Raw genomic sequence first — 120,183 nt, 5'->3', positions numbered from 1 at the left:
TACCTGCTTGTCCCTTCAAACTGCAGTGGTGTGTGCTGTGGAAACCCTGTCAACCCAAGTTGTGGGGAAATCTAGAGGAGATTGGGTTTTACCTTCTCACCAGCAGTGGCCAGATGTGATGGGTGAGAAGACCTACACACAGCCACTCCACCACAAACAACCTTTTATTTAACTAGGCAAGTCAGCTAAGAACAAATTCTCATTTACAATGATGAGTTAACTGCCTTGTTCAGGGGCAGAACAACAGATTTTTACCTTGTCAGCTTGGAGATTTGATCTAGCAACCATTCAGTTACTGGCCCAATGCTCTCTCCAGTAGGCTACCTGCCGCCGAAAGGTGTGTGTATATGCAGCACTTTTCCCCATTTTGTGCCAGATTGGACCAGAGAAAGGATTCATTCAGTTGGCCACAGCGTTGGTCCTGAATGCAGTGGTACATTTTTTTTTACATTTCAGTATTTTAGCAGACACTGTTATACAGAGCGACTTAGTGCATTCCTCTTAAGATGCCTAGGTGGGACAACCACATATCACAGGCATAGAAAGTACATTTTTCCTCAATAGCGTAGCTATCAGTAGAATCAGAACTGCAAAAACATCCAACTAATATGTAGTCAGAAGCTTGATGTCATTGCGTGCTAGGAATATGGAACCAAATTCTAAACTTTTGACTACTTTAATACACAAAGTATTCACTTTTTCCCAAATTTGGTTGTGTAACAGCCTGAATTTAAAACACATTAAATTGAGATTTTGCATGACTGGCCTACACACAATACCCCATAATGCCATAGTGGAATTATGTTTTTAGAAATGTTTACAAATTAATAATTGAAAAGCTGAAATGTCTTGAGTCAATAAGTATTTAAACCCTTTATGGCGAGCCTAAATAAGTTCAGGAGAAAAACATGTGCTTAACAAGTTGCATAGAATCACTCTATTGAATGATTACCTCATCTCTGTACTCCACACATTATCTGTGAGATCCCTCAGTCAAGCAGTGAATTTCAAACAGACTCAACCACAAAGACCAGGGAGGTTTTCCAATGCCTTGCAAAGGGCACCTATTGGTAAATGGGTTAATTGAATCTCATTGAATATCCCTTTGAGCATGGTGAAGTTAATTACACTTGGGATAGTGTTTCAATACAGCCAGTCACTACAACGATATAGATATCCTTAACTCAGTTGCCGGAGAGGAAGGAAAGTGCTCACGGATTTCACCAAGAGGCCTATAAGTAAACATTATACGGTAAGGTTGTATTTGGTGCATGGTAACCTGATGTATTCAGCACATGTGACATAAGATTTGATTTGACTTTAAAACAGTTAGTTTAATGGCTGTGATATGAAAAGACTGAGGATGGATCAACACCATTGTAGTTACTCAAGTCTCATTGCAAAGGGTCTTAAAAACGTATGTAAATAAAGGCATTTCTGTTTTAGTCTAATAAATTTGCAAATATATTTAAAAAAAACTTTTTGAAGGTCCAGGGGGAGGGACCTTCTCCAACAGTTGAGAAGGAAGTGAGGAAATAAGATGAGGAATCACAAAGACAAATTCAGAAAGAGCCCAGGCCTCAGATCCTTCTCACTTCCCCTTATCACCTTGGAGATGGAAGCATGTCCCAGGATGTTGTCAGGGGAGGTGGGCTCTTCGATCCACATGGCTTTGTACTCACCCAGCCTGGTCCCCCACGTCCAACCTCTGGTTGGCATCGATCATCTTAAAACAGAAGACAATTGGCTGCAGGATGAATTGGTCCAATCAACTGCATTATGTTTACTGCATCCAATGGCGTAACAGATTAGATTTACCTGTGTTGTTGGGTCCAATCATCTGCGGTATGAGACTTCACTGGTGAATGTCATCCTCTAGGTCAGCCCCCACCATCACTTTGAACTTGGTCCATCCATCATTTAGTGCAAGACTGTGGGGGCTGACCTAGAGGATGACATTCGCCAGTGAAGCCTCATACAGCAAATGATTGGACACACTGGTAAATCTAGTTACGCCATTGGATGCAGTAAACCTCATAATGCTGCGCACAACTATAGGAACATACAGAGAGAGGCACACAGACTGACATAGATACAGTGCCTTCAGAAAGTATTGAACTTTATTTACAAAAAAAACCAACAACATCCACACATATATTAGTTCATTGAAGCCCATTTAAACTGCCATCTGCATTTTGATGGTGGGGTGGGGATTGTAGTCAACAATCTCAAAGTCTTCTGCACGGAAGTCATCTATTTTCTCAACCGTCCGGAGTAGCTTCAGCTTGGGGAAGGGCCGAATCTCTCTCTGGAGCTGTAAGGGAAGAGTCATCACGTTTAGGCTGTGGCCAGACGTGTCCGAAAACTATAGATCGAGACAATGGTTCTTAAAATGGGAGTCATCCGTTGACGGACAACATCAAAATGCACAATATTATTACATTGTAGAAAATAGTAAAAAATTAAGAAAAACCCTTGAATGAGTAGGCGTGGCCAAACTTTTGACTGGCACTGTATGCATGTATACATCTCATTGGCCGTAGCATTACACACCTGTCACTGCAGTGTATATCTCAACGCCAAAGTTGCCCGTGTTGCTGTATCGGTCATGAACCTACCTGCACTTTGAGGGGTTCGATGTGGTTGCTGTAGATGTGAGCATCTCCCAGAGTGTGCACAAAGTCCCCAGGCTAAAGGGAAAAAGGCAAGAAATCTCTTGTTTTACTACACCTCTTATTAAAAGGTTAAAATATCATCATTTCTTTGAGTCAAAGGAAGGGAGGTGTTGAGAGTAGGGAGTTTAAACCAGTGTTTGCCCCACCTTGAGTCCTGTGATGTGGGCGATCATGTAGGTGAGGAGGGCGTAGCTGGCGATGTTGAAGGGCACTCCCAAGCCCATGTCCCCCGAGCGCTGGTACAGCTGGCACGACAACTCCCCATCAATGACATAGAACTGGCACAGGGCATGGCAGGGGGGCAGCACCATGTGGGGCAGGTCTGGGAACAGCACAGGAGCGGGTGTGAGCGATACAAACCAACACTGACTGTTAAGTGTGGAATACACAGTGAAATCATTACTGCAAATGTAATATCTAGGCCTATGCAAAATCAGGATGGAATATTTTTGTCAAATACCCTTGGGGTTCCATGCACACATGATGATTCTCCTGTCTTCTGGATTAGTCTTGATAGTGTCAATAACCTTCTGTAGTTGGTCAACACCTTGTCCTGTGTAATCTATAAAGTGAAGTATTATGCAAGAGAATTAAGCACTACAGTTAAAATTGGTTGGATTGAAACACTCAACATAATCCTACAACACCATATCAGTGTCAGGGTGATGTACCTTTGTGCATGTCGCTGTATTCTGCACCATAGTGCCTCCACTGGAAACCATACACGGGTCCCAAGTCTCCCTCCTCCCGGTCTGTAAACCCCATTTTGTCCAGGAACTGTCTCGATCCATTTGCGTCCCAGATCCTCACCCCTTTCTCTGTGAGCTCCTTAGCATTTGTTGAGCCCTACAGCAAACACACAGAACAAGATCTGTCAACTTCACTGCCCGATGTATTGGTATGGCGCACCATCTAGTGGAAATAGTATGCAAGTGTGTATAGGCACTGGCACATTAAATTCAATGCATTATAACAGTGACCACGTTTACGTGCACACAGTATTCCGGATAGTAGCTCATATCTCACTTAAGATCTTATTCAGGAATATCTGTTAATATTTGATATCCTGTTCACGAGTATCCCTGTATCCGTGAAAACAGAATATTCCTAATTGAATTTCATATGGGTTAAATGGAACAGTAACTGAAGTATGGACACTGACTGTAGGCCTATAACCTTTCATGTGTAGGGTAATATAATATTAACTCTGCAGAATTATGCATTTCTTGCAGTAAAATGGATACAACAAATTATAATTTTCTTGGCAACAGGAGTGGAGAAATATTTTTTTCAGCATCTCGAGAAAATGCGAAAGGGCATGTAAAGTGTTATCTTCGACACTTATGCACACACAGCATTTCAACCACATAAAACATGTCCCAGACGAACCGAAGTCTTCTCATAAACGCGTTTCATCGGTCTCAGCTTTTAATTTCCTTAAAACCATCAAACTGATGGCATTGGACATTATACACAGGTCCAACCTTTCCACTGTTTTGGAATTATTGCGTTTTCTCCCGGTTCCTAAACGAAACAGACAACCCCACCGGTGTTAACTAGATTAATGCGTTCATTCTATCGATGCATGACGTTATTGTTTTGGTGAGCACTAGTCTTCTAGCGCAACAAGTTATGACAGAAGAGAAGCTGCATGTATTTAACTATAGTTGACAAACAAATGGCCTAACAAATGTAGTTAAATATTGCGGGTGAAAGTAGCCAGTATGCATTAAGGTCCAGTATGGAGTATCAGCAAAATAAATGGCATTATTATGGTGGCTCTAACTGCACAGGTAACCTACTGTTTGACAATCAGATGGAAACGTCACCAGACTGCCAACAGTCTATGGTGTTGTGCGATGACGTTTGAATCATGTGTTAGCAGTCTAGGGTGTTGTGCGACGATGGCGCGATTTATGCAACTGAGCCTGCAACTGAGCCTGCGCAGACCGCGACAAACACTAAACCGAATAAGTTGTTTACATTTTATTATTTTTCTCCTTTATTTAACTAGGCAAGTAAGTTAAGAACAAATTCTTATTTTCAATGGCGGCCTAGGAACAGTGGGTTAACTGCCTTGTTCAGGGGCAGAACGACAGATGTGTACCTTGTCAGCTCGGGGATTTGAACTTGCAACATTTCGGTTACTAGTCCAACACTAACTAACCACTAGGCTATGCATGCCAGTTTCCCGTCTAAAAATCAGCATATCCTAGGCATTTTATCCTGGTTTCACATAACCGGAATACAAACTTTTCCGGGTTATTGTTAAGGGGATATGTTAATATTAGTCAATTCAAAAACAGAATACTTGAGTATTCCGAATAATATCGGGATATTGGTGTGCATGTAAACGTGGTCACTGGTGCATTATTTCGGAAGACCTGGCTTCATTCTTACTTTGATAAACCACAGTAGTTCTTCGAGAATTCCTTTCCAGAAAACCCTTTTCGTCGTCAGCAAAGGAAACTGATCTGGAATGATAAACGAAAAAAAAAAAAAGCTAGTCATTTGAACAGAGGTCCCATGCAAAGCCAGTTTAAGGAGGTAACGTTCAACTTAGGTTATGCAATTCCCGCCATGGCGGAAAAATGTTTTAATCGTGCATTGACTTGTTTTAACAGGCAACGCACAACTTCCAACACATACTGAACATTAGTTAAATCGACTTACCCCGGAGACTGTATCTCGTTTGTGAACCGAAAACTGAGATGACCCCCGTTCCTGTTCGGTCTCCCTTTCGATGTCCATGTTGCAAAATGTATTCACATTGGTTCAGATACCCGCGTTCATCACATAAGAGAGAGAACGAACTTTGTCCCACCTGACTATCTGCTTTCTTAGGCTCCTCGTTCTTACTAGGTGCGGCTGTGTGTATGTCAGAAGTAGCAGGCATTTTGTTGGTTAGTTTCACAAAAACAATACTGACACAATTCATGCACTGGTTACCTTCTTCAACTCCTTTGTCAAATTTAAAATTTGCCGGTTTATTTTGGTTGTCCTCTCAAAGACACGCCTACATAGAAGATATAACTCCAATCAAGTAAGAGACGAGGGCAAGCGAGCGTCTTGGTTTTACAACTGGACCAATGGGAGATTGGAAAAAAACGCGCAAAATGTAATCCCCGCCTCTCTATATGCCGCGAAATTCATACTTTACACCTTGTTTGGGGGGGGGGGGTATTTATCCGAAGCGAGTGATGTATGAACATAAATAAAAAATGAACCATGGAAATGTTCACAGTCACAGTTTAATCATCAGTTAAATGTAAAAGTTCATCAAACACGTAAGCATGTTTGCTTAAATTTTTTTTATTCCATCACTTAGTGTGTAGAGTATAGCTCATAGCTCGACCTAATGTTGCATACAACCTTAAACATAATGCTCCATTCCAAGGAACTGGTAGACACACAATGGCAAATTGAGTCTTATAAATAGCACAGCTTGCAAAATCCTCGGATTACTTCATATCTGTGAAAGGATCAGAAACAATGCAGGATACAACCCATTACTTTGGCATTTATAACTAGCTTGGGCCTATAACATACTGTATGAGACATGTAAATTATAAGGAATTGTCTGGGTACTGTAATCATGGCATGTATGTTTTGCCCAGCTGCAGACTTTATACTTACCTTTGACTGTTTGTAGTGGGCCAGGGCCTCTTGGACCACATACTGAATGAAGGCAGAGTCCTGCACCTCTAGCTCTGCTGGGACGGAGAGGGTTAATGAAGGAGAGTTCAGGATGTTCAACACCACTCTGGTGTCACCTTTAAACCCGTTATCCCTCAACTGTAGAACCACCTGAAAACATATAACAACACGGTAATCATAAGAATAATATTTGTTTTTTTCTAAAGGGCTGAAATCATCATCAACAGCATCATCATCATCGGAGGTACATAAGGACAACCATTTACGTGTGTACTGTGAACTTACCGCGCTCACACCAAAGATGTGCTGAGGACCCAGGGTGCCATTGGTGAGCTGCGTCACCCAGCCATATTTGGCCTCCATGGTGTTGAGCCAGGTGTGTGTATCATCCGTGTGTTTCTGGACCACCTGCAGCATCTCCTCATACTGCAGACGAGACGTGTTGAGCAGCAGGTAGGTCTCCTCCAGCGCAGAGTGGAGTTCCCTAACACTGGGACACTCTGGGGGAACATGATACAGATAGGGGGGAGTGGGGAAAATGTTGACATTTCTTACATTCAGCATCACTCTGTCAAGGGAAATATAGTATTCTTTCTAACAAAGATGTCTACATATACTGTATGTCAGGATGTTGTGTATCCCTGGAAATAATCAGAATTTATGTAAACATTACCGCTGGACAGGGTATGTTAAGCCGCCTACTTTCTGTACTAAATGTAATATTATCACTACCTTTTAAAACCATGTCTATCTTTCTTTCCCAAACACAATTCAACACAATCACATTTTTGTCTTTTAATAATTTTAAGCAGCTATTAACACAGGTTTAACTTTTTTTAAACACTTTTTAAAACACTTTTAACATAGGCCAGGCCCTGTTGTTACCTCATATCCCAGCGATAATGCCTTGCCTGGGACAAAAACACTTCAATTTCAACTTGCCATTGGCTCAATTTACCCCAAGGCAAACATTTTGACTATATTAGCCCACTGTCACGTCCTGACCAGTATAGAGGATATTTGGTTATTGTAGTTTGGTCAGGACGTGGCAGAGGGGAGTTGATGTATGTGTATGGGGTTTGTCACTGGTCTATGTCTGTGGTTCTATGTATAGTTAATTCGGGTTGGACTCCCAATTGAAGGCAGGTGTGTTGAGTTGCCCTTGATTGAGAGTCCTATATAGGAGGGTGTGTTTGTCTTTGTGTTTTGTGGGTAGTTGTTTTTGCACTGCGTTTTGTATAGCCTGCAAGACTGTTGTACTGTCGTGTTTCTTGTTTTTGTATAGTGTTCACATTCTTGATTAATTAAATTCAAAGATGAACACGAACTCCGCTGCGTATTGGTCTACTTTCTCAAACAAGGACTTCTCTGTTTCGTCTGAGGACGAAGACAGTTGTGACAGAACTACCCACCATACCAGGACCAAGCAGCGGAGGAATTCTGGCGAGGACTGGGGAACACGGCGGGTAAGGGAGCCCGAGAGGCAGCCCCAATAATTTTTGGGGGGGGCACAACGGCTGTTTGGCGGGCGAGAATGGAGCCCCAGGCCAGCTCCCCGTACCCTTGTGGGGCAGAGACAGACTGGACAGGTCCCGTGCTTTGGGGTAGGGGCTGTGTGAGGCCTGGTATTTTCAGGCCGGTACGCACAGTACCAGCGCCCCGCATGTGCCAAGGAAGAGTGAGCATCGAGCCTGAAGGGGTGATGCCAACCCTGCGCTCGAGACCGCCAGTGCGCCTCTACGGTCCAGTGTTCCCCGCTACACGCACTAGCCTTGAGGTTCGTGTCTCCAGGCTGGCACGTCCATTACCAGCCCCACACATCAGGCATCTAGTGCGTCAGCCCAGCCTCGCCAGTCAGGAGTCGCCAGAGCTGCCCGCCTGCCCGGATCAGCCAGAGCTGCCCGCCTGCCCGGATCAGCCAGAGCTGCCCGCCTGCCCGGATCAGCCAGAGCGGCCCGCCTGCCCGGATCAGCCAGAGCGGCCCGCCTGCCCAGAGCGGCCCGCCTGTCCTCCGGCCCAGCCCGAGCGGCCCGCCTGTCCTCCGGCCCAGCCCGAGCGGCCCGCCTGTCCTCCGGCCCAGCCCGAGCGGTCCGTCTGCCCGGCGCAGCCATCGACGCCACCTAAGTGGGCGACGCCGAAAGTGGAGCGAGGTCTACGTCCCGCACCTGAGCCGCCTTCTATATAGGTGGGTTGGGGAGGGGGGGGTGTAGCACAGTGGCGTCGTTGACGGCATCCTCCCTTCCCTCCCTTGTTGTTTAGGGGATTTTTTTGTTGTTGTTTTGGGTTTTATTTCTGTGTTTTGTGTAGGTGCATTCCGGAGCTGCTCCTTTGAGGGGGGGTACTGTCATGTCCTGACCAGTATAGAGGATATTTGGTTATTGTAGTTTGGTCAGGACGTGGCAGAGGGGAGTTGATGTATGGGGTTTGTCACTGGTCTATGTCTGTGGTTCTATGTATAGTTAATTGGGGTTGGACTCCCAATTGAAGGCAGGTGTGTTGAGTTGCCTTTGATTGCGAGTCCTATATAGGAGGGTGTGTTTGTCTTTGTGTTTTGTAGGTAGTTGTTTTTGCACTGCGTTTAGTATAGCCTACAAGACTGTACTGTCGTGTTTCTTGTTTTTGTATAGTGTTCACATTCTTGTTGAATTAAATTCAAAGATGAACACGAACTCCGCTGCGTATTGGTCTACTTTCTCAGACGAGGACTTCTCTGTTTCGTCCGAGGACGAAGACAGTTGTGACACCCACACAGTTACAAGGAAGCAATTTCATGCTAGGTTTAGGACCTCATATTTAAGTTTCTAGAGACCACAACTGATCTATAGAACAATCTTTAAATGATCTACTTTGGTTTAGATACAAGCATCATGAAACCTCTAACACAATAAATTAATTAGACTTGGTGAAAATCAGTTTTTGGACCTAACTTGCTACCACTTTTTCCATGTGGTTTCTTCCTTCACAAACTCCATGAATTGACAACCTCTTCCTATTTGGTGAAATTAGACATTTTGTGTATGGTTTCCTAGAAACAAGGGTAGTTCAACTTACCCATTTTGCTCAACTTACCCCATTCTCCCCTATAACACTGTGCTTGCTTAACAGTATAGCTTCCTTACCTGTCCCTGTCTTAGCTAATTACACTAGAAAAGCTAGTGATTTGCAAATTGAGACCAACTCTGTTACAGGCATGGTTCAAACACTTAAGTTAACAGTCTAGAATCTAGACTGTAGAACACCATTTCATGGGAATCCCCAAGGGGGCGCAATGTGTAATTTGAACCATGTGTTCCAATAGGACAGGAAACCTTTTAATTAAATGAGAGTTCAATAATGAGCGTCAATATTTACCTTTCACCAAAGTGTCCTGACAGGACTCGCACAGTCTCTGCAGCTGCCAGCACTCTGCTGCCTGCCTGCGGAGCTGTCTGCAGAGATACATGTCTGGGAAAGGAACTGGGACCCAGCTCCAGCTAGGGAATGACTCTGTGTTTTTGGAAAGGGGCACAGCACACAGGAAAACATAATCAGAGCTGTATCATATTAGAGAGACAACAACAATGGTTTGGGAAGTCAATGGGAGAAATGATCAATTCTTCCTTCGTTGTTATTTTGTCTCTAAATCTAAAGGCACAAACTAGATTCGAGTCAATGTCTTACGTAGCTGAACATGTTATTACTCCAACCTCATGAAAGTGATGAAGGAGTGCCCCTGATTTGACGGCCTGCACATGAGCACGATGATACAGTGTTATGCGCATGAGCTTAGCTAGCCAACATTGCCATGACATCGCCTACAAGCGCAATCTGGGATTTATATTGGAGGAGCAGTTTCTAGGCATCTTCATACTATACAATCTTTGACTATAGTACTTAGATCTTTAAATCTCAACATTATATAATGGTATATGAATGGTATATGAAATAGATACTGTATTTCCTGACAAATCTGATAACGATCAAATTTACCAGTAGTCTGAATGTGTATCGAATGGCTATTATCATTGGATACCTCTCTGCTGCCAAGACTCCTCATCTACAGCCTCCTGCATCTCGTCCAGGACATCTGTCATTGCATCGCTGAAGTCTTCCACTACCGCTCGGCCAAAGTCATATACTTCCTCCAGCACATCATCTAGGCCCATGCTGCCAAGGCGGCCCATGCCCATGAAGAAGCCCCCACTAGGGGACTCCTGTGTCGGGGAGAGGGGCTTGGGTTTCAGCTTAGTGGTGAAGGCCACCCAGAAGCCATGGCCAAACTCTTGGTGCATCTTGTTGACCAGCTCTGTGCTCCGGTTGTGCAGGGAGCTCATTTTCCCTTGCATCTGACTGAAGGAGGCATTCAGCCGCACCAGCTCAAGATCTGGATCGTCTGAGTTCTGGGTCTGGTTCAGGTTATCTTGGTTCTGATTGACAACCTGGTCTGGAGTTTCCAGTTGGGAGGATAACTTCCTGAAGAACTCGTCAACCTGTGAGCAGAAGAGAACCAAATACCTAAATGGAGCTGAATTTGTACCAATCTTGGGCCTACTTGATAAGACATGGGTCGATGCAGCCGTGGATGTGTAAGGGGCCTTGAAGGCAGAGATAAAGGCCTTACTTTGAAAGAGAAGGAGGAGAAGCCTCTTCGGCAGGTGGAGGTGTAAAATGTCTTACACGTGTCTTCCAGGCAGGGTCGACACTCCATAAATGATGTCCTTAGCGTATCATGGCACTGCTCCTCCGCCTTCTGAAGCTTTAGCTCCGCCTCTGTGGCCAGTTGCACTGCCCCCTTCAGTAAAATAAAGAGTAAGGTGTAGTTGCCCTTAGATGCAGATCTTGGGTCCGTTTTGCATTTCCCCCCCACTAATGGTTATGGTTAGGCTTGGGAGAGGAGAAGCTGATCCTAGATCTGTACCTAGAGGAAACTTCACTCTGGAATAGACCATATTGGGAACTAAAACGCAGCCAAAATTGTAAATTCAATAGCAAACTGGGGTGTTCTTTATAGGTATTAACAGGCAAGATCAACTGGACAGACTTAATGGAACCACATTTCAATGATCATAACTATGAAAAAGTATTGTGCTGCATTTTAATATAACCATGCCTAATGGTCCTTGTACCCTCTCCATTTCTTCCTGGTTACCTCTGTACTAATCTCTGTCAGTGTGTAGGGTGAATGTGTGGTCAATGAGGAGAGAAAGAGGAGGATGTGGTTCTGAGGCCCCTTCAGCTCAGCGGTCCTCCTAGGCCCTGGCTCACAGTACCCTCCCTTCTGAACGAATGCAGAACACAGAGATAAATCTACAGTCAGCCTATTAATCCTGACTGGGCTGTACTCTACGCCCTCCTTAGGTCCACATCCACAACTCACTATCTGCTTTGTATGAGCTTTTTTTTATGAGGCAGAAAATATGTGATGGGTGTCTGTGTATGGGGAAGTCAGATCGTTGGTGTCAGTGTATGTAGAAGAGCCTGTTTGCATCCCAAATGGTACCCTAAACCCTATGCAATATATAGGGAATAGGGTGCCATTTGGGACAGAGGCCGTTAGATTCAGGGTGACTAATGCTGTTTGGACTCCAATCTTTCACTGTGGATTCATTTCTTACAGTGGGGTTTATTTTATTGATGATATAATCAGATATGACGTTATTTATTCATTTGGAGGACATTCTCATCCCCGGGGAAGAGCATAACTTACATATTTGTACATGTGCTTAATAGAGTTACATTAACACAAATCGGCTCGTGCCTTAAATGATGTGGTGTGTTCAACCAAGTGCTATCTTTCACTGCCTAAATCATATGCAGATAATAATCTGTGATTTGTTATTATCGTGGTACCTTATACAGTGCCTTCGGAAAGTATTCAGACCCCTTGACTTTTTCCACATTTTGTTACGTTACAGCCTTATTCTAAAAGTGATTAAAACATTTTTTCCCCCTCATCAATCTACACACAATACCCCATAATGACAATGCAAAAACAGTTTTTTTTCAATTGTACATCTACGCCCTCCTTAAGTCCACATCCACAACTCAGTGACTGCTTTGTGGTCTCTGTATGAGACTTTTTTTATGAGGCAGAAAATATGTGATGGGTTTCTGTGTATGGGGAAGTCAGATCTGCAGCATTTTGGTCCCCAAGAACACAGTGGCCTCCATCATTCTTAAATGGAAGAAGTTTGGAACTTGATTGGAGTCCACCTGTGGAAAATTCAATTGATTGGACATGAATTGGAAAGGCACACACCTGTCTATATAAGGTCCCACAGTTGACAGTGCATGTCAGAGCAAAAAACAAGCCATGAGGTAGAAGAAATTGTCGTAGAACTCCGAGACAAGATTGTGTCGAGGCACAGATCTGGGGAAGGGTACCAAAACATTTCTGCAGCATTGAAGTTCCCCAGAACACAGTGGCCTTACATCATTCTGGAATAAGTTTGGACTCACCAAAACTCTTCCTAGAGCTGGCAGCCCAGCCAAACTGAGCAATTGGGGGAAAGGGTCTTGGTCAGGGAGGTGACCAAGAACTTGATGGTCACTCTGACAGAGCTCCAGAGTTCCTCTGTGGAGATGGGAGAACCTTCCAGAAGACAACCATCTCTGCAGCACTCCACCAATCAGGCCTTTATGGTGGTGTGGCCAGACAGAAGCCACTCCTCAGTAAAAGGCACATGAAAGCCCGCTTGGAGTTTGTCAAAAGGCACCTAAAGACTCTCAGACCATGAGAAACAACATTCTCTAGTCTGATGAAACCAAGATTGAACTCTTTGGCCTGAATGCCAAGCATCACGCCTGGAGGAAACCTGGCACCGTCCCTACAGTGAAGCATGGTGGTGGCAGCATCATGCTGTTGGGATGTTTTTCAGCGGCAGGGACTGGGAGACTAGTCAGGATCGAAGGAAAGATGAATGGAGCAAAATACAGAGAGATTCTTGATGAAAACCTGCTCCAGAGTGCTTAGGACCTCAGACTGGGATGAAGGTTCACCTTCCAACAGGACAATGACCCGAAGCACACAGCCAAGACAATGCAGGAGTGGCTTTGGGACAAGTCTCTGAATGTCCTTGAGTGTCCCATTTAGAGCCTGGACTTAAACCCGATCAAACATCTCTAGAGAGACCTGAAAATAGCTGTGCAGCGACGCTTCCCATACAACCTGACAGAGCTTGAGAGGATCTGCAGAGAGGAATGGGAGAAACTCTCCAAATATCACATTTACATAAGTATTCAGACCCTTTACTCAGTACTTTGTTGAAGAACCTTTGGCAGCGATAACAGCCTCAAGTCTTCTTGGGTATAACGATACAAGCTTGGCACACCTGTATTTGGGGAGTTTCACCCATTCTCTCTGTACTTTGCTCCATTCATCTTTGTTTCCTCTGACCCATTGGTTCGGCTGGCTTCCGGGTTAAGCGTGCATGGTGCCAAGAAGCATTGAGGCTTGGCGGGGTTGTGTTTCGAGGGACGCACGGCTCTCGACCTTCGCCTCTCCCGAGTCCGTACAGGAGTTGCAGCGATGGGATAAGACTGTAACTACCAACTGGATATGACAAAAGTTCTACAAACCTGTTTTTGCTTTGTCATTTTGGGGTATTGTGTGTGGATTGATGAAGGGGAAGAAACAAATTAATCCAGGGCTATGAATACTTTCTGAATGCACTGTATATGTTACTGTATGATGATTTTATGTGCACTGCTTTGTCTGTGAAATAGCTTACCTTCCTCTTGTCGCTACTTTCTTTGAGGGTCTTCATGAGGTGTTCATGCTTCTCTTGGTTCTTCTCCATCACCTCCTTCATCCGCTTCACCCCAAACAAGGCTCTCTTCATCTCCTCATCAACATAATGCTCACCATCCCTCGACAGCCCTGGACCCAGAACCAACAGAGAAAACATCTGGATATAGGCCAGACGGATTACCAGGACATGTACTCAGAGCATGCACGGACCAACTGGCAAGTGCATTCACTGACATTTTCAACCTCTCCCTGACCGAGTCTCTAATACCTACATGTTTCAAGCAGACCACCATAATCCCTGTGCCCAAGAAAGCGAAGGTAACCTGCCTAAATGACTACAGCCCCGTAGCACTCACGTAGGTAGCCATGAAGTGCTTTGAAAGGCTGGTCATGGCTCACATCAACACCATCATCCCAGAAACCCTAGACCCACTCCAATTTGCATACCACCCCAACAGGTCCACAGGTCCACAGACGATGCAATCTCAATCACACTCCACACTGCCTCTTTCCCACCTGGACAAAAACTTTCTGACGGGCCGCCCCCAGGTGGTAAGGGTAGACCACAACACATCTGCCACGCTGATCCTCAACACGGAGGCCCCTCAGGGGTGGCTGCTCAGTCCCCTCCTGTACTCCCTGTTCACCCACGACTGCGTGGCCAAGCACGACTCCAACACCATCATTAAGTTTGCTGACGACACAATGGTGGTAGGCCTGATCACCGACAACAATGAGACAGCCTATAGGGAGGAGGTCAGAGACCTGGCAGTGTGGTGCCAGGACAACAACCTCTCCCTCAACGTGAGCAACACAAAGGAGATATGATCGTGGACTACAGGAAAAGGAGGGCCGAACACACCCCCATTCACATCGACAGGGCTGTAGTGGAACGGGTCGAGAGATTCAAGTTCCTTGGTATCCACATCACCAACAAACTATCATGGTCCAAACACACCAAGAAAGTTGTGAAGAGGGCACAACAATGCCTATTCCCCCTTAGCAGACTGAAAAGATTTGGCATGGGTCCCCAGATCCTTTAAAAGTTCTACAGCTGCACCATCGAGAGCATCCTGACCGGTTGCATCACCGCTTGGTATAGCAACTGCTCGGCATCCGACCGCAAGGCACTTCAGAGGGTAGTGCGTACAGCCCAGTACATCACTGGGGCCAAGATACCTAACATCCAGGACCTATGTACTAGGCGGTGTCAGAGGAAGGCCTAAACTCCAGTCACCCAAGTCATAGACTATTCTCTCTGCTACTGCATGGCAAGCAGTACCAGAGCACCAAGTCTAGGTCCAAAAGGCTCCTTAACAGCTTCTACCCCCAAGCCATAAGACTGCTGAGCAATTAATGAAATGGCTACCCAGACTATTTACATTGACACCCCCTTTGTTTTTACACTGCTGCTACTCGCTGTTTATTATCTATGCATAGTCACTTTACCCCTACCTACATGTACAAATTACCTCGACTAACCTGTACCCCCACACATTGACTCGGTACCGGTACCCCCTGTATATAGCCTCGTTATTGTTATTTTATTGTGTTAATACTTACTTTTGTTTGTTTTATTAAATACTCTGTTTTTTTAACTGCATTGTTGGTTAAGTGCTTGAAAGTAAGCATTTCAAGGTCTACACCTGTTGTATTCGGCGTATGTGACAAATAATATTTTATTTTATTTCATTTGATTGCCATTATGTGACATCGACCTGGTAAAGTATGGTCCTTGCAATGCCAGGTTTGTGGGTTCAAGGAATATGAATATGCTTGCATGCACTACTGTAAGTCACTTTGGATAAAAGGGTTTGCTAAACGTCATATGTTGGATAAAGGTGATGAAAGTTGCATGTGGTATAGTACATTTCAAAAGAGGTCTCACCCTGGAGAACATCCTCACTCACTTCTGGGGGAGAGGGGTCGGGGCCACAATGCAGGACCCCAAGAGATGAAATGTAGAGGGTGAGAATCAGCAGTGCTCTCATCTTCACTGGCTTACTCTCACAGGTGCAGCTCTGAAACACAACCAATTGGTTAAATATTATTACTTGAAGTAAGATCAATACAGAAAAACGTGCTCTCTTGACTGGCCCGTAGGCATGTCACAATGGGCCGCCGGATTACCGTGGCTCTGCGGCTGTGGACTTTGAATTGGGCTTTAGAGTGATGACTTCTTCTTATGTAACCTTCCCGGAAGTCATTGCTTCATCTACAATTCTTGATCTTGTCTGATCTTCACAGATAAGAGGATTTGAATAGACACCTGACGTGACGAAGGGATTCCGTTGTCTGCCACAAGGGGGTGCAAATATCTTAAGCATTCAAAGGAGTCATGAAAATAGGCCAATGATTTCGAAGTCATAAAGGGCAACGGATGGGTACAATCAATAGCTAGATAGACTATTTATGCTTATTGTTCAAATGTTAGGGATGGGTTATACCTAAAATAATCTGTCTCTCTCCACTAAAATGCAAATTAGTTAACTGAATAGTGGCTGGTAAACTACATGGTAAACTGAATAGCAACCAGGGTTGGGGTCAATTCTGTTTCCATTCCAATCAATTCAGGAAGTACACTGAAATTCCAATTCTCTTCTATGCTTTTCAATAAGGAACATTTGGTTTACTTTCTGAATTGACTGGAATTAAAATTGAATTGACTCCAACCCTGATAGCAACTCAATGCTACATAAAAGATTTTTCGTCCTACTGACAATAATCTCCATTTCAGTATGAGCAAAATATCATCCATAGGAAAGAAGACTGCAAAAGCAAAACACATTACAAAACACACCATACCTTTCTCATACCACAATATCAGTCATTGGTTATTGCCAATACAAACAGATATCCTACATACCAGCATTCATAGTAGCCTACATACATGCCTAATTACTTACTTAATACATACCAGAAACCAATCAGAAAGCAAAGCTACAACACGTCATGCTATAGGATGAATGGCACAAACTTACGTTTACCTTGAGAGATGAGAGAAAACAGAAGCAGCAGACTTGGTAGCGCCGTGCGTTCGAGAGTGATGTGTTCGCATTACCCAAGGATTGTTCTATTTATATGACTGTAGACAGCAGTTATCTTAGATCCAATTAGCCTATTTGCAATATCGACCATTAAGCCTGCCGTCATCCGCACCTCACCTGCACAGCTGACTAGGGATTACAGTTTCAGTGCATACATAACAAAAAAACAACAACAATCTGCTTATCTTTTCCATACGACTTCAGAGCCTTTTCTCCACAGGCTACATGTCTCAGTGAAACTATCTCCATGAATCCCCCATATTCACACTTCAGAGAGAGAGACCGACCCATGGCAGACATTGGCACTGAAGTTTGAATGTTGGCTCTACTCTTAATCTAATCTGTTTGCCATGGCCAACACACATACATATCCCAGGGCCTCACGGTGGCTCCACGGCAGAAAGACCCAAACTCCAAACCGAACCCCATGGCACGAAGACCTCCTTTCCCTCTGGCCCCATAATATCCACCATGCATGCAACGCCGCTTTTGCTTTTGCATGATTGAAAAATGACTGTGCTCTGTGTGTGTGTGTGTTTCTGTGTGAATTGGTCTGTGTGAATGTTGTTTCCTTTTCACTTTCTGACCATTTTTATATCATCCTGATCATATTAATATCTAGCTCTGGTCCAGGGCCTTAGTGCACGTTCCTTGACTGACTTAAATGTAGAAATGTGACTAACGCCCTGGACCAGAACTAGTTAATATCTAAACTGTATGGTAGCAGGTTGGTAAATGTGGAGCACATTTGTATTGACATATTCCACATTTTGTTGTGTTACAGAGTTTAAAATGAATTAAATTCACCCATCTACACATAAAACCCCATAATGACAAAGTGAAAACATGTTTTAGTAATTTTTGGAAAATGTATTGTAAATGAAATACAGAAGTATCTCATTTACATAAGTATTCCGCCCCTGAGTCAATACATGTTAGAATCACCTTTGGCAGCAATCACAGCTGTGAGTCTTTCTGGGTAAGTATCTAAGAACTTTGCATACCTGGATTGTACAATATTTGCACAAAATTCTTCAAGCTGTGTCAAGTTGGTTGTTGATCATTCCTAGACAGCCATTTCAAATACAATAAAACAAAATAGTATTTGTCACGTGCCCAATACAACAATAGACCTTACAGTGAAATGCTTACTTACAAGCCCTTAACCAAGAATGCAGTTTAAGAAACATAATTGTTAAGAAAGTATTTACTAAAATAAACTGAAATAAAAAATAATTAAGGCGCAACAATAAAATAACAGTAGCGGGCTATATACAGGGGGTACCGGTACAGAGTCAATGTGCGGGGGCACAGTTTAGTCGAGGTAATTGATGTAATATGTACATGTAGGTAGAGTTAAAGTGATCATGCATAGATAATAAACATAAATTAGCAGCAGCGCAAAAATGGGGAGGGGGGACAATGTAAATAGTCCGAGTAGCCATTTGATTAGCAGTTCAGGAGTCTTATGGCTTGGGGGTAGAAGCTGTTAAGAAGCCTATTGGACCTAGACTTGGCGGTCCGGTACCTCTTGCCGTGCGATAGCAGAGAGAACAGTCTATGACTAGGGTGGCTGGAGCCTTTGGCAATTACATTTTTTTTTCTCTGACACCGCCTGGTATAGAGGTCCTGGATGGCAGGAAGCTTGGCCACAGTGATGTACTGGGCCAAGCTTATCCTAAAAAAACGCGCTACCCTATGTAGTGCCTTGCGGTCGGAGGCTGAGCAGTTGCCATACCAGGCGGTGATACAACCAGTTAGGATGTGAACAGGTGAACAGGGAGTACAGGAGGGGACTGAGCACGCACCCCTGAGAGTCCCCTGTGTTAAGGATCAGCGTGGCAGATGTGTTGTTACCTACCCTTACCACCTGGGGGATGGCCCGTCAGGAAGTCCAGGATCCAGTTGCAGAGGGAAGTGTTTAGTCCCAGGGTCCTTAGCTTAGTGATGGGCTTTGAGGCCACTATGGTGTTGAACACTACGTTGTAGTCAATGAAAAGCATTCTGAAGTAGGTGTTCCTTTTGTCCAGGTGGGAAAGGGCAGTGTGGAGTGCAATAGAGATTGCGTCATCTGTGGCTACAGATGTGAGTGCTACGGGTCGGTAGTCATTTAGGCAGGTTACCTTGGTGTTCTTGGGCACAGGGACTATGGTGGTCTGCTTGAAACATGTTGGTATTACAGACTCAGTCAGGGACAGTTTGAAAATGCCAGTGAAGACATTTGCCAGTTGGTCAGCGCATGCTCTGAGTTCACGTCCTGGTAATCCATCTGGCCCTGCAGCCTTGTGAATGTTGACCTGTTTAAAGGTCTTACTCACATTGGCTATGGAGAGTGTGATCACACAGCTGTCCGGAACAGCTGATACTCTCATGCATGCATCAGTGTTGCTTGCCTCGAAGCGAGCATAGAAGTTCTTTAGCTCGTCTGGTAGGCTCGTGTCACTGGGCAGCACACGGCTGTGCTTCCCTTTGTAGTCCGTAATAGTTTGTAAGCCCTGCCACATCCGACAAGCATCGGAGCCGGTGTAGTAAGATTCAATCTTAGTCCTGTAATGACATTTTGCCTGCTTGATGGTTCGTCGGAGGGCATAGCGGGATTTCTTATAAGCGTCCGGGTTAAAGTCCCACTCCGGCAGCTCTACCCTTTAGCTCAGTGCGGATGTTGCCTGTAATCCATGGCTTCTGGTTGGGGTTTGTACGTTTTCAAGTCTTGTCATAGATTTTCAAGACGATTTAAGTCAGAACTGTAACTAGGCTACTCAGGAACATTCAATGTCATATTGGTAAGCAATTCCAGTGTATATTTGGCCTTCTGTTTTAGGTTATTGTCTTGCTGAAAGGTGAATTTGTCTCACAGTGTCTGTTGGAAAGCAGACTGAACCAGGTTTTCCTCAAGGATTTTGCCTGTGCTTAGCTCTATTGCGTTCCTTTTTATCCTAAAAAAACCCTAGACCTTGCTGATGACAAGCATACCCATAACATGATGCAGCCACCAGCATGCTTGAAAGTATGAAGAGTGGCAATCAGTGATGTGTTGTGTTGGATTTGCCCCAAATATCATGCTTTGTATTCAGGACATAATATTTTACTTTAGTGCCAAATAGCAAACAGGATGCATATTTTGGAATATTATTATTGTATCTTTGTAGTGACTGGGTGTATTGATACACCATCCAACGTGTAATTAATAACTTCACCATGCTCAAAGGGATATTCAATGTCTGCTTTTGTTTTTACCAATCTACCAATAGGTACCCTTCTTTGCGAGGGATTTGAAAACCTCCCTGGTCTTTGTGGTTGAATCTGTTTTTTAAATTCACTGCTCAACTGAGGGACCTTACAGATAATTGTATGTGTGGGGTACATAGATGAGGTAGTCATTCAAAATCATGTAAACATCATTGTAGACAGAGTCCATGCAACTTTTTATGTGACTTCTTAAGCACGTTTACTCCTGAACTTATTAGGGCTTGCCATAACAAAGGGGTTGAATACTTATTGACTCAAGACATTTAAGTTTTTCAATTTAAATTAATTTCTGAAACATTTCGAAAAACATAATTCCACTTTGACATTATGGGATATTGTGTGTAGGCCAGTGACACAAAATCACATCTGAATACATTTTAAATTCAGGCTGTAAGACAACAAAATGTGGAAAAAGTCAAGGGGTGTGAATACTTACTGAAGGCACTGTATTTCTAGTCTGGTTAATATGAACCCTCTGTACTGCAAAGAGCCCTGACACAGCAAATGAGGTCCCAACCTCTAAATGAGGCCCAGCAGGAGTCTGGTGTATAGACTACCTGCCACTCAACTGCTTTCTATCAGCAAGCCCTGATCTCTACCTGGGCCCTAATACCAACCTGCTGCTCCAATTATAGCCAACAGTAAAAAAATTAAATAAAACAAAACTACAAAAAAACTGTTTTGCAGCCATATGGAAAACACTGGATGACCCCTCAAATTATTTCAGACTGGTCTGGAAACCGATACCCTCCGGACTGTGTCATAACAGTCTTGGTTATGGGCTCTTATCCACAAATAAGAAGAGTGAGTCCCAAATGGCAACATATTCCCTATATAATGCGCTATGGGCCCTTGTCAAACAGGATATGGTGCCATTTGGAATGCACCGGAAGCTTTACGAAATGATCTGTTGGCTGCTCTTTAAAGCTTGGGGGATTTTCTGTTTTTCCCTGAAATCGATCTGTTTGTAGAATCAGATTGTGACTGAACGCGTGCCAGAGGATCAGCTTGAGTGCGAACACCAAGGGAGTGTGCTGCAAAACACATGCATGCATGCACCCGCACACAAACACCCACACACACACACACACACACACATAAGCACACGCACTCGCACATACACAATTAATGCTTTGTTTAATGTGGATTTAAGTTCCAAACGTAGGTGACTCTATATTACTTTGGGGCCGTTTTAGACTAAGCAGAAACGCTGTGTGTACTAGTATCCCATTGACACTCAGTAAAACATGTGGCTTTAAGATAAGATAAAAGATACTAATTGCCTTGATGTCCTAATTAGCCTGAGAAGACCCTGTGTATTTGATCAGTGAACTGCATCTGCAGGGCATTGACATTTCAGGGGCCACAAACCAAAGAGGGTAAGGTCTGTGTTTGGGTTCCCATTAGGCTGAATAAAATGGTCTGGCATTCCTAGCAACATTCCCAGCTGTGATAGTAGTAACTTCTCTCAAGGGTGATAATAGTTATTGGAGGTAGTGGAAACTTTATAAAAGAGTGGATGGATGGATATTAAACATTCCAACTGTTTTGTCTAATATCCTATAAATACTACTTGAAGTGAGGAAGAATGCACAAAAAAATTGCAGTGCACTGTCTAATGTCCCAGGCTGGCCCAGTGATGTTGGTTGAGCCCCCTCCGCAACCCCTTTGAAATGGTCTTTAATGAGTACCACATTTTTCACCCAGAGGACGCGATCGCCATCAAGCCAGTAATCTAATCTCATCTCCTGCTAGCAGCTCCACAAGGGTCCCAGAGTTCGCGCTGAAAGGCATCCTCACCTTTTCCCCTTTAAGGAGTGCGAGGAGTGGGGGGGGAATCGGACAGATGTAGAACACACGTGGTTTGCTGCTAGAACGGGGCTCCAGACGCGGGACTTCCTTTGGCTTTGACATTTTTGTGGGTTTGGGATTGTGGCAGGCGCAGCGTACTGGAAAGAAGACATCAACAACCTAACACTATAGCCACGGGTGCATTTTACAGAGCTACACAAAATATTACGAATACGTGAACTTTTAACTTTCTCTCCCACGCACGCTACACATTTTATTCAACTATGTATGCAAATAACGGAACAATGACATTCTAACGGGATGTTCGGGATGAACAAATAGCCTAACGGAGCGGTTCGTGCGCAATCATTACATTTTGCAGTTGGGGGAGCTGAACTTTTTGTGTACACGTTTCGTTTTCTGTTCTCCAAGCAACTGATTCAAATCTGCCCGGTTGGACGGAACTTTGAGATGCGCTAAAAGTGACATAGAGACTCTCATCTCTTCTACACTCCTAACAGATTTATATAACGCCATGAAAGGTACAGTATGTGTTATGCACAGTTATGCTCATCTTAAAATAGAGTTTTGAGAAGTTTGAAGTCGTAGCTAAACTATGATTTTGATGAATTCACGGTTTTCTGTATATGTGTGCGTGCGTGCTTATTTGTGCGTTGGGCTGTGTGTTGCACATCTGGATGAGATTAAGTGCCTGTGGTGTGGAGTTCAGCTGCGTTGTGAAATGACTTGGCCTTTCTCCGCCAGTCGCATCATTCTCTATAGTTGGACAATGAGAGAGTGGCTGTCTTTGTTTAATAATTTGGTCCTTGGTGATATGCCCTACATGTATGATAGCAGTGATATTTCTGGTCTAGGCTGCAGTAATATTACTAAAGTGAAATTTTAACCATATTTTATGCATGGAAGTGTATTGCGTATTAGATATTTTTGGGTGTTTTACATGGATCTGTCATGTTCTCCTTATAAATCGATGTATTCCATTATATAGTTATGTTATAGTTATGTTAACTCCCCTGCGAAACACCGTTTGTTATCTTACCTGTGCGAAATAAAATTTAACACCATAGATGGTAGTACTCAGATAGATGTGTCTCTCAAATTCAAAAGTGATCAGGGAACAATATCACTGTAACAATTGCTTAAGTTTCCAGCAAAATATGTACATAGACCTACTGTAATTCTATATTACAGTACAGTACTGTAAAGAGCAATGCATTATGGGGGCTCAATTTGTGCAATATGCAAAAATTGCTCCGCCATTTCCTGGTTGCTAAAATTTGACTAGTTTGGTTAATTTCAATTTATGTGACAAAACAAGTATAGTGTGGAGAATCATTGTACCATCTAAACCGCTGTGGAATATATTTTCAATAACCAAAAATATTGTATTTTCAGCTGTTTGAAGCTGGGGTACTAAACCAAAAGTAACTTAAGAACGGGAAGCAAAGAAATAGTGCACATAGAACAGATCTACCGCTTCTTAGACTTGCTTTTAATACAAATTACATATTTATAACTCACATTTTTATTTGAATTTGGTTAGGTCACCCAAAAAGTTACATATTGCAGCTTTAACCATAAAGTACTGTATTGCTATGTTGTTGTATATTTATTGCAGCATTCTTTAAATTATGGTGAATTTAAAAAAAAATGTTGTGGGAGGGGAAAGAATCGCTAGCTCAACATATTTAGAGGCGTGACTTGTAAGTGGGTATACTGTATTTGGTGCATCCGTTAGTGAGAATGCTGTAGCAATAGAACTGATATGTGTTCGAAGTTCCCTAATCATTTCATGTGTAAAGGGGACAGATCAGAGTGGCAGCAAGTCTTAAACCTTTACTGGTTGAGTTTTTTGCCAAGTCCTTTTGGTCTGCTTGGCGCTGTAATCACAGCCAGGTTGGAAGTCTTTGCAAGCAATATAAAACAACACATTTTCATAAATATTCTGTACTGTACAAATGCCTAGCAGCCAACCTGTTTGCTCCAGTCCCATGTAATTACAGTAAAATACCAATATTACGATTACAGTAGCATTTACTTTCTTACAGTATAGTAGGCAAATTTTAAAGTATTGTACTGTATCGTTGCTCGGATATTACAGTAACTTACAGGACACTGGTGGCAAGTCACTGTGAATATTACAGTAACGTACTTTGCACTAGCCAGAGATGGGCAAAGATACATCAAAATGTACCTTGTTACAAATACAAAATACCTTGAAGACCAATGTATCCTTAACTACAACAACATTCTCAGTAACTTTTTACTTGCTATTACTGTGATATGTTTTTTATTTCATCAACGTCATTTAGCAGACACTCTTATCCAGAGTGACTTACAGTCAGTGCATTGAACTAAGGAAGATCAACAAGAACATATCACAATCAAGGCAAGTAAAAAGATGATGTTACCATTACCGAAAATGTTGTTGTAGTTAAGCGAGCACCTTGCAGGTTTATTTTTGTATTAGAAAATACAAAATACATGTATTCTTGTTAAATTGTTACAAAATACATACATTGTAGATCAGGCCAGTGAAATACAAATGACAAAATAGGTATTGAAAATCTGGAAATACCTATATCAAATACATGTAACAGAAATACTGCCTATCGTTGGCAGTAGCTGCCTGGGCTGTAAATCTGCAACAGTTTACTAACCAATGTGCTTCCAGTAAAGCATTGTAAATTTGAGAAATACACCATGTTGCTGTAGTCAGGTGGTCCAGTAATATGCTGTAAATTTGTGTTTCAGTAAAGGTCATGTAAATCCACAGTAATTTACTGGCTTCTGTGCTGCCAGTAATTTACTATACATTTACAGTAACCTACTAGCTACTGTGTTACCTGTAATTTATTGTAAAAAAATTACAGGAAATGTCTTACAGTGTAGAACATCTCATATGTCCATTTTGGACCACTCTGTCACACAGGTTGCATCCCAAATGGTGCCCTATTCTCTATGTAGTGTACTGCCGCCCTCCTCAACCTCCTTCTCCCCTCCCCCTCACACTGCCCCCAGTCAAAACTGCATCTCTCCCTCTCCTACATCTGCTAGCCATTATCAGTGATGTTCTTATCTTTCTGCAGCCTCCCTGCGCTGGCTTCTAGTGTAGTGTAGTGGAGTGCAGTGTAGTGTGGCAAAGTGTAATTAGGGTTTAAAGTCAACAACCCAGAGAAACCGCAGCTTGTGGCTTTTACAGGCCTGAGTCCTCCTGTCTCCTTTCCACATAGAAAGAGGCACTTGATGGGGAGTTATAGCCTTTATAACATACCATGATGATAAAGCTATATGCTGAGTAAGGCCTATATATCCGCCCCAGAGAGAAAGACATTTGTGTAGTATCCTGGGCTGTAGCAAATGCCTGTTGGTGTCCTGCATCCATTTGGTTACCTGGGTTACGTCTCAAATGACACCCTTTATAGTGCACTACATTTGACTAGAGCCATGTAAAGCCCTGGTTAAAAGTAGTGCACGACAGGGAAAAGGGTGCCATTGTGGACACACCCCTGGTGCTGCATAATTCTTCAGACGTGCCGGAAGTATCATATTATAAATAATCTGTGTCAGTTGTACTTTTATCACATACACTGGATTCACTGTGAAACATGGAGTGCTAAAGTGTGTACATATAACAGTCCCTCCAGGATCTTGCCATTTTTGTTGTGATAGTTGAGGCTGAAAATGCTTGATTATATTACAAGGTCTCTCAACCAGAGAGAACCATGGTAACAGAACAGTTATGGGGAGAACATTCTGTCCTGACCTTTGCTGAGGTGGGGTACTCATTCCTCTGGGGAGTTGATATATTCAGAGTGTCAAATGTCCCCATTTAGTGCACTACTTTTGAACAGGGCCCATATACTATACATTTACATTTTAGTCATTTAGCAGACACTTTTATCCAGAGCGACTTACAGTAGTGAATGCATACATTTCATTTCATACATTTTTTTTTCTCCTGTGCTGTGGGAATCGAACCCACAAACCTGGCGTTGCAAACACCATGCTCTACCAACTGAGCTACAGGGAAGGCTATATAGTAAGTAGGGTGCCATTTGGGATGCAGTAATACAGTGTATATGAAGGTTTATAGAGAGATATATTTAGTTGATCATTTAAAACACAATACAACCACATCATAATGCATTTCAAATCATTGAGGATGACACAAAAAAGTAAAAACAACGTATTTCCATTGTGGTAAATGTAGTAACACTGTTATCACCCCACGCAGTTGATTTCAGTGTGTGATGTGACTGTACCATATTTTTGATCTATATGGAGTTTTTGTTCTGGAACCAATGGAGTATAGGCTACATGGTTAATTTGTTGCCATGTGTGATTTTTCTCCCAGACCTCATGGTAACACATATGTTTCTGTTGTCATGCCCACAGACGATTTTGCAGACGAGGAGGAAGTACAGTCTTTTGGATACAAGAGGTTCGGTGAGTAGAGCACAACTCTCCTTACTGTCTTTACTCCCATTCCCTACTGAGAGAAATATCAATCTCCCTTATCACCATCGAGTGATACTTTGCATGCGTCTCACATGGCAACTTATTCCCTATGAAGTGCACTAACCATAGGGCTATGGTGAAAAGTAATGCATCATATAGGGAATAGGGACAGACACAAGGCAGTCTGTCTCCCCACTGCCTTTGGGTCAGGGGGTCAGTGATGCGTTCCTGTCTGGACCGCGCAGGGTTAAACACAACAGCTCATTCTGGCTGACAGCGTGTGCGATCCAACCCCGCCACTGGTCCAAAAGCAGCAATCACAGCTTGCTTGGGTCAGGATGTCACAACTTCATAAACACACATACACTCAGTCACTGATAGATAGACATACACACACACACACACACACACACACACACACACACACACACTAGCGGTTCTGGGGGGAAGGGGGGGCAGGGGGGGCCAGTGCCCCTGTGACAACAATTTTGGACCCCCTTGTGGCCCCCCTAAATGTGGAGTATGAAATAATTTTTACATAACAAATTTTTTCTATCGTTCTTTTTTTACATCCGTTATTAGAAAGTGGCAATGCGGAACACTAATTTAACCCACACATTTTCTAGAGGGACGGCTTTAGGCGGAACACAATAGTATCGTACCACATGCAAAACGATATGACAACAATAACGTCTAATGTATCTGACCCCTCTAACAGTACAACTGGCCCCAGCTTGGCCCCCCAGTTGAAATGGTCTAGAACCGCCACTGCACACACCGTGCACACTCACACTCTCAAACTCACACATACATACATACAGAGTAAAAGAGAGAAGAGGGAGACAGACAGACAGACAGACAGACAGACAGACAGACAGACAGACAGACAGACAGACAGACAGACAGACAGACAGACAGACAGACAGACAGACAGACAGACAGACAGACAGACAGACAGACAGACAGACAGACAGACAGATCACAGCAAAATCACAGTAACTGAACAGAACAATCCTCAATCATGAGGCATCGAGGCCGAAGGAACTGCACAATATTAAGAAATGCTATAGATGGAAGGAATGTAGGGTAGAAATCTACCAAAAACAAATTCAATCCCTTTTAGATGACTTCCTGGACAAAACATTTCACTCTAATAGTGAAGATGTAAACTTGGCGTTATAAAGTGTAAACAGTATATTTGACCTTTCAGCTTCCCTATCAAATACATTTTTTTTCAAGTAGACAACCTAAGAAAATGAAAAACAATGACAAATGGTTTGATGAAGAATTAAAAATCTAAGAAAGAAATTGAGAAACCATTCTAACCAAAAACATAGATACCTAGAAAACCTGAGTCTACACCTTCACTATGGTGTATCACTAAAACAATACAGAAATACAGCACGTCAGAAATCAGCTCAATGTAATTGAAGTCCATATAATCTAACCACTTCTGGGAAAATTGGAACACACTATACAAACAGCAACATGAAGAGTTATCTATCCAAAACGAAGATGTGTGGATAAACCACTTCTCCAATCTTTTTGGCTCTATAACAAAGAACAAAAAACAAAAACATACATAATACATTATCAATTGCAAATCTTAGAATCAGCTTTTAAAGACTACTAGAACCCACTGTATTCTCCAATTACATTGAATGAACTACAGGACAAAATACAAACCCTCCAACCCCAAAAGGCCTGTGTTATCCTACATGAAATGATAAAATATACAGACCACAAATTCCAATTGGCTGTACTTAAGCTCTTTAACATCATCCTCAGCTCTGGCATTATCCCCAATATTCAGAACCAAAGACTGATAACCCCAATGCACAAAAGTGCAGACACATTTGACTCCTGTAACTACCGTTTGATATGCTTCAACAGCAACCTTGGGAAAATCCTCTGCATTATTATTAACAGCAGACTTGTACATTTCCTCAGTGAAAACAATGTACTGAGCAAATGTCAAATTGTCTTTTTACCAAATTACCATATTCACCCTGCACACCCTAACTGACAAACAAACAAACCAAAACAAAGGCAAAGTCTTCTCATGCTTTGTTGATATCAGAAATTAAATTTGGCATGAGAGTCTGCTATACAAATTGATGGAAAGTGGTGTTGGGGGAAAAACATACGACATTATAAAATCCATGTACAGAAACAACAAGTGTGCGGTTAAAATTGGCAAAAAACACACATTTATTTCCACAGGACCATGGTGTGAGACAGGGTTGCAGCTTAAGCCCCACATTCTTCAAAATATACAGTTGAAGTTGGAGGTTTACATACGCCTTAGCCAAATACATTTAAACTCAGTTTTTCACAATTCCTGACATTTAATCCAAGTAAAAATTCCCTGTTTTAGGTCAGTTAGGATCACCACGTTATTTTAGGAATGTGAAATGTCAGAATAATAGTAGAGAATGATTTATTTCAGCTTTAATTTCTTTCATCACATTCCCAGTGGGTCAGAAGTTTACATACACTCAATTAGCATTTGGTAGCATTGCCATTAAATTGTTTAACTTGGGTCAAACGTTTCGGGTAGCCTTCCACAAGCTTCCCACAATAAATTGGGTGAATTTTGGCCCATTCCTCCTGACAGAGCTGGTGTAACTGTCACGTTCGTCATAATAATGATGGTCGGACCAAGGCGCAGCGTGAGTAGCTTTCCACATAATTTATTAGAAAGTGAAACTTTAGAAAAATACTAAACAAATAAATAAGAAACGAACCGTGACTACAATGAAACTACACATAAACAATATCCCATAACCCACAAGTGAAAAACAAGCTACTTAATTAAGTATCCCCAATTAGAGACAATGATGACCAGCTGCCTCTAATTGGGAATCATACAAATCACCCAAACATAGAAAAACTAAACTAGAACCCCACATAGAAAAGAATAACTAGAAACCCCCCCAGTCACGCCCTGACCTACTCTATCATAGAAAATAAGAGCTTTCTATGGTCATGATGTGACAGTAACTGAGTCAGGTTTGTAGGCCTCCTTGCTCGCACACGCTTTTTCAGCTCTGCCCACAAATTTTCGATGGGATTGAGGTCAGGGCTTTGTGATGACCACTCCAATACCTTGACTTTGTTGTCCTTAAGCCATTTTTCCACAACTTTGGAAGCATGCTTGGGGTCATTGTCCATTTGGAAGACCCACATGCAACCAAGCTTTAACTTCCTGACTGATGTCTTGAGATGTTGCTTCAATATATCCACATATTTTTCCTGCCTCATGATGCCATCTATTTTGTAAAGTGCACCAGTCCCTCCTGCAGCAAAGCACCCCCACAACATGATGCTGCCACCCCCGTGCTTCACGGTTGAGATGGTGTTCTTCGGCTTGCAAGCTCCCCCTTTTTTCTCCAAACATAACGATGGTCATTATGGCCAAACAGTTCTATTTTTGTTTCATCAGACCAGAGGACATTTCTCCAAAAAGTACAATCTATGTCCCCATCTGCAGCTGCAAATCGTAGTCTGGCTTTTTTATGGAGGTTATGGAGCAGTGGCTTCTTCCTTGCTGAGCGGCCTTTCAGGTTATGTCGATATATGGCTCATTTTACTGTGGATATAGATACTTTTGTACTTGTTTCCTCCAGCATCATCACAAGTTCCTTTGCTGTTGTTCTGGGATTGATTTGCACTTTTCGCACCAAAGTACGTTAATCTCTAGGAGACAGAACGCGTCTCCTTCCTGAGCGGTATGACGGCTGCGTGGTCCCATGGTGTTTATACTTACGTACTATTGTTTGTACAGATGAACGTGGTATTTTCAGGCATTTGGAAATTGCTCCCAAGGATGAACCAGACTTGTGGAGGTCTACAATTTTTTTTCTGAGGTCTTGGCTGATTTTCCCATGATGTCAAGCAAAGAGGCACTGAGTTTGAAGGTAGGCCTTGAAATACATCCACAGGTACACCTCCAATTGACTCAAAGTATGTCAATTAGCCTATCAGAAGCCTCTAAAGCCATGACATCATTTTCTGGAATTTTCCAAGCTGTGTAAAGGCACAGTCAATTTCGTGTATGTAAACTTCTGACCCACTGGAATTGTGATAGTGAATTATAAGTGAAATAATCTGTCTGTAAACAATTGTTGGAAAAATTACTTGTGTCATGCACAAAGTAGATGTCCTAACCGACTTGCCAAAACTATAGTTTGTTAACAAGAAATTTGCGGAGTGGTTGAAAAACAAGTTTTAATGACTCCAACCTAAGTGTATGTAAACCTCCGACTTCGACTGTATATCAACGCATTGGCGAGGGCACTAGAAAAGTCTGCAGCACCCAGCCTCACCCTACTAGAATCTGAAGTCAAATGTTTGCTGATGATTTGGTGCTTCTGTCCCCAACCAAGGAGGGCCTACAGCAGCACCTAGATCTTCTGCTCAGATTCCGTCAGACCTGGGCCCTGACATTAAATCTCAGTAAGACAAAAATAATGGTGTTCCAAAAAAGGTCCAGTTGCCAGGACCACAAATACAAATTCCATCTAGACACTGTTGCCCTAGAGCACACAAAAAACAATACATACCTCGGCGTAAATATCAGCGCCACAGGTAACTTCCACAAAGCTCTGAACGATCTGAGAGACAAGGCAAGAAGGGCCTTCTTTGCCATAAAAAGGAACATAAAATTCAACATACCAATTAGGATCTGGCTAAAAATACTTGAATCAATTATTGAACCCATTACCCTTTATGGTTGTGAGGTCTGGGGTACGCTCACCAACCAAGAATTCACAAAATGGGACAAACACAAAATTGAGATTGCATGCAGAATTCTGCAAAAATATCCTCAGTGTGCATCGTAAAACGCCAAATAATGATTGCAGCAGAATTAGGCCGATACCCACTAATGATCAAAATATAGAAAAGAGCCGTTCAATTCTACAACCACTTAAAAGGAAGCGATTCCCAAACCTTCCATAACAAAGCCATCACCTACAGAGAGATGAACCTGGAGAAGAGTCCCCTATGCAAGCTGGTCCTGGGCAGTGGTGGAAAAAGTACCCAGTTGAGTAAAAGTAAAGATACCTTAATAGAAAATTACTCATGTAAAAGTGAAAGTCACCCAGTAAAATGCTACTTGAGTAAATATCTAAAAGTATTTGGTTTTAAATATACTCAAGTATCCAAAGTAAATGTAATTGCAAAAATATACTTAATTATTGAAAGCATAAGTATAAATCATTTAAAATTCCCTATATTAAGCAAATCAGATGGCCACATTTTCAAGTTTTTTAAATTTAACGATAGCCAGGGGTACTCCAACACTCAGACATAATTTATAAACGATGCATGTTAGTCAACCAGATGAGTCCACCAGATCAGAGGCAATAGGGATGACCAGGGATGTTCTCTTGATAAGTGCATGAATTCGACCATTTTTCTGTCCTGCTAGCCATTCAAAATGTAACGAGTACTTTTGGGTGTCAGAGAAAATGTATTTAGTATAAAGTACATCATTTTCTTTAGGAATGTAGTGAAGTTAAAGTTAAAAGTTGTCAAATATATAAATAGTAAAGTAAAAGTACAGATACCCCAAAAAACTACTTAAGTAGAACTTTAAATTATTTTTGCACTACTGGTCCTGGGACTCTGTTCACAAACAAACAGACCCCACAGAGCCCCTGGACAGCAACACAATCAGACCCAACCAAATCATGAGAAAACAAAAATATTACTTCACATTGGAAAGAATTAACATAAAAACAGAGCAAACGAGAATGCTATATGGCCCTAAAGAGAGGACACAGTGGCAGAATACCTGACCACTGTGACTGACCCAAACTTTAGGAAAGCTTTGACTATGTACAGACTTAGTGAGCATAGCCTTGCTTTTGAGAATGGCTGCCGTAGGCAGACCTGGCTCTCAAGATAAGACAGGCTATGTGCACATTGCCCACAAAATTAGGTGGAAACTGGCCACACTTCCTAACCTCCTGCTAAATTTATGACCATATTAGAGACACATATTTCCCCTCAGATTACACAGATCCACAAAGAATTAAAAAATGAATCCAATTTTGATAAACACCTTTATCTCTTGGGTGACATACCACAGTGTATCATGACACAAGGCGAGACCCTGATGTTGACACAGGAGGCAGATGGTTGGAGTCTTACAATATTTATTAATCCAATAGGTAAGGCAAGAGAATGGTCATGGACAGGCAAAAGGGTCAAAACCAGTTCACAGTCCAAAAGGTACCAAAGGGCAGGCAGGATGAACAGGCAGGCGGAAAAGTAGTCCAGAGTCAGGCAGGGGTCAAAACCGGGAAGACCAGCAAAAAGAGACTAGCAAAAGGAGAACGGGGAAAACCACACCGGTTGACTTGACTAACATACAAGACAAACTGGCACAAAGAGACAGGAAACACAGGGATAAATACACTGGGGAAAATAAGCGACACCTGGAGGGGGTGGAGACAATCACAGGAACAGGTGAAACAGATCAGGGCGTGACACAGTGTGCAATCACAGCAGCAAGATTTGTGACCTGTTGCCACAAGAAAAGGGCAACCAGTGAAGAACAAACACCGTTGTAAATACAACCCATATTTATGTTTATTTATTTTCCCTTTTTTACTTTAACTAGTTGCACATCGTTACAACACTGTAGTATGACATTTGAAATGTCTTTATTCTTTTGGAACTTTTGTGAGTGTAATGTTAACTGTTAATGTTTTATTGTTTATTTCACTTTTGTTTATTATCTATTTCACTTGCTTTGGCAATGTAAACATATGTTTACAATGCTAATAAAGCCCCTTGAATTGAACTGAATTGAGAGACAGAGGAGAAAGAGAGAGAGAGAGAGAGTAATCCGCCATTGTTCTGTTGATCCAAAGAGTCTGGAGGATGTTGCTTCAGTCCAGAATTAGTCATCCACACATAGTGTGACTCAGGTCCATCAGGGAGGATGGAGTGATGAAGGGAGGAATGATCCCCCATGTTTACCCCGGCACCAGTGGAGACAAACTCAAACGGTGCTAAAACACAATCTCTCTCATTAAAGTGTCACCTGAGAGGAAGCATCCTGTTTGTGTGAGCGCGCTACATCGCGAGACGCCAGCCCTCCACTCATTGGATGTGTCCAAAATGGCACCCTATTTCCTATTTAGTGCACTACTCTTGACCAGAGCGCTATGCAAGGTTAAAGGGTGCCAATTTGGATGCATCCGGACTAGACGAGAGCTCTTAGGGAACGAGGCCAAATAGCAAAGGCCAGTTTCGCTTTTACATTTATTTAAATGAACTCTGGATATGTGTAAGGCCTCGTAGGAGCAGAGAAGAGCCAGGCTGAGGAGAGGAGCTGCTGAACTCTGTGCAACCCAACCAGGGAGGGGATTCTGCTCTTGGCCCTGGGAGGACTATGCTAAAAGTAGTGCACTATATAGGGAATAGGGTTTCTATTTGGGACCCAGGCAATGGCAGCTGTTGGCCTGGCCTGGCCTACCATGCTCTTATAGGCCCGTCTCCTCACTCTGGAGCTGTTATTGTACAAAATAACTATTTGCATGATGATCATTAAGTGCAGTGCTTGAAACTTTAAAACTATAGTGTAAATGAGCCATTTATTTTTCTCTACGGCTAGCTTGAGTATTAAACCCCTGAAGCGTAACGTTTTCATAGGGTTGTTCACTGCTACATGTAACCAGTGTGTACCCCTCTCCATCAGGTTCTATGGAGAGGGGTGTCTTCTAAACTGCATAGGGGAGACTCTCAACAAACATTGTATGACTTTACCCTGGAGTTTGGCCTAAAGACATAGACTTTGGTGATTCCAACTATGAGGCCCAAAAATACACTACATGACCAAATGTATGTGCTCGTCGAACATTTCATTCCAAAATCATGGGCTTTAATATGGAGTTGGTCCACCCTTTGCTGCAATACCAGCCTCCACTCTTTTGGGAAGGCTTTACACTAGATGTTGGAACATTGCTGTGAGGACTTGCTTCCTTTCAGCCACAAGAGCATTAGTGAGTTCGGGCACTGATGTTGGGCGATTAGGCCTGGCTCGCAGTTGGCATTCCAATTCATCCTAAAGGTGTTCGATGGGGTTGAGATCAGGGCTCTGTGCAGGCCAGTCAAGTTCTTCCACAGCGATCTCGACGAACCATTTCTATATGGACCTCGCTTTGTGCACGGGGCATTGCCATGCAGAAACAGGAAAGAGCCTTCCCCAAACTGTTGCCACAAAGTTGGAAGCACAGGATCGTCTAGAATGTCATTGTATGCTGTGGTGTTAAGCTTTCCCTTCCCTGGAACTAAGGGGCCTACCCCAAACAAAGACAAACAGCCCCAGACCATTATTCCTCCTCCACCAACATGTACAGTTGGCACTATGCATTGGGTCAGGTAGTGTTCTCCTGGCATCCACCAAACCCAGATTCGTCCGTCGGACTGCCAGATGGTGAAGTGTGATTCATCACTCCAGAGAACTCGTTTCCACTGCTCCAGAATCCAATGGCGGCAAGCTTTACACCACTCCAATCGATGCTTGGCATTGCGCATGGTGATCTTAGTCTTGTGTGCGGCTACTTGGCCATGGAAACCCATTTAATTAAGATTCCGACGAACAGTTCTTGTGCTGACGTTGCTTCCAGAGGCAGTTTGGAACTTGATAGTGAGTGTTGCATTTTTACACGCTATGTGGTTCGGCACTCGGCGGTCCCGTTCTGTAAGCTTGTGTGGCCTACCACTTCGCGGCTGAGCCGTTGTTGCTCCTAGGTGTTTCCACTTTACAAAGGTGACATCCTATGACGGTGCCACGTTGAAAGTCACTGAACTCTTCAGTAAGGCCATTCTACTGCCAATGTTTGCCTATGGAGATTCAATGGCTGTGTGCTCGAATTTATACACCTGTCAGCAACGGGCGTAGCTGAAATAGCCAAATCCACTAATTTGAAGGGGTGTCCACTTACTTTTGTATATATTGTGCAGTATATCCTGGCCCAAAAAAATACCTATTCCACTGTGGCACTGGTGTTGTCCTAGTGTTATACTAGGGACATTGTCCTCAAAATGGTATAGTCTGGGATGGGGGTGATTTTACAATACAGATGTCTCACTGAAAGTGAAAGGGATGATTGTGAAAGTGTTTCTCTCCCTTTTGTTTACCTTGTCTGTCTCAAGTTGTTTATCAGACTTCCTCCTCGAGTATGTCCTTCCGTTTAACCTCTTTTGGGGAATTCCAGACATTTTGGGACTACGGCTGGCAATAGTAGTCCCAGTGTTCTCATGAAATGCAGGCTGATCCGTAAGGCAGGTATTCGCAGAGCATTGAGCCAACCACCTTTTTCTACCTTTTCTCAGCGTATCCGAACTCTCTCAGGACAAGATGGCTGAATTTCAAAGTGAGAGCGAGAAGAGTGAACTCAAGCTTACCTCACGCATTCTTTCCAGCACAAAGACCTTGGGATCGTCATATTAAAAGTTAGAAGGTGTAATATCAACACACATGTCCCACTAACATTTTGTGACCACATGTTGAAATGTGTATATGTGCTTTTGGTGGTCTTGACACAATTACTGACATATGTGCGGAGTCACCCAGATAACCATTGAACTCTCTCTTTTTTCTCTGAGTGTTCGAAGAAGCTGAACGGATATGACCTTGGGTTTATGCAAAGATACATATTCAACAGATATTCTTTTTTATTGTTTCTCCTTTTGCCGTCTGTCTTTTCCACTTTCCCCCTCTCACACACACACACACGCATAGGCTGAGTGAATTCATATGGTATTCCCATCAGTCTCTCCTCTGCCAAATTGAAGCCAGCTCAAAATTACCTCCCTAGTCCTCAAGGTTTCGGACATATTTATTTTTCTGTGGGTGGTTGACATAGGAAGGCCATTAGCTTTTCGGTCGAACCCCCACATCTCCTTTTAAATCTGTGGATAAAGGAGGATTTGTCATGGGCCATCTTGGCCTTCAATCACCAACCCGGGCATCAATACCTTCAGATCTTCTGCTGCCAGCTACTGATATGGATGAGTGAGCTCAGTATGACTTTTTATTGGTGGGCTTTCATCTGTGAGTTTCCAGGTACAGGAGAGTAAAGGCTGGGAACAGCCAGAGAAGAACACGTAGATAAGTAATTGTTGTAAGCAGCTGTCCCGGTGGGTGGACTCCTGGGATCTGGGGCTTGAGGTCTGAGGTCTAGGTTTGAGGGTTTCTCTTTAAACGAGTCCCAAATAACACCCTATTCCCTAGTGCACCGTGAAGGAAATAGGGTACCATTTGGGATGAAGACTTCTTCTCCCACACATCTGGGTTTCTGGAGTCCGCGCCAGGCGTCCTGCGGACGGCGTGAAACCCAGAGTGTGCTGATCAGTTTCCTGCACTTGTTATGGTTTCACTCCCAGTCGGCATGGCCTGGTACATTCCAGGAGAGCGGTGCGGAGTCAGTGCCCGGGCCCAGCTGTGTCAGCAGCAGCAGTACACCAGCCGTACTGGTGGTTTCATTCCAATGGGACGCACCACACACAACCCTCCCCTACCCAGCCTCACCCCTTCTCTGACTCACCCTCTTTCTATCCTCACCATCTCATCTCATGAGTTTCCCTGCCCCACGCTCGGTGAAGTGGGGAAATGAGTTAGTCAATATCGAATGGCATTGACGTTGAATGAGGCGTAGCGTGCCACTGAAACTTTCCCACCGATCCCAATGAATTAAGCTGCGTCATCAATCTGTCGGTGCTATGTAGTGTTAGGCAGCACTATGAAGGAGTGGAATGCACTTTTATGTGGTTTTCTTCTCTTACTGAAGTTCAATCAATCAAATGTATCTCTAAAGCCCTTTTCACATCAGAAGTTGTGGTAGCAGCAGCGTGGGGGGGGGGGCAATACTCTTCTACAATGAGGTAAAAAAAATGACGAGGATAACTCTTTGACATAGCGAGAACCAACAGAGATGAAAGAGAGCCTGGCCAATGTTTCGAATTGGCTAGCTCGTGGTCAAACCCTACTAGTAATTACACACATCTTAAAAGACGTTTTAAACCAACCGCTTCGCAATACATACATTTTGCATAGTCAGACTCTGAGTCTCTGAAACTAGAAAACTAAGACACAGGATTGACCTGAGAGGCCAAAACTACACACTTAACCTGACCTGGCCGGGTGACCACGTGACTGCGTACGTATGGTCATCCACCTGTGCACCTCCTGCTAAGTCGTGGTGAAAGTAGGGAGAGATGGGAAGGGAAAGTACTTATGACGGTCACCCAGGGACACGGCTACAAACCTGAGGCTCAACCTTGTAAAACCTTCCTGCAGGCCAGAGAGAAAAGAGAGGGAGAAGAGAACGAGAGAACAGAAGAAAGAAGGAGAGAAAAAAAAGAGAAAGAGGAGAGAGAGTGCCAGTGGATGAAGAATGAGTAAGAAAGAGAGAAGGAAGGAGAGAGAAAGAGAAACAGAGTGAATGTTTAGTTAGCGGAGGGGGTTGGAGAACCATAAATCTTTGGCTGAAAGACTGAAGCATAAAATGTAAAACCAGTCGTTAACGAGAACAGGACAAGTCCTTAATTCCACATCTCCGGCTCAGTGCAAAATATTAGAGGTTGTCTTACGTATTCCTTTCTCTGTCCAGGGAACAGACTGGTCACACTGAGAGAATAAACCAATACGAGTAAGAAGCTGAGGCTGAGGCCCTCATGGAGCCACAGTCAGGATGTATACAAGGACGTATCTGCTCTGGTAGAGGAGAATCCTACACCCGTAGAGAGACAGAGGGATGGGAGAGAGAAAGAAGCATGGGGGGAATGACAGAGGGATGGGGAGAGAGATAACATTGATGGGGAGTATGAGCAAGAGGAACAAGAGGTGTTGAGAGGGAGTGGGGGGCTCAATCCAGGAGAGAGGAAGGGAGTGAAAATGAAGAGTGAAGACAAGTTGAAGGAAAACAGGGCTGATGAAAGACAGGAGCAGGAAGGGAAAAGGGAGCTCTTTGTGGGGAGATAAGTCCAATATCTAGTTACACTCTATGTGTGTGTGTGTGTGTGTGTGTGTGTGTGTGTGTGTGTGTGTGTGTGTGTGTGTGTGTGTGTGTGTGTGTGTGTGTGTGTGTGTGTGTATTTGTGTGTGTGTGTTTGTGTGTGTGTATTTGTGTGTGTGTGTGTGTGTGTATTTGTGTGCGTGTGTGTGTGTGTGTGTGTGTGTGTGTGTGTGTGTGTGTGTGTGTGTGTGTGTGTGTGTGTGTGTGTGTGTGTGAAGGAGTGAGTGTTCTTCCCTACTCGGGGAGATTCAGCCAAACATGGTGTTTATGTTGATATGAAGCAGGACCTGCAGATAATTTGTCCATTCACATGTTGCAACTCTTATACACAGTTCTTACATTTCTAATTCTAGCTACATTGATATGGACAGTGATGTGCTGACTATTTTCCTTCATTGGCTAAATAGCATTAAAGCGACCCCTGTTTATAATGTTTTATCATCTTTTTTATTATCTTTCATGACATACTTTGGCTTTCTTTCTCATGCATTCACGTTCTCCCTCAGACAGACACGCTCTCCAGACAGTCATAACTTACTCCTATCAATTTGGAATCTCCCAGAACGATCGGAACCAGGCAAGAGTGCCAAGTGAAAAATGGCCTAATATCATAAAGGACATTTATCTTTTCTTTCCAGAGAGACCTCCACCCATGGGCTCATCACCAAATCAGAGGCTGCATCTGAAAGGGTTCCCTATTCCCTATATAGTGCACTAATTTTGACCACAGCCCTATGTGCCCTGGTTAAAAGTCGTGCACTACACATGGAGTAGTGTGCCACTTGGGACAGAGCCTTCATACCAAAACAGCGATCAAAATATTGTAGGTAGAAGACAACAGTGAGTAGAAAAACAGATTTCTTGGGTCCAGACTATCAATTTTGGCAAAAACAAGGTTGAAAGGTTTTCATAGATTTTGCACCCTTTGTCTCCTGTACAACCAAAATGGCAACCAAAAGCATTAGAATAAGCTTATATTTTGCACCTTCAGCAGAATTAAGGACTAGGTGGTGTTAATTGAGGCATCAAAGTGAAGATTTGTAATTTAGGGTGAACAGTGATGTTTTTGCCAGAGTAACACATTAAGCTGATGCTTAAACCTGATTTAAATTGAATTTGGTAATCCAGAGTGTCAGTGACTCTGGCTCACCTGTCTGTGAGGAAAAGCAGCTTCCCCCTACACACACGCACATACGCACACACAAATACACACACGGAGACACACACATTCATGCACGCACTGACGAACACACGCACACAGACACACACAGCGAGACACAGGTACATGCGCACATGCATGAATGCATGCACACAGACACACACACACACAAATGCAAGAACACACACCATAATATCCCCATCGTGTCCTTGGACTGACCCATGCACATCGATTTTCTTCTTTTTGAATTAGGTTCAATATTGCCTCCTTTTGAGAACCATTTTAGAAGTTTTCCACGCAGGGGATCTGTATCTCCCAAAATGTATTTTAAAATAACAAGTACACTCAACAAAAATATAAAGGCAACATGTGAAGTGTTGGTCCCGTGTTTCATGAGCTGAAATGAAAGATCCCAGGGACAATAAAAGGCCACACACAACACAATGCCACAGATGTCTCAAGTTTTGAGGCAGCGTGCAATTGGCATGCTGACTGCAGGAATGTCCCCCAGAGCTGTTGCCAGAGAATGGAATGGTAATTTCTCTACCATAAGCCGCCTCCAACGTCGTTTTAGAGAATTTGGCAGAACGTCCAACCGGCCTCACAACCGCAGACCACATGGATGGCATTGTGTGGGCGAGCGGTTTGTTGATCTCAATGTTGTGAACAGAGTGCCCCATGGTGGTGGTGGGATTATGGTATGGGCAGGCATAAGCTATGGACAATGAACACAATTGCATTTTATCGATGGCAATTTGAATGCACAGAGATACCGTGACAAGATCCTGAGGCCCATTGTAGTGCCATTTATCCGCCACCATCACCTCATGTTTCAGCATGATAATGCACGGCCCCATGTCGCAAGGATCTGTACACAATTCCTGGAAGCTGAAAATGTCCAAGTTCTTCCATGGCCTGCATACTCACCAGACATGTCACCCATTGAGCATGTTTGGGATGCTCTGGATTGATGTGTACGACAGCGTGTTCTCGCCAATATCCAGAAACTTCACACAGCCATTGAAGATGAGTGGGACATCATTCCACAGGCCACAATCAACAACCTGATCAACTCTATGCGAAGGAGATGTGTCACGTTGCATGAGGCAAATGGTGGTCACACCAGATACTGACTGGTTTTCTGATCCACACCCCTAACTTTTTAAGGTATCTCTGACCAACAGATGCATATCTGTATTCCCAGTCATGTGAAATCCATAGATTAGGTCCTAATGAATTTATTTCATTGGCTGATTTCCTTATATGAACTGTATCTCAGTCAAATCTTTGAAATTGTTGCATGTGTTTGTTCAGTATAGAAGCCTATTACACTTGGCAAGCAGGCAGTCCTTTGTATTAGAGACCTGCCTACTATACTGGAAGCCTACATACTCTGTCTTTAAAATTGTGTGTGTGTGTGTGTGTGTGTGTGTGTGTGTGTGTGTGTGTGTGTGTGTGTGTGTGTGTGTGTGTGTGTGTGTGTGTGTGTGTGTGTGTGTGTGTGTGTGTGTGTGTGTGTGTGTGTGTGTGTGTGTGCGATGATGAATTTGGGGATTCTAATTTCTACTGGTTTAGTATAAACTACCAATACAAATCCTAAATCTGTTTTGGGAAGTTTGAAACATTAATGAAAGAAAGAAATTGACTCAGCCAGATGCCAAGATCAACCTACTGCTTCCTGGTTTAGAAAAACAGCTGAAGTGGAGAAGATGATGTATATTCTGGTCCAAATCCCAGTCAAACCCATAATGACTATCACATTCTCAGACGTGGCCAAGACTGAGACGGAGAGAATTTGCAGTTATATTTTCTTTTTCTAAACCCAGTATACCTGTTTTTGCTTGCTCTGCATATCCCGCCCCTGCAAATGCAAAGGGGTGGGTTTACACACTAGGAAACACCATTTTCCGAATGACAGTCGGCATGAGTCAACTTTATTTTTTTACCTGAGTTGGCATTGTTTTTCCAAAATCACTTCTTTTATAGTATTGTGTCCTCATCTTAGTCAGATCTCTCAACATCCGGTCAGGCCTCGTCAGCTCTGTCATTGGCTGAAAAATACCACTTATGCGCGGAGAACAGAGGTGCATTCAACAAGGGAAATAGTTTGTTAACTTTAGCTGTTAGGCCGTCATTGTAAATAAGAAAGTCAGTTGACTTGCCTAGTTAAATAAAGGTAAAATAATAATGTTGACAAAAAAAAGCTAGCATATTCCATTTGTTTTGTGTTAGCCGCGACCTTTCGCTAACGTTAGCTAACAGTCTGAGAAGATAGTGTGTGGCGAATGTGAGTGTCTAAACTGCCGCTAAATACAGTCAAGTGGCCATGTAAACTTTCTATATTTAGTAGGAATAGCCAAGTCGTTTTCAGTTTGAATATTCTCTAAAAAGCCATAGTAATCGTTACAAAAAGTAGCTGTTTGATGTTTCACCGTAACATTTTGGAATGTTCATTAAAGTCGTTCAACTGAAATTGTTACTCTGGCAACATGTTCGCTGCAAACAGAGGCCTTGTTGAACTCTCCTTGTTGAGCTCTCAACTTCACAGACTTGTGAAGTCACTTCTGTTACATATTTTTCCAAAAATGTTATCCTAAAAGGTCAGTGCCCTGACCTGTATACATAAGGCTCGGACATTGTTTTTATCACTGAAAATATTTGTTCAGAGAGTTTAGAGTGAGGAGTGTTCTCTTCAGCTCATCCTTCAACTTGTCCTCACGAATACTAAACTACCAGACTACTCCATAGTAAGTGATCTAATTTGAACCCAATTTTGTCTGTTGTTGATTAGCGTGTGTTCCATTAAGTGGAATTTACTTGGCATGAATCGCAAGCCCAGATGTCTGACAGTCAGATGTCTGCGCTGGATCCCTCGTCTCTAATAGGCTAAACCAAGGTTTTCCGGCGGAGAGCGTGCCACTCTCTAGTCTGGCGTGTGTCCCTTCCAGTCCAACTAGCTGCAGCCGATGGCTCACTGTCATGGCGACTGACAGGCCACTCCCCCGCATCCAGCCACAGATGTGGTAGGCCACCCAGAGAGAACTCCATCAAACTCCATCACCCACGATGCACCAACGCAGACAGGAGATGGCTTCTATTGTTACAGCCCTCAGAATGCAGCCCATGGCTTTCATGGCTGCGCCTGTTTTCTTTTGCATGTTGATCTGTTGATGTTGGATGTTTCTAAGATTTTGGAAGGAAAACATATATTTTGGTTAAATATCATCGTCCATGTGGTTTTCTCTCATTCAAATGTGTCCGTGTGGAATTGTGCTCCTGCTTTCAACTCACAGAAGTTATCCTAATCTCACTTTTTTTTTATCTTTCACTTGTAGTTTTTGTCCAACTGAAAGCTGGCCTTCAAATGGACTGTTTTTTTTGCCTCTTTAGTAACAGTTTAATACCACTAACATTCCATTGAGTGAATCTCCCTTCCTTACTTTAACTTTGAGACTGACACACAACTTCTCTCTGTTTCATGTACTGCCTGTAATGAAGAGACATTTTACTAAGAACGACATGAACCACTTGAGAAGTTATAGATCCAACAAAAAATACAGTCCACACTGGTTTTTAGTTTCACTATGCAAACCTATGCAAACCATCTTAACATAATGTTCTGTAAAAGTTATTATTCCTCTGAATGGCAGAGTTACTTATTACAACCTAACCTAAAACCCCCAAATCAGAGAGTGGCTTCTTCCAGATTGACCAGAAACAATGAAAACCAAACCACGACCAACACCATAGTGAGGGAGTACAGTAACGTAACAGAACATGGGGTCCCATTGGAATGCATGCCTCTGCCTGCGTCTCAAATAGCACCTTATTCCCTATATAATACACTACTTTTGACCAGGCTCAGGCCCTGGTCAAAAGTAGTGCACTATAAAGGGTATAGGGTGCCATTTGGGAGACTTCCAGAAGCAGGAAGTCTTCTCTAATTGGCTCAGCTGTGAGGACATGACTACAGTGACTGAATACTCTATATCTGAGTACTATAATATTTAATGTAGTGTTTTTGTAGACTGTAGTATTTTCTATAGTGTTTTATTATCTATTTTCCATAATCTGTAGGTAGGACTGAGGACTGAACAGGCAGTTCAGCGCTTCTGCTCTTTTCTATAAGATGAAAGGAATACAATGTATGGTCTATACTTGGCATAAATACTGAGTATACACTGTACAATAGTAATTACTGTAGTGTTTTTGCTGACTGTAGTGTTTTTGCAGACATTACTGTAGTATTGTCGGGGTAGGTTCCTTGTTCCTTGTCAATCATTGGCTAATTGGTGAAATCAGCAGTCAGACAATAACTTCTTTAAGTTAATCAATCAAACCTTTATTTAATGCAATTGCAGACAGAAGTTGACAATGGAAACACAGCATGTATGTCTCAGAGTAAATTCTGCACCCCACCTAAGGGCGCAGCTGATTTTATACATGTGGTCACTCCCTAGTGGTATGATCACCTACATCAATGTTAGTATACAGCAATATGCTGAGGTTATCTTATAAGGTAACCTAGTACAGTAGCTTATCTGAATTCATTAGCATTGTCCACTGTCACACAAGATCAAAATGTCAAAACCAGACAGTGGTTACTTCTCTTTATCTAGTTTCGGTCTGACTCAGACCTAGCCTGCAAGCACACTCTTGCAACAGCTAGGGCTTAACCACAAAGACTATTAGAGATGGCTTATGCAACGTATAGTGGCAGACTTTTTAGACACATAGCAACAGTATCTATTATAAGGCCTGCAGCAAAACATATAAATCTTAAAGTCCCCTTAATCATTTATGGGGAGGGCCTTTGGGACCCTAACCCCTTCAGTATTTACTGTAGTGTTTTTGCAGACATTACTCAAGTATTTACTGTAGTGCTTTTGCGATCTATAGTATACTGTAGTATTTACTATAATATTCTACAGTATACAAAAGAAAATGATATACTAGACATAATCAATGGATATTACAATGTGTAGTATAGTATTCAAAAGTATACTACAGTTTACAACAGCATTGTATAGTAAGTACTGTAGTATACTATAGTAGTATCTTTTCATGTGGGAAAGAGGTATGTTAGGTCAGCTCCCCATATGGTCTTGTTTCAGAGCGTTACTGAGCGATGTGACCAAGACAGTGATGAGTTTGGCTGATGTGTGTTAGCCTAGGCAGTAAAAGGGTTGGCCCATTGTGACTCTCTCAACCTGCTTCCTGTGAACTAGCCCAAGAATCTGTTCAACACTTTTATGGCCTCATGGTTCCTCATGGTTTTATCTGGACTCCACATCTTGCAACACTGAAGCAGACCTGCTGTGTTTTTAGTCTTACAGAACAAATACGTCAACTGTACAGTACACAGCGCCTGTAAATGATGACATTACATTGTCGGAGCTGTTTTGGTCGGAGTGTAACAAGCTTTTAGCCCCAACAGTGTACTCACTCACTGTGTGCGTGCGTGCGTGTGTGCGCATGTGCGCGTGTGTGTGTGTGACTGGGGTGATTTGAGTAGAACCTCATGGCTCGTTCTGAAGTTAAATCACTCATGGCAGAGGAGCTGTGTTAAGAGTTTATTCTCCACCCATCTCTCTGTACCACTGCGTTTAACACTCACGCACACAAACTCAGTTAAACACACCATGCAATCAATGGGTCACGCACATACCTGTCTTAAAATCAAACACTCACACACTTTATCACCTTATAACATAACCAAACACGTAATGGGTCTTGGGTTTGACTGGGGCACTGTAAGATACTGTTAGCAGTTGTCATGGGTATGTGTCCTAAATGGTCCTGGTCATAAGTACAGTAGTACACTAAATAGGGAATAGGGTGCAGCCATGGTGGAATACAGTAGAGCTTGCTCCATGATAGATACCCAGCTAGCACATTTGGTTCCTTGGAAGTTGTGGGAACGTATTTTTTTGGTTTCACATTGGTTGTGGGAACTAAGCCATACGTTTCCTGACCAGTAAAACAGAATGTTTTTTTAAACGTTTAAATGTGAAAATATTTTTAGATTGCAGGTAGGACTGTGGCGTTCACGAAATTTTGTCAGCCGGTGATTGTCAACAAATAACAATCGGTCTCACGGTAATTGACAGTTAATTAACATAAACACATTTAGCATCTCCTGGCTTCTACACATAGCCTACAAGCCACTGATGCTGACCTTTGGAACAGCTACATTTTAAAAAGTCTAATAAATCCATGTAATATAGCCTACACCTTCACAATAAATCCATTATTAATTTAGACAGGTCTAAAGAAGCATGATATGAAGAAAATGTAGTCTATTTCAGAAGAACAGAATAGTATACTTTGATTTATCCTTATGTTAGGTCCTAATCTGGCTATGCCAAATGGCTGTGGGCTACGCTAGTTAATTTAGCAGACAGGATTTTCTTAGAATTCCGTGGCATTATTTTATAGTATGAAGAATACAATGAATAAAATAGAAAGGATATTTTCTCCGAACGATTTGAGGGAGGGCATACATGCTATTCTGTGTTGAGCAGTTCACAAAGAAATAGGCATTCCTATATGCTTAATTTAGAGTTTTATTTTACTAAGCAAGTCAGTTAAGAACAAATTCATATTTACAATGACGGCCTAGGAACAGTGGGTTAACTGCCTTGTTCAGGGGCAGAACTACAGATTTTTACCTTGTCAGCTCAGGGATTTGATCTAGCAACCTTTCGGTTACTGGCCCAATGCTCTAACCACTAGGCTACCTGCTGAGTTATTAATTTAACTTTAGTTGTTCTACAAACGTTTGTCTATATGTTTAGATTTTTAATACATTGTAAGGCTGCATGATGCGACTCTAATGATGATTTGAAATGATGATTTGAAAAAAGTAGCTTCAAGGCGAGTTTTTTGCGCAGGCTGTACACACTTCATCAGTCACACATTCACAATTTTACAAGCACTTGATAATGCCTAGAATTTCAAGGCAGCATCCCCTTTGTGTGGCCGTATTGCACCCTAAAAAAATCCATGCCTTTTGCGGCCAGTGGCCGTGGTGCCCTTCTCGCTGAGTGCAGCTCGCGCCATCACGTGATTGGGTCTTTCTCACATCCTACAAGTTATCCAATTCCGAGGTGCATATTGAAGATATTAGAAGAACTGTTCCACATTTTATTTTCGTCAGCTAACAAGATGAGTAGGGCTAACAAACAGCAAAGCACTAGCCTATGTCAATCTACTATCCATCATAGTACAGAAGTAGACCTATTCTGTGTGAGAAATAAATATTCCAAACATTGTCTGAGACAGTTGTGGGATGCGATAGATCCCAAATTGATACAACCACTAGCATCATAAAAACTTTTTTACGCGATGTTGCTGACGCAACATATCAGAACATTTAGCTTCAAATGTCAATGAGCTATTAGGCTATTTCTTCACATTATAAGTGCAGCAATGTGCACATGGGAGTAGGCTATAAGCGCAAATGTTCCATTAGCGGAAAACACCATTATCAAAAGTGACTGCAAATGCAATTATGCATGTAATGTTTTTATTATAAAGGTGCATTTCTATGGTAAAAATTTGCTTCCCCAAACTTGAAATTCACGCGCTGCTTATGTATGCCAGTTAGGCTCTACACCCCTTGTAAAGCAGATTAATGTGCTTAATTTTAAGAAGTTATTTTGCCACTTCAGGTCTGATACAAACCTTATTGAAACATATAGGCCTATGGCACTAGCTGTTCTGGGGGGGGGGGCAATGCCCCTGTGACAACAATTTTGGACCCACTTGTGGCCCCCCTAAATGTGGAGTATGAAATAATTTTTACATCACAAATTTTTGCTATCGTTCTTTTTTTACATCCGTTATTAGACAGTGGCAACGATGATGATTATGAACATGGTCTTTTGCCTGCTAATGCCTGCAATGCAGTGAAGAAAACGATATGACAACAATTACGTCTAATGTAACTGGCCCCTCTAACAGTACAACTGGCCCCAGCTTGGCCCCCCCAGTTGAAATGGTCTAGAACCGCCACTGGCCTATGGGCTAGGCGACATGAGGTGTGTGGGGAGAGAGTAGCATGCATCTCTTCTTTATGAGGAATGAACTCAGTCTGGATATGCGAGTGTTGTCAGGGGGGAGTTCATTTGCACTGCTCAATAAGCAGTGGTGTAAAGTACTTAAGTAAAAATACTTTAAAGTACTACTTAAGTATTTTTTTGGGGTATCTGTACTTTACTTTACTATTTATATATATATTTTTGTTTTACTTCACTACATTCCTAAGGAAAATAATGTACTTTTTACTCCATACATTTTCCCTGACACGGAAAAGTAATCGTTACATTTTGAATGCTTAGCAGGACAGGAAAACGCACTTATCAAGAGAACATACCTGGTCATCCCTACTCTGGTGGACTCACTAAACATAAAAATGCGTGTTGAAGTGTGCCCCTGGCTCTCCGTAAATACTTTTTTTTTTTTTATTGTGCCGTCTGGTTTAATTAATATAAGGAATTTGAAATGATTTAAACTTTTACTTTTGATACTTTGGTACATTTTAGCAATTACATTTACTTTTGAAACTTATATATATTTAAAACCAAATGCTTTTAGACTTTTACTCAAGTAGTATTTTACTGGGTGACTTTCAATTTTACTTGAGTCATTTTCTATGAAGTTATCTTTACTTTTACTCAAATATAACAATTGGGTACTTTTTCCACCACTGTCAATAAAGCAGGCTTCACATCCACCGGCATTTTGTTTATGGTGTATTAGAAATTAATCGCAAACTTTTGGACATGGAGCGCATAGCTCAGGCTAACAAGGACTCTGGATACTACCCCGGTTACTGTCGGAGTGGCAGGAAGTTAGGAGAGGAGGAGGGAGAGAAAGAGAAAGGGATAAATAGAGAGAGACAGAGAGAGAGAGCGAAAGAAAGAAAGAAATCACACTGGAAGATGCTATTCCCAGTGTAGCCATTACAGATGGTCTAGCAATGGCAACAAAAGGAACCCGTCAGAAAATGTCATGCCTCAAATACCAGCTCATGGTTTATTTTTCCAGCTGTTTGCATCAGAGGATAAATAACCTCTTGTTTGTTTTCTTTCCTTTCCCCCAAATAGTTAAATTTAACTTGTTTGTTTCTGTTTGACATTCTCCCTCGGCTCTATCGTCACTGGGGGTCTTTGTGGCATCTGGGTTCATTTTGATTGGCACCTAAATGATCCAGTAGGAGATGAGACCCAGGGGGACGGAGACCAATGAGATGAGTCGATTTTTAAAGGGGAGGCTACATAGGCCCAGTTCCAAACATTACAAAAACACTAAGCAGAGCGTAGAGAAATTGCATGCAAGGTTCTGGAACTCAGCGGGATGGTTATGAAAGAAAGGGGAAAGAGAGACACGTCTCTGCCAAAATACTGCATTACTGTTGAAAATGCTGACCTTTAGTAAATAACTGATTCTAACTTTCTCTGATGGAGCTTTTTCTCTAGACCTTTTGAGTTGAGTATGCACATATTATATTTTAAAATATACTGTACCAGTCAAACGTTTGGACACACCTACTCATTCAAGGGTTTTTCTTTATTTTCTACTGTTTTCTACATTGTAGAATAATAGTGAAGACATCAAAATCATGAAATAACACATATGGAATCATGTACTAACCATAAAAGTGTTAAAAAAATCGAACTATATTTTATATGGGAGATTCTTCAATGTAGACACCCTTTGCCTTGATGACAGCTTTGCACATTATTGGCATTCTCTCAACCAGCTTCATGAGGTAGTCACCTGAAATGCATTTCAATTAACAGGTGTGCCTTGTTAAAAGTTAATTTGTGGAATTTCTTTCCTTAATGCGTTTGAGCCAATCAGTTGTGTTGTGACAAGGTAGGGTTGATATACAGAAGATAGCCCTATTTGGTAAAAGACCAAGACCATATTATGACAAGAACAGCTCAAATAAGCAAACAGAAACGGCAGTCCATCATTACTTTAAGACATGAAGGTCAGTCAATGCGGAACATTTCAAGAACTTTGAAAGTTTCTTCAAGTGCAGTCGCAAAAACCATCAAGCGCTATGATGAAACTGGCTCTGATGAGGACCGCCACAGGAAAGGAAGACCTAGAGTTACCTCTGCTGCAGAGGATAAGTTCATTAGAGTTACCAGCCTCAGAAATTACAGCCCAAGTAAATGCTTCGCAGAGTTCAAGTAACAGACACATCTCAACATCAACTGTTTAGAGGAGACTGCGTGAATCAGGCCTTCATGGTCGAATTGCTGCAAAGAAACCACTATTAAAGGACAGCAATAAGAAGAAAATACTTTATTGGGCCAAGAAACACAAGCAATGAACATTAGACTGGTGGAAATGTATCCTTTGGTCTGATGAGTCCAAATTTGAGATTTTTATATCCAACCGCCGTGTCTTTGTGAGACGCAGAGTAGGTGAATGGATGATCTCTGCATGTGTGGTTCCCACTGTGAAGCGTGGAGGAGGACGTGTGATGGTGTGGGGGTGCTTTGCCGTTGACACTGTCAGTGATTTATTTAGAATTCAAGGCACACTTAGTATTATTATTAATTAGAATTCAAGGCACACAGCATTCTGCAGCGGTATGCCATCCCATCTGGTTTGTGCTTAGTGGGACTATCATTTGTTTTTCAACAGGACAATGACCCAACACACATCCAGGCTGTGTAAGGGCTATTTGACCAGAAATGATAGTGATGGAGTACTGCATCAGATGACTTGGCCTCCACAATCACCCGATCTCAACCCAATTGAGATGGTTTGTGATGAGTTGGACCGCAGAGTGAAGGAAAAGCAACCAACAGTGCTCAGCATATGTAGGAATTCCTTCAAGACTGTTGGAAAAGCATTCCAGGTGAAACTGGTTAAGAGAATGCCAAGAGTGTGCTAAGCTGTCATCAAGGCAAACGTGTCTACTTTGAAGAATCTCAAATATAAAATATATTTTGATTTGTTTAACACTTTTTTGGTTACTACATGATTCCATATGTGTTATTTCATAGTTTTGATGTCTTCACTATTATTCTACAATGTACAAAATAGTTAAAGAAAAACCCTTGAATGAGTAGGTGTGTCCAAACTTTTGACTGGTTCTGTATATTTTTTAGACCTCCACAGTTTTTTGTAGGCTAAGCCAAGGACTTCTTGACTTCTTTTCTGTTGAAATGCATGTCAGGTTTCTGTGCTTCAGTCGATGTTGTATCTGGCTATGTATTGTTATAGTCATCAACACTCCTTCCAGTTCTTTCTGCTAATGGTATTTATTTTCCTTTTTTGGAAAGTATTATATTAAACTCCTGTCACTGATGGTGGTCAGCAACCTTTGGACCACACGCAAATAGGCTACACACCCTCACACACGTGCTCACACACACACACGCACGCACGCACGCACGCACGCACGCACGCACGCACACACACACACACACACACACACACACACACACACACACACACACACACACACACACACACACACACACACACACACACACACACACACACACACACACTGCGTTGATGGGGTGGGGGGGTTGGCTGCAGCTTAAAACCCTTGTTTTGCTTTGTAACCAAAACCCAAGTCATTCCTTGGGCCTCAAATCACTACGCTAAAAGGGGCCTTTCCACCCCCTCACTCCACACCATTGTTGATGTAGTTTTCTGGAAAGATGGCCTGTTTGTGTAACTGCTGCAAAAAGCTGAGTCTGTACAGACACAGGGAGGGCCTCTGATCGGGGTTGGGGTTGGGAGCTAGTTGGCTAAGCAGGAACACAGCAGATACTGCTGCCTGCCTCCCTGCCTTCCTCCCTGCCTCCCTCCCTATCTGCCTCCCTGCCTGCCTCCCTGCCTTGCTCCCTGCCTCCCTCCCTGCCTCCCTCCTTATCTGTCTCCCTGCCTGCCTCCTTGCCTCCCTCCCTCCCTATCTGCCTCCCTGCCTGCCTCCCTGCCTTGCTCCCTGCCTCCCTCCCTGCCTCCCTCCCTATCTGCCTCCCTGCCTGCCTCCCCGCCTCCCTCCCTCCCTATCTGCCTCCCTGCCTGCCTCCCTGCCTGCCTCCCTGCCTGCCTCCGTGCCTGCCTCCGTGCCTGCCTCCGTGCCTGCCTGTCCGCCTCTTTGCCTGTATGCCTTAAAGTTAAACCGCAACTCATCTGAGAACCATTCTGGAGGTGTTCATTTATTTACCTCTACTGGATCCTTATCCATGGTAAAGAGTGAGGAATTTGGCCACCTTCATATCCACTGTAGAGGCACCATTTATCTTTATCTCATGCTCTATTTCTTTTTTGCAGCCCAGATACACTCCTTTTATCTGTCTGACATTACTCAATAGATCAGAGGGGGTGTCTGGGAGATTTAGAGATTGTTACACCATGTAAAATACGTGTACCCGGCTCCCTTTATGAGTACAGAACCAGGGAAATACCATGGGGAAATATAAGCATGCAGTATGGGAATTTGAAAGAATTTGAATGATATGAGCAGTGTGTTTTAAATGGTAGTGTTCTACAATTGAGGATTCTCTTAGGTGACCAGTAAAGGCCAGTTATAGACCAGTAGAGACCAGTAGGTAATAGACACCAGTAGGCAGTAAAGACCGGCAGAGACCGGTAAACCAGTATGTGACCAGTAGAGGCCAGTAGAAACCAGTAGAGACCAGTAGAATCCAGTAGAGACCAGTATCTTCGGAGGGCTATTCCCAGAACCCTCTATGAACGATTCCACCAGCCTTATTAGCCTTTAAAATGTAATTATTTATGACAATACAATACATATATCAAAATATCTTTCTTTGAGGGCCTAGTTACTTAAGTGATAATGCCAGAGAAGACGGTGTTTGGAGGATATGTTGGCACAGGTGTTGTTAGGCCCCAGACAAAGTCGGCTTCGAGGAAATTATCACTTTTATACAACGGGTTAGCAACATATTCAAATAATGATTTACATATTTTAATTAAAAACGTTATTTTGATGAATTTATTCATACTATTTCATCCTTCCACTAGATATAGTCCCGACACAAATCTAGGGTTGCTATCCAAGCTGGCTGGTCATTCGTTCTATCGTTTCGGTTGCCAGAGAGCGACCCAGTCATTCAGTCTTTTTGTTCTGTATCTATGGACTCTACCCGGTCGTTCGTTCTAAATGTTCCATTGCCAAACTGGCTTATCCCTTGCTTGCTAGCTAGCCAACTACGGCTAACTTGTGTCACATCAAACAGTGCAGCCAGAATAACAACAGTAGCAGCATTTGCATTTGTTTAAGCTGTTTTCTAGTGAAATTGATTTGAACACATCCATAACAATGAACTAATGAGATGCAATTTTGCCTCATTAAAATGTGCTATCTTGTCAGGATGCTGTTGTTCAAAGGAGAACTGCCTGCCTGTCTCGTCCCGACTCCTGACCCGTTAATAACAGCTGGAGATCGAATTTGAATATTGAAACAATGTTGTAAATGTCGGAGAGAAAGACAGCAAGGTTTATACAAATCTCTGCTGTTGAAAATGAAATGCTAGTCTAAAAGAAATGTGAGGTAATGTCTAGATGATTTTTATAGTGGAGATCAAGTTCATAAATTGCCTGGCTGGGCTGATGAGACAGTGGATTGCACTGTCAGATGGAACAGATGGAACATCAAAGATTTAGCCGGTGATAACTTGTGGAATAGACACTGGCTGAAATGCGGTTTTAACCAATCAGCATTCATGATTAGACCCACCCATTGTATAAACCCAAACACAATGGTGTTAAGAAAATCTTGGTTTACAGGCCACATCAGACCTGCAAGTAACATTATGTTGGCTTGCAAAGTGGTGTTTAATTCCTATTGGAATCAAATCAGAGTTAAGAGATCCAACAAGTGGATTTTCTTTTTATCACCCACACCTACATCCAGAATTACTGCCAAGGCAAATACAATTGAATATTGAGACAACCTCAATTATCTAAACTGGAACAATATCTCAGTAACGGGTGCAATAAGTCCAACTACTAACAGATTGGATTAGTTTAGAAAAATGTATGCTATTTATCTCTGTGTAGCATAAAATGTATCAATCAATCAAAAACACAGATATTAAAACAAACAATTCTGAAAATCACCCTGCAATAGAGCATGCTGGGAAATATGATATATGGTTATATGTTGAACCCTTCTTGTTTTCCAAAGAATCTTTCTTGCCTAGAAAAGAAAAGCGGTTCTTAGGATGTTAAAGGTTCTAGGTAGAACCCTTTGCCTTACAAAAAACCTTTATCCTCCTGAGTGGTGCAGTGGTCTAAGGCACTGCATCTCTACTGCTAGAGGTGTCACTACAGACCCTAGTTTGACTCCAGGCTGTATCACAACCGGCTGTGATTGGGAGTCCCATAGCGTGGCGCACAATTGGCCCAGCGTTGTCTGGGTAGGCTGTCATTGTAATTAAGAAATTGTTGACTTGCCAGGTTAAATAAAAAATCCTCTAAAAGTGGTTCCTCTGATCAAAATGGTTCTTGGTAGAACCCTATCCCTCTGCAAATAACCTTTTTTTCTAAGAGTATAGAGACCAGTAGGTGACCAGCAGAGACTAGTTGAGACCAGTAGATATGTGATAGAATGACTTTGTGGGTTGGTTGGAGGATCAGTGGTTCCATCTATGTCTGTTGTCATCTACGTGGCAGATCCCTGTCTCAGACTCTCCTAAGCTCTCTGTCACAGTGGCAAACACTTCCTGTCTGGCTCGTCACACTTTACTGTATTGTGACAGGAGTTACTGTCTGTGTTCTCTACTGTCACTACTACATCTGCTCTGCTTTCTCTATGTCTGTCCATGTTTCTCTCGTCCTCTTCTTCTCTCTCTGTTTCTCTGTATCCTCCCCCTCTCTCTCTGTTCCTCTCTATCCCCCCTCTCCACATTTCTCTCCCTGTCCAATGCTTTCTCTCCCCTCATCCTCTGTATCTCAATCTCAGCATCCCCCTTTCCTCTCGCCACCCTCCCTCCATCCCTCTTCACTCATAACCGCTCGTATCACCCCCGCCTGTCTCGTGTGGTGGAGGCGTATGGTTTCCATCACATGTAATACAAGAGATGGAGCCTAAATCAGGCCACACATGCAGCAGAGATGGTGTCAGTTTCCTGGGGCCCCCAAGAACGATTGCATGAACTTAGAGCCCTCTGGCCCGCTTGGTTTCTCCACTCACTATGTATTACATCATTCACAGGTAGAAACTAAGTGAACACAGGGGACATGTTTTGGATTCTATTCAATCCAAGCTGTTAAACAGTCAGTTATTAGGCAGGCTGTACTGCCAGGACCAGAGCTGGACTGAATTGATGTTTGAGCACATTTAGCTTATTTAGCTTGGAGGCCCAGTTTGGAGCCTGTGCGTAAAGTTGAACCAAGCCCTAAGCCACGGTGGCTGACCTCCACCCTCCCCACTGAGCAGAATCCTGGTAATGGGAAGCAGAGCTCGGTCTCTGCTGTACCAACCAAAGTGATACCTCCTAGTCAGTCACACACAAATACATTGGCTTTATGCATTGTCATTTAATGACAGGATTTAACATTGGTGTAAGTAGGGCTGTTACAGTGACCGTATTACCACCACACCGGCGGTCACGAGTCATGCCAGCAGACAAATTCCATGTGACCGTTTAGTCACGTTATTAGGCTTCTCCAAGCTCTGATGCTGTGGATGGTCATTAGTAGCCTACCAAACTTGCTAACTGCCTGGTACTCAGCACTCTATTGTCCCTCTAATCATTCTGGCATCAATGCAAATGTTATCGAAAATCTAATCAAACACTTCACGAGAGCCTGTGAGTTCATGTTGCACAACATTTCTATAGACTATGCAATTGCGTGAGAACACAAGAGTTTTGATGGGAATTATCTAGTGTAAATTGCCTCTATTAAAAAGAGGAGGCTCCCATCAGCTTTCTATAGGCTAGGTCTACTATATTTATTTTCTCAACTTTCCTAATATTAAACACATTGCTTCTCTTTACAACAGGAGTATAGCCTACCTGGCTGGCATGAAAATAAACCACGGGAAAAGCGTCCTCCATTATCTATTTAAGTGCATAGATTACATGTATTTATTTCCCCCTCCCAAATTTTGAGACGGGTGCACGATAGTGGTCCATTCTAAATCAAAACAAATGTCACACATATATTATTTAGTATGTCTAAAGACGAGATTAAATCAAGAATAGTATGATGGGTGACAATATTAGCCTATCACTTGACTATGCTTGGAATATTAATTTCTCGCACAGAATAGAATAGGTCACCTTTTGTACTATGGTAGAGAGTAGATTGACATAGGCTGGTGCTTTTGCTGTTCGTTAGGCCTACTCATCTTGTTGGCTGACTATCTTGTTGGATGACGAAATATAAATGTGGACAGTTCTTCCAACATCTTCAATATGCGCATAGGAATTCGAAAGTACGCTTGCAGTTGCGTCCCCGATGTGTATGTCTTCATTAGTAGCCTTTGAAAAAGACCCGATCACGTGACAGGCTTTGGCTAATAATAATTTAGATATCTGAGAGAGCCATGTGAGTGAGGGGTGCTTCAGAGCACACGGCCAGGAGAAGGGAATTATGATTATTATATTCAGCCCAAGGGCACAACAGACACTGGACACAAAAGGCATGCATTTTTATAGGGGTATTACGGCCACACAAAGGAGATGAAGCTGGGAAATTTGAGGCTGTCACTGGTGTAGAGAGGAGTAGGCAGGAGGCAGTCGCAGGTTTAGAACTACTGAATTTATTTAAGCACCATAGATCAAAGCGGGACGAAACCCAAAAGATATTGTGCTCAAAATATATCTTCATAAACAAAAAGGTACAGGATGAACCCAAAGTGCAAAATATAAAGTACTCAGGAAATAGTAAGCAAGATTCACGTCATGAAAACAAGTAACATTTTCAAAGACCGACAAAGACAAATGGCAGAGGGAGTATATATACAGTGATAGAGTGGGGATTGGAACCAGGTGTGTGTAATGATGACGAGACAAGTCTGGGGTTGATGAGTGAAGGGCGTTTGCCAGCAGTAGGTTCAGCAGCAGCTAGAAGGCCGGCGACGCTGAATGCCTGAGCTGGACAGGAGGGGAAGCCAAAGCGAAGGCTAGTGTGACAGAGTCATTATCAAGTGCTTGTCAAATTGTGAATGAGAGACTGATGAAGTGTGTGCAGCCATGAGACTTTTTTCAAATCATCATTAGATTCGCATCATACAGCCTTAGAATGTATTAACAATCAAAACATATATCCCAACATTTGTATCACAAATAATTTGCATAAATAACTCTAAATTAAGTATACAGGAGGACCTGTTTCTTTGTTAACTGCTCAACACCGAATAGTCGCATTTGCGCACTCCCTCAAATCGTTTGGAGAAAATATGTTCAATTGTATTCTTCATACTATAAAATAATATAAAATAATGCCACGGAATTCTATCCAAATCGTGTCTGCTAAATGAAATAGTGTAGCCCAGAGCCATATGGCATAGCTAGATCAGGGCCTAGCATAAGGACAACTCAGAGTATGCTATTCTGTTAATCTGAAATAGACTACATTTTCTTCATATCGTGTTTCTTAGACCTGTCTAAAATAAATAATGGATTTATTGTGAAGGTGTAGGCTATATTAAGGCGCACAATATGGCGCACAGCATCGTCCGGGTTTGGCCGGGGTAGGCCATCATTGTAAATAAGAATTTGTTCTTAACTGACTTGCCTAGTTAAATAAAAAAAATATTACAAAAATTAAATGGATTTATTAGAGTTTTTTAAATTAAGATTTTCCAAAGGTCTGCATCAGTGGCTTGTGTGGAAGCCAGGAGATGCTGAATGTGTTTATGTTAATTAAGTGACAATTATTGTGAGACAGGCAGTTATTTGCTTGACAATTACCGGCTGACAAAATGTTATGACCGCCACAGCCTTAGGTATATTTCTCAACTTTCCTAATGTGTTTATTCATGCATATTCATTCACACACAGAGACATAGGCGTAAGCACGCACGCACACACAGACACGCACACACACACACACACACACACACACACACACACACACACACACACACACACACACACACACACACACACACACACACACACACACACACACACACACACACACACACACACACACACACACACACACACACACTTTGTCTCGTACTGTCTTGTACTACTTTATGCCATTGAAGAAGTCAGAGCTGCGTATGAGTCATTCATTGAGCCTTCCTCCCCCTCCAAATTGTAAAAAGAGCTCTTGGCTTGGTTTACAGTATATCAAACGATCTTATTAAACTTCTCATTTCTATATGGAGTAAAGAGCCACAGATGGGCTGCAGGAAAAGTCCAGAATTTAGCATGATTTACAAAACAATTGTACCATTCCACCCGTATTGTCCTGCATTTTAACGACACCGTTTTGGTCTTTTCGCACAACAAGGTTATCCGTGACGGTCCATTGTCTTTATGTGCTCTCACCAGGAGTCTATCTAACTAGTCTATTTCTCAACCATCTCAACCATCCGGGATGCCAGAGGTTCACTTTCACATAGGAATGCGATGATTGCCCTCTTGGAGCTGATTTTGTGCTGATTCCTGGAAAGGATTGAGTGTGTGTTAGGCAGGGCACAGTTCCAGATCACTCTTAGCCTGACCTCCGCTCACTGACCTCCTCTCACTGACCTCCGCTCCTTATCGGTTAATATAGCTTTCTCCTCATATTTACTGTAAGTCAACTCTGTCTTCTAATGAGCAAGGCTGTTCGTTTCTGCTCGACCATTTGCCCCAGGGACGTCCCGCTTGACATTCTGGCCAAGAATTAAAAGGGCAATCCGGGATTGGTACATCCATTGGCCACTTGAGCAGTTTTATGTTTTTCTAATCCCAGAGTGACCCTTTAATGGTCGATTTGTAGAAGAGAACAAGTTGATGAGGCTTGGTGAGAATACGGTTCCAGTAAACTGACCAAACGTTAGTCAAAGGCAAAGCTCTGGGACATAACAGCATCCTCCGATGTGAACAAGGTAGACATTGTCAGGATGTCAGAACTCAATAACATTAGAAGAACAATAGCGTACACTGTTCATCCCAAACAGCACTTAGTTTGGAAAAGAGATTGGTGTTCTTTACTTGTTATGGAAAAAGTTCTTAGTGTTTGGAGCAGCATTGTGTTTTGCTGTGAGCAATAAAAGTGTTTTTGTCAGTCTGTGGTCTCAGTATGGTCTCAGTATCCTGGATGTTGGTTGTTTTGTGGTCGTGGTCGGCAAGGCTAACCTAGGTTTGACCGTGCAGCTGTGGGAAGTGATGACGAACCACTGTCCAATTGAATGAGTAGCAGCCAGTCTGAAGTAACCATGAAACTCCACAGATAGACAACACATTGTTGTTAAACTGTGAAGAAGGAAGCATCGCATTCATGCTTGTCCCCATTTCTCTGGAGTCTGCGTCAGATCCTTCCTCAAAAAATGTGTATAGTCATAGACCAGCCTGTGAATGATTTTCACTGTAGCTTACAGTCACTTGGTGGAGTCTTTCGTTGACAGATTTTGGCCGGAGTAAAACCTCTCGCTTTGCCTCTTCCTCTCTGGTAAATTCAAAACTCAATGTTTAAATGGCATCAGCTATCAGTGGTTCTCTCCTCTATGTTGTGGTCTGTTTTGTGGATTTGGTTTGGTGATCTGATATGAGAACAGACAGTTTATGTTTCACATTTTGTTTGAATTGTCCAATGTACATCTGTCAGATGACTACTTGGCTTCTAACATTCAACAAGGGAATCTGTGGGCCTTGTATCCCAGGTGCCTATGGTATGAACATAAAGATGCTTTCCCAGTGAGTGACAATGTTTATTGACCTAACTTTGATGTGACGCAGTCAGGAGTCCAGCATCTATACGGTGTCCCAAATAGCATCCTATTCCCTATATAGTGCACTACTTTTGACCAAAGGGAATAAGGTGCCATTTAGGACATAGCCTGTGTCTGTTGTCAGACTGAAGGGCCCATCCAGGAAGTCATCCACTGGGCGACAAACAACCAAGCCATGACCTTTGGATCACGACCTTGGACTGAGAGTGTCACTGGGATCTCACTGGGGTGCAGAAAAACACAAGAGACCAACAGAACACAGCTGCTTCATCTGATACCTCCAGCCCCCTTCTCTCTAAATCTGACCATCGATTGGAAAGAGTAGGGATGGAATGAGCTGGAAAATGGAGGGGGTTGCAGGTTGCTTTGTTGTTGTGGTGGCCATGTTTGTGTTGACAGCTGTCCTCCATGTTGAATACTTGGACAGCTAATCCTGGGAGCTCAGTTGATCCTGTCAACATTGTCTAACGACGAAAAAGTTGGAACGCCTTGTCTGTGTATTGTAAAAATTCATTTTCTAGTGTTTTGATTTACTTTCAGAGCAATGGATTTATAAGAACTCTGTCAACATATTTAGATAGCACTGCTGTTTCTGGCGCAAGCCTTTTTGATTACTTTGAAGTGGTGTTCTCATGTGCTTGTTTAGCAGTGGAAGCCGGCATTGGGTTTGTACTCCAAACACACGTCAGTCGTTATAAATGTCCGGAAGCTTTGATATCCATTTTGTTTAGCCCTGATGGCTGCATACTCAATGACCATTGCCATGATCTACAATGATCTATGCATAGAGGCAAACCACAGATTGAAGCGGATCTTTGTCACTGACCAAGACATTTGCCAGCTGCTATTGGACCTGTCTGACGTGATTCTGTATAACTGACTGCACACACAGAACTGGCACAGTGATTGTAAGAGATATTCTTGGCAGGCGCTAGTCCTCGTTAAGAGATTTTAAGGGGGCCACCGAGGGGCCAGTTATAGATGGGTGCATCATAAGCCATGTGAGGATGCCATTTGTGACTCACAGAGAGCTGGACAAGGTACCTCAGCTCCAAAAGGAAACATATGTGATGTCAGGATAGCAAGGTGTACAGGTGCTATCATTCATCTCTCTCTCTCGCGCTCTCTCGCTCTCTCATTTCTGTCTCGTTCTCTTTATTTCTCTCTGTCTTTTTCCTCTCTCTTATTTCTTGCTGCTTCCCAACTGTTATCGCTCTTTGTCCGTCTCTTTTTCTCTCTACTCTCCTTCTTTGACTTTCTCTTGATTAATTAACTTCTTTAGCTGTAATTACAGTGCATTCAGAAAGTATTCAGACCCTTTTAATTTTTCCACATTTGTTACGATACAGACGTATTCTAAAATGGATGAAATTTATATTTTTCCTCCTCAATCTACACACAATACCCCATAATGACAAAGTGAAAACAGGTTTTTAGACATTTTAGCATATTTATTAAAAAAAACAACAGATACCTTATTTTCACAAGTATTCAGACCCTTTGCTGTGAGACTCGAAATTGAGCTCAGGTACTTCCAATTTCCATTGATCATCCTTGAGATGTTTCAACAACTTGATTGGAGTCCAGCAGTGGTAAATTCAATTGATTGGACATGATTTGGACCGACACACACCTGTCTAAATAAGGTCCTACAGTTGACAGTGCATGTCAGAGAAAAAAAACCAAGCCATGAGGTTGAAGGAATTGTCCGTAGAGCTACGAGACAGGATTGTGTAGAGGCACAGATCTGGAGAAGTACTCCAAAAAATATCTGCAGGTCCCCAAGAACACAGTAGCCTCCATCATTCTTAAATGGAAGAAGTCTGGAAGCATCAAGACTCTTCCTGGGCTGGCCGCCCAGCCAAACTGAGCAATTGGGGGAGAAAGGTCAGGGAGGTGACCAAGAACCCAATGATCACTCTGAAGGAGCTCCAGAGTTCCTCTGTGGAGATGGGAGAATCTTCCAGAAGGACAACCATTTCTTTGCTAAAATTTCTAAAAACCTATTTTTGCTTTGTCATTGTATGTAGATTGATGAGGAAAATTAAAATGAATCAATTTTAGAATAAGGCTGTAACGTAACTAAATGTGAAAAAAGACAAGGGGTCTGAATACTTTCCGAATGCGCTGTAGAGTGACTGTTGTTAAAGAGTAACAGTAATGAAAAGATCAGCTCTCCAGTTGTGTTAACTTAACATGTTGTGTAATAGAGCAGTGTGCTAACTGCTGAAGTGCTCCATGTGGTTGTTAGGGGCGATGGGGAGTGCATAATTAGCCTCAGTGAGCTAAAGTGAAGTTAGTGAACTGCTGCTTGCTTGGACCGCCAGGGAGTTGAGTCAACCTGAATGACTCAAGGTTGGCTAGGAGCTAGTGAAAGCTTGGAGTGTTGAACTGTGTTTGCATATGCTTTGCCTCATAGGAATGCTTTGCCTCAACACTCTTTCAGGTAAATAAATGTTTCACTCTGACTTGGCTGTGTGGACACAATGCATCTTCAAGTCCCACTGCGGCCCTATAGCAGCCGAGCAACCTGACAAACTTTTTATAATCAATTAATAAATTATTTCTTATTTACATTGACAACCTGATCACTCCAGTATTTTCTAATTGGCTAAAGCTATCCGTTGCTAGCTATACCTCTTTTCAATTGTATGGGTGGTGACTAAAGAGCTCTGGCACCAAATGGTTCCAGTGCACTGAAGAAAATTAAGATTCTTAAATGGTCCTTCCTTCCTCAGCTCTTAAGGTTCCTTGGAGAACTCTTGCCCGATGAAGAATAACCTTTTAGTTAAGTGTGGGATTCTTCACGTGGCATCTATGGTTCTTCAAAGTTCTAAAAGGTTCTTGAAATGTATGGAAGGCTGCAGATGTGTCCCTTTCATAGCACAGAGCACATTGAGCAGTGTTAACTAGTGTAACATTTCTAGTGTTGATTCAGGGCTTAAATTAACACTGTAAAGAGTCAAATTAACACTAAGTGGTGTAAAATAACCTCAGTGTTGTTGTTAATAACCATAGCTGAACCAAAACCACGCCCATCATTATCATATTTCACAGCATGCATTGATTTTTAGATTTGTTTGTTTCAATATCTATGTTTCTGATTGATTAACTAATCTTATGCTACTCAAATATAAATAACATACATTTTTCTAAACTAATCAAATCTGTTACTTGGACTTATTGCACCCGTTACTGAAATGGTGGTCCCAGTTTAGATGCTTTAGGTCCCTCAAACTCAACTCTGGGCCTTGAAGCCAGTTCTACTGCATTATTAATATTTTTTTTACTGTTCCCCTCTAATCAGGGACTGATTTAGACCTGGGACAGCAGCTGTGTGCAATTAATTATCAGGTAGAACAGAAAACCAGCAGGCTCTGGATCTTGTAGGGTAAGAGTTGAATACCTCTGCTTTAGGTAGTATCATACAGTATCTTAATACTCCCAACCCTAGCAGTCATTCTAAATAGAGGTTGCAGGTGAAAACAAATTCAGAATATTGGATATCCCCACTCTGTCTGGATTGTAATAGGAATAACACGTTACTTTACAGGCCTGATGTGGCCTGTAAACCATTAGTTTCAGGTCACCTTGTTAGGGTTTAACTAGACCCTCAAAATAAGGCCTTACAAAATATAAATTGCCTTTAAACATTGAGTCATTCAATTAGGATCTCACTTGGCAAATGTCACATGGTTAAAATGAATGAAAGAAACAACAAATGTCTCTGTTACTAGCAAACACAGTCATGGGTAGTACTCTAAAATTCACTTGAAAGGCACCCTGGGAAATATGTAAATAAGGCTAAACACATTATTTGCATAAAATAAGGTGTTGAGTGTGTGCTCTTCCTCAAAGAACCATCCTATTTAAGGTTCTTATTTGGTTCCAACTGGAACTTTTATTTTTAAGACTAAGCTTCACTGGAAATCACCATTTCTACACCAATGCTTTTAATGGAAATTATTAGGATATAATTCATTATCATAATCACATTAAACGAATCAGGAAGCTCAATAAGCATATATTTAGCATAGGCCAAGAAGTGTTAACACAAAGATTGCATTGGCACAGGCTGCCTTTGTGTTGCCATGGAAATTTCCATGTCTTGGAAGTGGCTTTCCTTGCGCTGAACATGCAAAGGAGTTTTATTTCAGGTACATGGAAAGCAGGACCTTTCATTTTCCCCCACTTCCTGAATTCAAATGAAATACAGCTGTGTTCCCGTCAGCACTGCGGATCTCGGCACTCATCTGTCAGGAAAGATATCCTTGGAAAGAAATATTCCAAGAGAATGTAGGAGAATGCTTGCGTGGCTCTGTGACTTTCTCCACTGGTTGGAGGCACTTGAAGGTCCATGGTTTGAATCAGAGGAGGTTGGTATCATATCTCTTCATCGTATGTGTTTCTTTGGTGTCCCTCGCCCCCTCACCAACCGGGCCCCAGGGGACCAGTGGGCCCTTTAATGTGGCCTCCAGGCTGTTTGTCCAGATGCGGTGATCTGGAGATTAAGACCCAGAACCTGGATAGACCCCAGATTCCCAGCCCACATAGGGCCAGCCAGGCCCCACTCTGACCTCGCTCTCTGCTGTCTCCACATAGCCTGACTCTGCAGCCATCTGAGCCGCAATAGACACCTGACCATATGTGTTCCAAATGGCACCCTGTTACCTATATAGTCCACTACTTATGACAATGGCACCCTATCCCCTAGGCCTCTCAAACTCAACTCTGAACCTTGAAACCAGTTTCACAACGTTTTTTCATTGTTCCCCTCTAATCAGGGACTGATTTAAGTGGGTGCAATTAATTATCAGGTAGAACACAAAACCAGCAGGCTCTGGACCTCGTAGGGTAAGAGTTGAATACCCCTGCCACAGGTAATGCACAGAGACCCAGGACCTTCATACAATGTATTAAATGTTTTGGTATGATAACCATAACATCCTTTCACTTCGTATGGCTACATTGTGAATACTGATGTAGGAAGGAAAGGAAACATGCTATTTCCCCAAATGTTTATTAATCTGCATTTCTCTCCCTTGTGTAGGGATCCAGGAGGGGACCCAGTGCACTAAGTGTAAGAATGAGTGGGCGTTAAAGACCTCCATAGCACTACTCTACGTGCTGTGCACTCTACTCACCATCGCTGTGGCTGTCCTCGGGTATAAAGGTAAGCAGAGACACACATCTATCTGTCAGTCAAAGTGCATGCATGTCTGTGTCCCAAGTGGCACCCTATTCCCTATGTAGTGCACAACTTTTGACCAGGACCCATAGGGAATAAGGTGTCAACTTTAAAGAGGTCGGGAGAGACATATTTTCATGCTTGTGTGTCTGTCAAAAGGGCATGCTACTTTTGAGACCTAGAATAGAAAGTGTATGTCATTGTTCAACCGAACCTGATTATGCCCTAGCATGTTGTTACTAAAGTCGTGCGATTTGTTGAGAAAGTGATTGTCCAAACTGTGCGTGGGGTCCTTGTTCATATCCTGCCAGGAAATAAGATTACATTGGAGAGTGTGTGTGGGGGGACCAGGCTGTGTATGTGTATGTGTTGTGTGTTTGTGTGCCTAACATCCCCAGTGACCCCAGTCTGCCCAAACATGACATAGATGCTGTTGGACAATGTTTCATTGTTATTAATTAAGGCTAGTGGGAGAGTCATGGAAACTCTGAGAGATCCCACTCTGTAAGATCATCCCACTCTCTGAAACAAGCCCTTTTCTCTCCAAAGTAACATTTACACACAGTCTGCCACCCGCAGACTGACCCCTTTTTTAGCTTTTCCACGAAACCTCAGCGCCGTTGTCTGTCCTCCCCCTTGCACCCTTCCTGCACCCCTGCACACGTCCCCCCATTCACCCTGTCTCTGTTTATTTAACCAACACCCCCAATCACACCTCCGGGAACCAACCCGCGGCTTTGCGGAGCTCCACTTCCTGCGTTCTGATTTTTCCAGCTTTGGGAAAACTGTCCCGCAACGGTCCGAAGGCCAAACTTAAGACTGTTCTTGTGATAATTGCGCTAAACATTCCCATATGTGTACACGTGTTTTTTTTCCTATTTACAACATCTCAAAATGACACTGGTTTACATCTCTCGTGGTTATTGGGGATTCTCAACTACATTAAAAGTAATGTCCTTTACACTCACACTTGGATTCAGTCAGTCAGCAGTCAATCCTCATCCTTGTTCCCCGCTGCATATTTTAATGCATCCCTAATTTAGACCAGATGAGCGGTGAACTCGGTGCCACTCTAGCAGAACCCACTGAAATTGGGTTTTTACTGGCGGAGCTGTAGTACTGGGCTGTCCAGGGAACCACAGCTCCACAGCCTACACAAGCAGTCAGGTCCAGATGGTTATGTGGAGTGAGATCCCAATGCTCTATTCACCTCACATCTGTATTCTGTACTGTAGAATACAGCATATCTCTGACCCTGTGTTCTCTACTCTCACCCATAACAATGTCCTCGCTTTGTCTCTTTATCTCTTTATGGTGTGTATGTGGTCTCCACTGAGATATAGAACCTCCATGATATAGGCTTTCCTTGCAGGCAAGACTAGGGCTGCATCCCCAATGTCAGCCTATTCCCTACATAGTGCACTACTTTTGACCAGGGGGCTCTGGTCAAAAGTAGTGCACTATATAGGGAATAGGGTGGCATCTGAGACACGACCCAGTTTGGATGAGGTAGGGATCAGAAAAATATGAATATGAGGAAGGAGAGAACACAGAGAGGGGAATTAGAGTGTGTAGGGGGAGTCTCCCCTCCCTTTGTCCTCACTCAGCACTCCTGCTGCATTCATTTATTTTTCCCTTTCTTTTCCTCTGTTTCTCTCTGTGCTCAGGCTGTGTGCATGGGATCTGTCACAACATTCTGGGCTATAATCAGAGCTTTAGCCAAAATAAGCTGACTTGTCAGGTTGTGTGTATGTGCGTATGCACGCATGTGTGTGTGTGCATGCGTTTGTGTGTGCATGCTCGGTGCCTGCTCAGTGTGTGGGTGTGTGAGTGTTGTGTGTGCGGAAGGGATGACACCCAGAAACCACAGCTGCAGCACAGCTGGCCTACTACACATGCCATAGTAGGGCATAGCTCTTGGACAGATATTATACAGTGTGTGTGAGTGTTGGTGTGTGTGTATGTGTGTGTGTGTGTTATACAGAGAAACAATGTACAGTAAATGTATGGTTTAAGGTGAATGTGTCTTTCGAGCTCTGTGTGGTACAGTAGTGTATGGTGTCTGGAAATTTGTCTCATTTAGTTTGCAGTGGAAGATTTCATTCAGACTGGCCATACCTATCCAATCTGAGGTAAAACTACTCTTTCAATCGACAGGGAGTTTTTATAGATCATATGGCTTTCTCCAAACTGTCATAATTGTTTTTTGTATTTCAAAAGTATTTTGGGTGATTAGTCATCTATGAAGGTGAAAATGTTAAACATACAGTACCACTCTAAAGTTACACACCTACTCATTCAAGGGACTTTCTTTATTTGACTATTTTCTACATTGTAGAATAATAGTGAAGACATAAAAACTATGAAATAACACATATGGAATCATGTAGTAACCAAAATGACAACCCTAGGACATTATGTTATACAATACATGCATGTTTTGTTCAATCAAGTTCATATTTATATCAAAAACCAGCTTTTTACATTAGCATGTGACGTTCAGGAACTAGCTTACCCCCCGCAAACTTCCGGGAATTCGCTAACATTAATATTACTAAATTACCAGATAAACGTTCACAAAAAGCATAACAATTATTTTAAGAATTATAGATTACAGCCTCCTCTATGCACTCGATATGTCCGATTTTAAAATAGCTTTTGGTGAAAGCACACTTTGCAATATTCTAAGTACATAGCCCAGGCAATCACGGGCTAGCTATTTAGACACCCGGCAAGTTTAGCACTCACCAATATCAGCTTTACTATTATAAAAGTTTCATTACCTTTTATTCTCTTCGTCAGAATGTCACTCCCAGGTCTGCTACTTCAATAACAAATGTTGGTTTGGTCCAAAATAATCTCATCGTTATATCCAAATAGCGGCGTCTTGTTGGCGTCCCAGACACTATCTGAAATGGTAAATCAGGGTCGTGCGCATGGCGCAATTCGTGACAAAAAAATCTAAATATTCCATTACCGTACTTGAAGCATGTCAACCGCTGTTTAGCAAAATCCATTTTTATGCCATTTTTCTCGTAAAAAGACGATAATATTCCGACCAGGAATCTCCTTTTAGCTAAACTGAGGAAAGTAAACAAAGCTTTCGGTCGACGCGGGCACGAGCCTGAGTCTCACAGTACTGTAACCAGCCACTACCCAAACGCGCTACTTTTTTTCAGCCAGAGCCTGCAAAGCCACGATTCAGCTTTTTAACGCCTTCTGAGACCCTATGGCAGCCGTAGGAAGTGTCAATTAATATCCTCACCTCTTCAATAAACAGAGACAAGAAGAACAACACCTTGTCAGACAGGTTCCACTTCCTGCCTGAAACCTTGTCTCAGGTTTTTGCCTGCCAAATGAGTTCTGTTATACTCACAGACACCATTCAAACAGTTTTATAAACTTTGGGGTGTTTTCTATCCATATGTAATAAGTATATGCATATTCTAGTTACTGGGTAGGAGTGGTAACCAGATTAAATCGAGTAAGAATTTTATCCAGCCGTGCAAATACTGCCCCCCTAGCCATAACAGGTTAAAATAATTTAAGCTTTAATATCAGAGATCTTGTTCTTACAACATTGACGTAGCCACAGAAGTAAGTGTGCCTTAAATTCTAAATAAATCACAGACTGTGTCACCAGCAAAGGACCCCCACATCATCATACCTCCTCCTCCGTACTTCACGTTGGGAACTACACATGCGGAGATCATCTGCTCCCCTACTCAGCGACTCACAAAGACACGGCGGTTGGAACCAAAAATCTCAAATTTGGACTCATCAGACCAAAAAACACATTTCCACCGGTCTATTGTCAATTGCTCGTGTTTCTTGGCCCAAGCAAGTCTCTTTATATTATTGGTGTCCATTAGTAGTGGTTTCTTTGCAGCAATTCGACCATGAAGGCCTGATTCACGCAGTCTTCTCTGAACTGTTGATGTTGAAATGTGTCTGTTACTTGAACTCTGTGAAGTATTTATTGGGGCTGCAATTTCTGAGGCTGGTAACTCTGATGAACTTATCCTCTGCAGCAAAGGAAACTCAGGGTCTTTCTTTCCTGTCCTCATGTGAGCCAGTTTCATCATAGAGCTTGATGGTTTTTGCGACTGCACTTTCAAAGCTTTTGAAATTTTCCAGATTGACTTACCTTCATGTCTTAAAGGAATGTTGGACTGTCATTTCTCTTAGCTTATTTGAGCTGTTCTTGCCATAATATGGACTTGGTCTTGTACCAAATAGGGCTATCGTGTGTATACCACCCTTACCTTGTTACAACACAACCGATTGGCTCAAACGCATTAAGAAGGAAAGAAATTCCACAAAATTCCTCTGACACCGCCTGGTATAGAGGTCCTGGATGGCAAGAAGCTTGGCCCCAGTGATGTACTGGGCCGTACGCACTACCTTCTGTAGTGCCATGCAGTCGGAAGCCGAGCATTTGCCATACCAGGTGGTGATGCAACCAGTCAGGATGCTCTCGATTGTGCAGCTATAGAACTTTTTGAGGATCTGAGGACCCATGCCAAATCTTTTCAGTCTCCTGATGGAGAATAGGCATTGTCGTGCCCTCTTCACGACTGTCTTGGTGTGTTTGGAACATGATAGTTTGTTGGTGATGTGGACACCAAAGAACTTGAAGCTCTCAACCTGCTCCACTACAGCTTCGTTGATGAGAAGGGGCGTGTGCTCGGTCCTCCTTTTCCTGTAGTCCACAATCATCTCTTTTGTCTTGATTACATCGAGGGACAGGATCTTATCCTGGCACCACACTGCCAGGTCTCTGACCTCCTCCCTATAGTCTGTCTCGTTGTTGGTGATCAGGCTGTTGTGTCGTCGGCAAACTTAATGATGGTGTTGGAGTCGTACTGTTGGAGTCGTACTTGGCCATGCATTCATGGGCGAACAGAGAGTACAGGAGGGGACTGAGCACCCCCTCCTGAGGGGCCCCCATGTTGAGGATCATCGTGGCAGATGTGTTGTTACCTACCCTTACCATCTTGGGGCGGCCCATCAGGAAGTCCAGGATCCAGTTGCAAAGGGAGGTGTTTAGTCCCAGGGTCCTTAGCTCAGTGGTGAACTTTGAGGGCACTATGGTGTTGAACGCTGAGCTGTTGTCAATGAATAGCATTCTCACATAGGTGTTCCTTTTGTCCAGGTGGGAAAGGGCAGTTTGGAGTACAATAGTGCATTTGTGGATCTGTTGGGGCGGAATGTAAATTGATGGGTTTCTGGGATAATGGTGTTGATGCGAGCCATGATCAGCCTTTCAAAGCACTTCATGGCTACAGACGTGAGTGCTATGGGTCGGTAGTCATTTATGCAGGTTAAATTGGTGTTCTTGGGCACAGGGACTATGGTGGTCTGCTTGAAACATGTTGGTATTACAGACTCGGTCAGGGAGAGGTTGAAAATGTCAGTGAACATGCCAGTGTGTCAGCGCATGCTTGGAGTACACATCCTGGTAATTTGTTTGGCCCAGCGGCCTTGTGACTGTTGACCTGTTTAACCCCTGGTCGGGCTACGGGACGGACATCCAGCGAAAAATCCTATCACCATTAGCATAACAAAATGTAATATATATATTTTTTCAAATATAGGACTATGTTATATCGTTTTATAGATACACCTCTCCTGAATCGAACCACGTTGTCCGATTTCAAAAAGGCTTTACAGCAAAAGCAAAACATTAGATTATGTTAGAGGAGTATATCGTAAAAGTAGCCACATAGCCATTTTTCCGACCAACCACATGCATCACAAATAACCAAAAAACAGCTAAATGCAGCACTAACCTTTGACAATCTTCATCAGATGACACTCCTAGGACATCATGTTACACAATACATGCATTCTTTTGTTCGATAAAGTTCATATTTATATATAAAAACAGCATTTTACATCGGCGCGTGACGTTGACTAACTATTTTCCCTCAAATGCATCCGGTGAAACAGCGCTACAATTTACTAAATTACTATTCGAAAACATTTTTAAAATGTAATATTGTCATTCTAAGATTTATAGATGAATATCTCTTGAAAGCACCTGTAATGCCAGATTTAAAAATAACTTTACTGGGTAATCACACTTTGCGATAAAAGGGGATGCGATACTCAGAAAAATAGGCTACCGTTAAAGGTCAGCGCCATCTTGGAACAATCGCATATCAAATCTACTCTTGTATACTATTGTCAATAATCCCTTACCTTTGATTATCTTCATCAGAAAGCACTTCCAGGAATCCCAGGTCCACAACAAATGTATTTTTGTTCGAAAAAGTTAATCCTTTACGTCCCTATAGCTTGTTCTTGTTAGCGCGTTCTGAAGGCTGCACCAAAAGTTCCGTCGTGCGCGGGACTCCTCTTTCAATAAAATGCATTTTTTTTAAATTTAGGTTCGTTCAAACATGTCAAACGTTGTATAACATAAATCTTTAGGGCCTTTTTCAACCAGAGCTCCAATAAGATTCAAGGGGGACGATTGCATTGTCTTTCAAAACGTTTCGAAAGGGGAGGGTAGCCAGGGGCGCCGGCGTCATAATGGTGATGGCCCTCCTCATGTGACCACTTTCCACAGCGTCTCATTCAGTCAGTTTTCACAGTAGGAGACTCAAACCACTTTGTAAAGACTGGGGACTTCTAGTGGAAGTAATAGGAAGTGCTCAATGAACCATTGCTCACAGTGTGATTTATAGGCAAAGTGATGAAGTTGAGTCCGCAATTCAGAATTCCACATCCTGTTACGATCGGTCTCGGGGTTTTGACTGCCATATGAGTTCTGTTATACTCACAGACACCATTCAAACAGTTTTAGAAACTTTAGGGTGTTTTCTATCCACAAGTATTAATTATATGCATATCCTAGCTTCTGAGTTTGAGTAGGAGGCCGTTTAAAATGGGCACACATTTAAAATCGCTGTAGCGCCCCCTATCCTAGGCGACCGTCAAGAGGTTAAAGGTCTTACTCACATCGGCTATGGAGAGCGTGATCACACAGTCTTCCGGAACAGCTGATGCTCTCATGCATGCTTCAGTGTTGCTTGCCTCGAAGCGAGCATAGAAGTTATTTAGCTCATCTGGTAGGCTAGTGGCACTGGGCAGCTCACGGCTGTGCTTCCCTTTGTAGTCCGTAATAGTTTGCCAGCCCTGCCACATCCGATGAGCGTGGAGCCGGTGTAGTACTATTCAATCTTAGTCCTGTACTGACACTTTGCCTGTTTGATGGTTCGTCGGAGGGCATAGGGGGATTTGTTTTTAGCGTTCAGGTTAGAGTCCCGCTCCTTGAAAGCGGCAGCTCTACCCTTTAGCTCAGTGCTGATGTTGCCTGTAATCCATAGCTTCTGGTTGGAGTATGTACGTGTGGTCACTGTGGGGACGACGTCATCAATGCACTTTTGATGAAGCCAGTGACTGATGTGGTGTACTCCTCAATGTCATTGGAAGAATCCCGGAACAGATTCCAGTCTACGCTAGCAAAACAGCTTAACATCTGCATCATCTGACCACTTCCTCATTAAGCGAGTCACTGGTACTTCCTGCTTTAGTTTTTGCTTGTCAGCAGGAATCAGGAAGATAGAGTTATGGTCAGATTTGCCAAATGGAGGGCGAGGGAGAGCTTTGTACGTGTCTCTGTGTGATGTTTAAAGGTGGTCTAGAGTTTTTTTTCCTCTGGTTGCACATGTGACATGCTGGTAGAAATTAGGTAAAACGGATTTAAGTTTCCCTGCATTAAAGTCCCTGGCCACTAGGAGCGCTGCCTCTGGATGAGCATTATCTTTTTTGCTTATGGCTTTATACAGCTCGTTGAGTGCCGTCTTAGTACCAGCATCGGTTTGTGGTGGTAAATAGACAGTGTCACGTCCTGACCAGCAGGTGGAGTAGGTGTATAAGTTTTGGTCAGGGCGTGGCAGAAGAAGTTGTGTTTTCTATGTTCTGTCTAGGTTGGGTGTTTCTATGTAGAGTTAATTGGGGTGGACTTCCAATTGAAGGCAGCTGTGTGGTGTTGCCTTTGATTGGAAGTCCTATATTAGTTGGGTGTGTTTGTGGGGAATTGTTTGTGAGCACTGCTTGTTGAGCCTGCCACACTGTTGTTAGTACTGAGTACTGTTTATTGTTTTGTTTTTTCTTTTCTGTGGATGCTTTACTCTTTTTGTGAATTAAAAGAATGAGTATCCATATACCCGCTGCATTTTGGTCTTCCCTTCAACACCACAACAAATTTCGTGACAGACAGCTACAAAAAATATAGATGAAAACTCTCTTGGTCTATAGCTTATCATGAGATACTCTACCTCAGGCGAGCAAAACCTTGAGACAAATCGACACAGACCGCCACCCCTTGTCTTACTGGGGGCAGCTGTTCTATCTTGCCGATGGACCGAAACACCCAGCCAGTTGTATGTTATCCATGTCATTGTTCAGCCATGACTCTGTGAAACATAAGATATTACAGTTTTTAATGTCCCGTTGGTAGGATAGTCTTGATCAGAACTCATCCATTTTATTATCCAAGGGGGATTACTCACTCGCCGTCGGATCCTTACAAGGCACCCCGACCTATGTCCCCAATATCTCTGTATCTTCTTCATGCGAATGATGTGGATTTGGGCCTTGTTGGGTGTCTGAAGTAAATCCTTCGCGTAAAAGAAAAATGCTTTGTCCAGTACGAGGTGAGTAATTGCTGTCCTGATATCCAGAAGCTCTTTTCAGTCATAAGAGACGGTGGCAGAAACATTATGTTCAAAATAAGTTGCAAATAACGTGAAAGAACACACACAATTGCACAATTGGTTAGGAGCCCGTAAAACAGCAGCCATCTCCTCTGGCGCCATCTTTTACAACTTTTCTGGTTACTACATGATTCCATATGTGTTATTTCATAGTTTTGATGTCTTCACTATTATTCTACAATTTAGAAAATAGTAAAATAAAGAAAAACCCTTGAATGAGTAGGTGTGTCCAAATGTTGACTGGTACTGTACATCCGTCCACCAGGCTGAGAAGGCTACATCCCGAGTGGCATTTGATTTCCATATACAGGCGACTTGAGTTTCCCAAAATATTAGGACGTCTACTCTGTACGAAGCCATTTTACATCATAATTTTATGACTTCTCTGTTTCAAGTCTGGAGACATTTCTAGGAATGGTTGGGAATGTTGTTTTGATCTTTTGTTTCCTGCAATGGAAAGAGTGGGATCCTGGGAGGATTATACGTTCAGAGAGTTTATGTAGTAAACACTTTCTCAAACATGCGAAAGCAATTACTTCTGAGTTTCACAAACACTACTACATGTCTATGACACCACCCATACCAGGCCCATATCCAGAAAGTGACTCAGAGTAGGAGTACTGATCTAGGATGATCTTTGCCTTAAATCTTAATGAATAAGAAGGGGGTGGGACCTGATCCTAGATCAGCACTCCTACTCTGAGACGCTTTGTGAATATGGGCCCCAGTCAACACTATCAGGTAGGAGTGCTTCTAACACCACAGCACTCTTGATAAGACACTCACCTGAAATAAATTCTATCTAAATGGGGAAATGTAATTATAGGCTACTTTTGGGCTGAATTCCATGTTACGCATGCATGTTAATATGGCATGAATCAAGCGATTCAGTCTACTCCCATTTTAGCTTAGCACAATTACAGACGAACACATGCAAGTCGTTAAAAGCATGTATGAAGTTCTGGGTTTCTATTTCCGCAAGGCATTTTTTTCCATTGTTTGTTGACAATGAGAAATGTACACTCATCCTTGGCGGGTCTAAAGAATGACACATTGTTATTTCTCTGTTTCTCATCTCTCATTTCCAAGCGGTTGCCTTCCATTCTCTCTGTCGTTGTTAGTTAGATGTTCTGTCATCACTCTACTTCTTCCTTAATTGGGATGTTCCATGAAATGAGTGCCTTTTGCTTCCCTTTGATATTTTAAGTAGAAATTGTGCACTAATATAGAATTTGAAAATCTGGTTATATTCAATTTAATATAGACCACGTGGAAAATCCAATAAATGTGCATTTTGACATGCCCCTCTGTGCACCCTCTGCGATTTCCAGGAAGATTTTAACCCACTTAACCCCAACATTTCTCAACGTTTTTACCATCAGTGTAAAGTGTAAAGCCCTAGTTATTTTGTTGCTTTTACAAAGTCATTTCTGAAGATGATTATTTACTTCAAGTGATTAGTGATTCATTTTAAATTAAAACAAAAACCTGTCCCTCATTTTAAGGTCGACCCTCCCACTTGGCACACACTGGTTGAATCTATGTTGTCACCACGTCATTTCAATGAAATTACGTTGAACCAATGTGGAATACACGTTGAACTGACGTCTGTGGCCAGTGGGCTGTTATGTGAACTGAACTGTCGTTTTAATATGGTGGAACTATTCCTTTTCAAATATTTTTTAGCTCTGTCACGCCTGCTCCCGCTCCCCCTCTCTGGCGCTCGAGGGCGCCAGGCTGCTCATCGTTACGCACACCTGTCACCATCGTTACGCGCATCAGCGCTTCATTGGACTCACCTGGACTCCATCACTTTATTGATTGCCTCATCTTTATCTGTCTATTCCTCAGTTTGATCCCCATGTCAGCATTAATGTTGTTTTGGTCCCCCTGTCCAGACGCTGTCCTTGTTTTGTTTCATGTCGGTTATTTATTAAATATTCACTCCCTGTACTTGCTTCTCATCTCCCAGCGTCTGTTCTCACAAGCTCTGTCTGTCTGTGGCCTCTTCTGTCATGGGTCCTCTTCCTCGGTGCGCACTGTCACTGTTTCCGTTTCCAATTTGTCCAGCTGTGTCTAACATTTCACGTAAACCCGATTTCATGTCTGCATCAAAGTAGAGGTCCTTATACCTAGCATCGAGCATTGTGGCGACACAGTAAAGAGGCTCAGAGAGAATGCCACTGAATCACTTGTTTACAGCCTTTAGTAGAGTACTTTTGCAAGTTTTAACCACGTGGTCTGTATCAGCAGTTTTGTTGAGCAGGCGTTTCAATGCCATGACAGAGGGTATCACGTCTGCTGCAGACACAGTTGATGAGCTTATTCCCGAGTCAGTTGTTCGAATGGAGCTAGGAGTGTGTTCATGTTTACAAGTTTCAAACATGTTCTCGAAATGGCAGCAGTAGTATGAGAACCAGCACATTCTTGAGCATGCAATACGGCTTTCCTCAGTACGAAATCCTTGTCGACCCACTGTGCTGTCAGACTCAGCATGCTCATGGGGCTGACATCGCTGGTCCAAATGTCAGTCGCGAAGCTAATAGCATTGACGCCCATAGCAAGTAGCTCATGGATGTGCATTTCAACAATACTGTGTAACTCCGGTAGGATAACATCTGAAAAATAGCGTCTACTTGTTAGTGTTTATCGGTTCTTGAGATGCTCGACCAGTCGGCGAAAGCCAGCATCATCCATGAGAGAGATTGGTTGATTGTCAAGGGCAATGAATTGCATTATCTTGGCATTAATGGATTTCGCCTTTGACTTGTCTCGCTGAAATGTTCTTACTCTCATATGACTGCTCGACTTGAACTTGTTTAGTTGTGTGCTCTTAGTTTTTTTCAGATTTTCTTTTAACCTCTCTGGGCTAGCCAACAGCCAGTGTAATCCCGTGGCGCGATTTTCAAATACCTTAGAAATGCTATTACTTCAATTTCTCAAACATATGACTATTTTACACCATTTTAAAGACAAGACTCTCGTTAATCTAACCACACTGTCCGATTTCAAAAAGGCTTTACAACGAAAGCAAAACATTAGATTATGTCAGCAGAGTACCCAGCCAGAAATAATCAGACACCCATTTTTCAAGCTAGCATATAATGTCACAAAAACCCAGAAGACAGCTAAATGCAGCACTAACCTTTGATGATCTTCATCAGATGACACACCTAGGACATTATGTTATACAATACATGCATGTTTTGTTCAATCAAGTTCATATTTATATCAAAAAACAGATTTTTACATTAGCATGTGACGTTCAGAACTAGCATACCCCCCGCAAACCTCCGGTGAATTTACTAAATTACTCACGATAAACGTTCACAAAAAACATAACAATTATTTTAAGAATTATAGATACAGAACTCCTTTGTGCAATCGAGGTGTCCGATTTTAAAATAGCTTTTCGGTGAAAGCACATTTTGCAATATTCTGAGTACATAGCCCAGCCATCACGGCTAGCTATTTAGACACCCACCAAGTTTAGCCCTGACCAAACTCCGATTTACTATTACAAAAGTTTGATTACCTTTGCTGTTCTTCGTCAGAATGCACTCCCAGGACTGCTACTTCAATAACAAATGTTGGTTTGGTCCAAAATAATCCATCGTTATATCCAAATAGCGGCGTTTTGTTCGTGCGTTCAAGACACTATCCGAAGTGTAAATAAGGGTCACGAGCATGGCGCAATTTGTGACAAAAAAATGTCTAAATATTCCATTACCGTACTTCGAAGCATGTCAACCGCTGTTTAAAATCCATTTTTATGCCATTTTTCTCGTAAAAAAGCGATAATATTCCGACCGGGAATCTGCGTTTAGGTAAACAGACGAAAGAAAACAAGGCATGGGGTCGACGCGGGCACGCGCCTGAGTCTCACAGTACTGTAACCAGCCACTACCAAAACGCGCTACTGTTTTTTCAGCCAGAGCCTGCAAAGCCACGATTCAGCTTTTTGCCGCCTTCTGAGAGCCCATGGGAGCCGTAGGAAGTGTCACGTAACAGCAGAGATCCTCTGTAATGGATAGAGATAATCAAGAAGGGCAAGAAATTGTCAGACAGGCCACTTCCTGCATGGAATCTTCTCAGGTTTTGACTGCCATATGAGTTCTGTTATACTCACAGACACCATTCAAACAGTTTTAGAAACTTTAGGGTGTTTTCTATCCAAAGCCAATAATTAAATACATATTCTAGTTACTGGGCAGGAGTAGTAACCAGATCAAATCGGGTACGTTTTTTATCCAGCCGTGTCAATACTGCCCCCTAGCCCTAACAGGTTAAGTAGTCGCTGAACGTCTGGGGGTGATTTACTTTCAAGTGAGTAATTCGGTTTGTGGTATTGAAAGATTTCACTTTCTCACATCCTCAGGAAATAATAGCAGCACAAATGTTGCAGATGGCCTTTTTGTTATCTTCCTTTGAAACTTCAAAATAGATCCACACAGCAGACATTGTGGGCTAGGTTAGGAATGCTGTGTTGCACATGTAGCGCTGTATTTTTCGTGGCGTCATTACGTCATCTACCTACGTTATATAGGTATGCACGTCAGCTTTGACATCGGTTTTGCACATTGGCGTTAAACTAGATGCCGATGTTGTCATTTTAGCTAATATCGGCCGATTTTGATATGCTTACCGATATATGGTGCACCCTTAGATGTAACCCCTGTGGTCTCCAGTTAGATGGTTAGAGATGGCTCCCTAGCCTGTGGAAGTGATGGTGGTGGGGTGATTCCATGGAATCCCAGACACATTCCAGAGGAAATGAAGGGTCCAGTCGCCTGACACAGCGTCTGTCTCCTTAGGGTACCCTTTGATCCCCCTGTTTACTGAGGACCCCCCTCGGGTTGCTTCCTGTCCCCCAGGGTCCCTCCAGTGTCTCTGTCCTACCCCCCTCCTCTCCGGACCCTACTCCCTCTGACCACCCACCCACTCTGTGCTCATCTGCCAGTGTCTTCAGTGTCTCATGCTCAGTCTTCATGGACACACCCAGTCATTGAGACATTATTGTGTATTACATGACCATTTCCTAATCCTAAAGCTTGTGATTGCTGAGGCGACCATTATTACATACCCACCAGACATATAGACATCTTATATATTGTGTCTGAGTGAGGTTTCATAATCATTCTTTCTGATCCCTTTTATACATGGTGTCTGTGATTGCAGGCTATTCTGCCCATCCTTCTCAGACTCGTAATATTGTATGGAGCCCGCCACTGTGCTGAAGAGCTAACCCTGAACTGTGTTGTGTTGTTTGTGTTGCAGTGGTGCAAAAGGTTGACAATGTGTCCGAAGGTATCGAGAGCTATGGGGGGAAGATCATTGCTGTGGAAACAGACTTGAAAAAGCTAGGTGAGTTTCCCCACTACCTATAGCAAGTTGACCATGCATAATCCTTTGTAACTTAAGCCTGTGCATTGTGTTGAATAATAACAGTTAAGAGTTACTGTTTTTACTGAAGTCTTTGATTGAAGTCTCTTTAATCTTTGATTGAAGAGTAACCACACCAACCATTATGTAATCATTTCTTTCACACCATGTCCCCAGATGACCAGACTGGGGAGAAGTCGGAGAACACTACCACAGAGATCCAGGCCTTTAAGAACAACATCCGGGCTCTGCAGCGGCAGCTGTCTGAGGTGGCAGAGAGGAGCAACAGTAACCGGGCAGCCCTGGGTCGTCTGCAGGATTCTGGCCTGGACATGCAGGGCAGCCAGGGCTCCATACAGGGTCTGCTGGACGCCAACACGGCCACGCTGAAGTCTGTCAATGGCACCCTGCGGGCCTACGGAGGCACCATGGAGGGTCTTCAGGAGGACACGGCTCGGCTGCAAACGGAGCTCCAGGAGCAGGTTCGGCAGCAGAGCCAGGCCCTGCTGAGCATCGGGAATCTTAACCTCACCCAGGCCCAACAGAGGGGCCTAATCTCGGCTTTGCAGAGATCTGTGGATGACACCAGCCAGGCCATCCAGAAGATCCGAAACGACTTCCAAAGCCTGGAGCAGACGGCCAGGCAGACGAAGTCGGACGCTGATTGGCTGAAGGAGAAGGTGCAGAACCTCCAGGTGCTGGCCTCCAATGCCTCTGCCCTGGCCAAGTCCAACAACGACAGCCTGGAGGACGTGGGATCTCAGCTGGCCTCGCTGTCTGGACAGCTCCAGAACACCTCCAGCTTGGCAGAGAACCACGACCAGACTCTCAGGGAGATCATGGACCAGCAGCGCAACCACGACAACCTCACCTCCTCTAAGTTCGACCAGCTGGAGATACGCCTGGACGAGTCAGAGGGGAGCATCGACCGCGTGACAGGCAACATCAGCTTTACTACTCAACTCCTGGGCGCCATCAACCTGAACCTCAACGAGCTGCGCACCTGCGCCGAGACAGTGGGGCGCCACTCCGACTACCTGTCCGACTTGAATGCCACCGTGTCAGACGTGAGGTCAGACGCCACCACACTGAGGTCGCAGCAGGACGACCTGGTGGCCCGCCTGGACAAGGAGGTCACCAGCCTCTCCATCATCATGGAGGAGATGAAGCTGGTAGACAGCAAGCACTCACAGCTCATCACCAACTTCACCATCCTACAGGGTAATTCAAATGAAAACACATTTACATGCGTCGAATACAACTGGTGTAGACTTTACCGTGCAATGTTTGCTTATGAGCCCTTCCCAACAATGCAGAGTTTAAAAATAAAATAAACTCAGCAAAAAAAGAAACGCCCTCTCACTGTCAACTGCGTTTATTTTCAGCAAACTTAACATGTGTATATATTTGTATGAACATAACAAGATTTAACAACTGAGACATAAACTGAACAAGTTCCACAGACATGTGACTAACAGAAATTTAATAATGTGTCCCTGAACAAATGGGGTGTCAAAATCAAAAGTAACAGTCAGTATCTGGTGTGGCCACCAGCTGCATTAAGTACTGCAGTGCATCTTCTCCTCATGGACTGCACCAGATTAGCCAGTTCTTGCTGTGAGATGCTACCCAACTCTTCCACCAAGGCACCTGCAAGTTTGCAAGTTCCCGGACATTTCTGGAGGGAATGGCCCTAGCCCTCACCCTCCGATCCAACAGGTCCCAGACGTGCTAAATGTGATTGAGATCCGGGCTCTTCGCTGGCCATGGCAGAACACTGACATTCCTGTCTTACAAGAAATCACGCACAGAACGAGCAGTATGGCTGGTGGCATTGTCATGCTGGAGGGTCATGTCAGGATAAGCCTGCAGGAAGGGTACCACAAGGGAGGAGAATGTCTTCCCTGTAACCCACAGCGTTGAGATTGAATGCAATGACAACAAGCTCAGTCCGATGATGCTGTGACACACCGCTCCAGACCACGATGGACCCTCTACCTCCAAATCGATCCCGCTCCAGAGTACAGGCCTCGGTGTAACGCTCATTCCTTTTATGATAAACGCGAATCCGACCATCACCCCTGGTGAGACAAAACAGCGACTCGTCAGTGAAGAGCACTTTTTGCCAGTCCTGTCTGGTCCAGCGACGGTGGGTTTTTGCCCATAGGCGACGTTGTTGCCGGTGATGTCTGGTGAGGACCTACCTTACAACAGGCCTACAAGCCCTCAGTCCAGCCTCTCTCAGCCTATTGTGGACAGTCTGAGCACTGTACCTGTCCCACAGGTGTGATGTTCGGATGTACTGATCCTGTGCAGGTGTTGTTATATGTGGTCTGCCACTGCGAGGACGATCAGCTGTTCGTCCTGTCTCCCTGTAGCGCTGTCTTAGGCGTCTCACAGTACAGACATTGCAATTTATTGCCCTGGTCACATCTGCAGTCCTCATGCCTCCTTGCAGCATGCCTAAGGCACGGTCACGCAGATGAGCAGGGACCCTGGGCATCTTTCTTTTGGTGTTTTTCAGAGTCAATAGAAAGGTCTCTTTAGTATCCTAAGTTTTCATAACTGTGACCTTAATTGCCTACCATCTGTAAGCGGTTAGTGTCTTAAGAACCGTTCCACAGGTGCATGTTCATTAATTGTTTATGGTTCATTGAACAAGCATGGAAAACAGTGTTTAAACCTTTTACAATGAAGATCTGTGAAGTTATTTGGATTTTTACGAATTATCTTTGAAAGACAGGGTCCTGAAAAAGGGACGTTTCTTTTTTTGCTGAGTTTAGTAACACAAGAGGAGTAAAATGAATGACACAAGAATGGAGCTATATACAGGGAGTTCCAATACTAGATCAATGTGAAGAGGTACGAGGTATTTGTGGTAGATATGTAGATGAAGGCAGGGTAAAGTGACACTCACACTCCTCTACTACACTTTGAACAGTTGAACAGACCCAGGTATATTTTTTATTGTTTCTTGTTTCAGGTCCACCTGGTCCAAGAGGCCCGCGGGGAGACAAAGGACCCCAGGGAGGAGCCGGTCAGCCCGGTCAGAAAGGGGAGAAAGGGGATACGGGTGGGCCTGGGGTGCAGGGGCTCCGTGGAGAGAAGGGATCTCCAGGACCACCAGGAATACAAGGGTTCAAAGGTCAGCCAGGCTCACGGGGGAACCCAGGTTCAAAGGGCTCCCGAGGGTCAGGGGGCAGGGCAGGACCCCCGGGTGCAAATGGTGAGCCAGGCACTGCTGGGCTCCCTGGGAGAGATGGACAGGCCGGTCCTCAGGGGCCACAAGGTCCGTCGGGAGATCGAGGACAGGTGGGGCCGGCTGGGGCACAGGGACCCAGGGGACCGGTGGGGCCCGTGGGGGCCCCAGGGCCACCTGGACTGCCAGGACTCACTGCCCGACCTGCAGCAGCGGCAGCAGTGCCTTTGGTCCCTTTCTCGATCCAGAGTGAGGCCCCCGCTCCTACTGTGTCGGCCCCAGGTGATACTCATTCATTTTTATACACCATCGATATGTCTGTATCACTCTGTCAACACCATCTATGATAGACAGGACATTAGTTCATTGTGATAGTATAACAATAACCGTTCACTGCAGGTTGTCCTCAAGAGTGGGTTGGCTTCAGAGACAAATGCTATCACTTCTCCAAAGAGCTGCACAACTTTGACGATGCAAAGAAAAGCTGTGATGCCCAGACTGCGTCAATGGTGATCATTAACGATAACGATGAACAGGTAAGAACAGTTATCCTCATAGGCCTTTCAAAATCCTTCTAACACCCCCCCCCCCCCCCTTAAAAGATTTAGATGCACTATTGTAAAGTGGTTGTTCCACTGGATATCATAAGGTGAATGCACCAATTTGTAAGTCGCTCTGGATAAGAGCGTCTGCTAAATGACTTAAATGTAAATGTAAAATCAAAAGCACAACTGTTCAAACAGTCATAAAATGAGTGACATTACTGACATCATGTTTCCTTGTTTTCTCTCAGAAATGGCTGCAAAAGCAGACCTCTGGAAAGGGCTACTTCTGGATGGGTCTGACAGACAGGGAGGAGGAGAATGCATGGCGCTGGCTGGATGGAACCGAACCTGCCTTCTCGTATGTATAGTACCTCAGTGTCAAGGCTGATGCTAGTCTTTCACAGCCGAGATAATCCCATTACTATCAATGCAAGACTAAAGGGGAAGACGCAGTTACATTCACGTGTCTCAAGTTAGGTTTCAGTGTGTGAGTGCCCTCTGCTGTGTGACTGTAGGCAGTGGAAGCCAGGACAGCCAGACAACTGGAGCCACGGGCATGAGAGAGGAGAGGACTGCGCTGGCCTCATCCACGAGGGACTGTGGAATGATTTCTTCTGTGAAGATCTCATCAGCTACATCTGCGAGAAAGCCACGGAGTATCCGTGAGTATCCATCTACAGTATCCGTCTGTCTGTTTGTCTGTCTGTCAAGTTTTCTACGTGTATATATTTTTTTCTGTCTTAGTCATAGTTATTTTGTTTGCAAAAAATATGTGTGATAATCTCCAAGCAATGTCGTTTTTCTGCAGCAAAAACTCCAGGATTACATCACCCTCTGTGGAAGAAGAAGAAAAGGAAGAGGCGTGGTTGAGTCAGAGGCGGTATGATGAGCATCATTAGGCCCCACCCACAAGTGACACTGGCCATCTGACACCCTATGCATGGACATGCTATGTGGAGAAATACGAGGGACAAGCTTCACAAGCCTGAATCGAGACTATGGCTGCATTCACTGAGATTTCCCCCACTGGTAGCCAGATTCCGCTCTCCTCCAAAGTGAACCCAGACCACTACTTCCAGAATTTGCATTCCAGCAACATGACAATCAAGTGTTGAGGGGAAGATCAATCGTTTTTTTTTTTTTTAATAATCACCAAAGTAATTGACTCATATATATTTGTCTCATTTAATTGTTTTTAACGCTGTTTTTTTTTTGTGTGACGTTAGTCCATTTATAACTGATTATCTGAATGTATATTTTCATATTGCAGTTTTTCAATGTAGACCATTATTTTACAGCGCCAATGGGACTCACCGCAGTGTCTTTCACAGTTGATAGTCTAGTTCCTTCATAATTATGTGAGGTGCAAAATGATGCGCAAATAAATCATAGAAATGTCGCTGATATGTCCTTTCTCAAACATCAAGAACTGTCTAGCTATATATAAGTATGTTATTATACACATGAATCTAAATAAATGAAGTATTTACACATAATAACAGTCAGAAAGTCTGCTTGGTTATGAAGTCAAGACTGCACAAGTTTACATGTTAGTATTTCTGTATGTACGGTACTGTATATTTGCGTATGGGACCTGTATGGTGTATGAGTTTGTACTTTCCACAATGTAACAAGTGACTATGGTCGTGTTCCAGGCTGGCTTCAATGCAGACATTGCATTGCATCAACTAATGGTTGCATGCCACATCATCCTGTCCCTCTGGGATTTCGCAGGGATATCTGCGGGCAAAAATGCTTGATTTTGCTGCGGCAATTCTGACATTTTGCATGCCAATATGCAATGAGTTTGTCCTCCAATTTGTCACTAAAATGCGGGGACGAGGGAAAAAGTTTGTTGATTGAACCATATTATGTGGTAAATGTACGACGATTGGTTGAAATTGAGTCCAATTTATGTACTGCGATGATGGGTCAGTTTTAGTTTTATGTGATAATATTGCAAGTATTTTACTGTTTTATGCGGAAATAGTACAGGTATATGTCAAATTTGCCAGGCCACTCATAGTATGCGGGGAATTGTTGACTTTTCAAAAAAATTGCAATCACAGAATTCTGGAGGGAGCGAGGGACTAATAATTGACTGTGCAGTCGGGCATCAGATTACTATACCATATGATGTGGGCAGCTGTTTTGATAAACACCTTGCCAGGCTTTGTGTGGCATCTGCAATGTAGTCAGCCTGGAACGCTGCCTCTGGCTCATACCTAACAATATTTTCTGCACTAATGGAATTCATGTTTCCTGGTTTTGATAGTCACAATTACCTTGTGTATACTTTTTAGACAGTAATTCTGAAAGTAATGTTCACGAGCTAAAAGTCCCAGAAAATTGTGTACCATGTCACACGTGCAGATATGAGCGCCACATCATTGCTCTCACTCGCTGTACTATGTGTGCATCTTGCTAGCTGTCACTCAAATGGCGAGGGACTGAAGCTCATTGGCGCATAGAACTCGAATTGCTAGGGGGCTGGCCCATGTGGGGGAAAATATAGGGGAAATGGCTTCTAGAAAAACAGTTGCATTCAAACCAGATATTCTGTGGCTAATTGAGGCAAGACAGTAATTCTTATCATAGATTATACATGCATGAACTACACATTGACTCATCCAGCCCAAAGCGGGAGGTGAGTGGGCCTGGGAGGGGATAGGCCCAGCCACTGGGGAGCAAGGCCCAGCCACTGTGGAGCCAGGCCCAGCCAATCGCAATGAGTTTTTCCCCACAAAAGTCCTTTGTTGAAGACAGAAATATGACCACGGCAACCCCCCCCCGTCCTTCCGTCCCAGACGATCCCTCAGGTGAAGAAGCCACATGTGGAGGTCCTGGGACGGTCTGTGGTTGTGAGGCCGATTGGACGTGCTGCCAAATTCTCTAAAACGACATTGGAGGCGGTTTATAGTGGAGAAATTAACATTATATTATCTGGCAGCAGCTCTGGTGGACATTCCTGTAGTCAGCATGCCAATTACGCGCTCCCTCAAAACTTGAGACATCTGTGGCATTTTCTTGTGTGACTAAACTGCACATTTTAGAGTGGTCTTTTATTGTTCCCAGCACAAGGTGCACCTGTGTAATGATCATGCTGTTCAATCAGGTTTTTGATATGCCACACCTGCCAGGTGGATGGATTATCTTGGAGAAATGCTCACTATAACAGGGATGTAAACATATTTGTGCACACAATTTGAGAGAAATAAGCTTTTTGTGTGTATGAAAAATGTCTGGGATCTTTTATTTCAGCTCATGAAACATGGGACCAATACTTTACATGTTGCGTTTATATTTTTGTTTAGTATACTTAGGACTCTATTTAATCCACATCGCGGAAGTTCAGCTTTACAGCATGATTGAAATTTTAAAGGCAACTGCATTAGCGGAGACCGCATTCACAGTAAACACTGCATATGTCGGCTCAATCGGAAAATTACCTTTAAATTTCTATATGTCGCGGAATCTGTAAAGCTATATCATATGATGTGGCGGTTGAACACCTATCCAGATGTTGCGAGTTCTGGCAATGTAATATAGTCAGGCGAGTACACAGCACGTCTCTCGTACTGAAGATCTTGCCAGAGGTCTCATTTGCCTTTATGGTGCTAGGAAGTTGATTCCATCCTTGGATCCACATTTTTGTACTTACAGTACTTATAAGATACTGTACTGCATCTTCACATGTACTGTACATTTGTGGCTGGAAAAATAATAATTGTCCAGTGTTTTTTGACATTGAGTTTTATTGTTTCTTTCTTTCTTTCTTTCTTGTCTAACCCTGATTCATAGCATTATGTCAATTCATTCAGTACACTGTAGCACGGGGCTCCATATCACAGTGCATACAATTAGATGAACACTTCAAGTCGTACATCTTTTCCCCAAAAACATTTCACAATCTGTTTTCCGTTCCTATCTCCATCCCAATTCCAGTTTCTCCTTCAGCTGCACAGAAGTTTGAAACGATCTGACACAGTAGCACCTTTTAGTAGAGGGAATCTAACGCTAACTACCAGTACAATACCAACCGGGACGATGGGATCCTGAACACAGATTTTTAAACATAAAGAACAAAACAGTGACTAACTGAAGACTGTGAGAGCTCAGAAATAATTTCTCTCTTATCTTCTGTCTTCTAAGTTGGCTTGAACTTTTTTTTAAAACAAGCACTTTTCTGTAAAGTTGTAACCTTGTTTAAGATGCACACTTGTAAATACATTTGACTGAGCTCTTGGTAAACATTAAAGCAACATGGAGAGAACATTAGGAAAACAAGTTAACAGGTTTGAGCAGTCTCAGCTACACCTAAAGTACTAATAACAGTCAATACAAGTGTTTTACTGCCTTACAAACCATATAATATTGCCAACCAGGTGATATGTGAATAAATTAGGTCATTCTTCAAATGATCCGATCTGTGCATAAAATAGCCTTCTAATGGTGCTGTTTCACATTGTTTACAAATAAAGTACAACACACATAAACCAAGGAAGCAGCATATTGCCCAAATGTCTGTTTATTGTCGAGGTATAATACGTCTACGCATAATTGTTTCTATTTTTTTTAGCTTCTGTCTAGTCATTGTTGCCACACGCTATTTACGTATAAAATCACTGTGGTGGAAAACGCTTAGAAATTCTGAAAAAAATAAATAGCCGATTGAAAAAAAAAACTGCTCAGGGGACTCGACTATCATCTCTCCTCCTCCATCCTTCCATATCACCATTCCCTGGTTCCCTTGAACTTCCTCTATTTTGCACTGAAGGTGGGTGCAGTATGTATCTGCTGTGTGGTTGACTCAATGCACAGCAGGCGCCTTCCAGTATTTTTTTTAGCAGGTGTAGAAGGTAATCAGTGCAGTATTATGCTATCAGGTTGCAGGGTTTCAGTGCGGTATGCTGTGGCCACGCTGGCTGGTGGATTCAGTGCTTTCTCTTTCTGGGGATCTAGATATCTACACCTGGACAGTGAAGACACAGTGGATGCGCAGCATTACGTTCCAGTTTTGCCATGATAATGATTCCGGCTAGAGATTATATTTATTCATTCTTTCCACAATGATGACTATTCCAGTTCTGTAATGATTCCTCTCGTTGATTGATGAGTTTGGTGATGACTGATCAGTGATGATTCTGATGACTGTTATTCCTGTTGGGTTTTGATTTCTCTTGCAGCACTGTATTTAGTCCAGTTGGGTTATTGTGGTGACTGTGATGTTTCATTCTTTTTCCGTGATTATTACATGGCTATTCCGGTGATGTTAGTATTCGTCTGACTCTCCCGGTCCATTTTGTTGCATGTGCAGTGTGGTGGAGCGCGGTACCAAAGTTGAATGGACGTGGCGGCAGGGGAGCTGTGCTGACTCGCTGTCCCAAAACAAACGCCAGGTGCTGGACTGTGAGGCGGTTCTACTCATCCTTCTCTACTATGATCTCCCCAAGAAGCACCTTTCTCCTCTGACGGAGCATGTGGAAGTAGAGCTGTGGGAACACTAGGAGAGAGAGACGAGGGGAGAGGAGAGAAGAGAGCGAGAGCTATTTACCCACCAATCTAAACACTTATCCAGTCCAGATCAATATTTTAACAAAGAGCCTTCAGGGAAGTTCTCAGGGCTGGGATATAGGTGAGTATTGGGTCTAGATCTAGTATCCAACTAGCCATAAAAGACAGAAATGCACTTACACCTCATTTTTGTTAAATCAAACACTAGGTCCTACTAATTATTCAAAACATCGCGAAAGAATTCCAAATTAACAACAGCGGTCACAAACTACTGAACAATTCTGCTGGTCAAAACAAGAGACAGTGAAGACCCATGAGTAATTAACGTCCACCTCTAGGCTGAACATATAAACAAAAAACACGTTGTGCGTAGCTGCTTACATGGGATATAGGAGAGCATGACGATAATGAGGAAGTAGTAGTAGTCAAAGGAGACGTTATACTTGTTGGGGAGCCTCATGGACAACATTCCGGTTTTGCGAACATACGGCAGAGCAGTGTAAATGGTCAGGAGTTCTCCGGCCACTCCGAGAGGGTACATGATGATAAACATGTTGTATCTGACAGGGAGAGGAGAGTCATTATTAACACACATAGAGGCATGCACACACGTATGTACACACATACACACTATTCAGCTCAGGGGCTGTGTAGCAAAGAACAACTAAAAACACAAATTCACACTGTTGGATTACTGCACTGCAAAATGAAGAATTAGGCCACTAATTGGCTGATTACCAAAGTGAGAGCTGACATGTTGTTATTATCTAAACACAGTGGTTCCCAACCTTTTTCGGTTACTGTACCACCAACTGAATTTTGCTCTGCTCGGTGTACCCCTGAAGTACACTCTCATGTACATTTGACCAGTAAGCCTATGCAACGAGGTAGTTGTTGTGGAATTGGTAGATTACTTGTTAGATATTACTGCATGGTCGGAACCAGAAGCACAAGCATTTCGCTACACTCGCATTAACACCTGCTAACCATGTGTATGTGACCAATAAAATTGATTTGATATGCTCTCATGAGTTTCATAAGTCTTCTCCCCAGGGGTCCTAGTATCCCTGGTTGGGAACCACTGTCTTAACACACCGACACCAGAACAACATTAGACAAGGTGCTGTCTCACTCGCGAGTAGGCTATTCTTCACCTTACACTATAAAACATGTATTGTAATTTTTTACAATAAATGACTGGCAGCAAAGTAGCCAGTAGGTTACTGTAAATTTACAGTAAATTACGGGTAGCACAGAAGCCAGTAAACTACTGTAGACTTACATGACATTTACTGTAACCACATTTACAGCATATTACTGGAACACCTGACTACATTAACATGCTGTATTTCTAGAATTTACAGTTCATTAATGGAAGCACAGTGGTTAGTAAACTGTTGCAAATGTACAGTGCAGGTAGCTAGTGCCAATGACGGGCAGTATTTCTGTTACATGTATTTGATATAGGTATTTCCATACTTTCAATACCCATTTTGTAATTTGTATTTCACTGGCCTGAACTACAATTCATGCAGCCTATTTTGTAAAAGTTTTATTAGAATACATGTATTTTGTGTTTTCTAATACAAATATATATATACTTGCAAGTACCCTACTTAACTACAACATTCTCAGTAATGGTAACATACTTTTCTTTACTTGCTATGACTGTGGTATATTCTTGTTTACCTTAGTTTAATACACTGACTGTAAGTCGTTGTGGATAAGAGTGGGGGCAGCAGGTAGCCTAGTAGATAGAGCGTTGGGCCAGTAACCGAAAGGTTGCTCAGATTGAATCCCCGAGCTAACAAGGTAAAAATCGTGCGTTCTGCCCCTGAACAAGGCCAGCATCCCGGAGTCACCTCTTCACTGTTGACGTTGAGACTGGTGTTTTGCAGGTACTATTTAATGAAGCTGCCAGTTGAGGACTTGTGAGGCGTCTGTTTCTCAAACTAGACACTCTAATGCACTTGTCCTCTTGCTCAGTTGTGCACCTGGGCCTCCCACTCCTCTTTCTATTCTGGTTAAAGCCAGTTTGCACTGTTCTGTGAAGGGAGTAGTATACAGCGTTGTACCAGATCTTCAGTTTCTTGGCAATTTCTCGCCTTCATTTCTCAGAACAAGAATAGACTGACAACTTTCAGAAGAAAGTTCTTTGTTTCTGGCCATTTTGAGCCTGTAATCAAACCCACAAATGCTGATGCTCCAGATACTCAAGTAGTCTAAAGAAGGACAGTTTTATTGCTTCTTTAAAATCAGGACAACAGTTTTCAGCTGTGCTAACATAATTGCAAAAGGGTTTTCTAATGATCAATTCACCTTTTAAAATGATAAACTTGGATTAGCTAACACAACGTGCCATTGGAACACAGGAGTGATGGTTGCTGATAATGGGCCTCTGTACACCTATGTAGATATAACATTTTCTTTTTTAAATCTGCCGTTTCCAGCTACAATAGTTACTTTGAACATTAACAATCTCTACACTGTATTTCTGATCAATTTGATGTTATTTTAAATGGACAAAAAAAAGTGCTTTTCTTTCAAAACAAGGACATTTCTAAGTGACCCCAAACATTTGGAGTGTGCGACTATTTATTTTACATTTTTATAGCTTATAATATATACATATAGCTTATATATATGTATATAGTCGCACACTCATATATATATATATATATATATGAGTGTGCGACTATTTATTTTACATTTTTATAGCTTACTGTTTATTCAAAGTTAGTCAGCCTCTATACTAAATTATTTTCTCTGGGTGTGTGCCAGTTCATGCTTTTTATTACACAATTGTATTTTAAGAAAATTACAGCAATTGCTAACAGTGAATATGTAATTACATATTACAGCATACCAATACATATTTGGTGTCTCATATCACTTGCAGAGGCCTTACTTAACAAAGGCTTCTAAACTGGTAGGGACTACAGGTCAAAAGGACATGGCTAAACACTCATTAAAGGTTTGAGACTTGCTGTCACTCTGACCTGTCCCCTATATACATTAATTGTTAGGGAACTACTACCACATACCACTTAAATTGGTACAGCATTCTCACTAACGGATAGAACAAGTATGGATTCTTACAAGGCACACTTCAATGTGTTAATGAGTCACAACAAAACCATGCACTCACTAAAGGTTTTTAGCACTCCAAAATTACAGTATTGTACTGTATTCTGTGGGGGTAGTTCTGAATTACAGTAAGTTACTGGTAGCACAGTAGCCAGTAATTACTGTAGATTTACAGGCAAAGGTTTTTAGATTTCAAAAATACAGTATGGTAGTGTATTCTCGTACTGAATTACAGTAAATTACTGGCAGCACAGTAGCCAGTAAGTTACTGTAGATTTACAGGACAAATACAAAAACGGAGATGTTTAAAGTCCCAGTGCAGTTGAAAACATGATTTCCACACCATGAGGTTGGAATAATATTGTGAAATTGTGAATACATTTTGGTGTAAGCGCTGTTTGAAAAGACTGCCTGAAATTTCTGTTTGTTTTGGAGGGATGGAATTTTCACCAGGCGGCAAATTAGTTAGGCCAAGAAGAAAAATAGTTCCAAACCTCTCTGCCAATAACAGCTAGTGTTCTGTTTTCCCATCCTCACCAGGCCACTCCCAGACAGTCCTAACAAAATTGTTGCTTGTGAAATTGCTCTTTGCCAAGAAGCTATTTTTAACCATTTTAATTGAAAACAAATCACAGTAAGGTATTTAATTGTTACCCAGAAATGATTTGATATTGAGATAAAAACGGCTGCATTGGTTAATAATCAACCCAGAAATATTTATTTTTATAACACCACTGTATTCAATTCCAAAAGGGTACAAAAATGTATGGGCAAACAAACCAGTCGGTTATCAAAGGAGAGGGATCTATATATGTGGAGACGGCGGTGCGTAAGAATCCTGAATTTACTCAAGAACGTGGCGGCGGCACTGGGGAGTGTCTCGGAGGATGTGAGAGAAATGTTGGGCGAGCATTCCATGCCCAAAACAGATGGTCTTAAAAACAGGAGCAGCTGAATATGAGCCCCTCTCCCCCCGTGTGGGCCTGGCTGCTCCCCTCCCTGTGTAAATGAGCCCCTTAGAACACTCGGAGGGGAATGGGGAAAGGGGGAGGACAAGAGAGAGGGAGAACGTGGGCTATACTAACTGATCAAGACAAGGGAAGCAAACCTGCAAACCCAAGAGACCTGTCGTACATGTAAAAAAATAAATATTGAATGAACCGTACTGTGGTCACAGGAACAAGACCTGACTTGCTGAAGTCACTGAAAAAGCAGGAGTCTCATTGTCACCTCGATTCATAGCCACTGCACAGCCAATAAACGGTGTCTGTCTCGAATCGAATTTTTAGACGTACATATTTTGAACGGAAAGAAGCATGCCCTTAGCAATAGGATGCCAGGACTATGGGTCGGTCGGATTGCTCCCCACGCGTGTAGTCGGCATTCTTCACCAGTGCTCACATTTCATATGAGGGCCCTCAGATATGCGAGGCTGACAGTTACACATCACTACTGCTCCTGATAGGCCCACGTAACGTCACCAGTCTGCTGACAGTGGCAGTAAATAGAGGTTTTTATGAGTGTCGTGTATAATGACAGAAATGAGAAATTGGCATTTTTACTACAGCACTGCTTAGCTGTTGAACTGGGGTCTAACACAGACACATGACCCCCTGTCACCATCAGCTGATGCCATGTGTTAAAGTACACATATTTAAATAGTACTAGATTGTTTTTTTTTGGCTTCCATTGCGGAATCATCTTTGGTGCTATATATATATATATATATATATAGATCTATTTTTTTGTTGAAGATTCAATAAATACTCAAAAGGTTTTAAATGGAATCTGTAAGGTGCTATAAATAACCCTAAGGTTCTATAAAGAAACATGAAAAAAAGCTTCTATATAGCAAAATAAAAGGGTTCCACAATGGTAACAACCCTTTTTGGGGCTATATACAGTAGAACACTTTTTATAATGGCTCTTCATAGGAGAATGTTCATACAAAATAACCTTTCAATTTTAAAATTCCATGTATTATTTTGTTAACTGACAAGTTGAATCAAGAAAGCTACCTTTGGAACAGCTGGGGGTCCCTGAGAAGAGAATTGACAACCACTGACTGATTTAGTCAACCATTCTTAATTGACACAAGGCCATACATGAGTCTTTCACAAAACACTGTCACTAGCCATAGTGATATATAATATTTAATTGCATAACACATTACATTACATTAGATCAACTGGAATGAAACTCTCACTCACGGTTGCACAAAAAGAGCTACATTTTAATTATCACTAAAAGGGCAAAGAATCCTTTTGTGCACTGTAAAGAACCATTGAAGGGCTCAAAAGGCTTACGTGAGTCATTATGGTTCCACATAGAACCATCCCCCCTTACCAAATAACCCACATTTTTTTGGTGTGTAGTTGTTTGTGTATGTCTGAGACTGTGAAGCGCAGATCTGGGTTCAAATACTACACTGAACAAAAATATAAAACGCAACACGTAAAGTGTTAGTCCCATGTTTCATGAGCTGAAATAAAAGATCTCAGAAATTTTCAAACCTCACAAAAATGTTATTTCTCTCAAATTCTGTGCAGAAATTAATTTACATCCCTGAGCATTTCTCCTTTGCCAAGATAATCCCTCCACCTGACAGGTGTGGCATATCAAAAAGCTGATTAAACAGCATGATCGTTATACAGGTGCACCTTGTGCTGGGGACAATAAAAGGCCACTCTAAAATGTGCAGTTTTGACACATAACACAATGCCACAGATGTCTCATGTTTTGAGGGAGCGTGCAATTGGCATGCTGACATCAGGAATGTCCACCAGAGCGGTTGCTCTAAAACATTGTTTTAGATAATTTGGCTGTACGTCCAACCAGCTTCACAACCGCAGACCATGTGTATGGCATCGTGTGGGCTTGCGGTTTTTGTTCAGTATATTTGAAATCGTTCAAATTATGGGAGCATTTTCGCTAGACTGCTAGTTTTGGGACTATTCCATTGGTCCATTATAGTCAAGCAAGCTTAATCAAGTGGAAAGGGATCACTATCGCTTTCCAACCAAGGTCTATGAATTGAGGAGCAAACTGAAGTATAGAGAAGATTCAGCAACTCTCGGAGGACAATGGAATTAAATAATAAAGCTTTTTTAGTGTTAAAAGTATAACCAAAGCGTTTCGGCTTTTGGCCTTCTTCAGGGTTTTTACACAAGTAGATGAAGCTTACATGAAGCTTTTAAACATCTCAAGCTTAATCACAGATAAAGTATTTGAAATCATTTCAAATAGCATTTGAACCCAGGTCTGGTGAAGTGTATGTGAGACTCAAAACTAGTGGTGCTACGGTCCACATAACCTGTGAGCCGACATGAAAGAGGCGTGAATGAATGTTGAAAGTATGAGACAAAAGATTACAACATCCTTATGTCATTCACACCTGGAAAGACAATAACAGTTTGACCTACAGTATGAGGAGTTATACATTGATGGGCCTAATCCTTGATGCTGATTGGTTAAAACCGTATTCCAGCCGGTGTCTATTCCACAAGTTACCACCAGCTAAAGCTATGACGTTGAAATGTGTATTTACTGTTCCATCTCATTGCGCAATCCACTTACTCATCAGCCCAGACAGGCAATTTAGAAACTTGATCTCCACTTTAAAAAAGCATCTAGACATTATCTCCCCTTGCTTTCGGCTCACATTTGGTTTTCCACAACAGAGATCTGTATAAACCTTGCTGTCTGTCTCTCCGACAATTGCAACATCATTTCAATATTGACATTTGATCTCCACTGTCCCATTGAGAATTAACAGGTCAGGACGAGATAGATATATTTTCTCAGCCAGTCGAAATCATGAATCATAATTTTTATGGATATATATAAAGAAATGTCAATAGACAAACAGGTCAGATGAAACGAAACGCAGCTAGTTTGCCATCTTTCCAGCTTCAGTTTGAAGTGATTGTGTCAGCGGTGTAGTTGCCTAACTCCTCTGAACAGTGACAAGAGCAAATATTCTATGCCATGCAAAATCGCACATCATTGCCCTTTGTCATGGATGTATCCAAATAAATGTCACTAGAAAACAGCTTAAACAAACACAAATGCAGCTACTTTGCTGTTATTCTGGCTGCACTGTTTGACGCGACTATGTTAGTCGTAGTTGGCTAGCTAACAAGCAAGGGATATAAAAATGTTGTCAGCCAGCATGGCAATGGGACATTTAGAAAGAACGACTGGGTTGCATCCATAGAAATAGAAAAAAAAGACGGCACGACCGGATCGCGTCTCTGGCAACCTAGCCAATAAAATGAACGACCGTCCAGCTTGGGTAGCAACCCTAGATTTGTGTCGGTACTATATCTTGTGGAAAGATGAAATAATATGAATAAATTAATCAGAATAAAGTTGAATGAAAATATGGCAGTCATTATTAGAATATGTTGATAACCCGTTGTATAAAAGTGATAATGCCCACATAGCCGGTGTTTGGAAGATATATTGTCACAGTTTGCCGGCCCTCGACGAACAACACCCGTGCCAATATATCCTCCAAACACCAGCTTCTTGGGCATTATCACTTAAATACATTACACTCTGCCAATAAAAAAAGTTATCCTTCATGATATTGAGGATAATGTCACTCTTCTCTTGACCAGGACCCCAAAGTATCAAGCATCTCAGAGTAGGAGTGCTGATATAGGATCAGCTCCCCGCTGTCCATGTACAGTGCCTTGCAAAAGTATTCATCCCCCTTGGTGTTTTTGCTATTTTGTTGCATTACAACCTGTAATTTAAATTGATTTTTATGTGGATTTCATGTAATGGACATACACAAAATAGTCCAAATTGGTGAAGTGAAATGAAAAAAATTACTTGTTTAAAAAAATTCGAACAAATTAAAAACGGAGAAGTGGTGCATGCATATGTATGAAGCCCCTAAATAAGATCTGGTGCAACCATTTACCTTCAGAAGTCACATAATTAGATAAATAAAGTCCACCTGTGTGCAATCTAAGTGTCACATGATTTATCACATGATCTCAGTATATATACACCTGTTCTGAAAGGCCCCAGAATCTGCAACACCACCAAGCAAGTGGCACCATGAAGACCAAGGAGCTCTCCAAACAGGTCAGGGACAAAGTTGTGGAGAAGTACAGATCAGGGTTGGGTTATAAAAAAATATTCAAAACTTTGAACATCCCAGGAGCACCATTAAATCCATTATAAAAAAATGGAAATAATATGGCACCACAACAAACCTGCCAAGAGAGGGCCGCCCACCAAAACTCACGGACCAGGCAAGGAGGGCATTAATCAGAGAGGCAACAAAGAGACCAAAGATAACCTTGAAGGAGCTGCAAAGCTCCACAGCGGAGATTAGAGTATCTGTCCATAGGACCACTTTAAGCCATTCACTCCACAGTGCTGGGCTTTACGGAAGAGTGGCCAGAAAAAAGCCATTGCTTAAAGAAAAAATCTTACGCATTGTGAAAACTGATCCTTAATGAGCATAGAGATGCTTGATACATATGGCCCCGGAATAAATCTGAATCACTACTTTTTCTCCAATCTCTGATCTGTATGCTTATCGATGCCTGATCACCTCCCATTTAATCCATCAATTACCCATAACCGTCTCCTAGCGTATAAATCAAAGTGATAATGCCAGAGTACTAAGCGTTAGCGATTAGGTCAACCAATGTCCATAGAGAATGGCTATCAAGGTGCTAATCAAAAAACAACACACTCATGCTGATCACATGCTGTATGGTTATGAGCCAGGAGATACCTTCCCCAGGCTACTAATGTATTTCCTCTGACATCACAATACTGATGTGAAACCAGTCTGTCTGTAGCGGGAAGCATGCCACGGCAAACACCAATCAAACCAGACCAACATTCCAAGAACTGCGACAGCACCGGAAACCTTAGTGCTGGTCCAGGGCGTTTGCATGCGGCTTGCTGATGCTGAGAACGCTCGGCATCAGCAAGGTGCACGTAAACGCCCTGGACCAGAGCTACTCAAAACCCAGCCCTCCCATCCCCATCTCCACCTGGCCCATTTGATAAAGTATGGCAGGTGGTTGAGCAGATTGAATGTATAGAAGGAATATCTGGTAATCTCTGTAAACGTCCAAACGGCCAAGAAGAGGATTACACTTTCTTCGTTCTGGATCTTCCAACAAAGAACGGGACAAAACAAGGAGGGAGAAGATAGTTAACACTTAAGGGGGTCCATGTTGAACCGTAGGACACTACTACAGTTCGTGTCCCCTAGGTGCAGATCTAGGATCAGCATCCCGTCCCCCAATCCTAAACTTAACCATTATTGGGGAAAATGCTAAACTGATCCAAGATCAGTGTCTCTGGGAAACTTCACCTCACACCAACTCCAAGGCCCCTTACTGTAGATGGTACAAGACACCTCTTTGGTGATAAATGAGATAGTCACCTGTTTGATGCTGTTGGTGATGAACCACACCATGAAGATTCGTGAACATACTTGAACCCCGGTCACAATTACAGAGGTCCTCACGATTCCTATACGACGAGAACCATGGAAATCAACATTAACGTCAGAAGTAGGAGATCTGGTTATATTCACATTATATGGTTGTTATTCAAGACCATACATACCGATTGCACAATGCACCACCTGAAAGACAACAAATAAGAATCAGTGACTCGGGGCCTGGGGTGGTCTAGCGGTCTAAGCCGCTGCCTCTGGAGTACATGTATGATATACCGCTGCCAGCATGGATTAGAATCTGGCCCACTGCACTTTTAGAACTCCATGTCTCTCTATCGCATAACCAAACAAAATACTTTAAAAAACTGAATCAGGTGAATTCTCTCTTCTCACTTCTTAGTATTAACCAAGGATCTCAGTATCAAAGCTCAGCTTCAGAGTATTTAAAGCTCACATTAGAAGGATCTTATCAATAATTTCAACGTTTAACTGTTTTATAATCTGTTTTCATGGAATACTTTGAGACGAGTGTGTGTTTGTGTGAATGTGGCTACTAGTGAACTATGAGGATATTTCAGAAACTCACCTCAACTAACGCAATGGTCTGGAAAAACTTGAGTGTCCTTGCTATACTTTTGTACAGACCCTTGTGTGTGCCTTTCTGGATGTAGAAGCGCATCATTGCGATAGCCAAAACCAGCCACCTGGAAAAGGGACAATATTTACAACATCTGAAAAACTGTATTTAGCATTAAAGAAGTGTGCATGAGAAAGACAAAGATTACTTAATAGATACACTATATATACAAAAGTATGTGTATAAAAATCGAACACACAGCCATGCAATCTCCATAGACAAACATTGGTAGTAGAATGTCCTTACTAAAGAGCTCAGTGACTTTCAACGTGGCACCATCATAGGATGCCACCTTTTCAACAAGTCAGTTTGTCACATTTCTTCCCTGCTAAAGCTGCCCCGGTCAACTGTATGTGCTGTTGTTGTGAAATGGAAACATATAGGAGTAACAAAGGCTCAGCCGTGAAGTGGTAGGCCACATAAGCTCACAGAACGGGACCGGTGAGAGCTGAAGTGCCTAAAAATTGTCTGTCCTCGGTTGTAACACTCACTACCGCGTTCCAAACTGCCTCTGGAAGCAACGTCAGCTCAAGAACTGTTCGTCGGGAGCTTTGCGGCAACAGCTTGGGGAAAGCCCTTTCCTGTTTTAGTATGACAATGACCCCATGCACAAAGCGAGGTCCATACAGAAATGGTTTGTCAAGATCGGTGTGGAAGAACTTGACTGATCTGCACAGAGCCCTGACTTCAGGCCCATCGAACACCTTTGGGATGACTTGGAACGCCGACTGCGAGCCAGACCTATTCGCCCAACATCCGTGCTCGACCTCACTAATGCTCTTGTGGCAGAATGGAAACAAGTCCTGGCGAGTGTAGAGAGTATAGAGATATTGTTATCCACGTCGGCACCAACGATGTTAGGATGAAACAGTCAGAGGTCACCAAGCGCAACATAGCTTCAGCGTGTAAATCAGCTAGAAAGATGTGTCGGCATCGATTAATTGTCTCTGGCCCCCTCCCAGTTAGGGGGAGTGATGAGCTCTACAGCAGAGTCTCACAACTCAATCGCTGGTTGAAAACTGTTTTCTGCCCCTCCCAAAACATAGAATTTGTAGATAATTGGCCCTCTTTCTGGGACTCACCCACAAACAGGACCAAGCCTGGCCTGTTGAGGAGTGACGGACTCCATCCTAGCTGGAGGGGTGCTCTCATCTTATCTACGAACATAGACAGGGCTCTAACTCCTCTAGCTCCACAATGAAATAGGGTGCAGGCCAGGCAGCAGGCTGTTAGCCAGCCTGCCAGCTTAGTGGAGTCTGCCACTAGCACAGTCAGCGTAGTCAGCTCAGCTTTCCCCATTGAGACCGTGTCTGTGCCTCGATCTAGGTTGGGCAAAATTAAAAATGGCGGTGTTCGCTTTAGCAATCTCACTAGTATAAAGACCTCCTCCATTCCTGCCATTATTGAAAGAGATTGTGATACCTCACATCTCAAAATTGGGTTACTTAATGTTAGATCCCTCACTTCCAAGGCAGTTATAGTCAATGAACTAATCACTGATAATAATCTTGATGTGATTGGCCTGACTGAAACATGGCTTAAGCCTGATGAATTTACTGTGTTAAATGAGGCCTCACCCCCTGGTTACATTAGTGACCATACCCCCGTGCATCCGGCAAAGGCGGAGGTGTTGCTAACATTTACGATAGCAAATTTCAATTTACCAAAAAAAAAACAACAATGACGTTTTCGTCTTTTGAGCTTCTAGTCATGAAATCTATGCAGCCTACTCACTCACTTTTTATAGCTACTGTTTATAGGCCTCCTGGGCCATATGCAGTGTTCCTCACTGAGTTCCCGAATTCCTATCGGATCTTGTAGTCATAGCAGATAATATTCAAATTTTTGGTGACTTTAACATTCACATGGAAAAGTCCACAGACCCACTCCAAAAGGCTTTCGGAGCCATCATCGACTCAGTGGGTTTTGTCCAACATGTCTCTGGACCTACTCACTGCCACAGTCATACTCTGGACCTAGTTTTGTCCCATGGAATAAATGTTGTGGATCTAAATGTTTTTCCTCATAATCCTGGACTATCGGACCACCATTTTATTACGTTTGCAATTGCAACAAATAATCTGCTCAGACCCCAACCAAGGAGCATTAAAAGTCGTGCTATAAATTCTCAGACAACCCAAAGATTCCTTGATGCCCTTCCAGACTGCCTCTGCCTACCCAAGGACGTCAGAGGACAAAAATCAGTTAACCACCTAACCGAGGAACTCAATTTAACCTTGCGCAATACCCTAGATGCAGTTGCACCCCTAAAAACTAAAAACATCTGTCATAAGAAACTAGCTCCCTGGTATACAGAAAATACACGAGCTCTGAAGCAAGCTTCCAGAAAATTGGAACGGAAATGGCGCCACACCAAACTGGAAGTCTTCCGACTAGCTTGGAAAGACAGTACCGTGCAGTATCGAAGAGCCCTTACTGCTGCTCGATCATCCTATTTTTCCAACTTAATTGAGGAAAATAAGAACAATCCGAAATTTCTTTTTGATACTGTCGCAAAGCTAACTAAAAAGCAGCCTTCGCAAATGGAGGATGGCTTTCACTTCAGCAGTAATAAATTTATGAACTTCTTTGAGGAAAAGATCATGATCATTAGAAAGCAAATTACAGACTCCTCTTTAAATCTGGGTATTCCCCCAAAGCTCCATTGTCCTGAGTCTGCACAACTCTGCCAGGACCTAGGATCAAGGGAGATACTGAAGTGTTTTAGTACTATATCTCTTGACGCAATGATGAAAATAATCATGGCCTCCAAACCCTCAAGCTGCATACTGGACCCTATTCCAACTAAACTACTGAAAGAGCTGCTTCCTGTGCTTGGCCCTCCTATGTTGAACATAATAAACGGCTCTCTATCCACCGGATGTGTACCAAGCTCACTAAAAGTGGCAGTAATAAAGCCTCTCTTGAAAAAGCCGAATCTTGACCCAGAAATTATAAAAAACTATCGGCCTATATCGAATCTTCCATTCCTCTCAAACATTTTAGAAAAAGCTGTTGCACAGCAACTCACTGCCTTCCTGAAGACAAACAATGTATACGAAACGCTTCAGTCTGGTTTTAGACCCCATCATAGCACTGAGACTGCACTTGTGAAGGTGGTAAATGACCTTTTAATGACGTCAGACCGAGGCTCTGCATCTGTCCTCGTGCTCCTAGATCTTAGTGCCGCTTTTGATACCATCGATCACCACATTCTTTTGGAGAGATTGGAAACCCAAATTAGTCTACATGGACAAGTTCTGGCCTGGTTTAGATCTTATCTGTCGGAAAGATATCAGTTTGTCTCTGTGAATGGTTTGTCCTCTGACAAATCAATTGTAAATTTCTGTGTTCCTCAAGGTTCCGTTTTAGGACCACTATTGTTTTCACTATATATTTTACCTCTTGGGGATGTCATTCGAAAACATAATGTTAAATTTCACTGCTATGCGGACGACACACAGCTGTACATTTCAATGAAACATGGTGAAGCCCCAAAATTGCCCTCGCTAGAAGCCTGTGTTTCAGACATAAAGAAGTGGATGGCTGCAAACTTTCTACTTTTAAACACTAAATAAACTTCAGTTAGTGCTAAATACGGCTGCTAGAATCCTGACTAGAACCAAAAAATTTGATCATATTACTCCAGTGCTAGCCTCCCTACACTGGCTTCCTGTTAAGGCAAGGGCTGATTTCAAGGTTTTACTGCTAACCTACAAAGCATTACATGGGCTTGCTCCTACCTATCTTTCCGATTTGGTCCTGCCGTACATACCTACACGTACGCTACGGTCACAAGACGCAGGCCTCCTAATTGTCCCTAGAATTTCTAAGCAAACGGCTGGAGGTAGGGCTTTCTCCTATAGAGCTCCATTTTTATGGAATGGTCTGCCTACCAATGTGAGAGACGCAGACTCAGTCTCAACCTTTAAGTCTTTACTGAAGACTTATCTCTTCAGTAGGTCCTATGATTAAGTATAGTCTGGCCCAGGAGTGTGAAGGTGAACGGAAAGGCTGGAGCAACGAACCGCCCTTGCTGTCTCTGCCTTGCCGGTTCCCCTCTTTCCACTGGGATTCTCTGCCTCTAACCCTTTTACAGGGGCTGAGTCACTGGCTTACTGGTGTTCTTCCATGCCGTCCATGGGAGGGGTGCGTCACTTGAGTGGGTTGAGTCACCGACGTGGTCTTCCTGTCTGGGTTGGCGCCCCCCCTTGGGTTGTGCCATGGCGGAGATCGTTGTGGGCTATACTCGGCCTTGTCTTAGGACGGTAAGTTGGTGGTTGGAGACATCCCTCTAGTGGTGTGGGGGCTGTGCTTTGGCAAAGTGGGTGGGGTTATATCCTGCCTGTTTGGCCCTGTCCGGGGTATCATCGGATGGGGCCACAGTGTCTTCTGATCCCTCCTGTCTCAGCCTCCAGTATTTATGCTGCAGTAGTTTATGTGTCGGGGGGCTAGGGTCAGTCTGTTACATCTGGAGTATTTCTCTTGTCTTTTCCGGTGTCCTGTGTGTATTTAAATATGCTCTCTCTAATTCTCTCTTTCTGTCTTTCTCTCGGAGGACCTGAGCCCTAGGACCATGCCTCAGGACTACCTGGTATGATGACTCCTTGCTGTCCCCAGTCCACCTGGCCGTGCTGCTGCTCCAGTTTCAACTGTTCTGCCTGCGGCTATGGAACCCTGACCTGTTCACCGGACGTGCTTGTTGCACCCTCAACAACTACTATGATTATTATTATTTGACCATGCTGGTCATTTATGAACATTTTAACATTTTAACATTTTGACCATGTTCTGTTATAATATCCACCCTGCACAGCCAGAAGAGGACTGGCCACCCCTCATAGCCTGGTTCCTCTCTAGGTTTCTTCCTAGGTTTTTGGCCTTTCTAGGGAGTTTTTCCTAGGGAGTTTTTCCTAGCCACCGTGCTTCTTTCACATGCTTTGCTTGCTGTTTGGGGTTTTAGGCTGGGTTTCTGTACAGCACTTTGAGAATATCAGCTGATGTACGAAGGGCTATATAAAAATAAATTTGATTTGATTTGAAATTTGAAGTCCCGGCAGCAATGTTCCAACATCTAGTGGAAAGCCTTCCCAGAAGAGTGGAGGCTATTATAGCATATTAATGCCCATAACTTTGGAATGAGATTTTCAATGATGTAGTGTACCACTTTAGAGTTAGAGCTCAAAAGTGATTGGTTCAAATTTGACAATAACTAATTAGTTAGCTTGTTAATTAGTTCTTGTCAAACTGTCAACAGAATAGCTACTGTAGCAAGCACTGAGATAAGGCAAATACAATCTAAAAACCACTTGAGGGCAAATAAATCAGATGTGACCCTTCAGACAAGTCGCATGGTCAGGAATCACGAAGGTGGTTTGAAATGTGGCTTGAAATATCTGATTGCATGTGTTTTGTTGGCTGTTCAGACTGCAGGAAAAAATAACAGATTTGAATTGGATATTATTATTTAATTTTTTTTGTCACTTCAAATTGCCAATGTGAACAAGACTTAATTGTCTCTAGCCTGGTACTTCACACTAATCTATTTATACTGTACATCAGTCAATACAGCACAGCTATAAGCCAGATAGAAAAACCCTGGAATGAGTCAGTGTGTCCAAACTTTTGGCTGGTACTGTATATGTGAATAATGAATTAACATTTTTCAAGGAAATCACTGACCAATCTGGTACAGACACCATTTGTATCTACAATGAAGTATGTTTAAAATGTAGAGCACTATACTAAATACAATGCGATCTTTATTGGTCTATTACAATCAGGATACAACACAAATATGTACGTTTTTGCTGTCACGGTAATAAGACCAATAGGACCTTGTGACCTTTCTGTATAATTATGTTTGAATCAAAATACATGTTTTAGTATTTATACTGAGCAAAAATATAAACGTCACATGTAAAGTGTTGGTCCCATGTTTCATGAGCTGAAATTAAAGATTGCAAAAATGTTCCACACGAACAAAAAGCTTATTTCTCTTAGATTTTGTGCACAAAAATGTTTACATTCCTGTTTGTGAAATTGTTTGTTTTGCCAAGATAATCCATCCACCTAACAGGTGTGGCATATAAAATTTGCTGATTAAACAGCATGATCATTACACAGGTGCAACTTGTGCTGCGGACAATAAAAGGCCTGTCTAAAATGTGCATTTTTGTCACACAACACAATGCCACAGATGTCTTAAGTTGAGGGAGCATGCAATTGGCATGCTGACTGCAGGAATATCCACCAGAGCTGTTGCCAGAGAAGTGAATGTTAATTTCTCTACCATAAGCAGCCTGCAATGTCGTTTTAGAGAACTTGGCAGAACGTCCAACTGGCCTCACAACCGCAGACCACATGTAACCAGGCCAGCCCAGGACCTCCACATCCGGCTTCTTCACCTGCGGGATCATCTGAGATGAAACTGTGGGTTTGCACAACCGATTAATTTCTGCACAAACTGTCAGAAACTGTCTCAGGGAAGCTCATCTGCGTGCTCGTTGTCCTCACCAGGGTCCTGACCTGTCTGCAGTTTGGCGTCGTAACTGACTTGAGTGGGCAAATGCTCACCTTTGAAATAGCCACTGGCACGCTGGAAAAGTGTGCTCTTCACGGATTAATCCCAGCTTAAACTGTACTGGGCAGTTTGGTGTTGTGTGGTCAATTGTGGCAGTGGGGTTATGGTATGGGCAGGCATAAGCTACGGACAACGAACACAACTGCATTTTATCGATGGCAATTTGAATGCTGTGAGATACCGTGACGAGATCCTGAGGACCATTGTAGTGCCATTAATCTGCCACCATCACCTAATGTTTCAGCATGATAATGCACGGCCCCATGTTGTAAGGCTCTGTACTGAAAATGTCCCAGTTCTTCCATGGCCTGCATACTCGCCAGTTATGTCACCCATTGAGCATGTTTGGGATGCTTTGGATCGACATGTATGACAGCGTGTTCCAGTTCCCGCCAATTTCCAGACTCTTCGCACAGACATTGAAGAGGAGTGGGACAACATTCCACAGGCCACAATCAACAGCCTGATCAACTCTATGTGAAGGAGATGTGAAGCGCTGCATGAGACAAATGGTGGTTCCACCAGATACTGACTGGTTTTCTGATCCACACCCCTACCTTTGTTTTTAAGGTATCTGTGACCAACAGATGCATATCTGTATCTCCATTCATGTGAAATTCATAGATTAGGTCCTAATGAATGCATTTCAATTGACTGATTTTCTTATAGAGTATGAACTGTAATTCAGTAAAATCTTTGAAATTGTTGCATTTCATATTTTTGTTCAATGTAATTGCGGGTCCGTTTTGAGGACCATTTAAAGCTAATTATCCATGGCTTTATCTTGGGTAAAGATCAGGGTAAACAGAGGTGTGTGAGTTCTTGTATAGAACTTACACAGAAAACCAGGGGCTGTATGTATCATTCCTTTCAGAGTAGGAGTGCTGATCTAGGATCAGGTCCTCCCTGTCCATGTAATCTTTATTATTGGGATCGAAAGGGCAAAACTAATCCTAAATCAACACTCCTACTCTGAGACGCTTGATAAATACAGCCCCTTGTTGAGTTCTACAGAGGAAACAGACTGTGCTCCCTTTACATTCACTAGTCTACTAGGTCAGCTGTGCGATGGATCTCTGTGAAGGTATGTTTCTGAAGGTGTCTAAGGGTCTCGGCATACAGTTGTTATTTTCTTCTAAAATAGGTAACTTTACAAAAAAAATGTTATAGGGTCACAAACACACAGTATTAGCAATGATGGAGGCCAAATTACATCACTTCCTCAACCGTATCCATTATTCCACTAAAGGCCTTTGCAGACTGTACGTCGGTTCCAGTCTTTTACGATTATCCCGTCACACTGTGCGAGGTTACCAAATTAAAATCTTGATATCAACCTGGCCAGATTGTACAATTCGCTTCATTTCTGTCGTCACATTCTGCGACATTCTATGATTCCAGGTTAGGGTTTGGCCGGGGTAGGCCGTCATTGTAAATAATAATTTGTTCTTAACTGACTTGCCTAGTAACATAAAAGGTTAAAAAAATATATATATAATAAAGAATTGGCTTGCGCATGTGCCAGCACCAGCAGCACAAGCCTCACTCTCTGCACGAGAAGAGTTCAGAAAAATATATGCATTTTAGAACTAGTTTTCACATACAAACTTTATAAGAATTTATAAGAATTTGCCCATGACGTGGAAACTTCGTCTGGGACGGAAAAATCGTAGCATAAAATGGCCTCAAATTGAGATCACTATTTTTTGGTCACATTTTGACGTCCCTCATTTAGATCACTGAAAAACAGCTTGTGTAAGAACACAAGGTGAGAGGAGGGTATCTGCAGGAACCTGTAAATGTGTGTGACTGGTAATTGGTGGAGAGTGAGTGGGAATTTTCTACAATCACACCACACCTTGATTCGGTATTCATGAGTAAACGGGCTCATAGTAAGATTAGTCCTAGGACATTACACCGAAATCATCTAAATCCGACGAGGTGTCAAGTGCCCATGTAAATCTCCACCGTTTATGTGACGTTTCAGAGTGTACCTTGAAGTTAAATCAAACTTTGTCAGGGATTAGTGAGAGATACACTACTGCCACCGCCTGTTATCAAGGGATGTGCTTCTGTTAAACCAGATTGATCTGATACTTTTGTAGCTACTGCTGTAGCCTAGTGGCTACTGTTCAGTGTTTGAGCTCAGGTGCTAGGTCGATGGGTCAGCTGCTCAAGCTGTGCAACAAGTGTATTATCTGTTTGAAGACACAATCTGTTTAAAAAATAAACATAATTTAGGACCTACTGAATACAACCACTTCAGGTTATTACCTGAGAGTACATTACTATTGTATTGCAAATATATGATCTCTGTCTCAGCACAATAATTCATTAGGGTTTATTTGATGCTAATTACATTAATGGGGTTTAGGATTTGCAAAATGGTTCTGTTACTAACAGTTACCATCATATAAAGATGATTGGATAATATAGGTGTAGGTTAGTGCTATAATTTGGAGAGAAGGGACAAATGTACACACATGATTTAAAATGTCAATGAATAGATTGATTCCAATAGTCACTATTTTAACAGCTCTTTGACTGTTTGAATCAACATTGGTATATGTTTACTCTGATCGTGTACAGGGGCTTATAACTACCTCAATGCGCATGTCTCTTGAACTAGATAACTGAACCTAGTTTTCACACCTTCATGTAATACTAAAATACCCATTATGTGAGTAGCAGACGATGAATGAATGGGAGCTACAGTACAATGAGTGTAAGTGGAGAAAACATGGCTCCAACAGCTCCATAAATGCGCATTTTACGCATATCTCCAAAAAGTGCCATTCTCAGTTCAAGTGACCCAGACCAATGAAAATGAACTTAAGACACTATCAACAGCTTAATAAATCATTGAAAACTTGACAACTATTAAATTAAGTTCGTTTTGTGTGTTCATTACAAGGACTATACGAACAATAAGTGAAATAATTGCGTCATCGCGCCCGCGCGCTTTGTAGGCATAAACTTGCAGTTAATAAAATCTGCTTATTGGGCATTTCACACGCCCAAACCGAAGCTCCAGTGTCAGCGCGCGGTCTATACTTATCACTGCAACTGTCGAGGTAGTGCTGGGCATGACGCTGACACAGTGTAATCGACCGTATTTGGAAAGGCTGAACCCGCGCCGGGGGCCGCACTTGTACCGCCGTTATTTTCACAAAAAAGATCCACATATTGATTATTTGAGAATTGTCTACTTGGACACCCTCCCTATCAAGTCCTTTACATTTATTTTGCTCACTGTTCAAACTTCATGGGCGCAATCTGTCACTAAATTTGGCAACAGAGTGGGCACTTGCACTGTCAGAGACACCGCGGACCTATAAACAGCCACACGCGCTTGCTCACAGCGCTCTGGTGCATAACGAAGTTTTAAGGGAGTGGCTACTTTATAATCAGCAATAGGGCAGAATAATTGACATACCCGGCCGTCATGGCGATGTTGTAAAATGTAAGCCATGCAACAGCGATGGCACTTTTCGTCCTCTTCTTGTTGTTGTTTTCCTTCTCTTCAACCGAGCCGTCCTCCTCCGTGGACGCCATGGTACGTACGGGGGACAGAGTGGGAAAGTCAGAAACGCTGCGCAAGCGCGACTGGGAGCAGCAGGGTCATGCATCCATGTATCCACGACACCCCTCTCGCGGGACTATTGCTTCAGAAGTGCGTGGTGGCAAGTCCCTAAGGAAAGTCCCACTGTCGATGAGTCATTCAATCAAACATTTGACCCGTAGTGACACTACCAGTAGGCCTTCATTAGAACAATTTAATGTAACTGTAACTGTTCATTAATTCTTGACTACATTCGTTTGAAATGGTAATTACATTCATTTATTATTAAAAATCAAAGTCGTTTTGTAGCCTGATGAACAGTTTAGGCCTACAAGAAGTTTGATGTCATCCTAATCCTCTGTGCCAATAATATTAGCCTTCTCAAATCTATAAATACCAATCCATTTAAATAGCTTCAGCTTGTTTTAAGTGTGGATAAATAGATAGGCAATTGGGGAGTTCAACTTCAAAAAATGTTGTCCTTCAACATCACTAATCCAAATTTTTACATTTTACATTTTAGTCATTTAGCAGACGCTCTTATCTAGAGCGACTTACAGTAGTGAATACATACATATTTATTTTTTTGTACTGGCCCCCCGTGGGAATCGAACCCACAACCCTGGCGTTGCACACACCACTTTATGGTGTGTGCACTTTATGTTGAATTTTCTTTCAGATTTCTTCCCAATCTCCGATCTCTTTCAGATTTACAGTAGGCTACTGCCCTCTGCCTTCAGGGGCTAAAATTAGATTTGGGGAGAATCTCAATTACATTCTCCTCACTTCCTTTCTCCTTTCTCCTCGCCTTCTTCTCAAAACCCATTGGCGGAGGTTGAAGGTTCGAGGGGAGTGATCTCTGGCTTTTTCATCCAATGGGTTTTGAGGAGGCGAGGAGAGAGGATGCAAGGTTAATGGAATTGAGATTCTCCCTTGGTATGATCAGGGTTGCATTCAAAACCCAAAAGCTTTGACTGAAGAGTTTAAATGTATTTGGGCTGGGTTAATTCCCTGCCGTCAAATGACAAAATCGCCCTCTTGTGGCTTCATGGGTCAAATGTTATGAATATTTTTCATAATTTCATAATGAATAAACATGTTTTTTTTAAATTACAACTGAAAATCTGGTGTTTTACTTTTCTTATATTTCAGTAATATGTGATGTATATAAAGTGGAATATTGGGATGCAAACTCAAAATTGAATACATTTCAACTCTATATCTACAGGAATCTTCTTTTTTATCGCCCATAACCATGTGTTTGAGGTGTATACTTTTGTAGATTTGTGTAACACTACCAAGAAACACTCTGTGTGACCCTGATTTAGCCCACTGCAGTAAAAGGTGCAGTGTTGTCACTGGTTATAGGAGCAGTGTTGGACTGGGTAAAATAGTCAGTGTTGTCCTGGGTTAGAGGGGACAGTGTTGGACTGGGTTAGAGGGACAGTGTTGGACTGGATTAAAGGGATAGTGTTGGCCTGGGTTAGAGGGACAGTGTTGGACTGGGTTAAAGGGACAGTGTTGGACTGGGTTAAAGGGACAGTGTTGGACTGGGTAAGAAGAGTCAGTGTTGACCTGGGTTAGAGGGACAATGTTGGCATGGGTTAGAGGGGCAGTGTTGGACTGGGTTAGAGGGACAGTGTTGGACTGGGTTAGAGGGACAGTTTTGGACTGGGTTAAAGGGACAGTGTTGGACTGGATTAGAGGGACAGTGTTGGACTGGATTAGAGGGACAGTGTTGGACTGGGTTAAAGGAGTAGTGTTGGACTGGGTTAAAGGAGTAGTGTTGGACTGGGTTAAAGGAGTAGTGTTGGACTGGGTTAGAGGGACAGTGTTGGACTGGGTTGAAGGAGTAGTGTTGGACTGGGTTAAAGGAGTAGTGTTGGACTGGGTTAGAGGGACAGTGTTGGACTGGGTTGAAGGAGTAGTGTTGGACTGGGTTAAATAAGTAGTGTTGGACTGGGTTAAAGGAGTAGTGTTGGACTGGGTTAGAGGGACAGTGTTGGACTGGGTTAGAGGGACAGTGTTGGACTGGGTTAAAGGAGTAGTGTTGGACTGGGTTAAAGGAGTAGTGTTGGACTGGGTTAGAGGGACAGTGTTGGACTGGGTTAGAGGGACAGTGTTGGACTGGGTTAAAGGAGTAGTGTTGGACTGGGTTAAAGGAGTACTGCTGGAATGGGTTAAAGGAGTAGTGTTGGACTAGAGCACTCAGTAGTGGAGACACAGCCTGAGAAAGTGCATCACTGCAGGATGTAAAATTAGCTCCTCTCGTAGTGCCCAGTAGAATTTTGTGTAAACTAAAGACGCCAGCAAATATAGTGCAGGCCACATAATCCTGATCCAGTAACAAGTGCTCAAATTTCTGTCTCAGTGTTGGATTCAACAATGACACGCGTGTGTGTGTGTGTGTGTGTGTGTGTGTGTGTGTGTGTGTGTGTGTGTGTGTGTGTGTGTGTGTGTGTGTGTGCGCATGAGTTTGTGTGTGTGTGTGTTCATATCACTATCCTTTCTTTACTACTCTCTGTGTGTGAATGACATGGAGATCATGGGCATCATTCACACCTCAGTGATTGAATCACAGACATCCTCCCCTTGTTGGAGTAATCTCTTGCCAAGTGTGTCCTTATGCTCAAAGAAGGCATCTGGCCAGATGAAGAGGGTAGGCTATCATCAACTCTCTGAAACTGATAGTCATCAGGGTCGTTCCACAAAAAGAGTGCCTTTTGTGCCCGTATGAATCTTTAAAGATTTTTTTTGCACCAACATTGGATTTTCCTCTCTCTACCCCCAAACTATAAGACTCCTGCACATCTAATCAAATGGCTACCCAGACTATTTGCATTGCTCCCCCTCTTTTACACAGCTGCTACTCTCTGTTGTAATCATCTATGCATATTCACTTTAATAACTCAACCTACATGTACATATTACCTCAATTACCTCGACTAACCGGTGCACCCGCACATTGACTCTGTACCGGTACCCCCCTGTATATAGTCTCACTATTGTTATTTTACTGCTGCTCTTTAATTACTTGTTACTTTTATTTCTTATTCTTATTCCTATTTTTTTTTTAACTGCATTGTTGGTTAGGGGCTCGTAAGTAAGCATTTCACTGTAAGGTCTACACCTGTTGTATTCGGCGCATGTGACTAATAACATTTGAATTGATTTTATTTATGACTAGTGATCCATTTATTAAAGTGGCCAATGATTTCAAGTCTGTATGTAGGCAGCAGCCTCTCTGTGTTAGTGATGCGTGGTGGCAAGTCCCTAAGGAAAGTCCCACTGTCGATGAGTCATTCAATCAAACATTTGACCCATAGTGACACTACCTGTGGCCAATGATTTCAAGTCTGTATGTAGGCAGCAGCCTCTCTGTGTTAGTGATGGCTGTTTAACAGTCTGATGGCCTTGAGAAAGAAGCAATTTTTCAGTCTCTTGGTCCCAGCTTTGATGCACCTGTACTGACCTTGCCTTCTGGATGGTAGCCGGGTGAACAGGCAGTGGCTTGGGTGGTTGTTGTCCTTGATGATCTTTTTGGCCTTCCTGTGACATCGGGTGCTGTAGGTGTCCTGGAGGGCAGGTAGTTTGCCCCCTTGTGATGCGTTGTGCAGACTGCACCACCCTGTGGAGAGCCCTGCGGTTGTGAGTGGTGCAGTTGCCATAGCAGGCAGTGATACAGCCCGACAGGATGCTCTCAATTGTGCATCTGTAAACGTTTGTGAGGGTTTTAGGTGACAAGCCACATTTCTTCAGCCTCCTGAGGTTGAAGAGGCGCTGCTGCGCCTTCTTCACCACACTGTCTGTGTGGATGGACCATTTCAGTTTGTCAGTGATGTGTACGCTGAGGAACTTAAAGCTTTCCACCTTCTCCACTGTTGTCCCGTCGATGTGGATAGGGGGGTGCTCTCTCTGCTGTTTCCTGAAGTCCACGACCATCTCCTTTGTTTTGTTGATGTTGAGTGAGAGGTTGTTTTCCTGACACCACACTCTGAGGGCCCTCACCTCCTTCCTATAGACTGTCTCGTCGTTGGTGGTGATCAAGCCTACTACTGTTGTGTCATCTGCCAACTTGATGATTAAGTTGGAGGTGTGCATGGCCACGCAGTCATGGGTGAACAGGAAGTACAGGATGGGGCTGAGCACGCACCCTTGTGGTGCCCCAATGTTGAGGTTCAGCGAAGTGGAGATGTTGTTTCCTACCTTCACCACCTGCGGGCGACCCATCAGGAAGTCCAGGATCCACAGGCGGGATTGAGACCCAGGACCTCAAGCTTAATGATAAGCTTGGAGGGTACTATGGTGTTGAATGCTGAGCTGTAGTCAATGAACAGCATTCTTACATAGGTATTCCTTTTGTCCAGATGGGATGGTGATTGCATCGTCTGTGGACCTATTGGGGCGGTATGCAAATTGAAGTGGGTCTAGGGTGACAGGTAAAGTGAAGGTGATATGATCCTTGACTAGTCTCTCAAAGCACTTCATGATGACAGAAGTGAGTGCTACGGGGCCTTCTTGGGTACAGGAACAATGGTGGCCTTGAAGCATGTGGGGACAACAGAGTGAGATAGGGAGAGATATATATGTCCGTAAACACACCGTAAACACACCAGCCAGCTGGTCTGCACATGCTCTGAGGATGCAGCTAGGCATGCCATCTGGGCTGGCAGCCTTGCGAGGGTTAACATGTTTAAATGTCTTACTCACGTCGGCCATGGAGAAGGAGAGCCCACAGTCCTTGGCAGCTGGCCACGTCGGTGGCACTGTATTATCCTCAAAGCGGACAAAGAAGGTGTTCAGTTTGTCTGGAAGCAAGACGTCAGTGTCCGTGACGTGGCTGGTTTTCTTTTTGTAGTCCATGATTGTCTGGAGACCCTGCCACATACGTCTCGTGTCTGAGCCATTGAATTGCGACTACACTTTGTCCCTATACTGACATTTCGCTTGTTTGATTGCCTTGCGGAGGGAATAACTACACTGTTTGTATTCGGCCATATTCCCAGTCACCTTTCCATGGTTAAATGCGGTGGTTCGCACTTTCAGTTCCGTGTGAATGCCGCCATCTATCCACGGTTTCTGGTTAGGGTAGGTTTTATTAATAGTCACAGTGGGTACAACATCTCCTATGCACTTCCTTATAAACGGACTCACCGAATCAGCCTATAAATCGCTATTAATCTCTGAGGCTACCCGGAACATGTCCCAGTCCGCATGATCAAAACAATCTTGAAGCGTGGATTCTGATTGGTCAGACCAGCATTGAATAATCCTTGTCACGGGTACATCCTGTTTGAGTTTCTGCCTATAGGAGCAAAATGGAATAGTGGTCAGATTTGCTGAAAGGAGGGTGGGGGAGGGCCTTGCATGAATCATGGAAGTTAGAGTATGACATTTCTATGTGTATTTGGTCCAGTGTCCCAAAAAGTTACCTATTGCAGCTTTAAAACCTCTACAGGATCGGTGGGTCCCCTGCGGGACGGTTGAGCTAACGTAGGCTAATGCGATTAGCATGAGGTTGTAAGTAACAAGAACATTTCCCAGGACATAGACATATCTGATAATGGCAGAAAGCTTAAATTCGTGTTAATCTAGCTGCACTGTCCAATTTACAGTAGTTATTACAGTGAAAGAATACCATGCTATTGTTTGAGAAGAGTGCACATTTATGAACTTGAAAAGTTATTAATAAACAAATTAGGCACATTTGGGCAGTCTTGATACAACATTTTGAACAGAAATACAATGGTTCATTGGATCAGCCTAAAACTTTCACATACACTGCTGCCATCTAGTGGCCAAAATCTAAATTGCAACTGGGCTGGAATAAAACATGATCACCTTTCTCTTGTGTTTCAAAGATGATCTAATGTGTTAAATTCTCCAACATTCATTTCACATTTCCACAAACTTCAAAGTGTTTCCTTTCAAATGGTATCAAGAATATGCATATCCTTGCTTCAGGTCCTGAGTTACAGGGAGTTAGATTTGGCTTTGTTATTTTAGGCAAAAATTGAAAAGAAAAAGGGGTGGATCCTTAAATTAAATGCCATTTTATGTAGACCACATGGAGAATTGAATAAATCATATTTTATGTATGAATAAATACTTGCTAAAGTGCCAAGATTGTACATTTTGACAGGTCCCTCAGTGCACCCTCTGTGATTTCGAGGAAGATTTTAACCCACTTAACCCCAAGTTTTCACCATCATTGAAAAGCCCTAGTTATTTTGTTGCTTTGACAAAGTCATTTCTGAAGATTGTTATTTGGTTAATCTGATTAGTGATTAATTTACGATTGTCCCTAATTTTAAGGTCAACCCTGTTACGTGAACTGAACTCTCATTTTTTGGGTGAAACTATTCCTTTAAAAAAAGAAATTCTCCAAAAGAAACATTGAACATCTAATAGTCAAATCATAGTGTAAAAGCAGGTGAGCTGGGTCTACTTGTTTCAGAAATGTTCCGGTGTTTTGTGGAGGGAAACCTACCATGTCAACCCTGTTACCAAAAGATAGACAGGCTAGAAATGTTTTAACAATTGAAATGTAACAATTGCATTCAATTGTCACTCCCAGTTGCACACAACAAGCTTCCTTTCCCCCTGTCACAAGGGGATTAATAGCTGATTGCAGATGAAATCGTCAACACTGTTACAGTCAACCCTATTACTTTATGTAACATAATAATAACAGTAATAATAATAATAAGTTACTTAGAGGTGTAAAACAAGGTTGCCCTCTGTCACCATACCTATTTATTATGGCCTTTGAAGTGTTACAGGTAAAAATCAGATCCAATGATAACATTGAGGGGATAAAAATGAATGGTTAAGAGACAAAAGTATCAATATACTCCGATGATTCAAGTTTCTCGAGTCCTAAATATTCAACCTTGAAGGGCCTTATTGAGGACCTGGATAATTTTTTCAGTTTCTCTGGACTAACTATGATAAGTGTACTCTATATTACCCAACTATGATAAGTGTACTCTATATTACAGATTGGGTATGCAAAAGATTCAAACTTTAAATTGCCATGTGGTCTCCTGATTAAATGGGTGGATGGGGAAGTTGATGTGCTTGGTGTACACATCCCGGAAAAGACTAACGCTCTTGAAACTATTAACTTTCATAGTAAACTTAGCAAAATAAATAGGATCTTGAAACTGTGGACAGGGATGGAAAATCTTCAAAAATCTACCTGTCCATCTACGGAAAAATTACTCAGATTTATTCCCTAGTGATATCGCAGTTTACGTATCTGTTAATGGCTCTCTCCATGAGAATCTTTTTTAAAGTCATGTGAGAAAATAATATTTTGTTTGATTTGAAATAGCAAACCAGACAATGTTAAACAGGCTTATTTATATAGCGAACATGAGTTTGGAGGGTAAAAACGAATGAATATTAAGGCATTAAACCTCTCACTTAAAGCCTCCATTATATCTAAATCATTATATCTTAATCCAAACTGCATGTTTTTATTCAACATTTTACTGCAGGCTAAATCAGGGTCATACAGAGAGTTTCTTGGTAGTCTTAAACAAATATACTTTGAAACAAAAAGTATAAACCTCACACACGGTTATGGGCTTTATAAAAGAAGACACCTGTACCATGTCAGATATTATGTATAGTTGAAATTTTGAGTTCGCATCCCAATATTACACTTTATATACACAGACTGAAATATAACAAAACTGTTTGACATAGAAACACAAGATTTTCATAGTTTTTTAAATAAATAATGTTTATGAATTATACAATTATCAAAAATATTTATAATATTCTACCCATGAGGCCACTAGGTAATTTGATTGCAAGAAAGGGCTACCCTCTTGAAGTGGGAAAATATGTTTTTTATGGAGTTGAACATGTGTTCTTTATGACAGAATGTTAAAATGAGATGAAATCACATTTTTTTAGGGACCAAGTACACTTCCCAAAAGGCACCGAATTGGTGGAACGACTCATTAACATCAGAAATTGATCGCCAGCATGTACGCTCAGCAGAATACAACCAGAGAGGTTATTAACTATTGATTTATACAGTGTATTTGTATTTTAGCTGTACTGAATTGGCAGGAGGAATGTTGTGGCATGCTTATTATTCTGAGCAGTGTGTCGTCACACAACTAGCGAATACCTCACCACCAGTAAAGGGTCACTGGAGAGTAACCTGATGCTTGTAAATGCAATTGGGAGCCTAGTCATATTTGCCATTTGATCCAAGCACGATGTTTGTGTTAGACGGTAATCTCAACGTCTGCCCAGAGCAGACTGTATGTGGGGGAGGACCCTGGAGGCAGGGAGTCAGTGCGCATAAATACATCTCATTATTGTAGGTAAACTTGCATGGTTAGGTTCATGACTACATAGTGCCCGTCGGATTATCTTTCTCATAGCTTCTTGTATATCAGTCAGATAGTTACTCTTTATTATGATTTTATTTGTAATTTACTAATCTGCATTCACAGTCCCCAGGTCCAGAACAAATGAGTGCATGGAACTCCCATCTTATATAGCGTAAGTGAACAGAAAACCTGGTTTCAAAAAACAAATAAAGCAACACCTCACGGCACAAAGCCTCTCCTCCATGTGACCTACTTTTTGTGTGTATGTACTGTGTAACTGATCACATACATGTCAGTACAAATAAGATCAAATAATTCAATACTAACGTAATTCCATTTCTCTTCAGTAACACTTGATTGAGCTTGTCTTCAAAGTTTACTCTCTCCCTCTCTTTTCCTCTCTTTTCCTCTCTTTCACCTCTCTCTTCTTCCCCGCTCTCTATTCCTCCCTCCTTCCCTTGTGCTTGTTCTCTTCCTGTCTCCCCTACACTCACTTCGGTCTGGCCTGGAAGGGGATACATCATCTCTAGATCTCTTTTACAGTATCAGAGAACACGCTTCTTGAGATTGATGTTTTATTGCTTTTGGTTGCAGTCCAACACTGTGTTGTGTCACACTGCTGGCAGAGTGTTGCAGAGTACCACAAGATGGGAATGTGTAGTCATGGCAGGATGAACATGCAAAGCACAGGACAGCCAAAGCATGAAGAGCTCTCTTTCTCTCTGCTAATTTAACATGGGACTGGACATGTATGGTGTTACCCTTATATTATTCCATATGATTCTGCTCCATAGATCTTTTCCTTTTGGTTTCACATCTCTTCCAAGGCTTAAGCCTCTTTCTGAAAAATAATATCCTTGAAGGGCCAGAGAGAGAGAGACAATTTGTTTGTAACCTCCATAAAGAGGTTAGAGGGGCAGCCGCATCACACCGACCCGCTGGCGCCGATATAGGTACACAATGCCTAGTGCAGTGTAAGCAAACGGCAGAGCAGTGAGCCGGGGTTGTAGCATGTGGAAAATGCTAGTGGACGCAGACAATGCAGCGGGCCGAGGCCTAACCAGCCCTCAGAGGGACAGGGGTCGCTTCACTGCGACAACAGCCCCCTCTCTCCCTCCCTCCCTCTTTTTTTTCAGTGCCCCCAGCACAGGGGCTGCCACAGCATGGCCTCGGGGAGGACGCTGAAGTTCGCCCTGTGCGAGGTGCTGCAGTTCGCAGGCCTGTGCGTGCCGCTCTTCATCGTCATGCAGAGGTTCGCCCTCATTGTAGCGCGGGTCAAGAGCGTGGCGCAGCCGCCCGGCGACGCAAGCACCGCCTACTGGCTCACCGTGGCCTCCTCCATCGCCTATGTCACCTCTGCTGCCCTGCTGGTCTGGGTGCCCATGAAGTACATGGTATTCACGAATAAGAAGTTTCTTGTCGGGAGGAAGAAGTGGTGAGTGTCTGTTTGGCCTGTCTGGTCTGTGGCCTAGTTGGGAATCCACTGTCTAAGCTAGGAGCTAGGAGCTGTAGCTGTGATATCACAGCACAGTGTTTTCTGGAACAGAGCCTTGGGGTGTAGTAATGGCTGTCTGGTCTTTGTGGCATGAACCTGACCGGTAGCTGTGCTGTGTCCGATTCTCGACGGGCCTGCAATTGGTTTGGCAGTATCCATTTCCAAATGCATCGATATTTTCCTTTTTGAAAACCTCTAGCCTATAACTCAAACTATCCCTCCTATATCTATCTCCTTTTCTCTCTGTCTCTCTCTCAGGAGGCCGGTGGCCCTGGTCTATTTGATCCTTTCCACATTACCCTGCTTTGCCTTTCTCATCGCCAGCTCAGAGGTAAACCATGTGACCCCAGTAGTATGCATCATTTGTTTATTCTCATCTCAGTGTGTCTATGTTTGACCATGAGAGGGACACTTTCAGAGAGACATTCTAAGTCAGAGGTATTCACTTCCAGGCCTTGAGGTCTGCAGTACTGCTAGTTTTCAGTTCCTCCTCCCCCCAGTAGTTGATTAATAGATTAATGCCATTGAGCAGCCCGAGAGTCCACTCACCTGATGTAGCAGGTCTAAATCAGTCCCTGATTGGAGTCGAGGAACGATGAAAACAAGTAGACGTCAATGTCTGGATTGTACTACTCCACTTCTATGTCATTCGACTGTATGTCTAGATCAGGGATGGGTAACTGGCAGCCCCCCCCCCACCATTTTGTAGGCCCGCGGACCAGTTAGAATAATAGAATACACAACGCGCAATTTCGAAATTTGGTTGTGCATCAGCAGTCACTCAATTAGCCTATGTCAGCTATTTTTATTTATTTATTGGTAAATTAGTCTAGTGGCTAGCTATCTAAACTTTTAGAAAGCATGGTTGAATTAGCGACCGGGATGGGGCCCATTGATCATCAGTTATCATATTAAAATTGGCAAACATTTGCCTCCACCTTATGGCAAAATGTGTAGAATTGCATGAAATTAGTTATAAAATCTTCTTTTCGCGCCATGGCAAAATGTATAGAATTGCAGCAAATTTGCTTTAAAACGGCAACATTTTCTCTCTGCCCCATGACAAAATGTGCATAATTGCAGGAAATTAACTTTTTAAGGGGTGCCGTTAAAATGTTTTGCTCGCAGGGGGGCCCACGAGCCACTGGGCAGACCGACAAGCCACTGCGGCCCCTCATGATGAGTTCTGTTTTTTTGTGGCCCCCACCCCCATCAAGTTGCCCATCCCTTGTCTAGATGGTTCCATGCACATCAAACCCTACTACGCAGAATGCCGACTGTAGTCTACCTATTCTACCATTATGGCACCACCACAGCATTATGAAAGTTCCTTAAAGTGCAGTTTCATAGCGGGGGTCTTATGAGAGAGGAGGGGGTAAAGGTAATGAGAGCAAAGGAACAGTTGGGTTCTCAGGGGAGCAATCTACAGACCTATGACCAAGGAGCAACTGATAAGCAGCTGAGTTCCTCTTCCTGTCCCAGCCACCCTGGTCACATTGGCTGTCTGTCTGGCACTTTCCGACTTCCTGTCTGTGATGTGCCCACCTCCTATTAGCTGTCTATGAAGCACTTTTTAGAGGTTCCTAAAGGTCCATGGGTGACTCAGGTCCTTGGTTTATCTACTCTCTTTTACATAAGAGAAGCCATAAATTCAGCCCAGTCTCTTTTGTTCTGTGTCCTGTAGAGAACATACCAGAGCTAAGTGATTAGCCCACTAACCAAGTGTCACAGAGGGTATA

At 42.8% G+C, this 120,183-nt stretch overlaps 5 protein-coding genes across 10 annotated transcripts in view; 2 read left to right on the top strand and 3 right to left on the bottom strand.

Annotated features, from left to right (window-relative positions):
• Positions 1 to 2,104: 2,104 nt before the first annotated feature.
• On the bottom strand, positions 2,105 to 5,637 carry tyms (thymidylate synthetase). The gene is given in 7 exon segments (NM_001141243.1): positions 2,105 to 2,314; positions 2,619 to 2,690; positions 2,822 to 2,997; positions 3,136 to 3,237; positions 3,347 to 3,521; positions 5,076 to 5,149; positions 5,349 to 5,637. Coding segments are annotated over 7 exon segments (1,002 nt in total). The 5' UTR covers positions 5,614 to 5,637; the 3' UTR covers positions 2,105 to 2,176.
• Positions 5,638 to 5,908: 271 nt separating this feature from the next.
• clul1 (clusterin-like 1 (retinal)) lies at positions 5,909 to 17,121 on the bottom strand. Of its 5 annotated transcripts, none has more exons than XM_014180758.2 (9): positions 17,049 to 17,121; positions 15,950 to 16,082; positions 14,042 to 14,190; positions 10,933 to 11,103; positions 10,345 to 10,801; positions 9,684 to 9,818; positions 6,618 to 6,832; positions 6,312 to 6,482; positions 5,909 to 6,147 (listed from the first exon to the last, which is right to left on the bottom strand). In XM_014180758.2, the coding sequence occupies exons 2-9, from the start codon at positions 16,050 to 16,052 to the stop codon at positions 6,142 to 6,144; spliced, it is 1,407 nt and encodes a 468-aa protein (XP_014036233.1). In that variant the 5' UTR covers positions 16,053 to 16,082; positions 17,049 to 17,121; the 3' UTR covers positions 5,909 to 6,141. The 5 variants fall into 5 exon arrangements, with proteins under 5 accessions (XP_014036233.1, XP_045566952.1, XP_045566953.1 ...); XM_045710996.1 differs by having other exon boundaries at positions 15,972 to 16,082; positions 17,043 to 17,080; XM_045710997.1 differs by having other exon boundaries at positions 15,972 to 16,082; positions 17,049 to 17,066.
• A 5,021-nt stretch (positions 17,122 to 22,142) lies between these two features.
• On the top strand, positions 22,143 to 84,269 carry LOC106590136 (collectin-12). 2 transcript variants are annotated; one of them, XM_014180756.2, is made up of 10 exons: positions 22,143 to 22,690; positions 26,568 to 26,618; positions 64,784 to 64,906; positions 78,925 to 79,011; positions 79,207 to 80,250; positions 82,013 to 82,510; positions 82,628 to 82,764; positions 83,022 to 83,131; positions 83,289 to 83,435; positions 83,582 to 84,269. In XM_014180756.2, the coding sequence occupies exons 1-10, from the start codon at positions 22,684 to 22,686 to the stop codon at positions 83,670 to 83,672; spliced, it is 2,295 nt and encodes a 764-aa protein (XP_014036231.1). In that variant the 5' UTR covers positions 22,143 to 22,683; the 3' UTR covers positions 83,673 to 84,269. The 2 variants fall into 2 exon arrangements, with proteins under 2 accessions (XP_014036231.1, XP_045566748.1); XM_045710792.1 differs by lacking the exon at positions 22,143 to 22,690 and having other exon boundaries at positions 26,558 to 26,618.
• Positions 84,270 to 87,285: 3,016 nt separating this feature from the next.
• Positions 87,286 to 108,692, bottom strand: LOC106590135 (very-long-chain (3R)-3-hydroxyacyl-CoA dehydratase 1). The gene is made up of 7 exons (XM_014180755.2): positions 108,470 to 108,692; positions 98,400 to 98,517; positions 97,981 to 97,999; positions 97,796 to 97,884; positions 97,398 to 97,519; positions 88,669 to 88,847; positions 87,286 to 88,276 (listed from the first exon to the last, which is right to left on the bottom strand). Exons 1-7 carry the CDS (start codon positions 108,586 to 108,588, stop codon positions 88,194 to 88,196), a joined length of 729 nt encoding a protein of 242 aa, XP_014036230.1. The 5' UTR covers positions 108,589 to 108,692; the 3' UTR covers positions 87,286 to 88,193.
• A 9,389-nt stretch (positions 108,693 to 118,081) lies between these two features.
• The window catches only part of LOC106590071 (transmembrane protein 236), an 8,629-nt gene continuing 6,527 nt past the window's right edge, over positions 118,082 to 120,183 (top strand). Inside the window, exons 1-2 of the mRNA XM_045710556.1 lie at positions 118,082 to 118,384; positions 118,703 to 118,775. Coding sequence (XP_045566512.1) covers positions 118,113 to 118,384; positions 118,703 to 118,775 — 345 coding nt within the window. The 5' untranslated portion in view covers positions 118,082 to 118,112. The remainder of the gene's footprint in view (positions 118,385 to 118,702; positions 118,776 to 120,183) is intronic.

This window comes from Salmo salar, chromosome ssa29 (genome assembly GCF_905237065.1).
Source record: "Salmo salar chromosome ssa29, Ssal_v3.1, whole genome shotgun sequence".
NCBI lineage: Eukaryota > Metazoa > Chordata > Actinopteri > Salmoniformes > Salmonidae > Salmo > Salmo salar.
The sequence above is the reverse complement of the archived record's forward strand: the minus strand, read 5'-3'. Positions and strand labels throughout refer to the sequence as shown.

What these genes read in the sequence shown, in the direction of transcription:
- clul1 (XM_014180758.2), bottom strand. Translation starts at nt 16,052, where the DNA reads ATGAGAGCACTGCTGATTCTCACCCTCTACATTTCATCTCTTGGGGTC. An exon ending in TCTCCTCCTTCTCTTTCAAA is followed by an intron (nt 10,802 to 10,932) that starts GTAAGGCCTTTA and finishes TTCTGCTCACAG; the next exon opens with GTTGACGAGTTCTTCAGGAA. An exon ending in GGAGTCTTGGCAGCAGAGAG is followed by an intron (nt 9,819 to 10,344) that starts GTATCCAATGAT and finishes CCAAAAACACAG; the next exon opens with AGTCATTCCCTAGCTGGAGC.
- LOC106590135 (XM_014180755.2), bottom strand. Translation starts at nt 108,588, where the DNA reads ATGGCGTCCACGGAGGAGGACGGCTCGGTTGAAGAGAAGGAAAACAAC. An exon ending in TACTTTATCAAATGGGCCAG is followed by an intron (nt 88,848 to 97,397) that starts GTGGAGATGGGG and finishes TCTCCCTGTCAG; the next exon opens with ATACAACATGTTTATCATCA. An exon ending in CATGCTCTCCTATATCCCAT is followed by an intron (nt 88,277 to 88,668) that starts GTAAGCAGCTAC and finishes TCTCTCTCCTAG; the next exon opens with TGTTCCCACAGCTCTACTTC.
- LOC106590136 (XM_045710792.1), top strand. Translation starts at nt 26,558, where the DNA reads ATGCCCACAGACGATTTTGCAGACGAGGAGGAAGTACAGTCTTTTGGA. An exon ending in GGCTGTCCTCGGGTATAAAG is followed by an intron (nt 64,907 to 78,924) that starts GTAAGCAGAGAC and finishes TTTGTGTTGCAG; the next exon opens with TGGTGCAAAAGGTTGACAAT. An exon ending in CAACTTCACCATCCTACAGG is followed by an intron (nt 80,251 to 82,012) that starts GTAATTCAAATG and finishes TTCTTGTTTCAG; the next exon opens with GTCCACCTGGTCCAAGAGGC.